The sequence below is a fragment of the Homarus americanus genome, unplaced genomic scaffold (assembly GCF_018991925.1).
Source record: "Homarus americanus isolate GMGI-L3 unplaced genomic scaffold, GMGI_Hamer_2.0 scaffold31037, whole genome shotgun sequence".
NCBI lineage: Eukaryota > Metazoa > Arthropoda > Malacostraca > Decapoda > Nephropidae > Homarus > Homarus americanus.
The window spans coordinates 5508071-5652249 of record NW_024722227.1 but is presented as its reverse complement, the minus strand read 5'-3'; the positions used below and the strand labels follow the sequence as shown (position 1 = coordinate 5652249).

Sequence of the window (144179 nt, the reverse complement as noted above, 5' to 3'; positions counted from 1 at the left end):
CTGTGTCAAGGTAAAATACTAATTTTATCTTTGTACTTTTACCAATACAGTACTGTATTTAAATACAGTATCTTCATGGTTTTATATCTCCATGTACCCCACTGATACACCTGCTCACCACCATTAACTTATGATTCACTGATATTGAAATTAAGTGTTAACTTATTTTATGGCTGATGAATGGAGCAACTTAAAGATTTGACCTTAGTATAAGATATTCTAAGATAATTCTTATACGGTATAAAAAAAAGAGCAAATAGTCCTGGATTTGAGTTATGGGTAGCTTGAAGGTGTTGGCAAGTTCTTTTGCAACATCTGCCTCTGTCTACCCATTTTAGAGAGTTTCAACAAGCCATAGCCATCCATTCCCAAGGTGAGCTGCTACTAGATGGAGTGGCTAAAGGATAAATAATTTAGTAGAATGCATTTTGATTTAATTTTATATACGTACAGTACAGGTTTTCTGAAAATTAATCATAGATTAGTTGTGTCATCATGAGATGATGACTGGGTGCATAAATCTTAAGTTACTTTTATATTCCATTAGAAAGTAGTGAAAATGGTTCATGCTATAATTGACCATTCATGACTCTTCATTTATAACCTGAGATTTTGACTCTCTTTATCTTAACTGGATAGAAGAGTGATAAAAATGTGTCCTTCATAATGATTTAAACAGATAAGTTCATTAATCTCTTATATTCTTGGTATTAAAGTATGAACAAATATTTGAAAATAGTTTTCACTTAAGGTTAGTACTGCACAGTAAAGGTAATTGCACAAAAAAAATTTCAAATATTTTATATTTGGAGGAGTACCAAAATTCTTGCTTTTGCTTATTGGTGGTATATTAAAGTCTATGCAGTATACAAGTACAGTATACTGTAATTATTATGATTTTTTTTGAGAGCTGTAATATACACTTTAAGGAATGAAGAAAGAAGTGAGAATCAAGAATTTGGCTTTGTAGTACAGTACTTACTGAGGAAAGACATATTGGTATAGTACTTGTATACAGGTACAGTCACGTTCAAGATTCTTCGAACACTGCCGGAGACAGCTGGCAACTGAAGGCAGTTTGTTTACTATACTACGTAGTATAAAATTATGAATGAATGCAAAAGTGATCAGTGATTGGTTACTTAGTTCCCCGTTGCTTAATTAATGGTTGGGCTTTGTTGTTTCGCATTATATTATGCCTTTCTGCTAGTATATACTGTTAATTTGATTTTAAAATGGATAGAGCAATGAGCCAACCTATATGAATTTATATTTAGACAAATAAACATAAGTAAAAATCGGTAAATATGTTAAAGAACATCATGCATTGGGCACAGCTGTGTGCAGGCTGTTTATGAGGTTGCCTGTTTATCATTAATTTATACTAATATTGTCTTCAAATGTTTAATCCCTTTATGGTAATTAATCCAATTGTATCTAACCGATGCTAAACAAAACTTCTTTCTAAAGATGCTGATTTCTTGCAACACAAACTGCTGTTTTACTTCCCTGTGTGTGCTTGTGCGCATGTGGAGTGTGTGTGTATGTGTGTGTCAGTCTGTGTCTGTATTTAATAATGACGTTGTTCAATTGAAGGTGATGGTAATTAATCTTACGAACCATCTGTCTGATGGTGTGAATTAGGACTGTAGCATATGCCTAATACTTTACAAGCCATTATCGAGCAATATCATTGTCATTCCAAGACTTATGAATATTGTAAGCAGCAAATGGCATTTCTTTCGTTGAGTGACTCTTTGCGCCTCCCCCAAATCCTTGTTTCTGACTTGTGTCGATTACGTCACGTTTAGTCTGGTGTCTTTAAAAAAATATTCAATTTTTTCCAAAAATGTGTATGGTGTATTATAAATTTATATCTTATTTATTCGGTTTTTTTTTTATAAATGCATAATAAATATAAATATAACGCTGACGTTAGGTTAGGTTAGGATAGGTGCCTTCAAGAGCCAGATTGGACTTCTGTGATCGGACCATTACATATTGTAGGAATTGTGTCGTTATACAGTTGTTTCTTTGTCTACGTCTCCCTCTCTGATTTTTTCCGTGGTTGACCTTTGTAATTACTACATTGAATCGGGGGTGCTTGAGGACATTCTTGCTGTTTATCCCAAATTTGCTAGCCCACACTGATTTGTCTTCAATTAGAATATGATGTCCAATGTATGTGAACCACTGACCTATATATAATGCTAATGAATATGATGTATTTCTTTCTTTCTTTGTGTACGAACCTCTGTCCTGCATGGCAGTAAACAGTGACATTACCCACATGAATCTGACTATATATATATATATATATATATATATATATATATATATATATATATATATATATATATATATATATATATATATATATATATATATATATATATATATATATATATATATATATATATATATATATATATATATATACACACACACATACATAGTGAACCCTCACTTTACGCGGTTAATTCAACCACAGGGTCATGAAAGTGAAACGACAAAGTGAACAACATAACATATGGGACTAATTGAAATAGAGACCGGGCCGACCCCAAACTCCACTTTTTCAGACACCATACCTACGTTGTAGTAAAAATAACTTAATTTTATGATGGTATGCACACACAATTAATAATTAAGAGAAATATCAATAATATTAGGTTTTTTAACACTTACATTAGTAGAAAAGATGGCTGGGCACACGGGGATGGGGGGTTGGTTCCGAGGCAGAGGGCAGATTATTGGCCCTCACCTGTATCACTTGTATCAATTGTATCACTATCCACCACAGAGGCTTGCAGGGCCTCTTTGTCAAACCTCTCTAAGTCCAACAGTGCGTGACAGAGATGTGACCGATCGCCCGGGCGGCTAGCGAGCCGATATTTTGGTGAAGAGGATAAAGGAAAAGTAATCAGAGACATGACCGATCGCCCAAGCGTCTAACGAGCCGATCAGTGGTGAAGAGGATAAGAGTAAAAAAGTAAAAGTATGGGTAGGCTCAGAGTGCTTGTGAGCTATGATTGGCTACTATTCTCATGTGACTGCATAGGATGCTTATGACTGGCTGATGTACTTTACAGCCTATCTCCTCAAACTCTTGTATCATGACAATCTTAGTTTATTTTCTGCTGCCTTTGTACAAGCTCATTCGCTCAGTCACTGTTCTTTTTGCACACAATCTGTGTTGTGCAGTTCTGTACTGTACCAGCATATGATCAGCCAAAAAGACTCTTGGAAAACTTTCCCTTGTATTCAGAAAAATTTTCCAGGGATGAGAAAATTTGTTTCCATACCCGGAAACCTCTTAAACTCAGAAATGCTCTGCACCAATTATTCTGGCTAATTAGGAGATTACTGTATGATATATTCTACTTCATATGCAGAAGCTATTATGGAGAAGGAATTTTATGATTTGGCATGAAAATTAGCTGCTTTGCAGTTTAGATTACTTTACAGTATCTTCAACTTCAAGAGTTTAGGATGATGTCCATATCATTATTTCATTTATAAATTCGTTCACTTGATAGAAATTGTTAAATTTACTCATAGTTTAAGCATTAAAGATACAGTACTTTGTTCTACTACAGTAGATATTATATCAGACCTGAAATGATAAAAGCTACCGGTAATTAGACATGATGAAGTGGTAGAAATAGAACACTACAGTATAGTATTCCATATCTACTAACTATGCAGTTAGATATGTAAGATGCTTGGGATCACTGCAGGTGGTCCTGATGAATTTGAATATTAGATGATATCATGAATATAAAGTGAAGGATTACTTTATCACAGAGATGGGTGAGTTGGTCTCACATGGGAAGCAGCTGTACAAAAAAGAAGTGGTGGATCCAAATCATGTATACAGTGAGTGGAACTTGCTTCCAGACCTGCTCTTGGAGAGAGTCTTTCAACACCTGACTCTAGATGAACGTTACAATGCTTCGATGGTGAGTCATCCTTTACTATTGGGATATGTAAGAATTTTATTTGGTGATTTGCTATCACAGAAAGATTTATGAGGTATAAGTGATATTCAGTACTACTGAATGAATTCCAGTAAGAAATTTAATATCAAAAGTACTGTACAGTACTGTACCTGTACTGATTGTAAGAAACAGAAATACTGTATAGCAAGTAACCGATTAATATCAGGGATATGTTTCTAGAGAATGCAGTGTAAATGGACCTGACATAACTAAGACAAGTTTTTCCCATACGTGTACTGTGGTTATAGTCAGGGTATGCAATCCATGACCAAATTTTCAGACACCTTAACCTAACTTTAAACTCGTTTAGCTGAATATAAGAGACAAAATATAAATAATTTAATCCATAACAAAACTAAAATGCATAGATAGACAATTAATTGAAAGCAGATATATAACCATGAATGCATACACCATGACAAGTTTAATTGCAGGAGTATTTGGAGAACATTTTCCTCTCATGGTTAAGGTTAACTTGAAAGATTGGCTCAAAAATAATCATAATTAATATTATTAGATACTCTCCAACTGTGGCAGATTTTGTGACTTGGGGCGTGGCACTGCTGCATTGAATGCTCAACTCGGCGACGGGTATTGGAAAAATGTTCTTGGAATTTCAGGAAAAAGCGCCTCATTTTCATCTCAAACCTGGAAAAAAAACCATCCCTGGAATTTCCCAGGTAGAGTACTGTGAAAATTTTCTCGTAATTTTCCAGAAAATGTTCCCCTTGCAAAATCATTCTCAAAGTTGGAATTTTTACTTTTTTTTCACACATTTTTGTTTTTGTCAACATAAAAATACAGCTATATCACCAGCCAATATATTCATTTAGGATGTGGTGAGCAATTAGTTTAAATTCACACGACCCTAGTTGTGACTCAGGAACGGTCAGCCGATACCCGCTGAAAGACATCCTGGCAAGCAACTTGTTAAATAAATTGTGCATCCAATATTTATTGTTATTCTCAACAACCAATTAAATATTCCTCATTTCACACCTGTATTATTCCTCTTCTACATGTTCATTGAATTTACTGAGGAAAAACAGTGCACCAAACTCTACACCAAGGACCAGAAGGTAATGAACGCATACTGGTACTTGAGGAACCGCCACAAAAGGGATATTTTTTTCCCCACATAATGGCCCTCATCCCCAATCTGTACCTTTTGCCCATTTTGGCTAACCTCCCCAGTACATACGTCCCCCAAGGATCTAGTACCATGATTATCCTACATCTCAGGGGATCGGACTTGTTTTGATTGAGTATGACGAGTGTCATACATTTTTACAGTTTGGACTTGTTCTGATTGAGTGCGGAAGCAGAAGCAAATATACAGTATAAACAATATTTAATTTAGTGAGGGTGTTAAAGACCGCCTGTGGTTTCTCCTTCACACTTATAAACAGTATATCTGGGTGGAACATTATTTATTGTGTGTGTGTTATAGATATTGTTGTGGAGGTATTATAATATTGTAGTTGTGCTGTTATAGTCTTTTAGTTATGTTATACTGCCCTTTATTGCGGTCACTTAATCCTAGGGTTTTCTTATCTTATTTCTTAACCTAAGGTCGCTGCCACCAGACCTCAGGACAGTATGTGTGGTGTTCTTTAGGTAGCTGTTTTTCATTAATCAAGTTGAGAGTAGAAGAAAAGATGAAATGCCAACCAGTATCCTTATGATACTTTATTTTAGTTATTAAAAAAATTGCATTCAGTCACAATACAAATATAGCTGACCTTCTCCAAGCAACTATTAAGGTCATTACACCACACACAAAAATACCCGACCTTCTCCACATAATTAATTAAGGTGTTCTCTCCATGCAAAATAATTGACCTCCTTACCTAGGTCACTCCTTCTTCAATATCACCAAAATACTCAACAGCACCTGAATAAGGAACATTCATTAATACACACAATACATACAGGTACTGTAGCTCATTCTTAGCACCAAGGTACACACAGTAGGTACCCGTCTCACACTCGACTATTGTTAGGTAGATGAGATCCTTCCCAGACATTCATACCAGGACTATTTCTGCGTCCGGTATCATTAGGTCGTTTAAAGTAGCGACCGTGAGCACCTCAAGTAACACCAACATCTCTTCACATCCAGGGTGCTAAAGTGTGAGATATCCAGAGATCCATAGTGGAGGTTGCATAGCAGCCATAAGCATTACCCACAACACCAGGTGGGTTCCTCAAAGTAAAACAGTTGTTGCTAGGTCAAGCATTCCCTCCGACCTCTGCTTGTCCCTCTCCATACTCGTCACCGCTCACAGGCATGTACCCCTCGAAACTGTAGCCGCAGGTGGTTTAGGCGCCAGTGCGAACAAAAGCCTTGGTTCTTTGCTTGGGTATATCCACTTCACTTTACTCCCTCTGTATGGTTCATTCCCCCACACTTTTCATTTGTTTAACACGTTCATAAGATTCTCGAATCATTACACTGTTCGTGGCTATTTGTCACATGGGGTAACGGTGTGTTTTCAGCTCGCACCGAGGTACATAAGATGTTTTTCTTGGACTATAGCTTATGGGTCAATCCCAACACTTCACATATGCCTGATACATTTATCCTTTTCCCAGATCATTGTTTTCGTATATTTTCCTCTGATACCTGAGGTAGCTATGTTTACTACTTGTACACAGACGTAAATACCATAACCTTCAGACATAGTCACTCTGATTCACCATAGTACACTTGTCTGTACCACTTGGGCCTTCCCAATCATCATATAGGTCCGTGCTTTATTTAAGAAAGTACGGACTTGAGGGTATACTGTCACATTTTTAATAAATTTTTTTCTGATTATTTGTGAAAGTATTTTCCTGTTATTGCCTAATGGCAATGCAATATTTTATCTTTTCTTTTATTTATTATTATTTACCATATATTTTTCACATGTAATGGTACAGTATATACTATATTATTTTATGTACCAAAAATAGCTCTTCTGGAGGGAGCAAAGCAGTTACAGCTTACTGCCTCCACACACAAACGTCACTTCCACAAATACACAACCATGCTCTTCATTTTATAATTTTGTAGGTTTATATTAAACAGTATTTTCTTTATTTCTAAGCCACATTAGAGTATTGTAATGATTTTATTTTTATTTTTCCTCAAACGAGGACACAGGTAAACGATAAACACGCTGAGCTAACGAGAGATGCTGGGCGGGTTGGCTCGCACAAGAGTGAGACCCATGCATAAGGGTGGGTCAGGGAGTCAACCGGTTATAAGCAGGGTCACATACTCTGGATACGCATACTTTGAAATTCTACTGTTGATCCAGATTGGCTCTGGTTCCGAGGGTGCCTGAAAATCGGTGGGCAACCTGTACCAGACATGGGAAGGGTTATCTTGAATACTCACATTGGGAAGTACTGCAAGCTGGAAGTGTAAGAAGGGTAACCCTCTTGTTTTCAGTAAAATTTTGGAATCTAACAGACCACACAGATGTGACTTTGATACTGTACTGATTAATAATACTGTATTTGTCTTTTAAGATTTGCAGAAACTGGAGTAGAGCCTTCCATTTCCCGAGAGTATGGTACACTTTTGAGCTCCACGACACACTCCTCACAAAGAGAAAATTTAACTACTGTGCAGGATGGCAGGTTAGTATTTTTTGTATAATTTATTTATATTTGGTGTCTAGAAAGACTTTCTTTTTATCATTAGATGACACCCACATGTACTGTATTGGTGAGTTTTTAATAATACAGTAATATGATAATTGGGAAAAATAAAGAGGTTTATTCTCCAGTTAATGGTGACTGTGTTTACCTCAATTAGTACTCATTCAGTGCAAGAGTACTGCCTCTTCAGTACTATCTGCCATCAGCACTAAGGCTTCAACCAACTACAATTTCCAGGACTGCCCAGTCCTAAAGTGCTATGATATTGCCTACAGCACCAGGGTATTTGAAAGGGGGCTGAAGATGGGCCCCTGATGAACACCTATTTTCTCCTCAGATTTCTCATTTTCCTCACCAGTTATTCTCACAGCAGTTTTTGAGCCATCATACAGTGCTATAACCACTCAAATAAGGTACAGGTACTCTTAAACCTTGAGCTTTGTCATTTCCCACTTCACTACTTCACATGGTACTCTATGAAATACCTTCTCTGAGTCTCCAAATAAGAATTACCATTTTCTTTCCTTCCCTTGATAGCTCTCTTGTACTTTAGTTGTCTGGCCGTAAACATTACCTCTTTAGTTCCGATATCTGACATGAACCTAAACTGCATTTCATAACTGTCCACTCTCTCCCTTATAAAATTCTCAGTTACTCTTTCCACAACTTTCATAACATGATTAAACAGCTTCAGGTCCCTGTAGTTTCCACGTTCAATTGCATCACTTTGACCCTTGTAAGTACTGTATTCATGATCGCACTTTTTTGCCAGTCATCTGGAACTGTACATCACTATCAACATGCCAGCATTGTCTGATGCTTTCAACATTTCTGCAACTCCTCCAGAGTTTCCAGCTGCCTTCCATTCTTCATTATATCAATTGCTTTCTTCACCCATTCTCTTTCAATCCTTGGGCAAGGTCATTGTACTAGTCCTACTACTTCTAGGCCCATTCTTACTCCTCATTTAGCAGTTGATCATAGTGTTTTCTCCAGGAATCCTTGATTGTACCAATACAGTAGAGCATAAGTATATCATTCCGGGGTGTTCATTTTGATTGTGGAACAGCAAAATGTATGCAATCTTTTAGGGAAAAAGCATGTCAAGATGTGATTCCTAAGGAAGATGTTTACTTTTGTATGAAAAAAAAAAAGGTGTCAGTATGTGATTTTTCAAAACAAATTTTAATTTATTGGGCATGTGTACTGAGGGGAATACTGTACCTGTACAGTACTGTATTTAAATTATTTGAATTTAATTAAAATATCTGTTAAAGCAGTAATGGTGAATAAATGACAGTAATTGAAGGAAGAGTCTGTATTTGTCCTTGATTTCAGCTACTCAGTACAGTATTATTGTAGGAAAAGGCTTGAAAAAGAGAATTAAGTTAGTTCAAGAAGCTTTATGAGATTTTTATTAGTTGTACAGTATACACATTGTTATTTTAATGTAACTCTGAAATAACTTTTTTAATGTTGAGATAAACAACAAAAATATTAAAGAAATAAAAATTTATTACAGAAATTACTAGATCACATCCGTGTCACCATCTTCCTTACCAAGAAAGGGATGCACATCCGGACGTTGATATTCCCACCCATGAATAATTTATTCAACCTCTATGAATTCTTAAATGTTTCTCTTTACATGCATAACAACTGTCCAGGAACTCTAGATCGTGTACATACCTTAAGGTATGTCTTAGCCTAAGGTGTTTAACTTTAACAGTGGAATATTTAATGGTTTAGAGAGATTTAGGTATCAAAAAGTATCTTCCTGTATCTGCTATTATTAGTTATTTCCCATTGTTTCTCTTGCATTATTCACTACATCATGACCATAATGAAATTATATTAACCACTTCTACTTTTCCTCATTTCCAGTATACTGTACAGTACAGTACAGTATATCAAATTATCATTGTAGCTTTTCTCCAAACTATTGGGTTTTAATTCTTTTAAATCCATAGTGGCCATTTCCAAGTCAATAATTATTGTTATGCTTCAGATTTATGAGTCATTTGGTGTAGTGCAGTAGATTGCTCCTCTTTTTCATTTCAATATGTACACATGCAAATAGAGAGAATTAGTATTATCTGATGTACAACAACAAAATGCCTGTTAGATGTTCACTAGCTAATTTTCATTAACTTGAATACTGTAGAAATAAGTTTAGCTAACTCTGCCATTTAGTAAATACAGTATTGTAATTGAATTATGTGTTTCACTCTTGTGTGAAACAATTAAAAATATTTATTATATCCCTATCAACAGGTTCAGCTTTGCTTGCCAGCACACAGAACAAGCAGATGATGTTGTATTTGGTACTGGAGGCCAAATTCTGTCAATGTTTAAAAAAGTGATGGGAGTATTTTCTGAGCTAAAGACACTGGAGTTGAGAGACCTGCTTCTAGAAGGTTGTGAAGGACTACACTTACTTGATGAAGTAAGACAGATTTTCATCAGTGGCATATATTCAGGGTGTGCTAGGTGTGCATTTAATTACTAAAATCTCAAGCATTGTTTACTATATCATGAGAGATGCAAGAACCTAAGCACATTGTCTAACCAGTTCCTGCTTTACTGAACAGATACACATAGTACTACTCTACCCACTTTGAAAATTACCATTAACATTCTAGAATTTTTTTATTTTTTTATTTTCTTTGTTGATAAGAGCCAGTAATTCTTTTCTATTATCTGCATATTTTTAAGAAATGTGACCTTACACCATTCCAAATAGAATTCATACAGGCTTTCATTCTTTTACCACACATTCCTACTGTCTTCAAAAAACCTTATTTTTAGTTACCACTATAGTGTACCGTTTTGTGCTTTTCAGCTGAATCATTCTTGCCTATTACATTCCACTCCCTTAGTTGTACTGCCTGCTGAATTTTCTGAGGGTGACCACAGGGACTCCAGCCAATGTCTGAAGCTCCTACTCAACAAATTTAGACTGTGTGTGTGTGGAGAACCAGTTCTCTATAACCTCACAGATACACTGAATCATCTGGGGATATCAGAGTCAATAAGTACAGTGGAGGAAAGATGTTGGGCACAAGAGTAGTAAGAGTTTGAAGAAAAAATAATTGTAATAGTATATAAAGATCAGAGCATATTGTTATATCTCTTCTATACTACTAAATGTACTTCCAAGATTATGATGTTTCTTTCTAGGTCTGTGTCACATGTTGTGAAACTCTAAGAACTCTCACTTTGGTCAACGTCATGAAGCTCCCACATACACTTCTTCATCCTGGAGCATTCGTTAACCTTGAGACATTAGTCATTTCTCCCCAGGTAATGTTTTTTTTTTTTTTTTTTTTAGCAACATATAGTACAGTATTAGATTTTATAATTTAATATATTACAATAGTATAAACGAAATGGCTTGATAGAATGGAAAGAAAAAAAATTTCTGCCCATACCTTTTGCAGCTGCAGTTCTGGTTTCTTCATTAAATAGGAAGTAAAATTTTGGGAAGAAGTACATTGTACAGTTCATTGATAACAGCTGTCACGGGTATCACAAGGTTCATCAAGATCAGGGATCTAAGTGTACCATGTGTGGAATTAGTGAAAGCATTCATCATTGCATTTTGCTGGGAAGCTTAGTATTACAGTAAATACTTTCTCTACAAATAGAACAATGCCTTCGAAGTGGAGGTTAGGTCCAGTCTCTTCATATTTTGGATCGTTGCCTTGGGAGTTTAACATTGCAGTATTCATTTTGGTTATTTTACCAGAGGGTCACTGGGGTTAGATGCAATTTCCATTTCCACTTAGATACTGAAGCATTTCTTTTCTCCTCTATATGTTTCAAGTGGTTTTGAAACTGAGGCAGTTTAGAGATGTCACTATTCTAATAGCATCCCAGTGAAGTTTAGTTTTGCCAGCTGAATTTAACTTTGTTAAACTCCTATCCCACTTATTGTTATGGCTTTAAGTCAGAGAGTGGGAAAGCATGAAATCTTGTGCCCTTGTCAGTTCTGCAATTTACAGATCAGGATGTTCTAGAAATCCTGTCTCATAATATGAACTGCATGAGAAGGAGAGTGGTAAGTGCTTCAGTGCTTCATTTACTGGTTTGTGTTTTATTCTAGGGCAAACCAAGTTGTAAATGTGACCTTTGATCAGCAATGGGTTAATTTATTTATTTACTTATTACTGTATTATTTTTTTACTTATTTATTTTTATTATTATTATTTTTTATATGGGACTAGCCCACCCAGGCACACCCGACCCACAATGGGGCCAGGAGGGTGAAAAAAATATTGAACCATAATTGCATGCCCAATATCTGCCAACAGTGTGTATCAGAGATGTGACCGATGTCCCAAGCGGCTAACGAGCCAATCAGTGGTAAAGAGGATAAAAGTAAAAGATACAACTTTACCTCTTGTCTCTTATCAATATTGTACCTGTGAACACTATTTACATCACAGGATACATAGGTGTTCATTTACTAGGTGGAAATAAGGAACCCGAGACAGAACAATTATGGATACAAACAGAATGTTACCACAGGCTTATGCCACTTGGATTCAAAACAATGTCGGGCGTTTACACTCTGTGACACTACAGTGAGGCTCCACTGTATCCGAGGTTCGAACCATGTTGCATGGATGTGGACGCACCCTTGGGCCTGCGGCTCGTCAACACCATCAACTCAAGATCTTAATACCCATAAATTAAAGACATCCTGCATCAGACATCCTATCAGCCACTGGCCACTGCCTCCTGGCAGTTCCAGCAACCAACACAGTTTCTGGTTGACAAGGGAGAGAGTGTTCAAGAATGAATGAAATCAAAATACAAATGACACAAAACAAGTCTTGCGCAAGGAAACAAATGACGCATGAACATAATTACATTAACAAACAAGACTTCAATTACGTTACAGGAACACTGACATATTCAACACAATTCACCAAAGTCAAATTCACTTAATATGATGGGGAGACACATAGCAACATACTTGATTGACGAGGGGAAGGGCATTCAAGAATGAACTAATCAAACTGCGTGCTCTCTTTTATACACCCAGCATTATCCCCGATACTTTATGTACATACAGTAAACCCTCGATAACTCGGAATTTCATATAACTCGGCATGGATATGGTCTCGGAATGTATTATAGGATAACTCGGGAAATGCCAAGATATATAGAACTATCTGGGAAAATCTTGGCATATCTGGCCACCTGCATCACGTACCATGCCGCTGTCACTTATCACCTACCATGCCTCTGTGTCACCTGCATCACCTACCATACCTCTTGTCACCTACCATGCCTCTGTGTCATCTGTGTCACCTACTATGATGCTTCATTCTTCACCTGCAGTGCTGGTAAGTGTTACTTTTTTACATTTAGTAATTACAGTGGTCCCTCGGTTAACGAACGCCTCGGTTAACAAAATTTCGGTTAACAAATTACCTTCCATAAGAATATTCAATTCGGTTAACGAACAAAAATTCGGTTAACGAAATTCTTACGAAAACATGTCAACATGTTATTGCTTGCTCATCAGCTGGTAGATTAGTCCTCCAATACAGTAACCGGTTCTAGGGCTTAAATTTGTTCCCATTTGAGTAAATATCAAGAAGGTTGTGCTATTAAATATTTTTCCAAGTTTTATATTAAAATTATTAGTCATTTTAACACTTATTTAACATAATTGCAGTACAGGGAACTAGTTTTTGGTGTGCCCATCAGCCACTTCACTCACCCAGCAAGGCGTCAGTTTGTATTTCTGGTCAGTGGAGATAACTTCTTGCTTGTGGGTCTCTTGAACATAAACTATTTTTACATTTTTACAGTACAATTATTGATCATTCTGAAATTTATTTTACATATTGACAATATATAGTGCAGTGCAGTGCAGTGCAGTGCAGTGTTGATTTAAAGAAAATAATCTTGAATTACACCTAGTGAACTTAAAATTTTATGGGTGAAATGACGGCATGAAGTATGGGGTGATTTCTCTTCCATCCCCACTTCCTTCTCTTCTCCCTTTTCCTCCTCCACCTCCCACTTCAAATTCCCATCAGCATCATCAACCAGGAGCCTTCTACATACACAACTCAAAGTAAGTGTACTTTACTACATTTTTTTTTTACTTTGTATGTAATTTTCGGTGAGCTGGAACCAATTACCTAAAATCCCATTTATAAACTCCTTAGTTAAGGACGTTCAGGTTACGGGCAAGTTGAAGGGAGTGATTGAAACCCGTCTTTTGACGCATTCAATATTTATTGATGTGGTCAAAACCTGCAGAGGAGAAAGTGTTCATAATATTACAAGGTGATCCATCTGATACATAATTAGTTAGTCTCACACAATTTTATCTTAATTACAATTTATTAAACATACTGACATAACACAAAGTTCATAACTCTATTAATCCTAGCTTCGCTTCATTCTGCATTGTCTTATTACTCCAGGTTAGGCAGAAACGAGTAGGCATAATTAGTCGACAATATTTCAGTACTGAGGGGTATGTCATCACTTAGGCTGTACTTACTAGTGCGTGTCAATGCAGATCAGTATGGTGTTGCAAGAGAAAACAGTATTGCGTAAATCGTCCCAGCACAAATTCTCGGACAGGAGAAGGCTGGTCTTCACAGCATCACTAGAGAGGGCGATCTGTCTCATGGAGGGGCGGGCAGCCACCGCCACCAGTCTAAGACAGTCCACTCAGCAGAACCAGGACTTGTCTGTAAACACTTCTACATCTGGCGAGGTCACAGATCGAAAGATTTAATGGCATCACACGCCAGCACTGTAGCTGAAGCCAGCGGCGATAACACCATTGAAACAAATGTTTCGGTTAATGAAATTTTCGGTTAACGAACGACCCTCTGGAACGAATTGAGTTCGTTAACTGAGGGACCACTGTACATGTACACATATATGTGCCGAGTTATCGAGGGTTTACTGTATTCATTGTTCTCAGTTAAAGTACAGCATGCCAGTCAAATTCGTGGGGGTTAGTTCTCAAAATGGACGCAAATCGCCAAATCCGCAAATAACATTTGCTGACTGGGGGTTCATTTTAACTTGTGTACAAAGAAATGTATATTCCCTTTTTGTGTTTGCCCTTAGGACAATTATTTCTTTTACCTGTATTGTATATATGTGTATGTGTGTTAGACACACATACACATAAATATTAATGGGAAAATCCTCTCGTAAATAATAAAAAACAAATGTCGTATTTAAAATGTTGAGTCTATCCTCAAGTCTACAATACAGGTAAAGGAAATTACTGTCTCCAGAACGAATGGCTCCCTGTCCTGTCTGCGAAAGTGCCGGCAACTTTACAACTACCCGCAGACATTCTTGAGTACATCCAGGGTGTCATCCACGTTTAATAGAGGACCGTGAAACAAAAGTCCTTGAATTATCCGGGTGTGCTGTACACCTTGGGCTGTGAAAATTAGGCTTTGGGCTTATATTAATTTTCTAAGATTAACTTGTCTAATCTAATCAATGTTCGAGCTTTGCCCTGCAAAAATTAAATTGATGTCAATTCCATAGGATGGCAATACATTGTGGGTGGAGTCAAAAACCACAGCATCCGGCCTACTCATGAGTATAGTTTGCATTTCAAAGTTTTACTTGCAGTTGACAAGTTCTGCTCTCAAAATTAACGAGTTTCTTAAATACTGTACAAAAATGGCAATAATTTCATTGCACTCATCGGAGTCTCTGAGGACTGTAAATCAAGGAAATACATCTTCACTTTTGAATTGTTGTCTCATAACTTCACGAAAGACAAACCGTGATCACAGCTGTTGGCTGGGCACTCAAAACACGTCATCTTAACACAATTTACACCACACACAAAGATAGATAAAGCATTCAACATATACTCAATATATCTTGAATGCTTCAGCTCATGGTAGGTATATCTGACTTATGGCTACTCATAGAGGTTATACTTTTACTTTTATCCTCTCTGCTCTGCCAACTTGGCAGAGAACATAAGCCAGAAAAAAGTAATAGAATATAACTATTATGTGATATTGGATTTAGGGATAGGTTATTACCCATGTATATTTTTTATATGTTTATGACATGCATAATATTATGTAGCACAATTTGGGTACTATATTGGAAGTAGGACATCACTGTGGTAGATACTGTACTGTATTACTTTATTTGTTGTGTAATAGATGCCAAAACATGGCTCAAGAATACAGTACACTCATGGTTCTCCATAAGTCCAGTGTCCCCTAGAACATGAAATTCCCTTAGCATGAAGACTGACAAAGATGTAATGCCTGTGTTATAAGAGAGTTTACTGTGTAAAGGTTTGGGACTTTTCATCATTAGATATGGTAATTTTAGAATGTACAGGTATAACAAACTCCAAAATATTTTGCAATGTAAATATATCTAGTGTTATGAATATATTAGTTCTGTGGTTGTAGGAACTACAGTACTGTATGTGGAAATTCATGTGCAGTATTGAATTTAATTTTTCAGAGTATTGGTGATGATCTCCTTGAACTATTGGGTTATTCAAAGGTGAGGAATATGTACATAGTGCAAAATAAATACACAGAAAATGGACAATCCCTCAGCTATAAAGCTTGGAAGCAGTGTCGAGCAGCAAATCCTAGACTTCGTGTTCATCTGTGTAGTGAAGGGAGTTGTAAGAATGAAATCATCTGGCAACAGCAAGCACCTGTTAGAAGCATAGTATACAATTCCCCATATGCTAAAGTGAGTCTTTAATCTTAATTATTTTCAGATGTCAATAAATTTATTTTTTTAGCACTGTATATGTGAGTAAAGGAATAACAAACTTCATTCCAGACTGAATTTGTGAAAGTAGAAATGTTGTATCTTCTGTAGATTGTTTATATAGTAGATGTTTGTTACTGAGTTATTATTTCATGTGTGTGTGTGTGAAATGCATCTAGTGTGGCAGCATTATGTTAGTGTTAAGGTGCACTCATTGCTTGCTCCCTCTCGCTTTCAGCTACTGCCGCTGGCTAGCCTTCGTGGCGAACAGAGAAGCAACTTGCATAAGTCTTCCCCTGTCAGTACACAGCCCCAGAGGGACGGCGCATAGGCCCACTAGCATGCGGACACTTTCTGGCGCCTACCAACCATTGCCCCACTGCCTTGCAGTTTAACCTTGGTAGGCATAAGGCTATGGGAGTAAACCCCTAACGAAAAATCTGCGGTGGAGCTCCGCATCAGGCAGACATACTTAAAGAGCTCCAACAAGACCCCAATGGCGGTACAGGCGGAAGAGGTGACCAACATGGGAACCCAACAACTACACTGGCAGACTAAGGCAATGCATGATGGACAGGCTACCTTGGCAAAACCCAACAAACTGGGCTATTGGCAGTCCATTGCAACTCTCCCTCTCCCCAGTCGCTGCAACACTTGCACCACTGGATCAGGAAAAGGGAGAGCCAAGGTGTGTGGTTGCAGCCTGCGCTCCTGCCTTACCACATAAATCGACTCACACGCAGCCACCATCCAGCTCATCATACCTCTCATCTTCATCAAAACCCATATACTCCCAAAAGTCCTATGACGATGGACGAGTGGTGGCGGGGACAGGCAGAGATGACTGCCGGGAGTCTTTAGTCACAACTCTGCATATGGGCGGCACAGATAAGATGGTCGTTTATGCACTGGGATCTAGGCAGCAGTGCAATCCGGTCCTGTCTGTGTGACTGAGCAGCATTTTCGAGGACCCACTCTGCTCACCCCACACGGGAAGGGGGGCTAGAAAAGGTGCCCTAAACATAGCCTGCCTAAAAAAGCAACCTGACTGGGCAACCGCACCCAGTAGGGTCATCCTTAAGCGGTCGAAAACACAATAAAAATCACAGATCCAAACAAAAACAAACTATACAACTTCTTATGGTCGCTGCATGGAATGTCAGGACCCTCCTGGATACTGGCACAAATGAGCGTCCTGAAAGAAGAACCGCCCTTGTGGCAAAACAATGGCTAGGTATAACATCGACATTAATGAATCCTGGCCGCATTTATGGAGTTGGCTTTGCCATCCACCAAAAATATCCTACACAGGCTATCTGAAAAGCCTATTGGGATCAACGAGTGTCTCTTGATGCTTTGAGTCCTGCTGAATCACTCACATCTGCCTTCTTCATCAGTGCATACGCCCCAACACTGGATGCAGAAGGTGACTTCAAGGAGGCCTTTTACTCCGACCTCAACAGAGTGCTAACCTCTATCCCCAGAGAAGACAAGGTTGTACTCCTTGGTGACTTCAATGCCAGAGTTGGCAGAGATGCTAACATTTGGCAGGGAACCATTGGGAGAAATGGATTAAGGCAAGTGAATCCCAACTGCCTACTCCTCGCCAGCAAGTGTGCTGCACGCAACCTCACTGTCACCAACACCTTGTTTTGGCTGACAAGCTCAAGGGTTTGTGGCAACACCCACGATCCAAACACTGGTATCTCATTGACTATATCATTGTCAGAGAAAGAGATCGCCGAGATGTCCTCATCACCCATGCCATGCGTGGCCCAGACCACTGTGACACTGATCATCGGCTCGTCAGAGCCAAGCTCTCACTTAACGTCGCCCCAAAACGGCAAAGGCAGCAAGCCTCCAGAAGAGGTTTTAACACTAAGCGTCTGGAGGATCCAGCGGTAGTACATGCTTTCAGAGAGCAGCTCGAATATGGGCTTATAAACAACCCAACAACTAACAATCCAAATCCCAGTGCCGACTGGGATATTCTCAACGCTGTCATGACAAAAGCCTGCAGAGAGACCGGCCAGATCGAAGGAATACACCAGGACTGGATTGATGAAAATGGCCCAGCAATCAATGTACTCATTGATGATAAACGTGCTGCTTTAACTGAGTGGCAGAACAACTCTCAGTCTCAGACCAAAGCTGATACCTTCTGCAAGAAGAAAGCGGCGGCCCAGCGAGAACTTCGCAATCTAAAGAATGACTGGTTTAAAAATAAATCATGTGAAACACCAAAATTTGCATATCAGCACAAGATGCGCGAATTTTTCAATTCCACCAAAACATTTTATGGGCCAATCACTCGTGGCGCAGCCCCCCTCCGCTTATCTGATGGTAACTCCATAATTAAAGATGATGAAGGCATCTTTCAGCGCTGGAAAGAGCACTACCATTCACTGCTCAACCGAAACACTGATGTGGATCTCCTGACTACCCAGCAAGTCCCTCAGCATCCAGAACTGACCCACCTCAGCTATCCCCCATCCATGGATGAGGCAACTACTGCCATCAAACAGATGAAAAATAACAAAGCCTCAGGGCCTGATGGAATCCCAGCCGAGGTATATAAAGCAGGAGGACCTCTACTTACCAGCCATCTCCACTCTCTCCGGTCAGATTGTGGCAACTACCGTGGGAACTCGCTGCTGTCCGTAGCTGGCAAGATTATTGCCCGAGTCCTCCTAAACAGACTTCTTCCCGAGGCGGAAAACTTCCTCCCAGAATCTCAATGTGGCTTTAGACCATCACGTGGCACCACTGACATGATCTTTGCTGCCCGCCAGATACAGGAAAAGTGCAGAGAACAGCGTCGTGACCTGTTCATGGCTTTCATCGACCTAACCAAGGCCTTCGACTCGGTCAACAAGGAAGCCCTCTGGTGGGCCCTCAGCCATTTCGGCTGCCCACCAAAATTCATCACCATTGTGAGGCAACTCCACGATGGCATGAACGGCAGTGTCCCACACAATGGCACCCAGTCTAAGTTCTTCCCCATCCAAAAGGAGGTAAATTAAGGATGTGTACTGGCACCAACTCTCTTTTCCATTTTCTTGGCTGCCTTCCTTACTCGTGCCAGTGCCAATTTAGCTGGCGGGGTGGAGATCAAGTACAGGATGAATGGTCTATTCAACATAAGACGACTCCAGGCAGGAACAAAGGTGTCGGCAGCTTCAATTACTGAACTTCAGTATACAGACGACCTCACTCTTGTTGCTCACACTGAACATGACCTACAGGAGATCCTGAACACCTAAGCAGATGCTTATGCACACTTTGGCCTTGAGGTGAATGTACGTTAGACTCGGATTCTCTTTCAACCTGCCTCTGGTTCAGGCACACCTCCACCATCATATCCATCTTAATGGTACTACCCTCTCTAATGTTATCTACTTTCAGTATCTCAGCTCCCACTTGTTAACCACCGCAGACATTGATGAAGAAATTCAACATCAGATCAGATGTGCATCTCAAGCCTTTGGCAGACTCCGTACCCATGCCTTCAGCTGTAGGGAGCTGAAATTATCTTCAAAGTTACACGTATATTGAGCAGTGGTCCTCCCCACCCTGCTATATGGCAACAAGACATGGGTCAGGAGATACCTCAAGGCACTTGAAAACTTTCACCAACGTAGTCTATATTCCATCCTCCGAGTTAGCTGGGAAGACAAGAGAACAAATGTCAGTATTCTTTCTAACACCAACTGTAGGAGCATCAAGGCTACCATTATCCATGAAAAACTACACTGGACCGGCCATGTTACCCGCATGGACGACAGTAGACTATACTTTACAGTCACCTTACGAATAATAAGTGTAACGCCGGCGGGCAACCGAAAAGGTATAAGGATAGTCTTCAGATAAACCTGAAAAAGTGCCAAATCGACCCCCTTACCTGGAAGACGGTTACTCCACATCGTAATGCTTGGAGGAGCATCACACAAGGTGTGCAATACTTTTGAGTTAGCACAACTGCAAATCGAGGCAGACAAGCGCCAACGCCGGAAAGACGCTGCCACCACTCCTCCTGCACTCGATGGAGCCCTCCACATGTGCAACATCTGTGAACAACTCTGCCGGTCCCGTATCGGCCTCTTTAGTCACCTCAAAACTCACCAACCTAGGTGACATCCTTAATAAATCATATAATTGTATCATAGCTCGTTGTACAACTCTCTTAGCACTCTCTGATGCACCATGTCAGGGCCGTGACTTGTGAACCTTGAGCTTTGACAATTTATTTCTTATAACCTCTTGGATAACAAAAATCTAAATGGACATAGAATTAGAATTTGAATGAAACAAGATACCAGAATAATGTAATTAAACATTAGAAAGAGTACCAGTATAAATTAATATTTATACAGTAAAGTAGTAATTTCACCATCATCATCATCACTATATTATGGCTATTTTCCATGCTTGCATGAATTAAGCACTGATTTTTGAAGGAGACCACTCTGTCCTCAACATTACACAAAATAGGTTCTGTTGTTTCCACATCTGGGTGCCTTGAAGCTAGTTTCCTGAACTTCTCCCAGTAGTGAACAACATCTTTCAAATCTGAAATAGACATATGGTCATCACTTTCCCTTTCCTCCTCACCACTGTCAGCCTCTAACATCTCATCCAGTTGCTTTAAGTCTTCAGGAGTAAGTTCCTGCTCATGAGACATCACAAGCTCTTCCACATCATCCTCTTCCACCTCGAGACCCAATGACTGACCAATGGACACAATCTCCTTGTCCAACTCTGCTTCTCCCTCAAATCCCTCAAAATCATGGACTGCTGATGGCCACAGTGCTTTCCATGCAGAATTGAGGGATCTAATGGAGACTTCTCGCCATGAGGACACAATCAATTTTACAGCCTCCAGGATGTTAAATTGTGTCTTCCAGAACTGTGCCAGTGTTGGTTCAGGATCAGTGGAAGTTGCCCGATAACACCTCCTGAACATTTTCTTCATGTACAACTTCTTGAAGTTGCTGATCACATTCTGGTCCACTGGCTGCATGATTGATGTAGTGTTGGGAGGCAAAAACAACACTTTGACAAAGTCGTATTGAGCCTCCAAAGTGCTGGCAAGTTCAAGGTCATGACCAGGGGCATTATCCATAAGGAGAAGAGCCTTTAAAGGGAGTTTATTGGTGGTTAGGTAGCTCTTCACAGAAGGGCAAAACACCTCAACATCCCATTCATTAAAGAGCTGTCTTGTCACCCATGCCTTACGTTTGGACTTCCAATAAACTCCAAGCTGTCCTCTTACCACTTTTTGTTGCTTGAACACCCTGGGGTTCTCAGAGTGGTAGACAAGCATAGGCTTCAGTCGGAAATCCCCTGAAGCATTGGCACCAAGCAATAGAATGAGACAGTCCTTCATGGGTTTATGCCCAAGTAAAGAGGCTTCATCTCTGGTGATGAATGTTCTTTTGGGCATTTTCTTACAGAACAGCCCAGTTTCGTCCACATTGAACATTTGCTGTGGAAGATAATTTTCTTCCTCCACCAGTTCTTTAAAGTTCACAAAAAATTTTGCTGCTCCTTCTTTATCTGCACTGGCAGCCTCACCATGCCTAATAACACTGAAAATGTCACTTCTTTTCTTAAAATTTTCAAACCAGCCCTTGCTGGCCCTAAAATCTTCGAACTCTGTGCCAGAAGAACCAGGTTGATCTTCCTTTAAATGTTCGTAAATTTCCCTGGCTCTTTCACAAATAAATTCAGTAGAAACTGAATCACCTTTCGTTTGTTTTCCCTAATCCAAATGAGAAGTAACCTCTCAGTTTCTGCTATTAATGATCTACCTTTAAACACTCTGGTAGATTGGTCTCCCACTTTCACTTCCTTGAACTTGTCTTTCTGTGCAAGAATTGTCGACACAGTTGATGCCGACATGCCATAGTCTTTACTAAGCACATTTGTTCTAATGCCCTGTTCATGTTTCTTTAATATTTCCTGTTTTACCTGGATTTAAATAACTTTTCTCGATTTCTTTGGAGCCATGCTGGATTCAATTTCAACGCTAAAATTTTAAGTTTTATTGCTGTAAATAAAGAATATTTTCTTTAAATCAACACTGCACTGTGCTATATATTATCAATATGTAAAATATATTTCAAAATGACCAATAATTTGACTGTAAAAATGGAAAAATAGTTAATGTTCAAGAGAGTCTCAAACAAGATGTTCCCTCCACTGAACAGAGACACAAACTGACACCAAGCTTGGTGTGTTGAGTGGCTGTTTGGCACTCTAAAAACTAGTTCCCTGTACTTCAATTATGTTAAATAATTGTTAAATTTACTAAAAAGTTTAATATAAAACTTGGAAAATTATTGAATAGTACAACCTTCTTGATATTTACTCAAATGGTAACGAATTTAAGCCCTAGAACCGATTACTGTATTGGCGGACTAATACTCCAGCTGGTGAGCAGGCGAAAACATGTTGACACGATTTCGAAAGGATTTCGTTAACCGAATTTTTGTTCGTTAACCGAGTTGAAGATTCGTTAACCGAGGGATCACTGTATTGGTATACAAACAATGGCAAATAGTAAGTTGGTTCAACCATGTACAAATATAGCTCCAGAAAGCCTTTGAAGGCTCATTTGCATGGAGGGGAGGTTTGGCTACCAGTAACGAGCAGGTGATAAGAAACTTTACATTTATAAATACAGTATTGTACTATATTCAAAAACTCAAAATATGTTTACAACATTGATTATTTACTTATAGAATCTTAACACTTTAAGTTACTTTCAAGGGTAGGATGACCCACCTGTCACTGGATACATAACTTTAATGTTGGTGAAGTAAAGGCTCTGGAGTGCAGCGCTGGACACATTGCTTTCTTGTGTACTAGTCTTAGTAGTCAGTGCACTGTGTTCACATTACCACTAATGAGCTGTCAGGCTTATGAGGCCATCATTTCAAGTGTTTTATTATAAATGTTGGGGGCTTTTGTGGGGTATTATTTTCTGTACCTCTTTGTTGTGTGCCAATTCAGAGAGTAGTGTTGCAAGTTGTTTTTATGAGCCATAGTAATATTGTAAGTCAACTGTGTGAGTCATAGTAAAATTATAAGTTATCCATGTAAGCCATTAATAGGGTGTCAGACAGATTGAGGATATGTGGATATTTCTGTAGGACATAAAATTTATTGTTGCTTGTAATTTTCAGATTGACACCCCAGTGATGCTTACAATTATTGAGTTGTATAAGCGAAACCTGGAAGTGTTTGCTCATAAGCAGTTGCCTAGATTCTACATGCCAAGGTCCTTTCATGACAGAATTGATTCATCACTACTTCTGTTGGTTAGACAGTGTCCATATATCCACACATTGGTAAGTTCAAACTACTGTATATATGCCCAAATACTTTTTCTGTATTTCATTGGTAATGTTTAAGTTTTAGCTGTAATAGGTCTTTGTTTCATATAAAATTCAGACAAATCAATACTTAACTCAAGAAAAGAAACACAGAGTCATATACTGCCTAGGAATTACTGTAATTTCAGAGATATCAAGATCCACAGAACACGATTTATGTCATTAATTTTTTCTGATTGGAGACGAACTTCCTAGTCTGGCTTCATTCGTGATTGGTGAATGTTTAGTTGAGAAACATAAACACAAGATTGCACAACTCTTATATGGCTAATTTTTACATTACCGGGTAGTTTGTAGATTTTTGCTTTGCAGGAAAAGCTTGAAGTGACCATTAGTGAATTTTAATTTTATACTTATATTGTACAGTAATGAATCCTGTGTCAGTACTTGTTCAGTGCAAAGTTATTTATTCTCATCATACAGTGAAAACTTTACTAAAATATTTTGGAATGTTCCACCATTTTGATATTTAATACTGTACTTTACTTTACCCCCTTTGCCACTGATCGGCCTGTTAGCCACTTGGGGGGTTGGTTATACACTGTTGGCAAGTACAGGTTGGACATCGCTAATCTGGGAAGCCTGGGACCAGACCAGTTCCGGATTAGTGAAAATTCCAAACCATCGAAACCGAGGTTAAAAAAAGGCAAAATAATGCATAAAATGTACTATTACTGATACCAATACAACTTCCATCAGCAAATCTAGCCCATGTTTACTGGACATCTTTATGACAAAGTGTTAGTGCTATGGCACAAGTTTACTGTACATTGGACCCTCACTTTATGTCATTCACAAGATGGGAATTTGCATGTACAGAATGAAACAAAGAATTTATTTGAAATAGTCTAACATTCAATGCCATAATATCCTGACCACTGGGGTTAGTTATACAGACTTGTCCCTGTGAAAAAGCCATAATTTTGGGCAACATATTACTGTACTCAAATGTACGAAAGGATTAACATTTTTATCTCTTGTGCAAACTATGAGATGTTTAAACTCAAATTAACTGCTCTCTTGCAAGGATTCCAGCAGTGCAAGTTATATTCTGCAGAGGTAATTTTCTGTGACATGTTAAAGACCCGACTCATTACAGAGGGGAGCAAACACCCAAGCCACTGGACTTCTTCATAACTAACGAGGAGGGTATGGTGGCCAAGCTGGAACACGTAGCCCCTGTTGACACTAATCCCCACTTAACATTGCCCTTCAGATTTAACTGTTACTTGGTTCACGACAAAACCAGGCCAAGATTAAAATATTACAAGGATGAGGGAAGAGATGAGGGGTATCCACTGGCCTGACTCACTAAGGTATAAGAACGTAGACACTACACTGAATATCATAGCCAGTAAAGTAACTATTTGATTGATAAATATATACCCAAGACCAAACCCAGTGCCTCTAGGAATACAAGGAGACCGCTACACATGAACCATGTGACGGTCAACAAAGTTAAGAAGAAAACAAAGAAATTCGAGAAATGGGTTAGGACAAACAATGAGCAGGAATGGAGGATGTATGCAAGATCCAGGAACCAAACAAAGTCAGAGTGTAGAAGGACTTTGAGTAGTTATGGAACATATCCTAATTTTCCCCATAAGATTAAGTATTCACTGCATGCATCCCGAACCATTGAAGCTACCGGACTATCAGGTCCCGGATTAGAGGGTTTCCAACCCGTATTAGGTATGCGCTGGATCTAGAATGTATCTAAACCTGCACCAGTGCTGGTCAAGTCTGGTCTTGAACTGAGGTCACATTCGGTGCCATCACAACATTCTCAGGCATTCGACAAAAAAGCTTGTCCTGGCATTTTTCAGAACTTGTAGCTTCTTCAACCTGAGGTAGTGACCTCTAGTAGGGCAGGCATCTGCCAATTCCCGGTATAAACACTCAACTGAGTACTGTATTGTTGCCTGGGGTGCTTATAGGCCTTTTTTAAGACACTTCTTGTCTGTGTATAGTATATGCTATAGAGCATTTTTTCCCTCAAGTGTTACAGCAGATTGGCTGTTGCAAATCTGTCCGATTTCGTCCTAAAGTAATGATGTATTTCTAAATTAGTTTATTCATAATCGTTGGGATGACCGTTTCTGATGAGAAAGATATTTAGCTAAATTATATAAAGATACATACATTCATTATTTCAAACATGATCACGTAGGAAGTTTATCAGAAATCTTATACATGAATTAACTGTTAAACTCTGGTAACAAATTCATGCTTTCGGAGGACACATTTAATACATACTTATTTTTACCCTCAATAAGGTATAATAACACAAATTACTTATTAGTAAAACTACATTATGCAAAAACTAACATTTTAAAAGACCAAAATCACATTGAAATATTGCACGACCTCTGAAAGTTGGTGGACGATGACAGACTTGGCCGCTTGAGTGAACAGCCATCAGCAGAGGTTGGAAATATGAAGTTGTTTGCAGTCTTTTTTTTCCTGCCCCTGCTGACAATTGAGTAATATTTCAATGTGTTTCTGATGTTTTAAAATGTTAGTTTTTGCATAATGTAGTATTACTGATACGTAATTTGTCTTAGTATGCCTAATTGTGGGTAAAAATAAGTATACATTAAATGCATCCTCCAAAAATGTGAATTTGCTTTCTCTCTCTTTTGGTTGTATATACACTACAGTGTAGTCTGCATTTACACGGTCAATTGAACCCGTGGAGGCCCGCGTAAAACGAGAAACGCGTAAATGAAATAACAGAACATATGGGATTAATTGAAATAGAGACTGGGCTGACCCCCAAACTCCACTTTTTGCGACACAATACGTACGATGTAGTAAAAATATTATCTTAATTTTATGATGGTATGCACACACACATAATATAGAAGAGAAATATCAATAAGAGAATAATATACTGTACCAGGTAAAAGAAAAATCAAGGTTTAACACTTACATTAGGTTAGGTTAGGTTAGGTTAGAAAAAATCAAGGTTTAACACTTACATTAGGTTAGAAAAAAATCAAGGTTAGGTTAGGTTTAACACTTATGTTAGTAGAAGAGATGGGTCGGCATACGTTGATGGGGGCTGGTTCCGAGGCAGAGGGCAGATTACTGGCCCTCAGGTGAATCACCATCACTATCCACCATAGCTGTCAGGGCCTCCCTGACAAGTCCCTCAAAGCCAACATCACTGTCACTATCACTGGCTTGGGCTGGCTGTGGTGGGTTGCGGGCAAAGAAGTCCATGATGTTACGCTGACGGTTAGTGTTGACATGTTCGTGATACATCTTGATGTATGGCTCCATAATGTGCAACAGCTGGTTATTGAAGACTTCATAGCGGTGATCGTCAGGGTCATTGGGAAGGACGAGTTTGAGTTTCTCTGCAAACTCGATGGCATCCTTTACATTACCATGTGTTAACTTGTGTTCTTCTCGGGATGACGCACCACCTGCATCTTCACTGACATCATCGTCTTCATACATCTCGTCGGCAGTCACCTCAGGATCCCTGATCACCTCCATAATGTCTTCTTTGGTGGTCTCGGAGAAGCCTGCAGCTGTAACACTGCGCAGCTTCTCTTGCAAGGTCCACTGCCACTGCAACAGATTGAACCTCACCAGTCACAGGTTGACTCTACCTCCCACCTGGGATACCTTGCAACACATGCCGCCATGCGTGACAAATCGTTGCCACAGACAACTGCCCCCATGCCTCCACCAAGAAATCAACAGCTTTCTTGACGTTGAATTTCTTCCAAAACTGTTTGACGCGAACTTCTTGCTCCGCCAACTTCTTTCTCATTGTCGCTCTCGCTATCGGTGTCACCCAGGTTACGCAACTCATCCTTGGTGTTGGTACAGTCATTCAGGAGCTTAAACTTCTTTGCAGAGAATGCAGCCTTAACGTTGCATATCAACTCTTGGTCCATGGGCTGGATTAACGACGTAGTGTTGGGAGGAAGGAAGACCACTTTTACGTTGGGGTGACGATCCAACAGTAGGGGCGAGTGTCCTGGTGCGTTGTCAAGGAGCAACAAATTGTTGAATGGAACATTCTGTTGCTCGCAGAATTTCTTGACATCGGGAACAAAACAGTCGTCAATCCAGGAGAGGGACAGAGCAGTGAACATCCACGCCTTACGTGCGGTTAGCCAGTGGACATTTAGCTTGGTCATGTCCATGTTCTTGTAGGCGTGCGGCTTGCGGGCTGTGTGGATCACTGATAACTTGAGCTTACAGGTACCGAAGGCATTGGTGGTAAACAAAACGGTGATGCGCTCCTTCTGCAATTTCCTGCCCCGACACTTGCTGGCAGACTTGACAAGGAAGGTCTTGGTAGGTAGCTTTTTCCAAAACAGACCGGATTCATCCATGTTGAACACCTGGTCGTCGGTGTACTGTCCTTCCTCCATAACTTCTCGTAAGAATGGAGGAAAATCCATGGCCGCAGCACGGTCAGCACTCGCTCCTTCACCAACAATGTTAATGTTGGTGATCTTGTTCCTCTTCTTAAACCCTTGCAGCCACCCAGAGGAAGCAGTGAAGGGTTTGGGCTCTGCAATTCCCATCTTACGTGCCACTGCTACGTACACTTCATGTGCGTAGTTCTGAACTGAGCGCGTGTCCACCTCCATGTTCCGTCTTGCCTGATGAATCAAGTAGCTCACCAGCAAATTCTCAGTCTTGAGCAGCACCTTGTTCTGGCAGTACTTCACCATTGAAGCACCTGCAGACTTTGTGATGCTCATGTGTTCTTTTATCTTGGCGGCATCCTTCTTGATCGTCCGGATCGTAGATTCGTTCACGCCATGCTGGCGTGCTAAATCAACTTGCCTCGTTCCTTTTTCTAACTCTTGTACGATCTTGTACTTAACTTTGTAACTTAGGGCACGTCGTATCTTCTTTGGCTTGGAGCGGCTGGGTCCAGGTAATGCAAGGTTTTTCTGTGGTGGTGGGGGTCCAGCAGATGCCATTCTTACGAGATTAGCGGTAACAATATAGAGCACAGTACAGTATACACGGGGTGACTGGGAAGAGGGCGACTGACGAGGGTAACGGTTTCTCTGTGTTGGCAGGGCACGTCATATTACATTGAACCAATCACAGCTAGCGGGAGAGGGAGGTAAGGATGCGTGGCCCAATCACAGTCCGATACATCATATGACGTCACCGATAACGCAACAGCGACATACTGCGCAACCTTACTCGCGCCGCTTGTGCTCAAGCATGACGGGATGGTGGGCTGCTTGAATAAAAAATGGCGCGGCGCGTCTGGACCCTCCAGCGACTCGCCGCGTAAATTACCAAATTTACCTCGTAATTAAAGCATTTCGATTCTGGCAAGGCACCGCTTAAATGACCAAACGCGTTAACCAAAACCGCGTAAATCCAGACGAAATAAAAGAAAATATCATCCCAGCACCTTCTTGCCAGTAAAGAGACTTTGCGAGAAATAGACAATTCATAAATACTAATTTCTTTATTTACATCCATTAACATTCATAGTATATTATCATATGTTCACATCGTTTTAAAGTTAAATTAAAGTTCTCAGCCTTGTCCGACATCTTATGACTTGCGAGAAGCTACTGGGACATGAACAAACCTAGCTGACTTGCTTTTAGAAACGGAAAGGAGTTGTTTAGACTATTGTTGTACTGCGTGCATTAGCACTAGTCTCTGTAACCTCTTCTGATTCATAATACAGCTGCATAGTGGGGAGTGTAAACATTTGGAAGGGGTAATTCGTGTGCTTTATGTTGTTTCATATGAATTATACCAGTGTCCGGGCATATATTCTTAAGTATGTATACTGATAATATTAAGGGAGAACTCAAGGTACCTATATGATGATTGGGAAGGCCCAAGTGGTACGGACAAGTGTACTATGGTGAATCAGTGTGAACGTGTCTGAAGGTTATGGCATTTATGTCTGTGTATGATTACCGTATTTTATGGCATATAAGACGCACTTTTTTGTCAGAAAAATTACTAAAAAAATCAGCCTGCATCCTATATGTGAAGTTGCAGTCTCCCGCAAGCTATTTCAATCTACAAATATCTGATACAAATGAAAATTTACAGATAACTTTCTTTTCACATTTACATCTGTTAACATTGCTGGCGACATTGTGGCCAGGCTAGAATCGTCTTTGTAACCAGGCTACTGGGAAGTTGTTGTTTTTCAACTTGTATTTTTGGGTAGATATATGTAACTTTCTTCATTTATTGTGAAAAAAAGCATAAGAAATAATTGTCCTAAGGGCAAACACATAAAAGGAATATACATTTCTTTGCACATGAGTTAGCTGGATTAGTGGGGGAGCGGGAGAACGGCTGGCGGTTGGTGGGGAGCGTTGCTAGGGATTTGGCGGAGGTAGTGTCGCCGTTACTCTGTTAAACATGGAGTAAAGATGTACAGTATATGCAAATGGCGACTATGTTAAACTTTCATTTAGCTTTTATGTACTGGTTTGGTAATAGAGTATTTTTTATTGTAAGTTATTTATTGGCATGATTTTTATTTATTCCTCACATTTACTGGGACTGTATATATTGTTTTAAGAAAACTATGGCTACAGGAAGGAAATACTCTCAAAAGTTTTTTCCTAAATACTCCCTGATAAAATCGGGGTGTGTGTCTTATATGGTCATGTGCCTTATAGACCGTAAAATATGGTAGTAAACATAGCTACCTCAGGTATCAGATGAAATTATGTGAGAACAATGATCTTGGAAAATGGTAAATGTATCAGGCATATATGAAGTGTTGGGGTTGACCCATAAGCTAAACCCACGTCTCTTTTTATGCGGGGTTTACGTTCTTGAAAACCACCACTTAATTAAAAAACTCGTAAATTAAACAAAATTTTCCCCTAAGAATACCTGTACATGTAAATGGTACAGGTTAAGGGAACCATCATATACCGCACAGGGTACGAACAGTGCTCTCACTTAAACCAAACACACGGCCAACTTCTCTGAAGATGGGAGATCACATTTAATTTTACGTCCATTGCGATTGTTTTTCGTGCCATTTTAGCTTTAGGCGCCCCAGAGGAGGCAGATGGATGTTTTCCAGACATGCTCAATGGAGAAAACAGCGTTTAACACTAAAAAGTACGTGATAAAAACACAATGCAAATGAGAGCACAGAGAAAAAGTAGTGCTGGTGTGAACTGAGAAAGCTTGTTGGACGTGGTCACAGTTGTTGTACAGAATACTTCATTATCATCATTATCTTCATCATTAGTAGTAATGATCTTTATTATTACATTATTATAATAATTATTAATATTAATAATAATTATTATAATAATTATTATTACCTGTATTAATAATATTAAAATCGTTGATGTTGATATGACTGCGACTTTATAGTAATAACTTACAAGCACCTCACCAGGCATCACACGCGACTCCGCTGTCAGGCGACCAGGCGACTACACTGGCAAATTTAAACTGTCTTGAGCGCGTTATTTCAAACATAGGTGCGCGCAAATTAACTTTTGGTATTAATTGAACAATCGCATTATTCCAAAAACTCTTAAATAAAACGAGCGTAAAACGTGAGATACCTGTATTCCAAGAAAAACATCTTATGTACCTCGGTGTGAGCTGAAAACACATCGTTACCCCATGTGACAAATAGCCACGAACAGTGTAATGATTCGAGAATCTTATGAACGTGTTAAACAAATGAAAAGTGTGGGGGAATGAACCATACAGAGGGAGTAAAGTGAAGTGGATATACCCGAGCAAAGAACCAAGGCTTTTGTTCGCACTGGCGCCTAAACCACCCGCGGCTACAGTTTCGAGGGGTACATGCCTGTGAGCGGTGACGAGTATGGAGAGGGACAAGCAGAGGTCGGAGGGAATGCTTGACCTAGCAACAACTGTTTTACTTTGAGGAACCCACCTGGTGTTGTGGGTAATGCTTATGGCTGCTATGCAACCTCCACTATGGATCTCTGGATATCTCACACTTTAGCACCCTGGATGTGAAGAGATGTTGGTGCTACTTGAGGTGCTCACGGTCGCTACTTTAAACGACCTAATGATACCGGACGCAGAAATAGTCCTGGTATGAATGTCTGGGAAGGATCTCATCTACCTAACAATAGTCGAGTGTGAGACGGGTACCTACTGTGTGTACCTTGGTGCTAAGAATGAGCTACAGTACCTGTATGTATTGTGTGTATTATTGAATGTTCCTTATTCAGGTGCTGTTGAGTATTTTGGTGGTATTGGAGGAGGATTGACCTAGGTAAGGAGGTCAATTATTTTGCATGGAGAGGAGAAGACCTTAAGTATCTGGCAGAAGGTCGAGTAATTTTGTGTGGTGCGGGGACCATCAATAATTTCTTGGGAAAGCTCAATTATTTTTGTATTGTGACTGAATGCAATATTTTTAATGTCTAAAATAAATAGCTAAGGATACTGGTTGGTGTTTCACCCTTCCTTCCACTCTCAACTTGATAAATGAAAATACAAAACTCACAGTGCCTGGACTGCTTTGCCAGCTACCTAAAGAACACCGCACATACTGTCCTGAGGTCTGGTGGCAGCGACCTTAAGTTAAGAAAACCCTAGGATTAAGTGACTGCAATAAAGGGCATTATATTATACTGTGCCATAGACCTGTAAAGGCTAAAACTAATAGGGTTACTACAGGCAAACCCCGTTATTCATAGCCTCGGTATTCGTAACCCCGTTTATCCGCAATCAATTTATTGTTACCAATTTCCACTATTCGTAATGCTTGCCCCGTTTATTCACAAATTCTTACAAGCAAAAATTTTGAACCGTGCGCCTCAACTATGGCGTAGGACAGCGTCTGTACGTATTCCTCCGCCATACGCTCCTGCTCGCCTCAGTCTCACACGTGCTGGCGTGTGTTTTGTGTGATCTCACAATGCCGAAGTGACCAGTTACTAAAACTCCCAGCAATGTTGCTAAGGGATCACGTGTGGCAGTTACGTTGGATGTGAAATTGGATATCGCAAAAAGACATGAACACGGAGAAGGAACGTCAGTGATTGGGCGCGTGCACGGTTTGGCTCCCTCTATGGTGTATTCTATAGTTAAAAGCGCTGACAAGATCAAGGAGATGGCCGGGTCTGCAAGATCACTGATGGCTACGAAGGTGACGAGGTTCCGTGATGTCTACGTTTAAAACTTACCTCACACACCTACGCACATAAACATTCAAACGCTCACACACTCAAACATGTAAATTACCCCTGTATACTGTACTTGTAAACATATACAGGTACACCTAATGAACTCAAAGTGTTTGTAATTGATGTTTATTTGATATTATGCCCTTGTTTCTTTATTTATTTTATGTTCTAAATGTATTGAGTAAAACAAGTGTTAAAATCTGACGGCTGTGACCACTGTGATGCCCGTATCCCCTCTATTTACATTATTTCTTATGGGAGAAATTGCTCCGCTATTTGCAATTTCGATATTCGCAAAGAGTTTTATGCCGGTAACCTTTGCGATAAGTGAGGCAGCCCTGTATAGCTTTGGTTTTGTGTATTATACCTTGAAGGTTACTTACCTTAGTGTGTGTAAGCAAAACTTAATGTAGCCTGCTGGTAAAGCTAGGGTGACAGATGGATGACCTCAGAAAGAAAGTTTAGCCTAGCCTAGGACACAGGAAACCAGAAAAATCCTCAAAACCAATTCGGTCTTGGTCCCATGGTGTCCAGATTTGTAGGTTTATATCTGTACAGTATTAAAAATTTTATTTATAATTCGCATGTACAATCAAAGACAAAAGTCGTGTCGTGGTTTTGTCCGAAGATTAAATATAACTTGTGAAACATTATGAGAGCCCCTTACTACAAGGCAGACCGCACCAAAAGTTTTAGCCCTTCGGCATATGTTTTCACCAAATTTCACGACACGACTTTTGTCTTTCCTTGTACACTGTACTGTAATGAATTTTACTTTATTCATCTAGGTTGTCCGAGAAAAAGTTTCCACAGCAACAGTTCTTTTGGTGGCTCATACTGCAAAGAACCTGATGTACTTCTACCTGCGTAGAAATGCAATAATTCTTAAGGTTAGTGGAAGATTTTTTTTTCTCTGAACCTTTTTAACTATTGTTTTGGATTTTGCATATGAAGCTTAAAGCATGTTTTATATTGTTAACATAAACTGGTCCTATAGTTACAGTTGGATTGACTAAGCTTGTAAAAGTATCTAACCATTATGTACAGATGTACAGTATATATTGTTATTGTGCTAGTGTGATGAACATCAAGGTCAGAATTCAAAGCTTTGTCTGGATCATATCTCATGTATTGATACAAATAATTTAACATAAATTCATAAGGATATATGTGAAGCATGATGTTGAGGTTCAACTAAAGAAAACTTGCACACAGCAGGGATAGCAGAATAAGGAATGACTTGTCTTGCCACTTGTGTTGGTAAGAGTGGGGATGGTGGATTAGATTTCATTGGCACACTGATCATGGAAGTTGCAGCTGAAAAGAAAATGTAAAAAGATAGACTGTCTGATATGGAAGAAGAAAAGGACTGGTCATTGATAAGGCAAACAGCTCCAGACAATATATTAAATGACAGTGATAAGAACAATGGAATACGTCCCTGCATGTGTGAGCAATATTGGAACTCATGATGACTATTGTAAACAGTTAGAAGTTTTACAAAGGCTAAACCAAACAAATTAGGCTTCCTCTTTCAAGAATCTACGGACAATCCTGAAAGAGGAAGAGTGTGTGTGTGTGTGAGTGTGTGTCAGGAGAGGTTATTAGTAAAAGTAAAACCAAAGATATTAACACCGGTGACTGGTATAATGGGTACATTAATGAATGCATGAAACAATACCTCGCTGTGTAAGGGACTGTGGCACTTAGTCTATTTGTGAGAGACATGACACAAGCTTTGGAGCAGTAGGATATACTTTTTGTGGATATGAGTATCATCAATAAAGGAGTGTGTGCTGCTGGAAAGAAGAGTGGGTAGGTTGTTAATATGAAACAAGAAGAAAGCAGGAACAAGAACTAAGCCCTGAGGTACCTCAACAGAGATGTGACAGTGGTCCGAGGGTAAAATTTCCACTACTACACAATTGTGACAAAGGGAAAGAAAGGAGGAAATCTAGGAAATTGGAGAACCAGGGAGTCCAAAAGAAGGAAATTTGTTAAGGAAAGCTTGATATCAGACTTTATCAAAACTCTAGAAATATCAAAGACAACAATATTCTCTGAACTTAACAAGGTTTTTAGTCAAGTAGGTCTGTGTTGGTGAAGGGGGGTGGAAGGTTTACTTTATATAGGGTGAATTTTCTTCTCTCTTATTTTTATCTTTATTTCTTAATTCTTCCTTTAAATCTTCCTTGTATTTCTTTATACCCTGTACTTGATTCTCTGTTTTCTGTTCTTTGTTACTTTTCTCTTATCAAGTTATATTCTGACCTAGGGCTTACCTGGGAAACCCCTTGTTATGTTACAATCTTCAATACTCATGGTAGCTGCCACCATCCAGGTTTTTCTATCAGAACGTACTGTGTAAGATTACATTAATCACTTAACTAAGGTGATATTAACAAAATTGACAATAATTTCAATAAGCTCATCAGATTCTCTGAGGTCTGTAGATCAAGGAAATTCAACTTCAATTGTGAACGGTCATATCGTAGCTTCACATGAAACATAATTTGATTCCAGATGGTGGCTGGACACTCAAATCGCATCTTCTTAACCCTATGTACTCTACACATATAGATATATGATACTTTCAACACATACTCAATACATCTTGAATGCTTTCTCCCTCTGTAGGTATACTGTATCTGACTTATGGCTACTCATACAGGTTATCTCAAAACTTTCAATTTACATTGTAAGAGAATACTTCAGGACATTGAAAAAACGGATGGCACCTCTCGCTAGGGAAAAAAAAGTCTCTTCGTAGGGGTAACTTATTAGTTTCACACTTGTTTTGTGGACAGCGGAGCATAATATGAATACCTGGTAATTAAGTGTTGATTATACTAGCCGTGCAATTGTGACCATGACATTGGGATAACAGGAATGGACAGAGAGGAGTTGGTTTTCTTGAAAGTGTTTGAGTAATTCTGTGACTTTGAAGATGATTAAGATGAGAACCAGGCAATGGGATGATAACTGAAGGGGGGGGGGTCTACTTTTTCAGAAATGGGTTGACCTCTGGCTAATTTTCAAGATGTGGTAATAGTATTAAAAAAGTAAAAGAGGTGGAAAATGTTGGAAAGGCCAGGTGTAAGTTCAGGTGCACATGTCTTGAGGATTTGGGGTGGGATAGCATTAGGTCATAGGGCTTTATTCGAATTTAGGCTGGAAAAAACAAAAAAAAAAGAGTAAAGAGGTGTGAAATTTTAGTGGTTGCTTGGGATGAGATGAATTTTGAGCAAGTAGAAGGGGTATGTTGTTACCAGGATCAAGGGTTGAATTTTAGGTTAATATGGAACCCTAGAAATGGGTTTTATGCACTTATGAGATCAAGATAGGTGAGTTGAAGTATGGTATGTTAGGGTTAGAGAGGTTGTTGTAAAATTATTTGCTTAACCCTTTGGCTGTGGGAGGTCACCCTAAACTGAATAAAATCGTCTTGCAGTAGCCAGAATAAAATAGTAAGTGTGGGAATTGCAGCAAAAGGGTTAATAACCTGAAGTATTTGCTATAAGTGAGTTCAGCATGGAGGAATTATGTTTTGGACAGAAGGAAAGAGTTTCTGCTTTGTTGATACTGTAGTTATATTTATTCTGGTCCCAAGCATTATTGTATGTGCTTTAGGTCTGTTGCTTTTATTAATGTTTCCAGTGTCTGTAGGCGGCATGTTTGAGCCCTGTTGCCCTTTAGCAAGAAAGATTTAACCAGCAAGGGGTCTCGGCTTTTTTTGTAAGGATGAAATTGGGAATAAAAATTCCATATAAAGGTATGTGTAATTGGTTTGTGAAATTGTGTCAGCAGAAGAGGGTGGGTCCATTTCAGAGGATCAGGTGAACAAACAATCCTTCAGAGAAGGCACAATAGAGCAAAACTCATTGAAACATTAAAAATCCTGAAAGGGATGGAAAACATGAACCTGGGACATTTCTTTGTGATGTCATGCACCACCAACATAAAAGGACATAATTACAAGCTTGCCCAATTTTCATACAGAACAAATATAAAGAAATAAGTTTTCACACTAGAGGGTGGTAGATCTATGGATCAGTCTACCAGTCTAATCTGTGGAATCAAAACAATACTGGACTTCAAAATACCCCTTGGCAAAATTGTCAAGAACAATGGAGGGATCCTACACAGGCCACTGGCCTCCTTCCCTCAGTATAGCTACCTCTAGTGGGTGGCTATTAGGTAAATAAGATAAAAAACAAGGTAAACTTTTATGAAACATTCGAAGTTATCTGTATTGTAATGTCAGATTTTTCTATGAATTTCCTTGTATGGTCTTGAGGAATTCAGAGTTTGTATCATATCCATAGTTTATGGCTCTGACCTGAATCTTTACTGGACAGAGTCAACCACTTGTTCAGAAAAGATCAAACTTTCAGCCCAGAGCCATCTAAGAGAGAAAGTGCTTTTTGCAGTAATAACATTATTTGGCTTGTCTGCCTAGATTGTGTACCCTGCTGTTAATCACCCAAGCCCCTGACAGTAAGCAGGCTCTATCAGAGATGGTTTACTGGATTAGATCTCACAGATAACTCTCTTTCTCCTTGGCTGTAATATGGGAAATGTGTAATATGTGTCAATCCTTCACATTAAATTTGCAAAGAGAAACTAATATCACTAAGATCATCATCCTCGTCCTATTACAGCCATTGTTTGAACTTTCCTGGGTTATCTGTAATAACCTGATGGCAGCTTTCCAGGATATGCTCAGTATCTTTCAGCTTCCTTTATCAGGTGCATTACTCTGAGGTCATGCCACACAACCTTTCCTCATGTAGTTTTTGGCCTACCCTTGGCTCTCCTTGCCTCCACATTCAGATTCATGCATATCTTGATTTAGGTTGTTCTCATTCTTTCCACATCTTTGAACCATCTCACCATAAAACAAGCCCTTAAAATTCGCAGGAGTTTGGGTCTCAAAATGGCCGCGAATTGCCAAAACCGTAAATATCATTTGCTGACCGGGGAAAAATCCTCTCATAAATAATCAGAAACAAGATAACAAAATGTATTGAAATGTAGAAAAAATTTGAGTCTACCCTTAAGTCAATTCCATGCCTTGTTATTAAAGTTGGGTTGCCATACAGCAATTTTTCCCCATAAAATTAAGTCTCTAGAACGAATGGCATCTGAGCACCAGTTGGGTTAATACGTAGATCAAGCTTACAAAATTTTTTTCATAGCCATCTAGCCAACCCAACATGAAGGATGTCGGTAATTGTGGTGTAACAGTACTTTTTTCACAATATGTATGTAAGATGATGTGTGCATGTAACTGAGTAAAAATAAATGAAGAAAGTTAAGTATACTGTATCTACCCGAAAATATGAGTTGAAAAACAACCATAACACCTCACAGCCATAGTTTTCTCAAAATATACAGTACTGTACAAGGAAATGTGAGGAATAAATAAAAATACATATACCAATAAATAAGTTTAAAAAAAAGTACTATTGCCAACCAGTAAATAAAAGTCAAGTGAAAGTTTAACAAAGTCGCCATTTGCATACATTACCTGCTCCACCAAAGTAACGAAGATCAGCTGGGACGCAGATTCCCTAGCAATTCTCCCTACCAGCTACACTCTGCGCTCTCTTCCCATTACGTGTTTGCCTTTAGGACAATTATTTCTTTTACCTTTTTTCACAGTATGTATGTATGATGGTGTGTGCATGTAACTGAGTAAAAATAAATAAAGAAAGTTGCACATATATCTACCCAAAAATACGAGTTGAAAAACAACCATAACACCTCACAGCTTGTCCCAGTAACCTAGTGGTTACAATGATGAGCTAACCTAGCTACAATGGCATGATTTATCACTATTAAACCCTATTCTATTACTAAACACTAATAATAACAGTAAATCCAGTGAAATATGGCAGGGAAGGGGAGAGTTACAACTGCAAACGACGCCCTAACTAGCAGTCACTCGCTCTCCAATTGCCAGGTGTACGTAGTATGAGAAAAATGCATGAACTTTTCTCTCTTTAATTGTTTGGGCACCTTCCCATGGCTGGATAAAAGTGGTTGAGGGCATTTGGGAGCCATCACAAGCACAAGGAGGACAGTTAAGAGTAACGTAGCACATGCATGAAACGGACAAGTATCTATCCCAGACTGAGATGGAATGAGCGCACGTGGGCCAGCCAACCGGGAAAAGAGACACACCTTACGGGCTGCCATAAAACTTGCGGGCTCCCCGTCCTGGCTGTGAAAATGCCACCAACTTTTAAAACTACCTGCAGACATTCTTGGGTACATCCAAGGTGTCATCCACAAATAATTGGAGGCCGCGAATTAAAAATTTGCGAATTGTAAGAGCATGCTGTACATCTACTCAAAACCTTGCCAATACTGTCACTACCTAGCTGCCATTTTAACAATGAACAGAGTTTCCTATCTCTCAACATCACATTATTCATTCATCTCACCATTCTCATTTCAGCTTATCCAAGTCTATGAGCTGAAGTGAGGAATTGTAGTTTCAAGATTTTTGTGTACTGTAGTCATTTATTTGTATTAAAAATTATTTTAATGTTTTACTATTTTCATTGTTAGTTGGTTAAGTGGACATGAGAAGTTTAAAATACAATACAATGCAGTATGTGTAATAGCTTTTTTCTTTTTTTTTCTTCTTTTTTTTAGGCAGATTGGCCTTTTAATCCAGATTGGACCCCAGAATTCTACGAATGGCTTTGCAAGAATGCACGATCCTATGAAGCCATGGAACGTGAAGTCTCTCAGATTTTGGGTTATAAGTGGCAGAGTCTTACTGATAAGCAGTTTAAAATGATAAACATTGATCTTGGAAAGTCATATTATATGTTTTCCTAAGATTAAGTATGGTTAGAATATGTTAAATCTTGAGTTATTCTTGTTAAGTGTTTTTATTAGGAATTTTTAGTCAATAGTTTAAGTATGCAGTATGATGAAATTTGGTATACAAGGCATATATATATATATATATATATATATATATATATATATATATATATATATATATATATATATATATATATATATATATATATATATATATATATATATAATTTTTTTTTTTTTTTACTGTAGGTTATGGTTGTGAGGTCATCTGGACAGGTATCACTTGGTGAATTGGCAATCTTGCCCGGGTGACCTTATGAGTAGACCCTATCTTGTGTGGCACTACTTTCGGCATGTTTCTGGTGATTCAATACTGTACCACAACACTCCACAGCATCTGTACTTTACTGGGTCGCAAAAGCATTTTATGTGTATAGGGGATCCCTGGGTTACGAATGAGTTCTGTTCCTGAGGACGTGCATTAGTCAGAAATGTACTTAAGTCGGAACTCATACCCTAGGTGCACTATAACATATCCTAAGTCCTTTTATACATTTTGAATCACTTGATTTAAGAGAAAAGAAGAAATTGAAAGACAAAATACAATCAAGAAAAGTAAATATTAAAGTTTAACACTTACACTGAAACGTTGGGGCTGGCTGATTTTCCACCCATATCACTAACAATCTTTCCATTTCATTTAAGAATACACTTCTTTTTATTATCACAGTTGAGTGCATTGGTGTTGATCCTCTTGCATGTTCAAAAATTTTGTGTTTTTCTTTCAAAATTGTTCTCATCGTTGACCGACTTAAACCCAGCTCTTTACCAATGACTAGGGGTATTTCACCTTTTTCAGAACGTTTAATTGCATCAACTTTCACTTCCATTGTGCTTGTTTTCGTTTTCTTGGATACATTGCTCTCACTTGCAGCAGGTTTGCATTTGGCCACTACGCCACACAAACTAGTTCTCATACGTTAATACTATGAACCAGTTGTACCTAGGTTGAATTCTTAAAGTAATTGACCTAATGGGACTTCGTTCGTATCGACGGGTGTTCGTAAGTCGGACATTCGTAACTCAGGGACCCCCTGTACAGTATTGCAGTAAATATGCATTGAAGGGCTCTCACAAAAACTCCTCACACTATAGGAGCTTGATGCAGAGGACACCAATCATAAGGCATCCATCCCATACCAGCCAATTAGCTTTAGCACTGCATAACAACATAATCAGTTACCAAGTTCACCCATAAATTCAGATGGATGCTAGACTTGTAGAAAATTAATTTTGATATTGGATATGAAGCCATACTGTGTAAAGTAACATGGATAAACAAAATTAATATCATAAGACCATATGTGGAAGGTCACACCATAGTACTTATTTGTTACCGCAGTTAGTGAGTGAATGGCAGGAGATGTGTGCTCTCTTCATTCTGGCCATACTGTATAAGTTACCGTATATGTAATTTGAACCTTAAAAAAATCAGCCCAAAATTAGGGGTCGTCTTAAATGTCGGGTATAAAATCCGAACCTCTACATCCTTTGGTTTATTGTGTATATTAAAATAATTAAAACATATTATAAACCTGTCTAACATACCGAAAACTAACAACATAATAAACGCAGCTATCATCACGCACCGCCCGCCATTTGCCACTGCTGCTGAAGTAAACAAACAGCCATCCTTAACAGACAGCAGTCTTTAAGAAAATAAGAATGGAGGAAACTGCAGCGGGCCTATTGGCTTCTCCAGATGATTTTGAATGGAGTGTGAAATTATTTCTAACAATAATTTGCTTGCAATTGATGTTAAGCTCATTGGACAGTAGTTAAAGGTTAGTGATCTATCTCCCTTCTTGAAAATCAGTATTACATTCGCCATCCTCCAGGATTCTGGTACTACATCCGTTTTTAAGGACATGTTAAACAACTTTGCTAAAGACATACTGTACTTAGCTCTTCCTTACATTCCTTTAATACTCTGGCAAATATCTCATCGGGACCTGGTTATTTATTAGGCTTTAGTTTGTCTATTTACTTACTAACATCGTTACTAGTCACTACTATCTTGCTTAATTTATTTTCTTCACTATCTCTGTATATAGTCGGTGCCTCGGGTATTATGTTTAAATTTTCGATGGTTATCAGTTAGCTCGCCGGCATCTGACTTTATTGGTCCAATCTTTTCTCGCTTTTTAGTTTGACTTTGCCTCCCTTGCTACCTTCAGTTCTTTATTCCTCTTTGCTTTTCTTATCTCGGTCTTAACCGTACTGGCCAATACCTTATAATCTCGGAGGCAAACTTCACCACAATTTATTCTTCTACCTTCCTTTGTCCAATAATATTCTTTAAATAATTATTTATCCATTTAGGGTCATTGTTGTTTGATCTGAGTTTTCTGGATGGTATGTTCTACCTTTGTGCATTAAGTAACTCATTATTTAAATTGTTGTGGAACTCGTCAACTTCAGATCTCGTGATCAGGTCATCCTCAACCGTCATATTTTGTGAGGATATCGTTGTCTGATCTCCAGGTAAAGTGAAGTTGCCCTCTGTGGGTACATTATGTGAGGTGACCTCATGTGAGGTCATGTAATCCATCTCCAAACGTGATACCCCTTCTCTCAGCTGCCTTTTCAACCTATCAAGTCGCCACTCCTTCATAAGCAATAGCAAGCTCTCCAGGTGAACATTATATTAATATCCAGCTACCATAAAACCCCATCATGGCTCCAAATGCTAAATGCAGGAGATATGAAGCTTGTTTAAGTTGAAAGTGGTAGCATATGCCTAGTCACACAACAATTGTGCTGCTCCAAGAGAATGCGATGTAACCGAGAAGATGGTACAAGATTGGAGATTAAAGGAACACTTGCTAAGAAGTATACCCAGGAAGAAATGTGCAATGAGAAGAGGCACTGCACACTGGCTTATTGATTTTAATTCCTTAATCAAACCTTAGTGATGGTCAGTTCAAAACTGATAATATGTTACATAAATTTATTTGTCAGTGGCCCAAGGTTAAAAATGCTTTGAAAACCTTTGATCTAGATGTATGGTAGTTATTTAGTGGGTCCCTTATTTTTGACCTGACCTGACTAGTCACGTCATCCCCCTTCTCTTTAGCTCCTCTATGTGTGTGTTGGTGTGGGGATTAGTGGATGACAGCATTATGACCTAACCTCATGTTTTTAAGGTCACCCTGTATATTTAAGCCTCTCTCTCTCCATTTAATCCAGTTGCCTCTAAAGATGTCTTGAATAAAGACGAAAGCTAAGGTGCTCTGTTGTTTCCCCTTTTCCTGTGTGATTTTATCAAGATTTATCTTATCCACGTTTTTATTGTGGATCTACATGAAAGGTCGTTCGTTAACCGAAACCATTGTTTCAACGGGTTTTTGGGTAATTGGTTCCAGCTCACCGAAAATTTCCTAAATTCAACAAAAGTGGAAGAAAAGTTCACTTACTTTGAGGTGTGAATGTAGAAGGCTCCTGGATGATGATGATGATGATGGGATTTAGAATGGGGGTGGAGGAGAAGGAAGAAGAGAAGGCATTGGGGCGGAAGAGAAGTCACCCCATGGCGCCATTTCACCCATAAAATTTTAGCGCTCTTGGTGTAATTCAAGATTATTTTCTTTAAATCAACACTGCACTGCATTATATATTGTCAATATGTAAAATAAATTTCAAAATGACCAATAATTTGCTTGGAAACACAGAAAAAAAGCGTTTAGTTGAAGAGAGTCTCAAGCAAGATGTTACCTCCAGTGAAAACAGAGAGAGACTAACTCCTGTTTGCTGTGTTAAGAGGCTGGATGCCGCGCATTAAACTAGTCACTTTACCTTCAATTATGTTCAATAATTCTTAAAATGACTAAAAAAATTTAATATTAAACTTTTAAAATTATTGAATAGTATAAACTTCTTGATATTTACTAAAATAGTAAGGAATTTAAGCCCTAGGACCGATTAATGTATTGGCGGACTGATACTAAAGCTGGTTGCCCGGTCAGTGCAAGCGAAAACATGTTGAGGTCGGTTTGTAAGAACTTCGTTAACCGAATTTTTTTTCGTTAACCGAATTGAAGATCCTTATGGAAGGGAGTTTGTTTATCGAAATTACGTTAACCGAGGTGTTCGTTAAACGAGGGGTCACTGTAAATGAATGAATGAAATTAATAAAATCAACGACGACAAATAAATAACGAAATAAAACGATGAGTAATATATAAAGTAAACTCCAAAAATTTTAATAGAATCGACACGACTGAGTTGTACAGAGGCGGATCCAGGAATATCAAAAGGGGGCCTCCAAGAAGTTGTGGGTGAGGGGACATGGTGAGCATAGCGAGCCCACCCAGCTGGGATTTTGTTTTCTTTTTTGGGGGGGGAATGGGGGGGGTGCTATTAGCCGCCGACCCTCCCTCCCCGACCCCCTGGAAGATTTTTTTGAAATCTGACCACTGTCATGGGCATTTTGAGGCCATGTGCACTTGATATTAGGAGATATTCTGAAGTCTATAGTAAATACTTTTTACTATAAAAAATGCCTGACTGAGTACATTAGTGTAATAAAGAAAAAGTCTTGGAATTTTCTGGTGAAAAGGGGGGGGGGGAGGAGGGATTGGGAACCCTTGGATGCACCCTTGTTGTAGTTCCCCAAAGTTTATAATGAGCCAAAATCATCTGTGCTGTCACCCTCCTATATATTCGGATGAAGATAACTTTAGTTTGCTATAATTCAGCTTATATTTTTCCTATTCATCCAAGTCTTCATATCATGCTTCAAGGATATCAATAACACCTCAATATCCTCAACATTTATTATTTTTACTTAAAGCTGCAAGGATCGATGCAGAGGAAACAGCACAAAAAACTCCTACGGTACTTGAAGGAAAGGAGGGAGGCTTCGATGAGGAATGAGGACAGACGTACATGGGTTATATACAAGGGGAGGGCAGTGGGAGCAAGACCGCCAGCATAGAACCAGGGGACAGAGGGACACCTCCCATCCAAGAGGAGGCGAACGCCATGTAAACAATGACATCTCTCACCACACAGTGTAAAATACAACGTATTTAGCAAATGCTGCAACTCCAAGATCAAAGACGTTACCCAGAACAAATTCCAGCTTGAAAGTCATGGAAACTATTACAGTACTAACATGTTCCTTGATAAGAGAGGGGAATTTGAAACCCTACTCAAAGTACATCATTCGGGATATAACAGGTGTAGTAGAACTGCTGTACAAGAACAGGAGAATCGACCTAGAGGAATGCAAATTCAATATAGATGGATATGACTTGTTTACAAACCTTTCTCAAGAAACTTGCAAGAGGGGTGTGGTTATCTATGCTAGACAAGACCTTAGAGCCAGCCAGGTAAGGGTGTGGGGTACGAGATATTAGTTCACTCAGGATGGGATGGAGAAAGGAAACTCACAATGTGCTGTCTGTATACATATTATATTGGATGTACAATGCAGCTTGTTGCTGGGAAGTGGCAGCTTGGCTACAAGCGTGGAGTAGAGAGAGCTGGTTGGTGAGGAGCTTGCTCGGAGAAGGTGTTGCTTGCTGGTGGCTGTAGGTAGAAGGGAGGTCACCAAGAGGTGAGGTCTTATATAGCGGAGGTAGGCGTGGCTTGATAGTTGACCTCCGCTCTGTAGGGCGGCGCTGGTTGCCGACCTTAGACATGAGGCGTAGGCAGGGGAATTCGAAAGGGGTCGGCTAGTCAGCGACAAATGGCAGTTGTATTTGTTGGGGAGATGATCCACTATTAGGGTACAGGGAGAGGATGTTTTTGAAAAATCCAAGTGGTGTAAAATTAAATTAAAGGGGAGAGACTTGCTTACTGTTGGTGGTATTGTAGTGGAAATTTTCCCTACAACTACAACTGCCATTTTTCGCTGACTAGCTGACCCCTTTTCGAATTTCCCAGCCAACGCCTCGTGGTCTAAGGTCGGCTACTAGCGCAGCCTAACAAAGCGAGGTCAGCTACAGCCACGCCTACCTCCGCTATATAAGACCTCACCTCGCCGTGAGCCCAGATTCTTTCTACTCCTACTGTATTTCAGTTTCACCACTTTTCCTTCAACCCCTAATAATCTTCTTTCACCTCTTAACTAAAGACTTCGTATCGACCTGCCCTTCTTCTACCTACAGCCCCGCAGCAAGCAGCAACACCTCTGAGCAAGCTCCTCACCAACCAGCTCTCTACTCCACACTTGTAACCACGCTGCCACTTCCCAGCACCAAGCTGCACTGTACATCCAATACAATATATATACAGAGAGCGCATTGTGAGTTTCCTTTCTCCAACCCATCATGAGTGTGAGACAACATCTCGAAATCCCACAGCATCAACAGATCCATAAACTGTAACTTATTAAACCAAAGGAACTTAAGAGCCTTAATTGACAATGTAACTGCTGAATCCTAGCCACCTTATCATGGGGGACTTCAATTATGGCGGCATCGACTGGAGAAATGAATCCACGCCAAACGACCTAAATAATCCAGTTACTCTTCATTACAGAGGGGTCCCGGAGTTACGAACAGGTTCCGTTTCTGAGGACGTTCTTAAGTCGGATTTGTACGTAAGTTGGAACTCCTGCTATACATCTAAAATCACATAATTTAAGATAAAAAAGAAATAGAATGACAAAATACAGTCAATGAAAGTAAAAAATAAGTAAAAAGGTAAATAAAATAATGTAATTTAAAGTTTAACCCTGTTTGTATCGGTGGGCGTTCGAAAGTCGGACGTTCATAAGTTGGTAAACCCTGTACGGAGGGGAGCAAAAACCCAAGCCACTGGACCTCATCATAACTAGTGAGGAGGGTATAGTGGCCAAGCTGGAACACCTAGTCCCCGTTGGCACCAGTCACCATTTAACATTGTCCTTCAGATTTAACTGTTACTTGGTTCGTGACAAAACCAGGCCAAGGTTAAAATATTATAAGGGTAATTACGACAGGAAGAGGGAGGAGTAGGGTATCCACTGGTCTGACTCACTAAGGTTTAAAAACGCAAACACTACACTGAATATCATTGCCATTAAAGTAACCATTTGATCAATAAATATATACCCCAGTGCCTCTAGGAATACAAGGAGACTGCTACCCATGAACCATATAGAGGTCAACAAAGAAATTCAAGATGTGGGTGAGGACAAACAATGAGCAGGACGAGAAGATATATTCCAGATCCAGGACCCAAACAAAGTCAGAGTGTAGAAGGACTGAAAAAGTTCCAGAGGTGGATGCCAAGTGAGGTCAAGTCAAACCCAAAGGAATTTTACCGCTACTCAAAGTCGAAATTAAAAACGGGAGTAGGCGTTACTAACCCGGTGCTTGAAGATGGTTGTTACGCTGATTCTGATAGGAGAAAGCGGATGCATTAAATAATTTATCTTCCTCTGTGTTCACAAGAGAAGACGGGTTGACACAGTGTTGACTCACATTGTGTTTATAAAAGAGGTTATAAGAAATAAATTGTCAAAGCTAAAAGTTGATAAGAGTCCCGGCCCAGAGTGCTAAGAGAGTTGTGCAATGAGCTTTCTGAGCCCGTTTGTACATTTGCTTTGCAGGTATTGTCACTTCCAACATCTAATGCAGATGCAGAGACTCTTTTTTAAATTGAATTTAATGAAAACAAAATCCAGAAACGCTCTGCAAACTCCCTCTATTAATTCATTACTATCCTTGTCTGAGGCTGTGAAATTCCAGGGTAGATGTATAAATTTTACACCAAATCAGAGGATGCTAACTTCTATTTGATATTTTTTGTACAATTAGTGTTTAAGGTTCCCATGTTATGTTATAATATTATATGATTATAGGGTTTTTGTATGTGCGTGTTTATATTTTGCCAAGACATTACAATAGTTATACCTAAAATTCATGTTTTTTAATGTACTTTAATACCCAACGAAAACGTGAGGAAACATGACGTCATATAGTCGAGGAATAAACGGCAGCGCTGGCGTGGAGTAGAGAGAGGCGTTGCGGGGCTGTAGGTAGGAGGACCGTCATGGCGTGGCTGGGTCTGGGAGCTTTATATAGGAGGAGGTAGACGTCGCTAGTAGCCGACCCCGCTCTGTGTGACCACGAGGCTTTGACTGGGAAACTCGACAAGGGATCAGCTGGTCAGCGACAAACGGCAGTTGTAGTTGCAGAGGAGAGTTTCCACTACAAGCCCATTCAAAGAGAAATAGACAAAGATAATTTGACAACTGGCCACATACAGTACGCTACACAACATTCACACTGATCCAAACGTTGGGTGCCCTGGGAGAAGGCGCCTCCAATCAACTGTTAATCATTGCTAATTGGCTTGCACTTGATTTTTATTATTATTATTTTATTTGTAAAGTTGGACTAGCGAAAATGTCACACTGTTGGTTAGTTTGCTTTTGCTCCTTGTGATGCCACGCTAGTTCCAGTTGCCAATTGTTCGCCTGACAAGTGTTATTCAGGCGTTCAACTGATTTTTTTTCGTAGATGAAATATTATTATCAACGTACAGTAAAGTATTTCAGAATTATGTCAAGTAATTATAATTTAATTTTATATATAAAAAAATATATATTCAAAGAAAGATATTAGAGATGTACGTTGTGAACTAAGAGTGTTAAGACTGAGTAGACTCGCTTGTTCTAGTCGGCTGCCAAGTCCAAAAATAACTTAGGCAGCTGCAGTTGAACAAACACTTAGTGTGTGGTGCGCAACTGTTCATGTGTATTACTCTGTTGTACTTTGACTTTCATTACCATTAGATATAATGATTGAAAAATAGATCGGAAGAACTGAATTGCTGGGTAGACTAATATAAAGTTGGTCAGAAAACGTAGTTAAGGTTACTGCAGTTTGTGACCCAGCTGATGTGTATATCGTGAATAGTGAAGTGAATCATAGAACCTATTTTATTCATATTGCATTGATAGTGTGTATTATTTGTGTAACGTGCTATGATTGGTGTATATATTATTTACTGGTATAAAGTTGGTATTTTTATTCGGCAATAGTGACCACTTGGCTCTGGTAAACATTACTTCAATCACTGCTTTTGTAGCATTTTTACTCTAAATTATTGTAATTATTATGTGATTTTGGTAATTATTGATGACTGACCCGCTGGCCGATTTTGGCATAGTAAACGCTTATAAAACACTGCAATTTTACTGTTTTTTAGAAGACATTGTAGTAGTGTGAGCATTAGTGACGCCTGACCTGTGGGAAGAGTTAATTTTTTTTATTTTTTATTTTCTCCCTTTATTTTCATGTGAGTACTGATATGATAATCATTTCTTGTGTAAATGTTTCGTTTGTTAGATAATTAGGCGTCTAGGCGCACACTACCTTGTCTTCTTGATGGTAATGCAGCGGTGACGTCTCCCAGGAGGTAAACAGCCAGCCATATTGACCTCTCAAAACGCTCCACCGTCCGGGCTTGATCACTGCCAATGCTCAGCGTATACTTAATAACTGTTCTGCACAGATGGGTGCTCTCATGTCCACAAAAAACATAAAATTACCCCATATCATGGTAGTTTCTTTCTGTTTAATATACAGGGGGGCTCCGTCCCCTTGGCTAGGAAATTAGGTGAGGTTAGGTATGTTTGTTTGGTCAGGTTGTTAAGGTCTTCTTACAACACCTGCTTGTTTTTCATGTCAACTAAGGTTAGGTTAGGTTTAATTTAGAAATAACCACTTTTTAACACATTTGCACAAACTACAACAGTGTCCACTATAAAACACAGTGAAATTGCTGCATTTTTATAATCGTTTTCTATTAAAAATCGGCCATGGGTCAGTTGTCAAATAATTACCCTGTTCAGGTTACTCTGGTTCTGTGCCGTTTAAGCCCACATTTTCCTTACTATCACACTGTGGGTATCTAACTGTTAGGGGTGATAATGCTTAACGTGATGTTTGGGGTAGAAAAGAGTGTGGACACTTGAAAGCTCACCCTGTTGGGTCAACTGTCAAAATATACAAGTTATAGATGAGAGCTAAATTCATGTAGTGCTTATTCATGAGTAACAGCAAATAGCCAGAGGTCTGAACAGATTTATTGGGGGTAATAGTGGAGAAGATGGTTAGCACCCTAAGGCATTTATATAATTCAGTTTGTATTGTTTTTTCTTTGATCAGAAATTACCACACAGTGGACAGGACGTGAAAGAAGAGGTAAATTACAGGGTAAAACATGGCAAAAAGTCATCATATGGCAGTAATTTCATGTCTTTACCTGCGTTTTAAACAAAGAAATAAATTTTTTACCTTAAATATTCGTCCGATATTTCTCCTGTGACATGCCAGAAGCTATACACTCCTCCATACAAATGTTTGTGGATAATGACAAGTTATTTAGGGAAATTAAGAACCAAATAGAATGTGAAGAGTTACAAAAAGATCTGTCAGCTTCAAGAGTGGTCAAGAAATGACTGCGAAGATTCAATGTCACGAAGTGTAAGAGGCTTCACCTAGGTCATACCAACAGTATGGTGGCTTATCATATGTCCCAACGGTATGGAGGCTTATCATATGTCCCAACGGTATGGAGGCTTATCATATGTCCCAACGGTATGGAGGCTTATCATATGTCCCAACGGTATGGAGGCTTATCATATGTCCCAACGGTATGGAGGCTTATCATATGGAGGCTTATCATATGTCGGTATGGAAGCGTATCACATGTCCCAACGGTATGGAGGTGTATCATAATATCATATGTCCCAACGGTATGGAGATTTATCAGATGTCCCAATGGTATGGAGGCTTATCATATGTCCCAACGGTATGGAAGCGTATCACATGTCCCAACGGGTTGGAGGTGTATCATGTCCCCAATGTGGTATGGAGGCGTATCATATGTCTCAACGGTATGGAGGCATATATGTGGTATGGAGGGTATCATATGTCCCAACGGTATGGAGGCATATCATATGTCCCAACGGTGTGAAGGCGTATCATATGTCCCAATGGTATGGGCGGACATATGTCCCAACGGTGTGGAGGTGTATCATATGTCCCAACGGTATGGAGGCGTATCATATGTCCCAACGGTATGGAGGCGTATTATATGTCCCAACGGTATGGAGGTGTATCATATGTCCCAACGGTATGGAGGCTTATCATATGTCCCAACGGTATGGAAGCGTATCACATGTCCTAACGGTGTGGAGGCGTATCACACGTCCCAACGGTGTGGAGGCGTATCATGTCCCAATGGTATGGAGGCGTATCACATGTCCCAACGGTATGGAGGCGTATTATATGTCCCAACGGTATGGAGGCGTATCATGTCCCAATGGTATGGAGGCGTATCACATGTCCCAACGGTATGGAGGCGTATTATATGTCCCACTGTTTGTGGTCATGAATAAAGTCTCTGATCCATGCCAGGACAGTTTTGAAATCCTCGGCAAAATTTAGGTATATACAGTATTGTCGATATTGCCACCCTGTTCCAGAATTTGGGTCCAAACATTCAGTACCTTGAGTAATTATGTTAAGCAGGTGCGCCCCGGTATAAAACCGTCTTAAACTACTGGTATATATTTGTGATTCCGGTCTTTGTAAAGATAGACAACTAATGATGGAACCTCACATCTGGGGTTTTATTGCCATAATTATTGTCTTGATTTTCTTTTGTTTTCAATTTTATAGGCTTCACTTTTTTGTTTTTCTTGCTTATGGCCTGCGTAAATCTCCCTCTTTTTTTTCTTAATTTTTGCATATGTGGTTTTTTAATCAATTATATGTATATACAATATAAAGGATGAAATTCATATACTGTACAGTATTGTAGTTGGATTCAAATCCCATAATATGGGTTTGGTAACATTTCCAATTTCTTTGGAGTATAATTGGATTCTAACTTATCTATGTTTCTATACTTATTATTCTTCCTCAAGGAGCAGCTATCCATCTTGTTTTTCAACTGCGTAGTAATGGCATTGATTTTGGTACTGTATCACAAGTTAACTGTGTTTGTGGAGGTTGAAGACCGTTTGCAACAACCAATCGTACTCTTGCTGCTTCAAAAAAAAGTGCTTTCATCGGTACCTGATATCAAACAAAGTTCTTTCTGCTTAATATGCTGGGCTCCGCACCTTGTTTCGGAAGTTAAGTAAAGTTTGGTTAGTTTATGTTCTCTGCGTTGTTGTATAACTTTTAGTACTTACTATCATCCAAACAACTTATGTGAAAAAATGAACAAAATTGAACAACTTCTGGTGTTTGTCATCTCCTTCAACAATTCCCTAAATTATAATGTATTGAAAAACAATATATTTACAGCAGAAGTTTCCAGAGAACACAGGTACAGTAGTGTTGTACTGTACTACTAAGATGACTTTTGTAAGGTGTAATAGTCACAATTAGACTGTAAACTATGAATTAATAGTTTAATTACAAAGTTATTCCTAGACTATTCGGGCTAACTACTGGAAAGTTAAAGATCTTCACTCATCAACTTTCATAGTAATTCAGTAAAATCATTGAATTACAATGGAGACAAGTTCAAAGGCAGAACGGCCTGGTCGTCCGGTTGGAATCCATCAACTAAAACGCAGAGTGAATATGTGGGACCCTAGTCGTACGTATTTTATATGCTTTGATAGATGCTGTGAGCATTTTGTTTTCTTTGTTAGAGTGTATTATCTACTCATGTTACTAACAGAATTTCAAGATTGAATCTATGGAAGGGGAGTGATACTGATGCTCTTTTTACATTAAGCTACAAAAAAAAAATTGTACCTATCACACAAGCTTTAACAATTAACAGTGCACATTTCCAGTCATGAAAATATGGTGTGTTAACTTTGATGTATTGGCTTGTGATTTTTTACTGCAAAGGACATTTCTTTTGGTGAACAATTACAGTTGTGTACATTCCATGAAACTTTGAGAATACAGTATTGGTACAATAGAGCATAAGGCATATCCACATTACCCTTGTGAATTTCTTATCAGACTGATGTCTTTTTTTTTTTTTATATAAACTTTGACAAGACCTTTTGAAGTAAAGTACAGTTTCTCCTCGACTTACGACATATTCGACTTACGACAGTCCTGTCTCCTCCTCTGCTTCATCCGTTTAATGTAGTCTCCATGCTTAATTAAAAAATTATTGAGGCCCCATGTGCATTCAGCTGACTACGTACATTAAAGGTAAGTGCATAGTAACACTTTATTCATTTTTCATTATTGATTACTTTTACTGTACTATATTTCATTTTAGAATTTCTATGTATGATTTTCGCCTTTTTGACTTGCGACCAAATCGACTTACTGGTACTACCTGGTCGTCGGGATGGAACCCCGTCGTAAGTCAAGGAGAGACTGTACCTGCATATATTTGTTCTAATAAGAGGGTTTGGGTTGTACTAGACATATTCTTGGTATAGGAACTCACCAGATTACACTTGTGTTTGATATTGTTGGCTTTTCAAACAAAACTTCATCACGTAGCATGTTATACTGTACAGGCTGAGGCTCCTATATCTGGCATTCTAACATACGGCAACTCCCCCAAAACGGCACTGTTTCAAAAAATTTCTTTGCCTGGCAAACCTAAAGAATGGTGGTGTCGGATGTTTATGTGAATGAAAATTCAACTACTGTACAGCATACTCTTGATTTAACAGAATCCGATATAACAAACTCGATTTAACGGAATCCGATATAATGGAACTCTCATTTTAACGGAATCCGATATAATTAACTCTTGATTTAGCGGAAGGAATTTTTTCCCGCTATTTTTCACCATAGTGGGGGATGTCCAGACTCTGCAAGAATCTTCCTAGCCTTAAGCTCAGTTCACGATGTGATATAATCTACTGTCGGTTTAATAATAGAAATAATAATACTTATTATTACTATAATAATACTGTAATACTTATTATTATTATGATACTTGCTTTTGTGCCTTGGTGTCAAGTCTTGTGTCAAGTGCCTCTTACAGCCCAGGACTCGGCAGCGTTCCCACAGTAGGCCTCGTGTCTGGGGTGATGCCTTCTTCGTAATCTTCACTTTATTCTGATAAAGAAATTTACCCCTCCCTGGGATGACTTTATTATCACATCTACTAATTGTAATCTAAGTAAATTGAGATATGTGAGTGATCATGCCCTTATGCCAGACTAATATTATTTAAACAAAAATCACTTAGCTGCCCTCTGCTGGTCTTGACTCCCTGGCACCCTCTTTCGTGCAGTGTCGCCGTCCAAGACAGTTTGACTTATTTTTTTTTCTGGGGGGTTATCCAGTTCTCGATGAGTTGTTGGTATCTCTCTGTGCTAATACTGTGTTCACTGTATCTCTGTGTGAGTGGTGGATCATATGCATAATCACAGTCCTTGAAAAACACAGAAGAAAAAAAAATTCTTTGTGACAGTAATAATGCGCTTTGGTTTTCTTACAGGCACTCGTGCTTGTTGCTTGCCTCATTTTTATTTATGAGGCACAGCACTACACTCTCTGATCATCCTTTGGACGGTCAGTCACAGCCATGGACATGCCTCATTAAAATTTTCTGAAGTAAGTCTTGGCAAATGACAGTGATTTTACATTTGTGTCCTCACAGCCTATACACCAGTCAAGTAGGTAGAATATTTCAATATACAGTCAATATACATTGATTTACATGTTCACATCACTAAGACGATCCTGATGCTTTTACGCATTCAATGTCCTGTTTCTGCCACGCAACAACGAAGGCTCAAGTGCCAACACGCTTTGTTACAGACACACAGTACGACCTGACCCGTATGACTAGTAATATCACAGTATTCTTATTTAAGTGTTATAGTTTAATTCTACCTTAATTGAACTGTGCCATAGCTCCTAAACATGTGTTTATGTACAAGTACAGATACACTATCTATACAGTATACAGTATTGGTAACCTGGTATAAGTACCTACAGAAGATATGTAACCTTCTAAATAATGGTAATTTCCTCTATCTGGTTGCCGGATATTGGAGCTTCATCCTATAGTAACTGAACCTACATAAAACAGCTTGTGTTAACTTTAGATATACGTATTTGATAAAACTAGCAGCTTGGATAATTTTATTTCAGACTATTTCTTCCTTGAGTCCGGCATTTCTTTTTACAATGAGGATACTACAAGCAGCATGAAGGTCAGGAGTTATATGGCCCCACCTCAAAGATTTTGCACTTGTGTAACAGTGTATAAAGCCTCATTAATATCTGGGTTGAAGAACAGATAAGAACAAAAAATAGGAAGATGTTATGATAAACATCATTACTACAAAGAAAGAGGTACGAAGGTTGAAATGATCATACATAGGATACATTAATTTTAACTTGAATTGTAGCTAGTTGCCATAAACTTGTTAAACTTAATAAATTTTGCCTAGTTTCTTCACCAATAGAAATTTTTTCTAGTTTTGCGTTATGTAGCATTGTTTTTAGCTGTAGTATTGTATTTATTTAGCTGTCTTGCTAGCGTGCTGTCTATCATATTTATTTTTGTTATTGTGTATCATCTCGATGATACATTTCAGTTCTGGTATTTTTTCACAGTACAGTATAGATAAGATGGCTATAGCAAACAGTTTTTACTGTAGAAACTCCTTATAACAGGTTCGAGTCGTACTACAGAATTGTAGCCATTACAGTACTGGATGAACACCCTAAAGGTTAGACTGGCTCGGTAGTCATATTTTCTGAAATAGTTTTGAAGATTTTGTTCATTATTATTTAGAAATAAGGTGATAAGAACATTTTGATAATCGTAGTAAGGGCACAAGCGCTACCTCGCCTGAAATCGAGTTACCACCACAGCAAGTTTCAACAAGGTTTCCTCTTATCACAAAGTGTGTCATATGTGGATGACCCAGCACCTGTTGTGAGTGAAAGTGAGGCGCGTGAACCTGAGGTGGGGCCGTAAACGTCCGCGCACAATTCTAAGACCACATACACTCTCACTACATATGAGGCCCTTGACTTACACCCTCCTACCTTACCTGGGTATGCCACCCTTAGCTCTCCTCCACCCTCTTGTGACCTATCTTGTAGAAAGGCCTTGAGCTCTCGGGTATGGTAGGAATTGGTAGTAGGAGGGGTGGGTGATTACTTTTGATCAAGATTGTACTGTACATAAACATCACAGTGCCCTTTCCTCTGAGAGGAGAATATGCAAAAAATTTCTAGAGTGAGATAAAAAATACCATACTGTATAGTGAATAGTCAAAGTAATTCCCTCTGATATCTAGATATCTGTCATTGTACAAAGCAGCAGAGAAGTTGATAATGAGTACAGTATTATGAATTACAAAAGGTAAAACTGTGATACTTAAAGTCTTCTGCACAAAACACTGACATAAATTGAGGAGAAAATATTTTGTCTTAGTGCTGTATTTGTCTAATCAATGATCAGGTCAGAGACAGTGGTTGATAACCGAGTACAGTACAGTAGCTACGTTAGTTTACTGAAAGAGAACCAGAAATAAGCAGTAGTGAGTGTTTTCCATAAGAAATGTCGTTAAGTGGGCCATATGTTTGATTTAGTACATTATGGAGAAGAATTTTTGCTTTGGGATTGCATTCCCAGTACAGTATAGTATAATAGACTTTTGTAGGTACAGGTTGTATATGTATTAACAATTATTCTCATGTTTTCTTTTATTAACAATATAATTTTTATATATTTTTTTGTGGGGATTAGCCCACCCGGTCACAGGTCACCGACCCACATCGGAGCCTTGGTGGGGGGGGGGGGTGCACTATAAATAAATACAGAAATGGGAAAAGAAAACATCAAGGGTGAGAAATTATATACGTACTATATATTATGTTGTGTTGTCAAAGTAAAAGAAACAATTTAGACTGCAATTGTGTGTATAGTATACTGTGCTGTACAGTAATTCCAATTTTAGGGCAGTAATTTTATTTTTATTTATTTTTATAAGAACAGCTCATTAGAATAGTTATGTAGCTATATGCATTACGTAACATCCCATTTTAATAATCATAATCATCATCTTTTTCTCATGAGGGTGAGGGCCTTTGTTTTTTTTAGGATGAGCAGCCAAAACTAGTTTTAATTCTAGTTGGTCAGAAATCCTCTTACCAAAGATTGTAACTTATTGAGCATCAGCAAGCTGTTCCCTATCATCTGAAGAAACTTTCATAACAAAAAAGTTAATGAACAGTTAGGACAGTCTATAATCCCAAGCTTGATAAAGAGGTTTTCTTATGTCTACTAAACCTGCTCTAGTATGTCTTAGTTCCTCTTGGTTTTATTAATTGAATTTGCATGTAGCTATTTTAATCTGCTTTGGTGTTATTAGCTTCAAGTGTTTCCCTTCCACTGTTTGCTCCTTTACATACTTTAGCAATTAGCTGTGTGATAAACTATTAAACATAATTATAATTTTATTTACATTTTATTCTAAATACAGTAAAAGTCCAAAAATCCGGATGCCAGAAATCCGGACCACCCGAGAATCCGGACTTTTCGAAAACTCAAACTTTTTTTTTTTTTCTTCTTTTTTTTTTAGCTGGCTTTTGTGTGTATGTGCGCATGCATGAGCGCCACAGCTGCACAGCGACAACAAGCGACCACGCGGTCGCCACTTTAAAACGGGCAATCAAACTGTGACAACGTATGTAATTTTGAGTCCTACTCTTTCCATTTACAGAGCCCATAATAATGGCTCCTAAAGTAGATAAACTTCGTTGTGTGAAGAGAAAGAAGAACACGTTGAAATTGAGTGACAAACTTGAAATAATTAGAATAGAACGTGGTGTGAGCAATACTGTTCTAATGGAAACATACAACATTGGAAAGTCTACAATTTATGATATAAAAAAGGCAAAGAATAAAATTCTAGAATTCACAGCTTTTTCTTTAAAACTGCACGTTATGATAAATGAAGCATGCTATATTTGCTAATGAAAAAACTATCAAAATGTACCTGTTCATCTCTTCTTTATTCCTCCTTAAATTTGAATTTTAAAAGTACTGCCTGAGAATCCGGAAAATCCGAAAATCCAGACCGACCCAATCCCCAAGCAGTCCGGATTTTTGGACTTCTACAGTATTATTACTCTTAATAGCTTTATCTATTTTGAAAAAAATTTATATTTTTTATTCTTTTTCTTGTATCATCCTTTTTTATGACTACAGTAGTATACAGTATTGTTACTGGGATTAAGATATTTTAGACCTTCTTAGCATTAAACTTTACATTATACATATACAGGTTGGTATAGGTAAATGAAGATAGGTTTCCATAGTAAAAGAGGAACTGTGTTCCCAGCCACAGCCCACTGATGATGATTCTATTCTGTATTGCAGGTTTCATGCATATAATAATAGCAATTTTATGAATAAATGTTGTAAATTTCATTGACAGAACATTATATAGTCAGTCCCCGACTTATGACGGGGTTAGGAACCGACGACCAGGTCGTAAGTCGAAAATGCAAAAATAATACATAGAAAATCTAAAATAGGTGTCTCTTTTTCTTCTCAGCACCACGAGAACTCTCACGTTTACGCTTGCCAGCCATTTTAAAGAGAATTACAAACGAAAATTTTGTCAGTACACAGCGCAATCACTAACGTCGGGACTCGAAAATACTTAATTTGAAAAATATTTTATACGACTGCGGAGATCATATAAAATATTTATACTACTGCGGCGGTTGTATGTCTGGGTGGTCATAAGTCGAGTAGGTCGTAAATCGAGGAGTACTTGTAAATGAGTTTCCGGTACTGTACTGTATACTCTGCTCACCAATACTGTATATTCCTTTGTTTTTTGCATGAGAGGCTGGCATTAGGCGTATCATATGTCCCAACGGGATGAAGAAACTGCACTATTTGGGACAATATGAGAAGGACCTTGGTGTGTATGTTGACAATGAGCTGAAGTTCTCGGGCCATTGCGAGAAGAAGGTATATCAGGCAAATAAATTATTGGGTCTTATAAGAAGGTCGTTCAGATATCTAGACGGTTCGTCCCTCGTAACGATCTTCAAGAGTGAAATGCTTCCCTATCTGGAGTACTGTCACCCCGTCTGGTCCCCGAGATATGCTAGGGACTGTCAGTTGGTTGAAAATGTTCAAAGCAGGGCCACCAGACTGGTGCCTGCCCTTCGGCACCTCAGCTACCCTGAGAGATTGGAGCGCCTGAACTTGCCTAGCTTATACTACAGACGGGCAAGGGGTGACCTAATTGAGGTGTATAAGCATCTGAATACTCAGTTGAGTGTCCTTACTTGGAGCTGGCGGACGCTCGCCCCACAAGGGGTCACAGCTCAAGATTGAAGAAGCTGCAAGTCCAAAAAACTGTGAGGGCAAACTTTTTTGGAGTGAGAGTTGTGAACTCTTGGAACAATCTACCAGAAAGTGTTGTGACGGCACCGAGTGAGAGCTCTTTCCAGACAAGACTTGACCAATACTAGAGCGGGTTCAGGTACATTCAGGAGCCGGTGCATGCCCAGTACTTGCCAACAGTGCGTAACAGAGACGTGACCGATCGCCCAAGTGGCTAACGAGCCGATCAGTGGTGAAGAGGATAAAGGTAAAAGTAAAAAGTAAATTCATTCAGTGTTTACTCTCCTAGGCTTATTCGAAACTTATGGCCTGCCTCAACAATAATAATATATGAAGCTGGGGTACCAGAAAACAGTCATTCATTCTACTTTTTGATACCTTTATTATTTCAATGTTACCTTTCATCCATAACTTGGGTTAGGAAACACTATGTGTTGAATCCTTGGTATTTATTTTAAGCAGAGTAGAAAGTATTTATTTCCAGTATAATGCCTATTGATGTGATGTGGCAGCTTTACTAAGAAGTAGTTCTAGGCTAAACCTCCAATTGGGCAGCTACCACTTTGAAATGGTAACAAATTTCTGTTTCTTACTGGATAACCTTATAACTTGTATGGCAAGTTTGTATGATTTTTTTGTGAATACAGGTACAAGTATGTACAGTATAGGCAATTCTGAAATAGCAATGTTGTTTAATGGTTATAACTACACTATGCAAGTCTTTGGAATTTACCTAGCATGTGTTTCTTTTGATACAGAATTTCAAGTAACGGAGAAAACCACCTATGTTGATGAGAAGAAGGCAGACGAGGATCCTAATCATGTATATAGTAACTGGCACCTATTACCAGACCTCCTCCTGGAGAGAGTATTCCAATATCTCACAATTCAGAAACGATTTGATGCATCACAGGTAGGTTGGGAATTATTTCTCTGGTTCAGTAAGTAACAGGTTTGGACATTATCTCTAGAATTGTTCAGCCAAATTGTCTCAAAATTATAATATATATATATATATATATATATATATATATATATATATATATATATATATATATATATATATATATATATATATATATATATATATATATATATATATATATATATATATATATATATATATATATATGTATATATATATATATATATATATATATATATATATATATATATATATATATATATATATATATATATATATATATATATATATATATATATATATATATATATATATATATATATATATATATATATATATATATATATATATATATATATATATATATATATATATATATATATATATATATATGTATGTATGTATGTATGTATTACAGGTTGTACCTCTCTAGTCCAGCAACCTCGGGACCTGACCGGTGCCGGACCATGGAAATTCACCCTTTTCCTGGATAGATAGTGACTTGTGCTTATGCCTGGAAGCACTAGCACCACTTTCTCTGCGTCATGGTCTCTTTGAAGACATATTGAAGGGTTAAATGTCGTATAGTAGCTTCTCAAATTTCGCGAGTTTTTAATTCTTAACGTATTTTATTGGAACACACAAAAAAATAAATAAATAAAAATTTTGACGGCGGAAACTTGAATTTCGACGGGTTTGAACGGCCCGCCAACGTGCAGACGACGTGCATAATCGTGTAAACAGCGTCATTTCTCTTATGTACAAAAGATTCATTATTGTTTATTACTGAATGTCTTTTTTATTGAATTAATGTTTATATGTGCAAAATGAGCAATACAATTCATTAATAATACGTAGAAAATTAAAACACACGAGGAAATGACACAGCATTGTTTTCGTTGATTACAAAACCAGTGACTGACTGGTTCTACATATAAAACTGAAGAAAATAAGACCTTGGTTGTAGCTGTAGTAAAATGACATATCGTCATTACTTTACATAAGAATGTGAAAGCAACACTTATTTACTGTTCATATATATTTTAATTAATGTTTCTGAATTTGTTTTTATTGAATTAATGTACGTGTGTGCAAAATTAACAATACAATTTATTAATAATACGTGGAATATTAGAGGAGACGAGACCGCTGCCGGCATTGTTTATGTTAAAGCTTACGAAACCAGTGACTGATTGGTTCTACATATAAAACTGAAGAAAATAAGACCCTGAGTTTAGCTGTAGTAAAATTAATGTAAAAAATTAATATGGTTGCTTGAAGTACCTGTAATGTTATTTAATGTTAATAAATGGAACAATATAAGTAGCTAACCATTAATGGTAAAAAAAAAGTGAGACTGCTCGTATGTAAGTGCGCACATGTGAAAATATATCGTCATTACTCGACATAAGAATATGAAAGAAACACTTATTTACTGCTCATATATATTTAAGGGTTAAATGTTGTACTCTGTATAGACAAGCAGAGAGAGAGAGCAGCCGAACTGCCGGATGTAAACAAACCTTAATTTCCCGCGGCTTTTTTTTTTTTTTAGGGGATTAGCCCACCCGGGCATAGGTCACTGACCCACATTGGGGCCTGAGGGGCAAAAATTTAATACTCCTGTAATAATAATAATAATTCAGATAAGTTAAAAAAAAAAAAAAAAAAATTAAGCTGCCTATCTACCTATTGGACAAACTAAAATCATTCCAGGCCACGGGAGTTTCCGGACCACAGAATGCCGGACTAGAGAGGTACAACCTGTACTGATCTTTGTATCTTTTATACCCAAAATTTTAATTAGTAATTAATAAAACTATTTTTTACAGTACCATTGCAGTTTTAAGGTATATGACACTGATCATATTTTACAAAATCTTGTAGAACGAATTTAATGTGTTGTGTGTAGCTTTGAAAGGGTCATTCCTTGCCATACTTGCCAAAAAGGGGAGGGGGAATTAAGTAGTAATCCCTTTGATGATATATATGGCAGATTGGTAGCAATATTTAAGTAATATATAGAGCCCGAATGGGAGGTCACTGTAATCCCGAGCTTCCTGTGTTGGGATAAAACCATTAAAATTGATCTAAATGATGAAATATCATCATTGTGTGTGGAGTCCCAGAAAGTTAGAAAGATGATGCTGAAAACAAGAAATAACATGACATGATGAGTGACCAGAACATTTGTAAAGAACCTGATAACAAAGTGATAAGGTCAGGGAGGAAGTAGAATACAGTACAGTACTGTATTCTCTTATTTTCTCCCTGGCCTGATCATTTGATGTGGGATAAGTGTTATACAGTGGTCTCTCGGTTAATGAACACAATTCGTCCCAGAAGGTCGTTCGTTAACTGAAAATTTCGTTAAACAAAACCATTGTTTCAATGGGATTTTGGGTAATTGGTTCCAGCTCACCGAAAATTACATACAAACTAAAAATAAATGCAGTAAAGTACACTTACTTTGAGGTGTGCATGTAGAAGGCTCCTGGTTGATGATGATGATGATGATTGGAATTAGAAGTGGGGGTGGAGGAGAAGGGAGAAGAGAAGGAAGTGTGGGTAGAAGAGAAATCACCCCATGCTTCATGCCGCCATTTCACCCATAAAATTTTAGTTCACTTGGTGTAATTCAAGATTATTTTCTTTAAATCAACACTGCACTGCTCTATATATTGTCAATATGTAAAATAAACTTCAGAATCCAATAATTGTACTGTAAAAATAGTTTATGTTCAAGAATCTCAAGCAAGATGTTACCTCCACTGAGCAGAGACACAAACTGACACCTGCTGGGTGAGTCAAGTGGCTGTTTGGCATGCTAAAAACTAGTTTCCTGTACTTCAATTATGTTCAATAATTGTTAAAATGACGAAAAAATTTAATATAAAACTTTTAAAATTATTGAATAGTACAACCTTCTTGATATTTACTCAAATGGGAACGAATTTAAGCCCTAGAACCAATTACTGTATTGGCGGACTAATATTCTAGCTGGTGAGCAAACAAAAACATGTTGAGAAGAATTCGTAAGGAATTCGTTAACCGAATTTTTTTCGTTAACTGAATTGAAGATTCTTATGGAAGGTAATTCGTTAAACAAAATTTCTGTAACCGAGGCGTTCGTTAACCGAGGGATCACTGGAATAAGACTCTCTACAAATGTTATTAGGACTCACCATGTCATGTTTTTTCAATGTCATCTGTAACTTTCTGGGACTCCATGTATAATCTTGTACTCTTTCATCCCTCTATTGGCATTGACCTTAATTTACACGACATTCTCATGAATGCTTTATTGTTTGGGTGTCATTTAAGGTATGTATGACCTGGAGAAGAGCATTCTACTTTCCAAGAGTATGGTACACATTTCTCCTCCATGATGAACTTCTTACAAAAAGAAAATTCAACTACTACTCTGGATGGCAGGTTTGTGGATTTAATGACCTCTTATTTTTTGTAGTTCAGCTAGGTAGGTCCCATATCACTTGTAGGAAAGTCTTTGTTATGTGAATTTTTAATTCATTTAAAGCAGTAAACAACACAATGTATATCTGTATCCAGTGGTGGATCCAAGGGAGGGTGGGTGAGGGGTCTGATTGAACCCCCTTTTTCGCCTAAGACTTACCGGGCACCATGATAGACTGGATCATGTCAGGTCAAGTGTAAACTCTTGACAAGACCAACTTTTACACATTCCTTGTCTGCTACCCTAAAACTATTTATTTTCAATTTAATTAATTTCATTTGGGCATACAGTAACTGAGAATTTGTACTTATTATCTCTCATTAATTATTTAACTGGTAATTATGCTATCACCACCCAAGCATGTCTGTCACAACATAAACTTGGGCTTCAGTATTAAAACTTCTTAAATTATTTTGCAAGCTGACAAAAAGGTCAAGACACATGTATGCTGAATATTTTCTGGCATGCAAATTATACTGGAGGAAGGAAGGGTGATACATACAGTACATGGTAAAGGGGGTGGGGGGCGATTTTAAGGTTTTTAGTTTTATTTTCTACTCCTATTTCTTTTATCTATATCTATATTATATTTGTGTAAAAGGAGAGAGAGGAGTTATCTTTTCTTGTGTATACCGTATACTGTATATATAATTTTATTTTCTGTTTCTACATTTTGTCCTATTATATATTAGCTTAATTTTTCTGTGTTTTTATTTATATTTTCTATTTGTATTATCAGTATTGTATTTTCTATGTTATTTCTGCCTTACAGGGTATATGTAACCTCCTTTTAATTTTCTTAGTTGTACATTATTAATTCCTTTTCTATATTTTTATTTTCTATGTTAGTATCTCTTCTAAATCTTTATTTCAGTGTGCTTATTTATTCTTATATTTTCCTCTTACTTCTTTCTCTCAATTTCTTATCATGGCTCAGTTATATTTTATACTTACACAGGTAGACTGCCACCACCCAGGCTTTTATTAGAATATAACTGATATCATCAAGTGTTTGGTAGCGTGGTAGCGAACTTAGGCACGTGAGTACACTATTTTCTGAGAAGCAATTATTAGAAGGACATGAACAAGAAGCTCCTGCAGGACTTGAAGCAGAAGAGGGAGGAGTCGAGGAGGAACGGGGACCGGTGTACTTGGGTTATACTCAGGGGGAGGGTAGTGGAAACAAGTGTGCCGACACAGGGCCAGGGGGCAGCAGTGCACCCTCCACCCACTCAACCCCCCACCCGGGAGGCGGCACCAGCTCAGCCTACCGGACAGGAGGGAACGAGCGCCGTGTAAACAGTGACATTTCTAACCACACTCTGCAAAATACAGTGTACTTAGCAAATGCTGCAGCTTCTGAGAATGTGGGTGGAGCGGGTTTATTACTAAGAGCAGAGACGTTACCGAGAACAAATTATGGCTTGAATGTCATGTACACTAATACTGACACGTTCCTTGATAAGAGAGAGGAGTTTGAAACACTACTAAGAGTACACCAACCAGATATTGTAGGAGTTGTAGAACTGTTGTACAAGAACAGGAGAATCGACCCAGAGGAATGTGAGTTCAGTATTGCTGGATATGACTCATTTACGAACCTAACTCAAGAATCCTGCAGGAGGGGTGTGGTTATCTACGCTAGGCAAGACCTTAGAGCCAGCCAGGCGAGGGTACAGGGAGAGGATGTTTTTGAAGAGTCCAAGTGGTGTAAAATTAAATTAAAGGGAGGGGACTTACTTATCGTTGGGTGTATCTACAGATCCCCAAACTGTGGCCCACTAAATCAAAGGAACTTAAGAACCTTAATAAACAATGCGGCGATGCTCAACCCTAGCCACCTCCTTATCATGGGGGACTTTAACTATGGCGACATCGACTGGAGAAACGAGTCCACCCCGAATGACTTGAATAACCCTGCTACTCTTTTTGTAGAAACTCTGAGAGATAATTTTCTGTTCCAACATGTGAGAGACCCGACACATTACAGAGGGGAGCAAACACCCAAGCCACTTGACCTCATCATAACAAACGAGGAGGGTATGGTGGCCAAACTGGAACACCTTGCCCCAGTTGGCACCAGTCACCATACAGTGTTGTCATTCAGATTTAACTGTTACCTAGTTCAAGATAAGGCCAGGCCAAGGTGCAAATATTACAAGGGAAATTACAATGGGATGAGGGAAGAGATGAGGGGTATCAACTGGCCTGACTTATTAAGGTACAAGAACGCAGACACTACGCTGAATATCATAACTAGTAAAATGACCCATTTGATCGATAAATATATACCCAAGACCAAACCCAGTGCTTCTAAGAATACGAGGGGATCCCTACACATGAACCATGCGGCGGTCGACAAAATTAAGAAGAAAACCCAGAAATTCAAGACGTGGGTTGGGTCAAACGATGAGCAAGACAGGAGGATGTATGCAAGAGCCAGAAACCAAGCAAAGATAGAGTGTAGGAGGGCTGAAAAGGAGTTCCAGAGGCTGGTTGCATGCGAGGTCAAGTCAAACCCAAAGGCGTTTTACCGCTATGCAAAGTCGAAATTGAAAACGTGAGTAGGAGTATCAGACCTGAGGCTTGAAGATGGTAGTTACGCAGATTCTGACCAGGATAAAGCTGAGGCATTGAACAGCTTCTTTTCCTCAGTGTTCACAAGAGAGGATGCAACTAACCTTTCTGCGTTTGAGGACAGACGGTTCGACACAGCACTGACCCACATTGTGTTCACAGAAGGGGGTATTAGAAATAAACTGTCCAGTCTAAAGGTCCATAAGAGTCCCAGACCTGACATGGTGCATCCTAGAGTGCTAAGAGAGCTGTGCAACGAGCTTGCAGAGCCCCTGAAGATTCTGTTTTGTAAATGCCTGGATGAACAAATGGTCCCCAGTGAATGGAAAGTGGCTTATGCGAGTCCTATCTTCAAGAAGGGCGATAGTCACTCCACGAACAACTATAGACCGGTGAGCCTGACCAGCATAATATGTAAAGTACTTGAGAGTATTATCAGAGATGCCGCGATGGAACATGTACTACGAAACAACCTTGTAAAAGATTGCCAACACGGTTTTATGCCGGGGCGCTTTTGCTTAACACAATTGCTCAAGGTATTGGATATTTGGACCCATATTCTAGAATGGGGTGGTAATATCAACAATATTTACCTAGATTTTGCCAAGGCTTTCGACAGTGTACCCCACGAAAGGCTGAAAATCAAACTGGAAGGGTACGGAATTCGGGGAAATGTCCTAGCGTGGATAGAAGACTTTCTACATGACCGCAAGCAGTGTGTGTGGTGATTAATGGCACGAAATCGTCATCTGTACCTGTAACAAGTGGGATACCACAGGGCAGTGTATTGGGCCCGCTGTTGTTTGTTTGTTTCATAAATGACATGCCTGACGTTGTACACTCCTCCATACAAATGTTTGCCGATGATGGCAAGTTATTTCGGGAAATTAAGAACCAAGCGGACTGTGAAGAGCTGCAGAAGGACCTCTGTGGGCTCCAGGAATGGTCGAAGAAATGACTGCTGAGATTCAATGTCACGAAGTGTAAGAGGATGCACCTGGGGCGTTCCAACGGTAAGGAGGCGTATCATATGTCCCAACGGGATGAAGAAAATGCACTAGTTGAGACTGTGTGTGAGAAGGACCTAGGTGTGTATGTTGACAATGAGCTGAAGTTCTCGGGCCATTGTGAGAAGAAGGTAAATCAGGCAAATAAATTATTGGGTCTTATAAGAAGGTCGTTCAGATATCTAGACGGTCCGTCCCTCGTGACGATCTTCAGGAGTGAAGTGCTTCCCCATCTGGAGTACTGTCACCCCATCTGGTCCCCGAGATATGCTAGGGACTGTCAGTTGGTTGAAAATGTTCAAAGGAGGGCCACCAAACTGGTGCCTGCACCTCAGCTACCCTGAGAGATTGGAGCGCCTGAACTTGCCTAGCTTATACTACAGACGGGCAAGGGGGGACCTAGTTGAGGTGTATAAGCATCTCAGGGGGCACTACTCAGTTGAGTGTCCTTACTTGGAGCTGGCGGACGCTCGCCCCACAAGGGGTCACTAGCTCTCCTGGATATATGTATATGGAAATTCAGTTAAACAACAATAATTAATTACCCCTTTGTTCCATTGAATGACTATGCTGCAAGTCTGGAAGTCCGCCAAATATTTTGTCATAATTAAATCTAGGGACAGAATCCATTTTTTAAGGTATGGTAGGTTGGCTGATTCATTAGAAGTTTCCTTTCAATACTATAGTGTCTCTTTTGTGTAACATGGACTTGTATTTGGTATTTTTGTACTTCATTAAGGACAATGCATTTATGCAAGTGTAGGGCAACCCTACACATTGAGAATACATTATTATACATTTTGACTGTGATATGATTACACAATTTTGTTACTGTATAATGAAATATTATGAAAAAGTAAATTAGAGTATAAGAACTAGAGATTCTGTGTGCAATTTTAAAATGATACTGTGTTGCATTATTTTGAAAGTTTAAAATTTTTAATCAGTAACTTCAATGATTGATAAAAAACCCACTTATTTCGTTGTTTTATGATTTTCAGAAACTACTCGACCATTTCCGAGCCACAATCTTCCTCAACAAGAAAGGAAAACACATAAGAACTCTAATATTTCAACCTATGAGCAATCTCTTTAACCTATATGAATTTTTGAATATTTCATTTTACTTGAATCTTAAAGACCCAAGCATACTAGAAAATGTTCATACACTAAGGTATGTCATATTCTATGTAGTACAGTACATTATACTGTGTTGGTACGAGACTGGTTTATAGATAAGAGGATGTTAGCTATAATTATAGATTAATAGTGAATGTATGAATGAGCACAATTACTTTGAATCTGTATGAAGCATTGTAAAGGTATGGGACTATTTATCCGGCATGCTTGGGACCTTGGGGTTGCCGGTAGGGAGATTTTTTCCAGAATTTGGAGTGCCAGGCCTGAGATGTACAAACTGTACAGTAAACCCTTTGTAACTGGCTGTGAAGCCTCTGTTCAGATCACTAGATTCACCCCTAAAAGTAGCTTTTTACTGTATACGTTAACATTAAAATTTAAAATAAGAAAATCATATAAATAATAGCAATAACGGAAGCATAAAAAGAGAAAATATGATACAAATTAGTTTACAAACTGCGTCACAGTTGCCCCTGATTTTCACTTTAGCAACAGAGCAGAGCCCCTAGCAAAGGTGCTCCACGCTGTGAACCCTCCAACCTCCACACATACCACACAGCTTCAGTGGGAATTTGTAGAAAAGTAAAATTTTATATCTGATGATAATTATGTCATTTATTTCTTTTTGCACTTTCTATATGTAGGATTTTGTGCTCATGCAATTATGTAAAATGAAAATGCATTTTTCCAATCATTGATGCCTTCTTCAGCCATTCTAACATGTTTCGTAGAAAACATTTTACAACAGAAGCAAAAAAGTTTATCCTGTTTCACCGAATAAATTAGCCAACTTCTTTGGATGTTCTCTTCATTTACTAAGATTTGGCAAAAGTAATCATGTTGACATCTTCTCCCACCCTTTTTTGGAAACACATAATTAGGATCAACCTGGTAAGGTCCTCTGCGAACAAGTTCTGCTTTTTCCTGGTTTGTCATTGAGGATGGCCAGTCAGTGGGGTCAACAGGTGCAGTCCTGGATGCAGCACATTCGAGCTGTGGTGGTGACACTATCTGTTGGCTGTGAAGAATGGAGCTGTGGTGGTAACACTGTATCTGTTGGCTGTGAAGAATGGAGCTGTGGTGGTGACACTGTATATGTTGGCTGTGAAGAATGGAGCTGTGGTGGTGACACTGTATCTGTTGGCTGTGAAGAATGGAGCTGTGGTGGTAACACTGTATCTGTTGGCTGTGAAGAATGGAGCTGTGGTGGTAACACTGTATCTGTTGGCTGTGAAGAATGGAGCTGTGGTGGTGACACTGTATCTGTTGGCTGTGAAGAATGGAGCTGTGGTGGTGACACTGTATCTGTTGGCTGTGAAGAATGGAGCTGTGGTGGTGACACTGTATCTGTTGGCTGTGAAGAATGGAGCTGTGGTGGTGACACTGCATCTGTTGGCTGTGAAGAATGGAGCTGTGGTGGTGACACTGTATCTGTTGGCTGTGAAGAATGGAGCTGTGGTGGTGACACTGTATCTGTTGGCTGTGAAGAATGGAGCTGTGGTGGTGACACTGTATATGTTGGCTGTGAAGAATGGAGCTGGAGCTGTGGTGGTGACACTGTATCTGTTGGCCAGAAGAATGGAGCGTGGTGGTGACACTGTATCCGCTGGCTGCAGAAGAATGGAGCTGTGGTGGTTACACTGCATCTGTTGGCTGTGAAGAATGGAGTCAGGTGGTTACACTGTATCTGTTGGCTGTGAAGAATGGAGCTGTGTGGTGACACTGTATCTGTTGGGGCTGTGAAGAATGGAAAGTGACACTGTATCTGTTGGCTGTGAAGAATGGAGCTGTGGTGGTGACACTGTATCTGTTGGCTGTGAAGAATTGAGCTGTGGTGGTGACACTGTATCTGTTGGCTGTGAAGAATGGAGCTATGGTGGTGACACTGCATCTGTTGGCTGTGAAGAATGGAGCTGTGGTGGTGACACTGCATCTGTTGGCTGTGAAGAATGGAGCTGTGGTGGTGACACTGTATCTGTTGGCTGTGAAGAATGGAGCTGTGGTGGTGACACTTTCTATTGGCTGTGAAGAATGGAGCTGTGGTGGTGACACTATCTGTTGCCTGTGAAAAATGGAGCTGTGGTGGTGATACTGCATCTGTTGGCTGTGAAGAATGGAGCTGTGGTGGTGACACTGTATCTGTTGGCTGTGAAGAATGGAGCTGTGGTGGTTACACTGTATCTATTGGCTGTGAAGAATGGAGCTGTGGTGGTGACACTGTATCTGTTGGCTGTGAAGAATGGAGCTGTGGTGGTGACACTGTATCTGTTGGCTGTGAAGAATGGAGCTGTGGTGGTGACACTGCATCTGTTGGGCTGTGAAGAATGGAGCTGTGGTGACACACCGTATATGTTGGCTGTGAAGAATTCGAGCTGTGGTGGTGACACTGTATCTGTTGGCTGTGAAGAATGGAGCTGTGGTGGTGACACTGTATCTGTTGGCTGTGAAGAATGGAGCTGTGGTGGTGACACTGTATCTGTTGGCTGTGAAGAATGGAGCTGTGGTGGTGACACTGTATCTGTTGGCTGTGAAGAATGGAGCTGTGGTGGTGACACTGTATCTGTTGGCTGTGAAGAATGGAGCTGTGGTGGTGACACTGTATCTGTTGGCTGTGAAGAATGGAGCTGTGGTGGTTACACTGTATCTGTTGGCTGTGAAGAATGGAGCTGTGGTGGTGACACTGCATCTGTTGGCTGTGAAGAATGGAGCTGTGGTGGTGACACTGTATCTGTTGGCTGTGAAGAATGGAGCTGTGGTGGTGACACTGTATCTGTTGGCTGTGAAGAATGGAGCTGTGGTGGTAACACTGTATCTGTTGGCTGTGAAGAATGGAGCTGTGGTGGTGACACTGTATCTGTTGGCTGTGAAGAATGGAGCTGTGGTGGTGACACTGTATCTGTTGGCTGTGAAGAATGGAGCTGTGGTTGACTGTATCTGTTGGTGTGAAGAATGGAGCTGTGGTGGTGACACTGTATCTGTTGGCTGTGAAGAATGGAGCTGTGGTGGTGACACTGTATCTGTTGGCTGTGAAGAATGGAGCTGTGGTGGTGACACTGTATCTGTTGGCTGTGAAGAATGGAGCTGTGGTGGTTACACTGTATCTGTTGGCTGTGAAGAATGGAGCTGTGGTGGTCATACTGTATATGTTAGCTGTGAAGAATGAGTCTGTGGTGGTGACACTGTATATGTTGGCTGTGAAGAATGGAGCTGTGGTGGTGACACTGTATATGTTGGCGCCCTTAGCATTTGCTAACCTCGCCTAATGGAAGCGGCGGCCCTGGGTGTGACTGTAACCCCATCAAAAATTTGTGGGGAATTATGGTTCAGGAATGGACGGTCCCAGAGAAGACCAGGGAGGCTGTGGAGACGAAGGCGAGGGAAGTGTGGGAGAGCATAAGACGTCGCCCAGACATCTGCACAAAGATGGTGAATTCTGTTCCAACCCGACTGCAGGCGGTTATTGAGGCCCAAGGGGGTTGGACAAAGTATTAAAGCCTTTGTCATAGAGTAAAGTTTTTCAAAATAAAAATTAATGTGAACCAAAGTTGACTTGATATTGTTTCCCACATTTCTATGACAAAAAAAATATGGTAATATAATTGATACTCTGTAATGACGTGATGAATGGATAATGAAATAAAGACAAAGACCTAATTAATTCTACATAAATCTATACTAGGTAACCATATTTTCATATACAGGGTAGTGTTACTACTATGATTATTGACAGTTAATGTGCATCTTTGTGATGGGACTTATTCTTTGTCTGTAGTAGTGTCACGATACTTTTAGTCCATCAACACGTGATGTTTATCAATATTCATATTTCATAACTGGGTCGAGAACTGTCCAAATTTCTCATGCCTCATACCTAACTTCCTATTGCTATGTGTGCCAACAATGTTATGAATGAAATTTTGTTGTGCATGTCATGTCAAAATTCGTAAAAATTTCATTCCATGCTCGTGTGCTGTGAGTCTTGGAGTGTTGTGGTGGTGGAATGTCTGCGTCCGATCACCCAGCTTTACCTCAACCCTGGCCTCGGTGAACACCCAGCCAGTGGGGTGTCGAAACTTTGGATTGTGACTATACATAACTGATTAACAAAAAATGTCAAATATTTATCCAAAATTACGAGTTAAAAAAGCCGTTCTTTCTAAAAACCAGTTTTTGTGATATAGTCCAGAATGCGACGTCTAGCTTTATGCCTAGGTGTGTAAATGCCTCGCATTAACTCACCAGGCCAACATACAGGCAATTAAAACATCGAGTAATTACTTAAATACGTAATATTAGGAGGACATGTCGCTTCCTGGCGTTTAATTGCAATTCTCAAAACCCCCTCCCTCACCCAAAATCACAGGTTGGGAATGATTGGAAACATCCTCACTGGGTCCGGGAATTACTTGACGCTCATTTTAAATAATTTGCTCCAGAACGTAGCCTGTTTTTGTAGTGTTCTGGTTACCGGGATGCTGGATATATGATCTCATACCTGTGCATGTATCTGATGTGGAGATGATGGCTTCTCATTGTATATTTACCTGCTACTTGGGGAAATGTGTGGAGTGTGTCTACTTGTTAATTCAGCCTCTCATTGTTGCTGTTGACAATTGTCTTTGACTACTCTCCCTTGCCATTTCCTCCTGTTCTTGAGATTTAGGTTTCTCATGACCCTAACTCACGTGAAATTAAAATGTATCCTTCTACTAATGGGGGATTTTGATTATGGTGATATGGTATTGACTTGAAAAATATGCCACAATGGTCTTCGTAATCTTTCATGGGAAACTTATGTATAGTAACCATGTCTAAGGGTTAATAACATGAATCCCCTGACCAGGATATTCGTGAGTGGTACTAATCTGAAAATAAGTTAATCTTCCCAGTGCAGCCCTAACTGTTAATGAGGTTTGGCAGATATCACACTAGCACCTGTTTTTGCAATACTCATTTGGCTTGTTTCCATTTCTGTTTGAAACTAATGTGCTACCCATTTACTATTTTTAATACATATTTCAGGATTTTGACTATAGTACTGTACAGTATTAAATATAAATGTGTGTTTTTTCACTTTGTAAGAATGTTTACATTTGTTTAATGACCCAGTTTGACATTGGTTGGCAAATTTGTATGTGGGACATTAATTGCTCAACCTGTCATAGGATTATTTTATTCTTGGATTCAGATGCCAGTCTTGAGGCTCTCAAGATTGTAGACAAGTGTGATTCAGAATGAAATTACAGGAAACTTATGATAGTTCTATGTGCTTCTTTGTTTGATATTAGAACAGGCATATGGTGTTAGGGGGGACTGCTCCATTACAATTGTTAATTATTTTAGTACCTCTACAGTATTTATATACCTCTCCTGTATTTTAAATGTATGAAATATAAAATACACTATTTATTTCCAACTTTACGCTGTGTATTATAGGACTTGAGGTATGTCTCTCAGGGGTTACCTCCCTAACCCATATTTTGCATTAGACTCAGGGCATGCCAACCATGGGAAAATTCTAAAATGCAATCCTTGTGGTTGGCAAACTTTGGTATTAAATTTTAAAAGCTGTAATTTAATACAAATCTTCTTCTTTCAGATTTCATTTTTCTTGTCATGTGGCAGAGAGATCAGAGGAAGTTGTGTTTGGAACTGGAGGGCTCATGTTATCCATGTTTAAGCGTGTCCTTGGAATACTCTCAGGACTCAAAACACTTGAGTTAAGAGATCTACTGCTAGAAGGAGCTGATGGCTTTGAATTACTAGAGGATGTAAGTTTATCCTTGAAATTCATGCTATTCTTATACAGTGATCCCTCGGTTAATGAAATTTCAGTTAATGAATTACCTTCCATAAGAATCTTCAACTTAGTTAGCGAAAAAAATTCGGTTAACGAAATCCTTACGAATTCTTCTCAACATGTTTTTGTTTGCTCACCAGCTGGAATATTAGTCCGCCAATATTGTAATCGGTTCTAGGGCTTAAATTCGTTCCCATTTGATTAAATATCAAGAAGGTTGTACTATTCAATAATTTTAAAAGTTTTATATTAAATTTTTTAGTCATTTTAACAAATTATTGAACATAATTGAAGTACAGGAAACTAGTTTTTTGCGCGCCAAACAGCCACTCGACACACCAAGCTTGGCGTCAGTTTGTTTACCAGTTCAGAGGAAGGAACATCTTGTTTGAGACTCTTCAACATAAACACTTTTTTTCTGTGTTTCCAGTCAAATTATTGGTCATTTTGAAATATGTTTTACATAATAATATATAGTCCAGTGCAGTGTTGATTTAAAGAAAATAATCTTGAATTATACCAAGTGAACTAAAATTTTATGGGTGAAATGGCAGCATGGGGTGATTTCTCTTCCGCCCCAATGCCTTCTTTTCTCCCTTCTCCTCCACCCCCATTCTAATTCCCATCATCATCCAGGAGCCTTCTACATTCACACCTCAAAGTAAGTGAACTTTTCTTCCATTTTTGTTGAATTTAGGAAATTTTCGGTATGTCTAATGCAAAATCTATGATGTTTATACAGTAGTACCCCGCTTAACGCGGTCAATAAAACCCACAGGGTACCGTGTTAAGTGAAAACCGTGCTAAGTGAACAACAGAACATATGGGATTAATTCCAATAGAAACTGGCCCGATCCCCAAACTCCACTTTTTCCGACACAATACCTATGTTCTAGTAAAAATAACATCTTAATTTTATGATGGTACATGCACACAATTAATACTTAAGAGAAATAGAGAAATACAGTCGCCAAGTTAATGTCCATTCAAATAATGGACTCAACTCCCTCCCCCTCTTCTCACACTACACTGCTGGCTCTTCCCTCTCTGAGAAATTTTGGGGGGGAAACCACTAAATTTTAATAAATAATACCTCAAACTAAAGTTAGGATAATACAATTGACATTGCTGGATTCCTTGTAAGACCAGGAATATTTTGAATATAAATGTCATATATTTTGCACAAAAGATAACATATTTACTGAGAGTAAACATTATATCTAAAATTTGTATGTCTAATGCAAAATCTATGATGTTTATATTCAAAATGATCACCAAATTGTAAGAATTCCAGCAATGTAAATTATATTCTGGCCGGGTAATTTGTATGAATTTTATGAGCTAAAACAAATATCTTCAGTTAATAAAAAAAAAAAAAATTCTTCAAGACACTATCTGTCAATCAAAGTACCCCACCTTGCCTCCCCCCCTCTTCCAACCGTGCGGTCAGTCCCAACCCTCCCCCCCACCCCCCACCAATCCTCCCTTCAAGAGATGTTGGGTGAAAAAACTAAATTTTAACATTTTGTATTAAATAATACCTCAGATTAAAGTTAGGATAATATAATTGACATTGCTGGATTCCTTGTAAGACCAGGAATATTTTGAATACAAATGTCATATATTTTGCACAAAAAATAACATATTTACTCAGAGTAAACATTATATCTAAAATTTGTATGTCTAATGCAAAATCTATGATGTTTATATTCAAAATGATCACCAAATTGTAAGAATTCCAGCAATGTAAATTATATTCTGACTGGGTAATCTGTATGAATTTTATGAGCTAAAACAAATATCTTCAGTTAATAAAAAAAAAATATTCTTCACACAGTAACAGATGGTCGGTCGGTCCCTCCCTCCCCCCCACCAACCTTGTCCCTACCAGATGTGTGGGAAAACCAGAATATTTACCTTTTTAGTAATAAATAATACCTCAAACTAAAGTTAGGATAATATAATTGACAATGCTGGATTCCTTGTAAGACCAGGAATATTTTGAATATAAATGTCATATATTTTGCACAAAAAATAACATATTTACTCAGAGTAAACATTATATCTAAAATTTGTATGTTATGCAAAATCTATGATGTTTATATTCAAAATGATCATCATATTGTAAGAATTCCAGCAATGTAAACTATATTCTGGCCGGGTAATTTGTATGAATTTTATGAGCTAAAACAGGCAGGGTGGCGGGTGGGGGTGGTGGGGCGAATCTAAAAATAGCTCTCGAGCTGGACACTCACCGCGTATACGTGGAAAAAACCCGCGTTAAGTGAAAGTTAGGCTCTGGCGAGGCACCGCGTATACGGTAAAACGCGCTAAGCGAAACCGCGTTAAGCGGGGTAATACTGTATTCAAAATGATCATCATATTGTAAGAATTCCAGCAATGTAAATTATATTCTGGCCGGGTAATTTGTATGAATTTTATGAGCTAAAACAGGCAGGCAGGCAGGGTGGCAGGTGGGGGGTGGGGCGAATCTAAAAATAGCTCTCGAGCCGGACACTCTGCGCGTATACGTGGAAAAAACCCGCGTTAAGTGAAAGTTCAGCTCTGGCGAGGCACCGCGTACACGTGAAATCGCGCTAAGCGATATATATAAAATGGTATCAAAGTTTTGTACAATACATAAAGTACCTTTCACCTTTTTAGGTATGTACAACTTGCTGTGAAACTCTTCAGACTCTCATCTTAATCAACATCACCAAACATGGACAGACATTACTGCATCCAGGAGTGTTCATCAATATCAAGAAATTAGTTATTTCTCCACAGGTATTGTTCTTACTTTTCTTTGTAAGTACAGAAATTCTAAATTTGTGATTTTATTTTCTCAAGACCTCATCATACTTCTATGTTACTGGACTGATATTTAAATTGGAAGTTCATTAAAACACAGGTGTTGAGGTGTACTTGATGGCCCAAGTTAATGTACAAGCCCAGCAAGTACTGGGCATGTATATTAACTTGGGCCATCAAGGAAGACATCACTGGCCACCCAAGCAGCCGATCAGTGGTGAAGAGGATAAAGGTAAAAGAATCATTATGCAGGGAATAGTTTTGCTTCATATGAAGAACCTTGCTTTCTGTTGTAATTTGAAAGGTTAAATACAGTAGTTCATGTTATTTATTGTACATGAATGTTATGTAAGTACAGTATTCAATTGTTGCTTTTCCAAAAATAATTTAGAGATATGATAATGTGGCTCAAGGTATTTCAATGATGGTTTTAGTGTAGATCAAAATCAAGGTGTAGCATAAGGTGGATCATTGTGATGTTCATTTCTGTCTTAAACATATTTCACTAGCGTTAGATACACTCGTTGATGCATGTCCTTCAACCACTATTTATTATAAAGTGGTCCCTCAGTCAACGAACGGTTCGGTTAACTGCAGTAGAGCAATATTATTGTAATGTTGCTCATATAACAGCATTATCCCTTGTATTTTGAGCTATTAAACAATTATCTCCCATAATTTTGCAATTTGTTCTAAAAGCAGTATGCCAGTCACTAACAGCAACTATTGAATATAAAATAAGCACAAATGCAGCCACCCACTTCCCATTTACTGGCAGTGAGTACCAGATACAGTGGTCCCTCGGTTAACAAACGGTTCGGTTAACGAAATTTCGGTTAACGAATTACCTTCCATAAGAATCTTCAATTCGTTTAACGAATAAAAATTTGATTCACGAAATCCTTACGAAAATCATGTTTTGTTGTGAGCATCAGCTGATCAGCTGATGGGCTAGTCTGCCAATTCAGTACAGTAATCTGTTCTATTTTTACATTCATTTCCAATGGAGTAAATATCAATAAAGTTGTGCTCTTTAATATTTTTGCATGTTTTATATTAAAATTATTAGTCATTTTAACATTTATTTAACATATTGATAATATATGCAGTACAGGGAACTAGTTTGTTGTGCGCCCATCAGATGCGTGAGTTGGTCACAAGGAGTCAGTTGGGCTTTGAAAACAGTGGACAGAGCATCTATTTTGTTGGTGTCTTGAATATTTTTGCATTTTTCACTGAAATTATTGGTCATTCTGAACTTCAGTTAACATATTGATAATATATAGCACAGTGCAGTGTTGATTTAAAGAAAATAAACTTGAATTACACCTAGTGAACTTAAAATTTTATTGGTGAAATTACTTCATCAAGCATGGGTCCCATGAAAGGTGATTTCTCTTCCATCCTCACTTCCTTCTCTTCTCCCTTCTCCTCCACCCCCACTTCAAATTCCCATCATCATCATCAACCAGGAACCTTCTACATACACACCTCAAAGTAAGTGTACTTTACAGTATAGTCTCGTTTTATGCGGTCAATTAAACCCATGGAGGTCCACATATAACGCGTAAACGAAATAACAGAACATAAGGGATTAATTGAAATAGAGACTGGGCCGACCACCAGACTTCCCTTTTCCGACACAATACCTACGTTGTAGTAAAAATAACATCTTAATTTTATGATGGTATGCACACACACATTTAATATTTAAGAGAAATATCAATAATATTAGGTTTTTTAACACTTACGTTAGTAGAAGAGATGGCTGGGCATACGTGGATGGGGGGGCGGGGTTGGTTCCGAGGCAGAGGGCAGATTATTGACCCTCACCTGTATCACTTGTATCACTATCCACCACAGAGGCTAGCAGGGCCTCCTTGTCAAACCCCTCAAAGTCCATATCCTCACTATCACTGACTTGGGCTGGCTGTGGCGGGTGAAGAATTCGGTAATGTTTTGTTGACTGGGCAAGCTAGGTTAAATAGACCATTCACAGCTCGGGGCAGAGGGGATGCGTGGGTGGTAAAGGTGCGTGACCCAATCACAGTCTGAAACGTCATCTGACGTCAGCGGTGACGTAAGAGCGACCTAGCGCGCAGCTTGCCTGCGCCGCTTCCCGTGTAAATTCAGGAATGTACCGCGTAACTAATAATTGGCGCATCTGGACAGGTGCTGCGTAAATGACCAACCGCGTATAAAAAATCCATGTAAACCGAGACTGTACTTCACTGCATTTTTTTTTTTACTTTGTATGTACTTTTCGGTGAGTTGGAACCAATTACCCAATATCCCATTGAAACCATGGATTTGGTTAACAAAATTTTCAGTTAACGAACGACCTTCTGGAACGAATTGTGTTCGTTAACCGAGGGACCACTGTATTTAGGTAAAATATGTGGTCCATGATAGAGTAAGCTTACATTTTCTTGGGTTGAATTTGGAACTTTGCTGAATGCTTAAGAGAAATCCTTGTAAAATGTACCAGCCTGAAAACCTTTGTCTATGTCAGGGGTTCCCAAGCATTTTCCAATGCGACCCCGAGTCATTACATTAAATATAAATATTTGTAAAATAAATATGGGCATATTTTTACATGTTTTTAACTGTAAAAAGAAATAAAGAAAATAAATTGCATAATTGAGAATTGTAAAAGTAAACACTGGCAGAAACAGGCTATAACTCTGTCATGATTATATCATTTTGTGTTCTATACCTGGGGATATAATTATGTGGTTAAGCAACCTACCATAGAGTTTTCTTAGTTACAACTCTCATATTTCATATGTAACTTGTGTGCATTATCATTTAATAAATTTTCTGTTAATTGGGGGTATAATGGACGAGTTGACAGTCAGAATTTTTTCGTAAGATGGCAGGTCAATGGGAAAGAAAACGCTAAAATTCACTATGGTAATGATATTTTAAAATAAATTGGGCTTAAAAGTGTCAAAATACGGGTTAAAGTCGCTAAAAAGTCACATGACTGCGAAAAGCTCTATGATTGGTTGTGACGTCACTGGTTGGGGCGAGCTTCCCAGCGGGAGGCAGCCAGCTGTAGTTGTCCAACCTTCTCGGCTGATCGGCTCGGTAAATAAATATTATTAGATATTTAATTGTGCTTTATTGTGCAACACAGTAATACTATTTTGAATATATAAATATAACTAAGCACATAAACTAATTCAATGGATATTAGCTGCCCATACAACAAATTTCATAGTATATAAACATTCCAAACAATATTGATATTATTTTGGTTTTGGTCACCTGGGGAACCTTAAGATTCTAACTATGGGATTAAGTACTTTAAACAATAAGACACATTATCTCTACGGGATTTGTCGCAAAACATTTTTCTATCGCTTAAGAAAATACAGATCATATGTTAGGTTAGGTTATGGTATGATGAGTTACATGGTTAGCTTAACATACATCAGTAAGGGAAGGTAGTAACTCAAAACTAGTGAGTTCCGATAGAAATGAAGTTCTAAATCGTTCATAACACATCACATACCATCTGAAAAAAACAAAACATAGTCTGCATGTCTAAGTACAGGGATGACCAAAACTTAAAATTTACCCAGTATAGCCTATCTCGCATATCTCGACTATTATAGCAGGACTTTAAACTTTGATTACAAATTATATATACTGTATAACTGTAAAAAAGTGGCAGAATGTATTTATTATGTTTACCCAGAACCATCAACTCGTTCATTATGTTGTTAAACAACATACGCTGTGTCATATTTCATGTGACATGTGTATGTCATCATTTGATTCATTTTCTATACCTGGGGTATATGAGGTTAAGCAACAAAGCACACAATTTTCTAAGTAGAAATTTGATGATATACGGTTACAGTAATCATTTTTTATACCAGAACGTTGATAGCTCGATTTTTAACAGCTGAATGTCTCTGCTAAAGTACAGTAATCCCAAACTTTGCTACATCATCATACAGGTAGTTCTGCTATAACGCGATAATTGTGTTCTTGTAAAATATCGTGTTATAGAAAATCGCGTAATAGAAATAACAGGGCTTATGGAGAAAATAGGGTTAGGTGCAGATTACTCGAAATCGAAAAAATTTAGTATTTAGCCTAACACAAAGGATAGCACAGTCTAAATAAATGTTACATTCATATCTAATAATGAAATCATACAGTAAATTTAACACTTTACCTTGAAAAAATATGAATGTAACTTGATGGGGGAGAAGGGTGATTTTGAGGTTGATAACATTGAGCTTCTCTTCAAGTGTTATATCCTTTCTTTTACGATAATCACCGGGAATTCTATCATCAGAGCGCTTTTTGGAGATATTCTTCTTTACCATATTCACAGTTAATACCACAAAATTGGAGAAATAGTAAGCAAAAATCGCGTTATAGCAAACAAGCGTTCGCGTTATACAAATATTGTTCCAAATTCATAAATCGCGTTAGAGCAAATTCGCGTTATCAAAACACGCGTTATAGCAGAACTCCCTGTAGATGTCAACATTCACCCTTGCCTCATTGTCAGCCTGTAATTCTGACATTTCGAGTGCAACTCATTGAAATTTGCTGCTGTTTTCTGTGCACATCCATGGGAAGTACAGTAGAACGTCGATTTAATGTGAGATATGTTCCAAGAAAGGTTGCTTTAAACCAAATTCACGCTAAATTGAAGTGTTGTTTCAATGGAATAATTTAGTTTGGTACTTTAGAGAAACTCAAATAATAAAAAGACTGACAGTCTACCCAGATGCACCTCAGCCTATCTCCTAGAATAAACAAAACATTGTTTTTTCTTTCAGTATTATGTTAAAACAAACACTCATAAATCAACACAGCTAAAATTAAGGGATATGAAATGGTCTGTTAACTCGCGATCAGCTGTTATCAGAGAGTGGTCACGCTGGCACCGCACTTTCACTTTCCTTTCAACTTAGTTTTTAATTAAAGTACTTTATGCTATCAAAAATAGATTTTCACTCAACTTTACTTAGCAATTCATCCTCCGAAGATGCAGAGCCCAACTCAACCAGCTCATTATCCACATAACTGTCCAAATTGGCGGCCCACACTTGAAGTACCATTTCCTCGCTGCAGTGCTTCCAGCACCTTGATTTTCTACTCCTGTGTAATTGCTTGCCTTGATTTCTTGGCCTGTGGGGTAGTTAATGATGTAGTAGCTGGCCTCTTGGACATAATGGTGATGGTTGATGCACAGTTCACTAGAGCGTCAGCACAAGAACTGAGGATGCGTGAGGGTGTGAGAGGGTGGCGGGCAGCCGTGTAGAGTGGCCAGAGACGCGTCTGGTGGGAAACATTAGGCACGAAATTTAAAGGTGGCAGGCAGCCGTGTAGCGTGTCCAGAGACGTGTCTGGTGGGAAACATTAGGCACGATATTTAAAATTTGATGCGCCTTGATTGACTCGCGCAAAATAGGAAAGTTTCGTTTTAAATTGAAACATTGTCCTTAATTGTGGGTGTTGCTTTAAATCAATAATCTTAAATCGATTCACGTAAAATCGATGTTCTACTGTACAGTGAACTGAACTAAGAACAGTTAAAAGGTATACAGTATAAAGGAGTGTGGAACTTATATTGTGAAATATGCCACAGGGCAAGGAGAGTACCTGCGTTAATTTCTTTACCATAATTTATGGTTCCAACTTAACGAGGCAGCACCTGTCAGTCACGTCCTTCATTCCTTGACACTTGGGTTAAAAAAAAAAAATCATTGTGACCACTGCAAGAACCAGGTGACCCCATCAACCCCATGACCTCAGTGTGACCCCCTATGATGCATCTTACGACCCCGTGTTTGGGAACTGCTGGTCTATATGTTCGGTCACTGTCTAAAGGTACTGTATGTGAATATAGTTGTTCGGCAACTTTTATCTACCGTGTAAAGAAAACCCAGAAATTCAAGACGTGGGTTGGGTCAAACGATGAGCAGGACAGGAGGATGTATGCAAGAGCCAGAAACCAAGCAAAGGTAGAGTGTAGAAGGGCTGATAAGGAATTCCAGAGGCTGGTTGCAAGCGAGCCAAGTCAAACCCAAAGGCGTTTTATCGCTATGAGAAGTCAAAATTAAAAACTCGAGGAGGAGTATCAAACCCGAGGCTTGAAGATGGTATTTATGCAGATTCTGACCAGGATAAAACTGAGGCATTGAACAGCTTCTTTTCCTTGGTGTTCACAAGAGAGGATGCGATTAACTTTCCTGCGTTTGAGAACAGACAATTCGACACAGCACTGACCCACATTGTGTTCACAGAAGAGGGTATTAAAAATATACTGTCAAACCTAAAGGTCCATAAGAGTCCCAGCCCTGACATGGTGCATCCCAGAGTGCTAAGAGAGTTGTGCAACGAGCTTGCCGAGCCCCTGAAGATCCTATTTTGTAAATGCCTGGATGAACACAGGGTCCCCAGTGATTGGAAAGTGGCTTATATGAGTCCTATCTTCAAGAAAGGAGATCGTCACTCCACGAACAACTATAGACCGGTGAGCCTGACCAGCATAATATGTAAAGTACTTGAGAGTATTATCAGAGATGCCACGATGGAACATCTACTACGAAACAACCTTGTAAAGGATTGCCAACACGGTTTTATGCTGGGGCGCTCCTTAACACAATTGCTCAAGGTATTGGATATTTGGACCCATATTCTGGAACGGGCTTTCGACAGTGTACCCCACAAAAGGCTGAAAATCAAACTGGAAGTGTACAAAATTCGGGGAAAGTCCTAGCGTGGATAGGAGACTTTCTACATAACCGCAAACAGTGTGTAGTGATTAATGGCACGAAATCATCATCTGTACCTGTCACAAGTGGGGTACCATAGGGCAGTGTATTGGGCCCGCTGTTGTTTGTTTGTTTCCTAAATGACTTGCCTGACATTGTACACTCCTCCATACAAATGTTTGCCGATGACGCCAAGTTATTTCGGGAAATCAAGAACCATGCGGACTGTGAAGAGCTGCAGAAGGATCTCTGTGAGATCCAAGAATAGTTGAAGAAATGGCTGCTGAGATTCAATGTCACGAAGTGTAAGAGGATGTACCTGGGGCGTACCAACGGTAAGGAGGTGTATCATATGCCCCAACGGGATGAAGAAACTGCACTTCAGTGGTCCCTCGGTTAACGAACACAATTCATTCCAGAAGGTCGTTCGTTAACCAAAACCATTGTTTCAATGGGATTTTGGGCATTTGGTTCCAGCTCACCAAAAATTACATACAAAGTAAAAATAAATGCAGTAAAGTACACTTACAGTACTTTGAGGTGTGTATGTAGAAGGCTCCTGGTTGATGATGATGATGATGGGAATTAGAAGTGGGGGTGGAGGAAAAGGGAGAAGAGAAGGAAGTGGGGGTGGAAGAGAAATCACCCCATGCTTCATGCCGTCATTTCACCCATAAAATTTTAAGTTCACTAGGTGTAATTCAAGATTATTTTCTTTAAATCAACACTGCACTGCACTATATATTGTCAATATGTAAAATAAATTTCAGAATGACCAATAATTGTACTGTAAAAATGTAAAAATAGTTTATGTTCAAGAGACCCACAAGCAAGATGTTATCTCCACTGACCAGAGATACATACTGATGCCTTGCTGGGTGAGTCAAGTGGCTGATTGGCGCACCTAAAACTAGTTTCCTGTACTGCAATTATGTTAAATAAGTGTTAAAATGACTAAAAATTTTAAAATAAAACTTGGAAAATTATTGAATAGTACAACCTTCTTGATATTTACTCAAATGGGAACGAATTTAAGCCCTAGAACCAATTACTGTATTGGCGGACTAATATTCCAGCTGGTGAGCAAGAGAAAACATGTTGACATGATTTCGTAAAAATTTCGTTAACCGAATTTTTTTCGTTAACCAAGTTGAAGATTCTTATGGAAGGTAATTCGTTAACCGAAATTTCGTTAACCGAGGGATCACTGTATTTGAGACTGAATGTGAGAAGGACCTAGGTGTGTATGCTGACAATGAGCTGAAGTTCTCGGGCCATTGTGAGAAGAAGGTAAATCAGGCAAATAAATTATTGGGTCTTAGAAGGAGGTTGTTCAGATATTTAGACGGTCCATCCCTCATAACGATCTTCAAGAGTGAATTGCTTCCCCATTTGGAGTACTGTCACCCCATCTGGTCCCTGAGATATGCTAGGGACTGTCAGTTGGTTGAAAATGTTCAAAGGAGGGCCACCAGACTGGTGCCTGCCCTTCGGCACCTCAGCTACCCTGAGAGATTAGAGCGCCTGAACTTGCCTAACTTATACTACAGACGGGCAAGGGGGGACCTAATTGAGGTGTATAAGCATCTCAAGGGACACTACTCAGTTGAGTGTCCTTACTTGGAGCTGGCGGATGCTCGCCACACAAGGGGTCACAGCTCAAGATTGAAGAAGCCATAAGTCCAGAAAACTGTGAGGGCAAACTTTTTCAGAGTGAGAGTTGTGAACTCTTGGAACAATCTGACAGAAAGTGTTGTGACGGCACCGAGTGTGAGTTCTTTCAAGACAGGACTTGACCAACACTGGAGTGGGTTCAGGTACATTCAGGAGCCAGTGCATGCCCAGTATTTGCCAACAGTGCGTGACAGAGACGTGACCGATCACCCGGGCGGCTAGCGAGCCGATCTTTTGGTGAAGAAGATAAATGGAAAGGAAAAGTAATCAGAGACGTGACCGATCGCCCAAGCGGCTGACAAGCCGATCAGTGGAGAAGAGGATAAAAGTAAAAAGTGAGCTCTTTCAAGACCAGACTTGACCAACACTGGAGCAGGTTCAGGTACATTCAGGAGTCAGTGCATGCCCAGTACTTGCCAACAGTGCGTAACAAGAGACGTGACCGATCGCCCAAGCGGCTAACAAGCCAATCAGTGGTGAAGAGGATAAAAGTAAAAGTATGTATCATGCTAAAATTCTCAGTGAAGATCGTAAGGCATTTGATGGCTGGTGGATGATTGTATCCCTAAGTATTGAAGATACAATTGGATAACTCTCTTAGCTTTAGTGTTTTTAATGCTTAAATTGAAGGGGCACAGTAAGCAAAAGTGCCAACTGGTATGCTAATTAAAAATTGGGTTAACACTATTGTTAGTAATTAAGTATATTAAGCCCCTGCCACATCATGGTAATGTGTGTTAATAGCTGTCATGATATTACATACTGTGTCAGGAATGGATCCTGACCGACACTTCAGTGGTAATTTTTCCCGAAAACATATATTAGCTGGTTGCGGTGACATAATAGTATCCGTAACTATTTACAATCAACCATTTCCACCCAACAAACGGATGAATCAAGCCTAAAGAACATTATTGTACACACATTTTTTCCTAAAGAATAAGTGTGCATCAGTTATATTTAAGGTCTACATCTGGCCCTGTTTGATACTCATTAATCTTAAACTTATGGGGGAAAAAACATGGCTTCATTCTGGGGCTACGAAGTCCTTGACACCATTGGTAATTAATTTTGGGTCTTGGTCTGCTGCTGATTATAATAGTCACAAGTAACTGCAGATACAATACAGGATGTGCACCTCTGGCAGCAGAATTGTGAATGATAATATTTACTTTTAATTTTTTTTACTGTTATCTTTATTGCCACTGATCAGCTCATTAGCTGCTTGGGCAGTTGGTCACGTCTTTGTTACACACTATTGGCAAGTACGGGGCATGTACTAGCTCCACAATGTACAGGTATATGTATTTGCATCAGTGTTGGTCAAGTCTGGTCTTGGATGAGCTCACACTTGGTGCCATCACAACACTCTCTGGCAAATTGTTCCAAGAGTTCACATTCTCACTCCAAAAAAGTTTGCCCCCCAAAATTTTTTGAACTTGTGGCTGCTTAAACCTTTAGCTGTTACCCCTAGTGTGGGCGGGCATCTGCCAGCTCCAGGTATGAACAATTGACCGAGTAATTCCCTCTGAGATGTTTATAAACTTCAATTAAATCACCCGTTGCCTACCTATAATATAAGCTCGACAGTTGCAGGCATTCTAATCTCTCTGAGTAACTGAGGTGCCGTAGCACAGGCACCAGTCTGGTGGCCCTCCTTTGGATATCTTAAAGCAACTGATAGTCTCTCAGGGACCAGACGGCTTGACAGTCCTCTAAGAGGGGAAGCGCTTCACTCTTGAAGAGGATTGAAGTCGTGTTCACCAGACTGCAATTCCTCTCTGATATGCATGGCTTGTATAATCTTAGGTTTCAGCTTCTCAAAGATTCAAACGTTGAATAGCCCTTGGAACTGTAGATGTAAGAATGTACCTGACTGACTGACTTACGATGTGTGCAGGTGACAAGATTAATGTATAGAATCTTTAGAATATTCTATACACTACTCTTATTGCCTTAACTTGTGCTGTGTGACTGTATCTAGTTTAGTTTGAAATTTAAGAGTAATTTTGTTGTTATTTTGTAAAGATGCATGAATTAACCACTCGGGTGCATTTTTACATCCTCAGTTACAAGGGGCCTTAACTTGTGCTGTGTGACTGTATCTAGTTTAGTTTGAAATTTAAGAGTAATTTTGTTGTTATTTTGTAAAGATGCATGAATTAACCACTCGGGTGCATTTTTACATCCTCAGTTACAAGGGGTATTCATTATATATACCTTCGAGAACCTGGATCTAAGTCAGCCAATGATCACATGATACTTGTACCAGTTGCAGGCCCTTAGTCTATGTTTCTCATGGCTGGCAATCACAGATTTTTGACTGTACAGTAATTAATAATTTTTGTTTTCAAATAATGTATAGTGGTACTTAAAATTCATATTTAAAAAAAAATCAGAGCTCCTTCATTTCAGCTGGCATGCATGTTGTACTTTGAGATTTGAGAAAATTTTTATTTTATTGAATAGTAAAATATTCAGACAAAACTCATGTTAATCCTGTGTACAGTTAGCTACAAACCTATCTTTCCATTTTGTCTGATGATTTCTTAAAGTTGGCAAAATGTACGGTAATCAAAGATTTACCTCGACTACATATGGAGCCCCTCTGTATGTGGAACATGATGTGGTAAATGATATGTTTTACAGTTGTGATAAATGGACAGCAGGAATACTCTGGAAAATCAGGATCAGTCCTCTCTAGACCTGCCAACTGTTCAAAAGTTTCCCAGAGAATGTGCTAGAAGGCTCAAGTATACTGTGATAGATTCATCCAAAATTGGGACGATAGAGTTGTCATTCACTGTACAAAATCATTATTTTAGTGTATGTAGAATTATAAGAACGAGATAAAAATTATTTCATTTCCTATAACATGCATTTACACTAAGAGGCATTTTTTTAAAATTTATTTATACCTGTACTGTAATTTTTAGTCTGATATGTGTCCAAATCCAAGATATTTCAAAATAGAATTCTATAAAATCTGAGAGGAAAAGCTGTGATCACTAGATCATGGATGAAGTGTCCAATCATCATTTCTGAAACATCCACCGATTGCTGTGATTAAAAGAGAGATTGGCCAAAATGACCATACCTTAGTGAATGGTCATGCTGGCCTTGATGTCCTGCCACAGAGTACACTTCTGCCGTATGAGAAATAAGTTAGGTAAATAGTTTTCCATGACAGAGCAAACGGTAGCACTGTACTGTCCTCATGACTGTGATATGGCAGTGTTTACTGTAGTCTAATAGTTTGTGGTTTCTGATAAATGATTTCATATTTACTTTCTTGCAGAATCTTAGTGAGGATCTTCTTGAACTGTTAGGGGATACAACTCTACGAAATCTTCTCATAGTTCAGAATAAGTATACAGAACATGGACGAGCTCTTTGCTATAAAGTTTGGAAAAAGTGCCGGAAACAAAATCCTAAGCTTAGAGTTCATCTTTGCACAGAAGGAAATACAAAAACGGAAATAATTTGGCAACAGTGTGCTCCAGTCAAGAGTATTGTTTATGATTCACCCAACACAAGAGTAAGTAGCTCGTGTATAAACTTAATATTTGTATAAAATTGTAGCCAAGATGTAATTTGTTCAGTATGTTACTTGCTTATTGGACAGTCAGTAAAATTTTATAAGGCTTTGGTGTGAGTGTTGCTGAAACCTGTAAAACAGCTAATACATAAGGCAGTGATTATTATTGTTTTTATTTTCTACAGCTTTGTACTTTACAGTGGGTCCTTGCTTACATTGTACTGGTATACATCATTTCACGATAACAAGTATAAGAAGAAATTTTTCATTATACATCAGTTGTTTCTCATATACATCGTCTGCATTATCCACTATTTTATACTAAGTCCGTGTGTACCTGAATATGACACATATATAGTGATAGTCGAGTGTTCATACCTGGAGCTAATGGATGCCTTCCCCGCTAGGGATCACAGCTCAAGGCTGAAGTAACCAAAGTTAGGAACATTTTCAGGGCCAACTTTTTCGGAATAAGAACTATAAACTTTTATAGCAATCTCCCGGAGAGTATTGTGACAGCACCGAGTGAGAGCTCATTCAAGCAGAGACTTGACCAACCCTGATGCAGGTGCAGATACATTCTGGATCCAGTACAGTAACCCCTCGTTTAACGAACGCCTCGGTTAACGAAATTTCGGTTAACGAACTGCCTTCCATAAGGATCTTCAATTTGGTTAACGAACAAAAATTCGGTTAACGAATTTCTTATGAACCGACCTCAACATGTTTTCGCTTGCACTGACCGGGCAACCAGCTTTAGTATCAGTCTGCCAATACATTAATCGGTTCTAGGGCTTAAATTCCTTACTATTTTAGTAAATATCAAGAAATTTATACTATTCAATAATTTTAAAAGTATAATATTCAATTTTTTAGTCATTTTAACAATTATTGAACATAATTGAAGGTAAAGTGACTAGTTTAATGCGCGGCATCCAGCCTCTTAACACAGCAAACAGGCGTTAGTCTCTCTCTGTTTTCACTGGAGGTAACATCTTGCTTGAGACTCTCTTCAACTAAACGCTTTTTTTCTGTGTTTCCAAGCAAATTATTGGTCATTTTGAAATATATTTTACATATTGACAATATATAATGCAGTGCAGTGTTGATTTAAAGAAAATAATCTTGAATTACACCAAGAGAGCTAAAATTTTATGGGTGAAATGGCACCATGGGGTGACTTCTCTTCCACCCCAATGCCTTCTCTTCTCCCTTCTCCTCCACCACCATTCTAATTCCCATCATCATCATCATCATTATCCAGGAGCCTTTTACATACACACCTCAAAGTAAGTGAACTTTTCTACCATTTTTGTTGAATTTAGGAAATTTTCGGTGAGCTGGAACCAATTACCCAAAAACCCATTGAAACAATGGTTTCGGTTAACGAACTTTTCGGTTAACGAACGACCTTCTGGAACGGATTGAGTTCGTTAAACGAGGGGTCACTGTACTTGCCAACAGTGCTTAACAGAGCTCTCTCTAGGATCACATTTTGAGCTTTCAAGGTGTTTTACTCTACAAAACATATTGGAATGCATATACAACTGTACCCCATTTATTAATTCTTATGGAGAAAAATTTTTCCTTATAAAACATTTCACTGTCACTTTGCTTTTTTCTAGAACACATCCCTGACATATAAGAGGACCCCAGTACTACTTTTGGGGGTTTTATGATGTTTGTCAATAATTCATTAGCTATGTACTGTATACTGTATAATGTGCTTTGGTTGCAAGATTGTGAATTTTCTATTTTATTGTCACTCGTTTGATTAATTGAAATTCATTTACCGCCTTCTGAATGATATTGATGGTAAGTTAATAAGTACAGTATTGTATGGAGTTGGTTATTAAAGAAGGTTGAGGAGGTCATTATAGGCATCCCATTGTAAAAGGTTTTGTGGTTGTAGGCATGACAACAAACAGCCAGGCTAACAGATTACAATTGTTGGTTTTGTGTCATTAGAGAAGTTTGTCATTATAATTGTTGTCTTACAGGTTACCACACCACTGATGATTGCAATCATTACATTGTACAAGCATGACCTGGAGGTTTTTGCCAGCACACAATTACCCAGGTTCTACATGCCAAGATCCTTTCATGATAGAATTGACTCAGCTCTACTATTATTGGTCAGACAATGCCCATACATACATACATTGGTAAGTGGAATATTTGCTTAGTTTAACTGGTTATGTAAAAGACTATAAGTATGCTGTCCTCTGCCTTTGTTGCCCAAGTTGTTGTTAACACCAGCAATACATACTGTACCTCTTATCTTCATCATCATTGTTTTACAGCCATATTAAATATGGTAGTCAATATTAGACAAGGCTTAGGACATCAACGCCATATGCATTGGCAACACGACTAATTTACTGATCATTTGAACTCAGAACTTAAATCTGAGTTTTACTTCGTTTTACATAAATTTACATGTGTTATGACATTTGACATGGCTGTACCTTTACCCATTTACTCTATTATACATGACTGTCTTTATTAATGCTGCTTATCTTAGCTAAGCATACCCCAAGCTGACATTTAAGAGTGAATATCAGTGAATTGGAGATATAGGCAATGACCATTATACGATGGTGTTAGGAACCTCAAAACCATTGCGAAGTAATCGATCATATTTCAATATTAATAACTTATGGGGGAAAATAGGTTCTGTTTCTGAACCCCTGAAGGGCTCAAATAAGTTTTATATCCTGCTGCTATAATGATTAAATAATGTCTAAATAGCTCATATAATTTATAAAGACAAAATCAATAAATTTATACAAAATAAAGATTTATACTGTAGTAAGTTACGATCCCTCAGCTGTCACTACAAGTAATTTCTGGTAGACATACGTAATGGTCTTAATTTTTTTTATTAATTTGTCATGTGCACACAATCTTTCATACAGAATGTGCAAAAATAAAATAATAACTCAACTAAAAAACATAAAAGGAATAAACATTTCTTACATGTGCTGGACTCATCACAGAGTGGGGTCCACATACAGGTGGGTAGTTAATTAGTTGATTTATGTATTTATTTATTTATTTAATTTTTACATGGCACACAATCTTTCAAACTTTTATCCCCTTCATATTCAGTAATAAACAACAATGAATCGTATGTACATATTCTTAATAAGATAAATGACGCTGTTTCCTTAAATGTGCACGTATATGTTGGCATTCCCAATCCATCTCGCTCTATTTCTTTGCTATTAATTTTACTACTACTACAAATAGAGTCTTATTTTCTTCTTTTTCGTATGAAGAACCATCGTCCTGGACTCCCAGCTGTAAACACTAACGAAAACAATGGCGTCCCATCTCCTCTTGTGTGACCATATTATTATTGATTTATACAGTACTGTGTTGTACAAGGTGCATTCATAAACATTATTTAAAGAATATGGTTAGCATTTTTCATTAATTTTATTGTTTTGGAGGAAAATACGGTAAAAAGCCACACAAAAGATATGAAGAGGTCACACTTGGGAATACACCTCATTATTATTGCTTTATTTTAATGGTAATTAATGACTCACGATACGATGATTCACATTACTGTCGTTATTCAAGGCTTTACTGTATCCTGAGCACCGGGGTTAATTATACAGAATTTTTCCTGTGAAAAAGCCATAATTTTAAGCAACATATTACTGTACAGTATAGTCTGGATGTACGTGGTTTTGGTTCACGCGTTTGGTCATTTACACGGTGCCTTGCCAGAATGTAAATGCTTTAATAACGCGGTAAATTTGGTCATTTATGCGGAGAGCGGCTGGAGGTCCAGACGCTCCACGCCATTTTTTATTCAAGCGGTCCATTCTCGACCATACGTGGGAAGCGGCGCAGTGAGTGGTGCGCATTAGGCCGCTCTTACGTTATCGCTGACGTCATATGACGTATCGGACTGTGATTGGGCCACGCATCCTTACCACCCACGCATTCCCTCCGCACCTAGCTGTGATTGGTTTAATGTAACATGACGTGCCCTGCCACCAGAAGTCGCTGACCTAGCCGGGCCTGTCTCATTGTTCTCAGTCCGCGTATACAGTTCCCTCTTGTGCCCGCTATTCCCCTCACAATGGCTTCCGCTCGACCCCCACCACCCGAGAAAAACCTTAAATTACCTGGACCAAGCCATGGTTATGTGAAGGAAATCATCGAGTTGGGGGAGAAAATCAAGCTCTTCCTTGACAAAGACCCAGTTAATTATTGGTATGAAGTGTCTAATGACCCAATGAATTTCAAAATGAACACTTTGACACCTGTTGCCATATTGTGTAACAAAATCGTAAAGATTCTATTTAGAGCGAGTGTACTCGAGACAACTACTGAATTTAGATCAAATCTGGACTCACCTGGGTTATTGGCAGCTGATTGCACAACTTGGAATAAAATACTGTCTGTGTAGCTCATACCTTCCTGACTACAATCTCTGCCTGGAGGTGCTGGGAGCATTATATTTAGCTGGTCACTTGTTTCAATCTTTCAGCTATAGAATAAGTTATTATTTTTCAATCTTCCTCATAATGTTGATGTTATCCTGACATCTGTTATACTGTATAACTAGTACATTATGACATTATCTTGTGTGTGTACTAATGATATTCTATTTGCCTATATACGTATTGTATAGGCTGTTCGTGAAAAGGTGTCAACAGCAACTGTCCTCCTGTTAACTTATTCTGCAAAGAATCTTCATTTCTTCTACATTCGCAGAAATGCTATTCTACTCAAGGTCAGTCATTTCGTTAATCCTGAAGTTATTTTTCACTTGCATATAATACGGTAGTCCTCTCCCAGAGGCTTTACAATCACTCTTCTCAACTATCTTTAATTTCAAAATATCCCAGCAAACCAACAACACATATGCAACCAAATAACATTGTAGTTTCAACTGTAAACAGCCAAAGAGTTGTAGAGGTGTTTTTACCGAGCCCAATTGCCTGTAATTCTCTTAGTCTACAATCTCTTTAGAGCTGGCACTGGTGTGGAGGAAAAAGAACAAAAGGTATCCAGGTTTATTTGTCTAAGTTTACAAACAGAATGCTAAAGTAATATTGGTAGGGTGTCAACAAGGTGGAGTAGTGTATTGAGGAGTCCTGGGAAAAGAAGCTGTAGGTCAGTGTATGCAGTGGAGGATTTGTGTTTTCCTTGCTTACACTGCCCTCTTATAGTTTAGCATGAAGTAGAGTGATACTGCAAATGTGCTTTTGACCAAGTAGGTCAGTTGAAGAACAAGTTTTGCAATAGCTAGCTAGTATGCAGCTTCACTATATATCAGCTCTCAGATCCTTTTTGGGTTAGGGTTGTTCTATTGTCATTCCTCTTTGGCCTTGTAATAAAATGGGTTTTCAGGATTAAACAATAATTTATGATACAGAGATTTAGCACTTGCCATAACTAAAATACCATGATTTTAAAATTTTCAGGCAGATTGGCCCATGAATCCAGATTGGACACCAGAGTTTTATACATGGCTGTGCAAGAGTGCACAATCTTATGAGGCAATGGAACAAGAAGTTTCACAGATTTTAGGATACAGATGGCAGGCTCTCACTGACAAGCAATATAAGAATTTGAAGATTGATCTTGAAAAGCCTACTTATATGTATTCATGAGAAGCTGAAATATCAGTTATAATATGTACAGGTCCTGTACTAATTATTTGTTTTTGAGAAAGTGCAGAACAGTACTGTATGGAATTACCTATGCAAGGTATCTTTGTTCATTTAACTCATTTTATACCCAATATTAATCTTAACACATTCTTAAGATATCCAGCAATTGTATACAGGGGGTCCCCGGGTTATGAACGGGTTCCATTCCTAAAGACATTCTTAAGTCAGACTTAAGTCTGTACATAAGTCAGAACACATACTATGTGCATACCGTTCTTACAGAACAAAGTTTAAAATCCCACTACAGTGGGGTATGCTATAACGAATCTAATTGGTTCTAGAACCTTGTTCGTTATAGCATTCGTTTGTTATAGGATTAATCCGTTCCAGGCCCCCAAATACAACCACTTAACACTGAAAAATATAATATAAAATTGTAAAAATTGTAAAAAAGTGCATAAATATGCATCTAAACCCCTGAAATAAAGAATATCATTAATATTTGTAATAATAAAACAATAAATTAGAAAAAAAAAATAAATAAATAAATTATGTTCGTTGTAGGAGTTTCGTTCGTTATAGCATTCTCAATTTTATAGGTAAAACCGTTCATTATAGGAATATTCGTAGTAGGATCCGTTCGTTATAGCATACCCCACTGTATATCATAGTGTAAGTCCTTATATACATCTAAAATCATTTAATTTAAGACAAAAGAAGAAATTGAATGACAAAATACATTACCTGTAAATGAAAGTAAATATAAGTCATCAGGTAAATAAAATACCTGTACTGTAAATTTCAAGTTTAACACTGTTCGTATCGGCGGGCGTTCGTAAGTCAGGGACCCCCTATATAGAAAATATGATGGTCCCTTTATCAGCACCTCGTGCATGTAATGTATGTTTAGAGTTTCTCCGCACCTGAGGAATTACATATAAATACCCGTAATTGTTGTCAGACCTCAGACCTTCACCTGGTTAGTTCTGTTATATCTTAGTAAATATTTGAATCACTCAATCACCTTAATGAAGGAATAATTTTTTGCTCATTGTTTTTCTCCTTATAAAATTTTTGATGTAGTACAGGATAAACATGTTAAGTTAATTGTAGAAGACCATGATGATATTTATGCTGCAGAAATAGAGTTGTTCAGGGAGAACACACACAGGATGACCTTCACAATGGGACATCATTTCTCCACAGTACAGTACATTTAGTCATTAAGGTAAAGACTGTATTACTTTTTTGTTTATCTTTATTAGATACCATAAATCACTTGAACCATTTAGAGTGCAATTGATTCCCCTTTCTCTGTACAGTATAAGCCAATTAATCTTCCTTAAACTCGCTGAAGAGAAAGAAGTCCTCAAGCTAATATAGATTAGATTGAAAATTAAATGAGTACAGTACAGTATTGTAAAACTGGAAGATCCAAGATGAGTAGTGCCAGGCTTAATATTATAATCATAGGAATAATAGTTAGTTTTGTTTTTTTAGCTGTAAGTGTAATGTTGCAGTGAATAACTACAGCACTGCATTTCATACAAGACTTCTACTCTCATAAAAGAATAAAGAACATATTGTCTGTCAATAATCTCGCATCTAATCTCTTAATTTATCACTGACAAAGATGCTAAAGTAAAACTAGATTTGCTTTTATATCATCACTGCATGTTCAAGGTGAAGGTCAAAATTAAATATCAAAATATTTTAAGTAAATACTTTGTGTATGCTAAATTAAACTGTAACCAGTTATTTCAGTGGAAACTTGTATACTTTTATAGTATTATCTGAAGATATGTTGCTCTGTCTTGTTTGTTTCCCTAATATTCAAGACACTAGTTATGCCCTCTGATGATGCTGATATTTTATTTATAAAGTACTGCATATTCAATCTAGGTTTAATACTGTGTATCCTTTAAAAACATTACCATAACCCCCCAAAATCATGAGGATTATGTCAGCAAAAATATTTGAATTAATATTTAATGTTAATGAATATCATTTTCGTTATATTTGTTATAGCCAAAAATATTTTTACACTTGTTTTTAATATGTGATGCATATTCATGTAAATTATATATAAAGATTTGAGTATTATGGCCTGGATTTCTGTATACAAGTATGGAAACCCTACCTCCAGAAAGACCTAGCATCACTAGAAAAGGTGCAACACAGAGTGACTAAGATGATTCCAGAACTATGTCATCTCGATTATCCAAGTAGACCGAGGGCATACAAGACACAGTTAGGCAGATATCATGGAGTCATTTAAAATTGTGAAAGGGATAGAAAATGTTAACTGAGGCCTTTTTTTTTGTGATGTCACATTCCACCAGCACAAGGAAGCATAACTTCAACCTTGCAGAATGAACATAAGGAATTTCAGGTAAAGTTCTATTTACGGTATCCCAACCTACAGTAATTTGCATTAATTGTTACCGCCACAGTAGGATAAACTATAAGAGAGAGAGGGAAAGGGAGGGATAGAGAGAGAAAGGGAGACAGGAGAGTGACAGAGTGAGTGTTTACAACGAACTTTGCTGAGGTGTTAAATGTGAAACAGATGGCCCTCGCCTCGGGGACTAACTCGCTCCCTGTGAGGTTCAGAAGATAGTCTCTAGCCGTCCAGTGAGCTAACAACTCGGGGAGCTAATAAGTCTTACATTAGACCCGAAACACGTTTTGACTGAATAAAGAACAATCGAGTCCTACGTGCAAGGGTCTCATTATCCCACAGTCGCTCATCGGGCGGTTACATTAATGATGCTGGTATATTAAGACCACTCCCCAATTTTCGATGTAAATAAACTCGCATTAACAAAATTCGTCATCCCACCAAGTCAGTATAGGGAACGCATCACTCATTCCTTTTGTCAGCTGAGGCACCATCTACCCGAGCGCTACCTCGTGGCCATCTGGTGAGCTACAGTCCAGCCATTGTTTCTTCTTGGTTACATGTGTGTAAGAAATGAAGCTCAATGTTTATCGGTCATTATCATTGTTTTTGTTTGTTTTTTACATTACAGTGAGAGGACATCATTAAAATTCACATTGTACTGTTTTAGTGGCCGTGAAGTGCTTTTGCTCTCATCCCCCACCACAACAATGGGTGACCTGACATTGAATCAGAAGGTCAGTAATATGAGACCATTCATCCTCCCACCCCAACTCCACCGCAAATGAGAGAAGAGTTTATATTATACAATGGGTGGACCTGACATTGCATCAGGTCAGGTCACTAACATCAGACCCACTAATCCCCAACCACACCATTGCAAGTGTTAAATGATATAAAAAGTTATTACAGATACGTATTACGTTCAGGAGACTGGACAGTATACTCCTACTGTATGCTTAAAATGACAGTAGTAATACAGCTCCTTCCCGACTTATGACGGGGTTAGGGACCCAAATCCAGGTCATAAGTCGAAATGGTCATAAGTCGGAAATGCTTAAATAATACATAGAAAATCTAAAATGGGTGTCTCTCTTTCTTCTTAGCACCACAAAACACTAATTTTTAAGCTTGCCAGCCATTTTAAAGTGAATTACAAAAAAAAAAATTTGTCTGTGTACTGACTTTGGGACTCGAAAATACGTAATTTGACCAAATTTTGGTACTACTGAGGCAGGTCGTAAGTCGGGGAGGAGCTGTATATGGGTATACTCTGCAAACCGATGTCCCATTAACCGACGATTACACATAGGGGAAATACTCCGCAAGATTTGACAATTTGGGAAGGAGCGGCAGAGCTGTTTCGAATTTGGCGGGCAGTGGTGTGGTGCGAATTCTTGCCACGAGAGGGCCCTGCAATCTGACTCCGACTCATTCCCACCTCTCTGCACTTGTTTACTCTTACCATGTGCCTCTGACTTCGTGTTTTTTAATTGTTTCTGACTTTGTGTGTTAAGCAATCATGGCTAAGTGCCCAAGTAATAGTTCCTCTTGTGCTGCCCTTCTTAAGGGCAGCTTGATTTGATGTGATAAGGCATAATAAGAGTGGTGATGGACCAGCTAAGAGTGGTGGAGGCTTGAACTTGCCACCCTAGACTGTCTAAATACCATCCTCAACACAAGTAAATAACAGGATTAATTTATGCTTTACATTCCTTTTTTAATGTTTATTATGCTTGTTTTATTTGTCTGCTTTATTTTCTTGCTTGGCAGTGTGCATCACAGAGATACATCAAGGGTAGATGTGAGTTTTTGGAGTGTGGCCGGTGCCTAACTCCCTGAATTTGTTATACAGTATTCTCATGGGATTAAATGCTTCAATAACAGTTGATTCACTAACCAACGACTTTTCACGGTCCCTATATATGTCGGATATCGGGTGTGCCTGTACATTTTATTTATTTATAATACGTTGTATGTGTACATTGGTGTTTGCACAAATAAATACAGCACTTGTATCTGTCCGTATGAGATGCGTCACGTAGACTCGGGAAAACAGTGGAAAATTCCACTGACACACTGCTCCATTCATAAGGCACCTTGATTGACTGTATCATCGATTTTTTTTTTTAATATATTTATTAAACGAAACTTATAGATCAATTATTCAGGATTATTTTAGTAAAAAATTGGCGTTTCTAACTTAATTAGAGCTGATTTTATAGACTCCGGTACAGTGAGTTCTGCTATAACGCGTGTTTTGATAACGCGAATTTGCTCTAACGCGATTTATGAATTCGGAACAATATTTGTATAACGCGATCGCTTGTTTGCTATAACGCGATTTTTGCTTACTATTTCTCCAATTTTGTGGTATTAACTGTGAATATGGTAAAGAAGAATATCTCCAAAAAGCATTCTGATGATAGAATTCCCGGTGATTATCGTAAAAGAAAGGATATAACACTTGAAGAGAAGCTTGATGTTATCAACCTCAAAATCACCCTTCTCCCCCATCAAGTTACATTCATATTTTTTCAAGGTAAAGTGTTAAATTTACTGTATGATTTCATTATTAGATATGAATGTAACATTTATTTAGACTGTGCTATCCTTTGTGTTAGGCTAACTACTAAATTTTTTCGATTTCGAGTAATCTGCACCTAACCCTATTTTCTCCATAAGCCCTGTTATTTCTATTACGCGATTTTCTATAACACGATATTTTACAAGAACACAATTATCGCGTTATAGCAGAACTACCTGTACTGTATTATCATTTCTTACGTTTTTTCATAAAAGAATTGTCTCCATCATTAAATCATGTAGAAATGTTTTGTATGAGGATCATTTATTGAAACAGTCTTGTAGAGAATTTATTCAGGATCATTATGGTACAGTAGAACGTCGATGTAACACGAGATACGTTCCAAGAGAGCGCTTTAAATTGAATAATTGAATTCCCACTAAATCGATGTGTTGTGTCAATGGAATAATTTAGTTTGATAATTTTATTAACTAATAAATATGAGAAAAATATATGGCATAATGATATACAGGTACTCCTCGACTTACGACCACCCGGACATACGGCCGCCCAGTTTTACGAAAAAATTTTCAAATTACGTATTTTCGAGTCCCGACGTTAGTGATTGCGCTGTGTGTACTGACAAAATTTTCGTTTGTAATTCCCTTTAAAATGGCTGGCATGCTTAAAAGTGAGAGTTTTATGGTGCTGAGAAGAAAAAGAGACGCCCATTTTAGATTTTCTATGTATTATCATCGCATTTCGACTTACAACCTGGATTTGGGTCCCTAACCCCGTTGTAAGTCGAGGAGTGGCTGTATATGCAGCAAGCACTCCCTGCAGTCGAATTGAGAGTTGGACGGTATTGTTACTGCGGTATTGTTACTGCTGCCTCACGCCACTGGACGTTCCCCTGTGCCGATTGAGAGTCTACCCAGATGCACCTCAGCCCATCTCATACAATCAACAAAACATTGTTTTTTGTAGTATTATGCTGAAACAAACCCTCATAAATCAACACGGCTAAAATTGAGGGACGCAAAATGGTCTGTTTACTAGCGATCAAAAATATATTTTCACTCAACTTTAGTTAGGCAATTCATCCTCTGAAGCAGAGCCCAACTCGACCAGCTCATCATCCACAACACTGTCTAGTGGTGTGGCTATGGACGCATGTGACACGCAGGAAGCACTGGATGACGGCCGTGTCTGCCCAGATGTAGATGGGCCAGCTACCTCAGGAGCTGAAGGAATGGAAAACATTCATTAAATTATTGAATTTCTCCCACATAATTATTACATATCGTACACCCAAAATTTAATGTCTATTTTTCAAGCAATAAACACTCAGTTTCATTACACACTCACCTGATGAGGATAATGAACGTAAGAATGGGGTGATTTTTTTCTATTGCTGGGCCATAACCATCTGATCTAGCAGCTGAGAGTACGTAGATGCAGCCCGATTCAACTCCTCCACCACTTGCATACTGCATTCTATATCAGGGTCATGGTGCAGTGCAGACTGGGTGGCAGAAGTGATGTGCTGCATGAACTCCCTCAGCTTAGGAATTGTCAGTTCCTTCCTCGCTGATTGGGGCTTATCTGTTGCTTCCTCTTCTTCCTTGTGTTTCTTCGCCATCTCCAAGACTTCTTCAGAAGTGAGAAACTCCTCCATGCTGACAAGCAGTTTAGTCACATCCTCTTCTTGAAACCCTGAATCACCTCTCACTTCCTTAATGAGTTTCAGAATGTCTTTCACGTCCTCGCCTTCATCAAAGCCCTTGAGGCCACAGATTACGCCACACTCCATTTAGTTCGGTTTCTGGGACACTTTTCCACGCAGGTGTGATACTAGTTATGGCATCTTTGATGGTGTAGCTCTTCCAAAACGTTGCTGCAATCATAATGTTGTCCTTGTTCATAGCTTCAGCCATTTGCTTCATGGTAAACTTGAAATAATATCTCTTGAACAAGACAATATAACCTTGATCTAGTGGCTGAATAAGTGAAGTCACGTTCGGAGGGAAGAAGGTCAAGTTTACGTCCTTATTCACACTGCACAGGTGTTCGGAGTGGCAAGATGCCTTGTCCATGAGAACCAAGGCCTTGTTGCTAAGGTTTTTTTTTTTTTTTACATTTTGGATGAATGGGTTGGCATGGCTGATGTACAGTGAGTTCTGCTATAACGCGTGTTTTGACAACGCGAATTGGCTCTAACGCGATTGATGAATAGAGGAACAATATTTGTAAAACGCGAACGCGTTTGCTCTAACGCGATTCCACTCGAACGGTTGTTGTGGCTTGGCGTGGGGTTATGCAGTGTTTACAGTTCACGTTCGACATCACATGTTCAATTGATTTGTGTGTTTTGTTTGTGAAGAATTGCAGAAATAATTTATGTAATATTTATGTATACAGTATACCTGTACAGTACAGCATATGTAAATTGTAAAATTTTAAATAAGAGAGAAAAACAAAATACGTAGCGTTTTAGACCTGCGCGCTGTGTTTACATCACACGTTCAGTCTGAAACACGTGTGAAGTTTTTAAGCGTCCTCAGTGATTTCTGACTATTGTTTCTCCAATTTTGTGACTATGGAAAAGAAGAATATCTCCGGGAAGCGTTCTGGTGATCGTAAAAGAAAGGCTATAACACTTGAAGAAAAGCTTGATGTTGTCAATCGTTTTGAAAATAAAGAAAGAACATGTGATATTGTGCGTGCAACGGGAATAAAGGAATCTACTTTACGCACCATTAGAGACAATGCAGCAAAAATTAAAGCAAGCTGTATGCTGGAAAAACCTTGAGTGCTAGCAAAAGTGTGAGATCACGGCCAAAGGAACTTGAGGAGATGGAATGGCTTCTTAGTGTTTGGATAGAAGATCAAACGAAAAGGCGATCTGGGACTAGCTTCCTCACCATTAAAGAGAAAGCCTTATCAATATATGAGGACCTAAAGAAAACTGCACCTGATGATGATGATACTGATGATGACAACTGTCAACTCCTGTCTGCATGACTCTTCAACACCACCCTTCTCCCCCATCAAGTTATATTCATATTTTTTCAAGGTAAAGTGTAACATTTACTGTATGATTTCATTATTAGATATGAATGTAACATTTATTTAGACTGCTTACCTTTGTGTTAGGCTAACTACGAAATTTTTTTCAATTTCGAGTAATCTGCACCTAACCCTATTTTCTCCATAAGCCCTGTTATTTCTATTACGCGAATTTCTATAACACGATGTTTTACAAGAACAAAACTATCGCGTTATAGCAGAACTGACTGTACCACTCATCGAAAATATCAGAAGTCATCCACGCCTTCTTGTTTGGAAGTATAGGGATGAGTACATTTTTGAAGGCACGAGGTCTAGCCGAGTGGTGGATGATGAGTGGCTTCATTTGCGCTGTGCCTGATGCGTTGGCCATGAGGAGAATCGTCAGTCTGTCCTTGAACCCTGGTGCCTTTTCTTCACTATTCATTAGATAAGTTTTCTTTGGCATTCTTTTCCAATACTGCCCAGTTTCATCACAGTTCCACACTTGGCAAAGAGAATAACCATTTTTTCCACTATATACTTTAGAACTTTCTTCATATCCTCAACCGCCTCCGTGTCGGCAGATGCAGCTTCACCTGAAAGCGTCACATTCCGCAGCCCCATCCTTTTGATAAATTTGTACAGCCAGCCTGTATTTGCTGTGAACTTGCTGTCTTTGATGGACTTCCCTTCCTTTTTAAGTATCCGAGACTATTTCGTAGGCTTGGTTTTACATCATGGGGCCAGTGAGAGGAAATTTTCAGCGCTGCATGTCTTCTTCTCATAACTTAGTGCATCTTCCATCTCAACATACACAACAGACTTCAGGTAGAGTTTACCCTTGGAAACATCTGGTGAAGCATAGGCTGCTCTAATTTTTTTCTCGCTGAGCTTGATAGTGCGGACAGAGCTCTCCGACAGTCCAAATTGGCGCCCCACACTTGAAGCACCACTTACACGCTGCAGTGCTTCCAGCACCTTGTTTTTCTGCTCCAGTGTAATTGCTTGCCTTGATTTCTTGGTCTTTGGGATAGTTAATGATGTAGTAGCTGGCCTCTTGGGCATAGTCGCGATGGTTGATGCATGTGGTAGAAGGAGATAGTGTCCTACACTATGTCCGTTCAGGAGAGCGTCAGTGCGAGAGCTGAGGATGCGGGAGGGTGGCGGGCAGCCTTGTAGCGTGTCCAGAGAGGTGTCTGGCAGGAAACATTAAGCGCAAAACTTAAAATAGTGTGTATTTCCATATGACACGCCAGCTTTAACTCGCGTAAAATAGGAAAGATTCGCTTTAAATTGATACGGTGTCCTTAATTGTGGGTGTCGCTTTAAATCAGTAATTTTATATCGATTTGCTTTAAATTGACATTCTACTGTATCAAATTCATCTCTCTAGCACAATTAGAACAGATGCTGTTTGCTAGGGTTCCAAGGTGGCGGAGTAAGGGAGGGACAGACAGACACGACCCCCCCATTACTACATTGTTGGGGGGCAAGAGTTGCATCTTTCTCTCCCTCCCACACACTGCTACCTCCCACTCATTTCTCTAACACAATTAGAGCAGATGTTGTGAATAAAAGTTTATACACTTTTTTGTTAACCATAAATATATTTCCTACTTAGTTTTTGTTCAAGACTGTTCGTCATGAACCCACTAATCCTCCCTCCTGACAATGGGTGACCTGACATTGCAGGAGACCACTAATCTTCCACCACACCTCCACCTGATATTGATCAGGTCAGGTCAGTAACATGCGACCCACTAATCCCCTCCCACACCTCCATCACAACATTTCTTACATGTTTTTTTGTTTGTTTGTTTTTCTTAAAAGAATTGAGTCCCCATCATTATTATCCTGTGTTTGTGACTGAAGTGAGTAGTGTAACTTTGAAAATGTTTGGGAAGGCACCTAGGAAAATCATGTCTCTGGAGGTGAAGCAGTATAAGACTCCCCAGAGGCTGTTTGGGAGTCAGAGTGACGTCTCCACATTCAAGAGTCCTCTTAGCCTCGAAGGGGACATGTAATGATGACCAGGCTTGTTCTTAATTATGTGGTGAGTGTTGTAGCGCTAATAGTAGTCTAGGATTGACAATATTTCAACTTAAGATTGAGTTTTCAGAAACCTAAAACTCATCCCAAATAGAGGCTTACCTGTACTACTTCACACTGAGGGTTGTGTACCTATGGAACAATCTACCATAAGCTGTGAATTTGTAAAATAACATACAGCTTTTGTTTCTCTAATTATTTGGTGACTAAACCTCTCGGATGTTTTCAATATATGATTTTTATTGTTATTTCACAAATATACCCTTATTCATCAACAGCTACAGTACAAATTGCACCTATATGCCAGAGGCAAACTGTGTGGGATTTGGGAACAGTATTCATAATGTCTGCTTACACATCTTATTTGCAAAAATTCCTCAATCTCACAATACAGTAACTAGTGTTTGATATTAAGGTGAAATTGCAATAGCCGTGACTAATAAAAAAAATTAAACGAGTTAAAAATTTAATATTCTGGTACAGTATACTATCTTATATGTGTGTGCATGTACTTTGTATAAGACACTCATCCACACACTGATAAACATAGTAAAATGATAGACATTACATTATATACATTATCTTCCCCAGCAAGTTTTGACCAATATTTCTAAATAAATATTGGTAGGCAGTACTAGACACATTTAGAAGATATACACAACTTATCTACATTATTATTATTAGGTAGGCACGTGACTTTTGAGTCTGAGATATTCCTTGTAAAAATATACAGAATAATATTTACAGAAGCAAGATATGTTGGGAAAAAGTCCATATTCATTTTGAAATTAAAGGACATGCCAGGAAACCATGATAGCAAGAAACCGAAGAAGTGAACTTGGCCTATAATATCTAAATTTCCTACAAGTAGGTTTTCCAAGGAACTGGAGTATAATATCAAACAAAACTAGAATTTGAACACAAAAAATAATTAATGGAACTAAGTACTAAAAGGTAAATACTAGTGTGTATTAGTATACTAAACTGTAGTCCTAAGCAACCACATTCAACATTTGAAAGGAATTATTTATTTTCTTCCTTCAATATGAGGGAGTAACACATCTAAAGTGTCCTGTATAACGGGTTGATTTAAAGATGTTTTATGTTGCAACTGAGCTTTCATGCTTTACGAACACAAAACATTTACTGTACATTAAATGTCAGAGCAATGTTCCATTTCAGGTTGTGTTAAATTTGGCAGAGATTCATGATTATGCCCTCCATTAAATTTCTCTGGGAATGAAACTTATGGGTATTTGTCTGAAATACCGTAAACAAACTTGAATATGCGGTTTGGATTCTCAAGGGGAAAATCTTGCAACAGAAAATATAACGATCTATTATTTTATTTATTTTAATTTTTTCCTGAAATATCTAAGTTTTATTTTGTGTACTCCATATAGACAAGTATAATTAGATGTCTTATGTTTGGATGCTATAGTCATATACTGTACAGTACTTATAAAAATTAGTGTACAGTAGGTTGGTTTTAGGGAATTTATTGCTCCGCCTAGAGTTTTTAGGCTGCATATTAATCCTTTTGCTGCAGAAAGCACTCCTGTGCACTTGACAAAATAGCTCCCTTGTCTGCACAAACTGCATTTTTGAAAAGTCCACCAAAAACTGTATTAAACAGGCTGCACTGTTCCACAGCTTATGGAAAACATTTTACATGTAAAATTATTTATATTAATGCTATTATTTTGTTACAATGCAAAAATTTGGTGTTTGGAATACTTTTGGCACCATTGAGTCTCATAGGTCAGAATATATTCACATCTCAACAATTATAAAATATGAAATTATTGATATTACTTTATAATAGACAAACTTTCCTGATAATTAATGTACAGTATTCAAACAAATTTTGTGTCGGGCATGAAAGCCAAAGACCTCTTTCACACGACCATTTTTCTGTCAAACAACTTGGAAATCAATGGACACCCGTGTGAAAGGTTCCATTGAACTCTAGTGATGTCACATGACAAAAAAATTCTTATTTGAAAGAGGCTTTAAGGTTTTTTACAAGAAAAGTCATTAAAAGGTTCATATGAACACTCATTTAATGATGGCAAAGTGATACTTATTGGGAACCAACCTTGAAACTTTATGATACAGTGAAAGGGTTAATGAGCTCATGGGCTCCCTTTTGTTTTTTGTGAAGTTTTGTCTTTCATGCTAAATGTCATGGTCAGTACAGTTCTTGGTCATTACTATGAAAAAGTGATGTGCAATAACTCGCAATATTCTGTGAGGGGGAGCAGAAATTATGTGAATACACACTTGCACAAGGATCCCAGGAATGTAACCTCCAAGTACTCTGACACCCTACTGTATTGTATAAGAGAATCTTGTCACTTGTCACGTGATCTTTTTTGTAGTATTTTTTCTTCCTATTCTCAGATCCTTGACTTTGTAATATTTTGAGCACTAGTAAATTCTTTAGAAGTACTGGTGCTTTTGAGAAACAAAAGATCAGCTATTATTATATTCTCTGTAAATGTCAATTTTCTTCTAATCAACAAAATATTAACCAACCTATTTTTACTCTTCATTACTAACAATTAAAATAACCATTGCCTGACTTATATATATTTCTTTGTTACTAATGTCAGCATATTATCTAATGTGGCTTGGGAATATGGCCATCCACATAAAAGTTGCGTGTAGCTTGGGGTAATGTGAGTGTCATGCCATCATGTTCTTTGGTCAGGATAATCTGGCAACCTGAAAAGTACAGTTTTAAGAATCACAAAATATAATTGTTATGGTACTGTGGTGGCATGGAAATTTGAATAAGGTTTTGTACTCATTAAAATATGTGTGAAATAAATGGAAGTAGTTATAAAAGAAGCCATTGGAAAGAGGGCTAGGATGACCTAAGAAAAATGTTCATGAGAGGGGTACAGAGATCAATGTCTGGAGATGTGCCAAGACTGCACTGTCTAGATAAGATCTTTTATGATACAAAGATGTACAAATTCAACTCAAGTAGGATTAAGGCAATTTATTCATTTCTTACCAAGCCTTGAATTATTCTTCAAAAAGACTGCCAAGTCAAGCATATCTTCCTCCTCTTCAAGTGGTTCAGGCAATGTATCACAGTAGTCCTCATCAACATACACATGACAGGTACTACATGCTAGAGAAGCTTCACATGCACCTGTTGAAAAACAAGGAGGATAGTACAGAAGAAATTTTTTATATAAGGAAAATATTCAGATTATATACTGTATGTACTGTAATATGTATTCCTCCCACAGAGAAACATAAGATTTTTGCTATATCTTTCTTTCTCTTCAGGAACATACAGCTAAGAATTATTTCTCCTTCTCTTAACATTACATTAAAATCTTTGTCATGCATTTAGGTCACCTGTTTATGTATAGACCTAATTAGGTTATCATACGTAAAGTTTAAAAATAAAGTAAAAACTGGGCACTGTAAAACCCCATCTCGCTGAGAACTGTACAATATGAGGCCTAGCACTTTGCTCCATTACAACAAATTAAGGCAGCAGATGAATACATTTTCTCTTTACAGAGATTGCAACTAGGAAGTTAGTTAACATTTGGGTTAGTCCAAGTCTCCAAGTTAAAGTTTCCTTGAATCCATACTCGCAGGCCTTGGCAAGATTTGTAACAAAGTCATTCTGAACTGACTGCAGATTATAAATATTTATTTAACCAAGATGAGAGATAGAGCCCTATTGCCAGGTATATATTGTATATGTTGGGCTCAGAAACCGAAAACCGACCTGACCCAATCCAAACTTACCTAACCTAATCTATAGCAAAATTTCGCTTTTGGTTGCTGAGCCCAAAATATATATAAATTCAAGTGCAAATTGTAAGGCCAAGCTATTACTATGGAAGTCACGAAAACCCATAGCCATGGGAAAAATTTCAGCATTACATGACGACCACTAACAGAAATCCTCAAGGATTATTTATTACCAATCAAAACCTTGCACAGTGAATGCAGAAGATTATTTCCTCTTTGAAGATTCTCAACCACTGAAAATATTAACCAACAGTGTGGCACTCTATACCAAACCATGAGAAAATAAAGAACAATAAAGTAAAAGTACAACATTCATTCATTCTTGAATGATCCACTGAAAGATACTGGTAGTATACTGCCCTGCCTTGCTAGACTGGGAGACACTTGTTATTTTGGCAACTCATTAGGAACAGCGGGGGCAGGAGTATGAACTTGCTTTTATATTTGAAAGGGATCAAATCATGTGAGATACATATAAATTTCAGCTAATGTCCTGAAGCCTCACTGACCTTTCAGTCAATAATGGATCAAATGGAACAATCTTTGGCCCTTGTACAGCTAGATAAGAGCTGCTGCTTGCATCAGACACATAATTTTACCTTGGCCATCTGCATATACAGTACTGTATCTTGCTGTTGACTTGTGAAGACCCTCTGGCAAGAAGTGGGCTCTGCCAGGGGAATGTTTAATGGTATGGATCTTACAGGTCACTTGTTGCTGACTCATTGATCATAATATATTTGACACTTATCATTGACTAAATTTTTTTAAATGAACCTTCATGATTCCATATAATATAGTATATAAAAAATGCAAACGACACACACAAAAATAAATGGCATTACTTACCTTCCAATTCAATTTCATAGCGGTGTGCAAGATATAAGACGTTATCGCCTATCTTCCCTCGTACAGGGATCTTTTTACCACTTCGATCTATATATGTTATGTTAACCCTGAAAATGCGAGCATATGATTGAGGTTATATTTTTAAGAAAGTATATACTGTACAGTATAACATACAATACATACACAGGTGTCAAGAAAATTAAAACATACCAATAACACTGAGAAACTTTAACCATTACTGTATAGTACACGGTTCAAAACCACAAAACGAATTACAGTAGGTGCTATTATTTTTTACTAGTGTACAGTAAAGGTACAATTACCTGAATTACAAATATTTTAACTAAATATACCAATTATCTGAGTTTTTTTTACATATAGTACTGTATTTTGTAGCAGAATGATACAAAATCTCGGAGACTTGATAAAAACAGCCCAAAAACATTTAAGAGTGGAGGATTGTAGTTACCAACCCTCAGATATGGGAATGGTATTCTGATTGAGTGGTTGATGTTAGGGTAGATTAAATTTAGTTCATCGGAAGTAAGAAAATTTTTAAAAATACATTCCATTGTTACTGTGTTTTGCCATTTAAGCCATCAATTTACAGTGCAGTTTTTGCAAAATTAACCAATCTCGTTTGGACATACTGATATACAGTACAGTACAGATCTGTATGCATTACTACAGTACAGTGAATACCCTGTATTAACATAAATCTAAATAAATAATAGGAAATGAAAATGAAAGCTCGATTTGAAAGTCGCATTTTAAAACCATGTCAGGATTGACAAATCTATACAGTATATACCCTGTATTCAGGAAATTTTGAGGTTGTAACTCCATGGTTCTGGGCCTCAACTAGTGCTGGGATCTTAAACCAAAAAATTTGATTATCAAATCATCCTTCATAATTATCAGGGAACACTTACAGGAAAAACAGATAGTAACTGAAAGAACAGTGTGTTATACATAAAAAATGAAAAAAAAGTCTTGCTACAGATATTTGAGAAGTTGTTACACTGTATGTCCTATGTTATATGAGGGCATTAGTATAAAAGATCAAGATATATACTGTATAGACACACTTGCTTGATCATTTTCTTCTACTTACACCTCATCTTCTGATTTTGGATCTTGCCATTCATAATCTCCATGCTGGAGAGCTAAAGAGAGAGTGAGAAAAAAGAATAAGTACATAATAAAAATTAATTAAATGATAGCTAAAGGTAGTAATACTGTATATAGGTATACAAGCATCTATGAAGGCACCTTTTGATTTATGCATGTTTGTTTTATGGCATTTTCAGAATAATGCAAGCTGTCCATTTACCTTTTTTTTTTAATTTACTTGGGCTTATGTTTGGAATAACATGACCATCAACAAACATCATCGGGCTGGCAGCATGGTAGTGTGGCATTGCCAGGGCCGTACGAGAGCCATGTGTGTGCATGGCTTAGGTTAGGAGTTCTCGGTGCGTGGATACAGTCTACAGTCCCAGAGTGCTACAGTATTTTGTGCTACTGTATATTGCACTTGTTTTGCCCCTTGCATCATGCCACCAAAGCATTCTCTAAGTTCTCCTGGTACCAGTGGTCCTAAGAAATATAAGGCCATCACCACTGAGATTATGATGGACGTGCTCAAACGTTATGAGAGATGAACCAATAGCTGATATTACGCACTAGCAAGCAATTCAGGAACAACATTAAATGTAAGTGTTGGAATTAAGTTTGTTATTTTTTGCCTTTAATTACGGTACGTACTAGAATTCATTGTACAGTATGTGTATTATAGTACTTTATATTTCCGGGAACATGTGTATTGTAGTTTTTCACTAGTATAATACCGAGTACAGTACTAGCTTATTAATACAGTGACCCCTCCGTTAACGAACTCAATCCGTTCCAGAAGGTCGTTTGTTAACCGAAAAGTTCGTTAACCGAAACCATTGTTTCAATGGGTTTTTGGGTAATTGGTTCCAGCTCACCGAAAATTTCCTAAATTCAACAAAAATGGTAGAAAAGTTCACTTACTTTGAGGTGTGTATGTAGAAAGCTCCTGGATGATGATGATGATGATGATGATGATGATGGGATTTAGAATGGGGGTGGAGGAGAAGGAAGAAGAGAAGGCACTGGAGGGAAGAGAAGTCACCCCATGGTGCCATTTCACCCATAAAATTTTAGCTCTTGGTGTAATTCAAGATTATTTTTTAAATCAACACTGCACTGCATTATATATTGTCAATATGTAAAATATATTTCAAAATGACCAATAATTTGCTTGGAAACACAGAAAAAAAGCGTTTAGTTGAAGAGAGTCTCAAGCAAGATGTTACCTCCAGTGAAAACAGAGAGAGACTAACTCCTGTTTGCTGTGTTAAGAGGCTGGATGCCGCGCATTAAACTAGTCACTTTACCTTCAATTATGTTCAATAATTGTTAAAATGACTAAAAATTGAATATTAAACTTTAAAATTATTGAATAGTATAAACTTCTTGATATTTACTAAAATAGGGAATTTAAGCCCTAGAACCGATTAATGTATTGGCGGACTGATACTAAAGCTGGTTGCCCGGTCAGTGCAAGCGAAAACATGTTGAGGTCGGTTCGTAAGAACTTCGTTAACCGAATTTTTTTTCGTTAACCGAATTGAAGATCCTTATGGAATGCAGTTCGTTAATCGAAATTACGTTAACCGAGGTGTTCGTTAAACGAGGGGTCACTGTACAGCTAATAACAAAACCTGACTGACTTTTGATATTGGGTTTTTATTGTGTAAATCATCGAGTTAAATACAAATATGACCTTCATTGCAGTCAGAAATGAGCAGTAGTTGAGATATTGAAAAAAACGTGGAAGGTCAAACAATGTTAAAACAAAAAACTAACCTAACCCCCTATGTATAAGAAACTTACCTAAAGTAAGAGATACGGGAGGATAGAGTGATGCGACATGAATGAGGAAGTGGTGTCTTTGTCAGTGTCCGTCTCTACCACAGTAGCGATCTACACGGTACTAACACACTGAATTACATCTTGGACACTTTACAGATGAAACAAGTATACACCATGAGCCCTAAAAATGACAATGGCTGCTGCTGCTTCATTGTCCAAAATGTGCTGAATAATGCAGCAGCCAGCCAATGTACATCCATCTCACATAGACACCATCTTCCACTGGGAGAGAATGGAGACTAGTACTGATTAGCGCACACGTATTAAATTGGCACTCGCGTCTCATCACATCAACACTCGCGCTGATTGCCTAAATATAAAATAAAATTTAAAATAACTCAAAAACTATAAATTTCCGACGGAAACGTTAAATAATTTTTTTTTCTCTATCTCCACATACATGATTCAATATTCAGTTAGGTGGTGGCAACTACTAAATATTAACCTGTTTGATTTATAAGAAAGAAATCATCACGTAAATCATGGTGTATATTATACTTAAACTACAGATATCTTTCTAGAAGATCCTAAACATTAGTTCATAACCAATGCACATAAATATTTAACAAATAGATTGAAACTACAGTACAGGTAAATGGCCTAACATAATCTCATCTTGTAGCACCATTTTCACTTGGTTGCAAAATGCACTGAAATACTAATTTAAGGCAAAAAATATAATATTAAACTTTTCTTGAAACTTCACTCAAGTGATTTGATAATGCCATATCTTCATCAATAGCTTGGAACAATACTCGATATTGTTTGTCAAATTTGAAGCTCAATACTGTACTGTACATAGCAAAAAGCCAGTACTGTACATGTACTTTTCAACGTGACCAACAGGCCGATCACTGAGGAAGTGGATAAAGTAAAGTAAAATCCTATTAGCACTGACCTGTTGTAGTCATAATACATCTAAGCAAAGGTTTCTTTTGAACTTGGTGAAGGACTTTGTAACTTCTGTTTGTAGTATAGTCATGGGTAATATTTCTCAAGATGTACCAACTGTTACGGAGCCACACACGGCCAGCCATCGCCTATACTAGTGCCTGGTGGTGGAGGGAAGGCATGGGCTCCATCACTGTTTACCGACTCACTTGGCTGTGTTGTGTAATCCACCTCTCGTTCTACATCATTCAATCCAAATCCAGATAGTTAATGAATTGTTTGTACATTTTTACATTTTTCTGGTCGAACTTTCACAGATGAAACCTTGAATTTTTATTTTATAAAACTATAGGTGATTTATTATGACTCGTGAGATGTAAAGGTAAAAACAATCATAAGTCCGCCCGATCTTTATGAAATCCGTTGAGTTCTTCTGTTAATTCGGATTATAATGTTAAATTTATCAAGTCGGATTAATGGTCGTGGATTATTGTAAACACAGTTAAACAAGTGTGCATTCTGACTTGTGTTGTTAAACTATAAGGAGTGAGCACTAATAAACATGGATGTTGGGGAACTGTTGACGTTCAAGGTAAAGTATACTGGAAACACTGGCTCCTCGACCCACCCAGGAGACAGTTGTTAACCTCTCCACTGGGGGTCACTGTGTCTTGTGCAAATGCTTCGTTTTCGAGTCTTTGTCCCTTACTCCTTCAATTTTAATACTCCACAAGGCAGAGCTCTGAAGAATATTGAAAATGGGTTACTATTCCGTTTCTAGTGACCATTCACAGAACTTTGTTGATTTGATATTACTACTGTATTTTACTTTCACACAACCATTGAATCTTAGGAATTTTGTCTTTGCAATCAATAATGATATTTTCGTTCTGGTCATCCAGCTAATTTTAGGATGGGTTAGGTTAGGTTGAAATATTGGTTTGGTTAGATTAGTTTTGGTATTATTGCGTTTACACACCTTTCATTCCTACCTCTAATCTATTATCATATTCGAATGAGACATAATTTTCATCTATTACATTATCGGTGGAAATGTATAATAACGGAGATAGCACATCCAAAATTTTCTTTATTTTCTTCCATTAATCTTCCTCCATTATCGCCTGCCTCACCTCCAACACTGCGTGTCTCCTTCATAAATCATCACGTGCATGTGCTCCCGTACACGTCACGTGGCCAATCAAAAGCGTTTTTGTTTTTGCAACCAATTAAAATGATTTTGGGTTTAATTCGCGGTATATTTGGCCCAATCAAATTCGAGTTTTATTTTGGGTCTCATATTTCGAAATTCAAGTTCAGTTCTGACCATGGAAGTCTGCGATGGGTGTCACTTAAATTATATGGAGCTGATTGCGAGTTTTGGGGGGAAAAAACGAAGAAACTAGCATTTTTTCGATTGCATGGTGTTCTTCCAACCTCAGTAAAGTGTACTAAGAGCAAGACTGAATGTAAATATCACAAAGACCAACATGTGTGGCGTTGTGTAAGAATCTCAGAATCCAGCGACGAACAAGAACCAGGTCAATAAGGTAAGAAATAGGTGATTCCATCATATGGTGAGAGTCAGTTAGGTTAGGTTTGGTTTTTGTTTTTCTAGTGTTTTTTGGTGTATTTTGCCATGATTTTTTTTCGGAAAACGTCCAACGAAAAAAATTCTATAAAAAATATACGGCTAATTTCCGCCAGAAATGAAGGTCATATTCGATCTAAACTCGCACAAATACACTAGAAAAATATATTTTTGACTTTCAATCAGAGAACGGTGTGACAATGCAAATTTACCATTTTGGTTAGACTGGTTAGGTTGGATATCTAAATACAGGGATGACCGAAACTAAAATTTTGCCATTTCCAAATAGGTGGATGACTGAAACTATAGTTTTACCTCAGTAGTTTATACAATTCTAAGACAATTTCTTCTATGACGTTTCCCTTCCAAACGACTTATATATGCCCTGAGGGAGGGGGGGGTCGATTAGGAGGTTTAGTAATTCTTAGGTCATGTGCGAGGGAAACACCATCGAAGAAAAGTGTCTTAGAATTGTCTAAACTATTGATTTGACTAATTTATGAGGAAAAAGCAGTAATACTGAATCAGATGGCTAACACCAGAATGCATTCGATTTCGTTCATTTGATCCACAGATGTTCTTTGCATGATAGTAAGTAATGAAAATGATATGACAATAGAACCTGACAGAACCAACCAAAGAAACCTACCCAACATTTCTGTCCCCTGGACTCCCCACCATATTAAACAGAAAGGACTTATTTTGATACCAGGTACCAGTGAAAGCAACTTTATTGAAGCATCTTGGTGTAAAATTATGTTTTTTGTGGACGCTGGAGTATGCTCGGACTGAGCGGGTTGGTTGTGAACAAATAGAGCAGATGGCAAAACGCACTGACAACATCAGATTTTTTGGAGGAACGTTTTCAGTAAATAATTAATTTCTTAACTTACAAAGCACATAGAGACATCATTTTAGTGTCAAATGAGCAATTTTTCACCGTGTTTTACCCCACAATTTCCTCCATCCTTCATGCCCTGCCCACTACAGGTGATTTATGATTGTAGATAGAGAAAAAACTACTTACAATATAATTAAATTGAAAAGTTGTCATTTCGTTTTTATCACTTACTTTCATCCAAAGAACATCTGTGGAAAAAAATGAATGAAATCGAAGAACTCACTGCTGGTGTTAACCATCTGCTCTAGTATTTACTAAAACCAATGTACCACCAGAAGGAGTTGTTTGATTTTTTTCATTTTTTCCAGATATTCTTATAATTATACTGTAGAATGTTGTTTAAATATTAACTTTGCTTATAAATTTTTATTTTATGATTGTTGTTCATTACAGTATTATAAAGGGTGGTTTGTTTAATTTTGTCATAGCACCATGAAATAGTATCTTGTGAATTGTTGAATATCTACAGATGGAATCATTCATATTCCATAGTATTGTATTGAATGTTTGGGGAGAGATTATAAGTTTTTAATTTTATTGATTATGTTATTTCTTCACTTTTTTTCCTCACAGTTTCTGTCTGCCTTTCAACCCTATTCACATACAAATTTAACTTAAGACAGTAGAACATAAGAATGAAGAAAACTATAATGGGCCTATTTGAAGCTTCCCAAGAAATCCAGTAACTTGTTCCACTGATTTACAACTTTTATTACTTAACCAATGTTTACCTAATTCCTTCTTAAAATCTAAATTTTTTAAATGTAATTCCATTGCTATATAGTACTGTGGCCAAAATTGAACTGCATATTAGTAATTCAAGTATGGTCTCACAATTGCAAGATATTGGGATTATTGCCACAGTTGCCATTGGTTAGGGTTTCCTTTGGTAGAAACATTCATGAGTCCTTCTATCCAGGTTTGGTTATCAACCTGGATTTCAGGATCAGCCCCACATTTACAGATTTTTTATGAAAACTCATACAATTGTTTGTATCCATTTTTTGGAAAGCAATAACTACATCACTGATAAAATAAATGAGCGTGGAGTTGATTGTTAAGAGTTGTATGTATTGGAGTTAAGTATGATAAAATCATTCAACAGCCAGAGATGGCAGTAAAGCGAGCACAGGAAGAGGAAGAGGAAGAAAAAGAGCGGCCAGGGAGGAAGCGAAGCAGATTGGAATCCAGAGGTTTAGGTCCTCAGCCACCAGCAGCTACCACCCACCCTACAGTGACTAATGCACGTACCCGACAGATTGTGGAGGAAAAGTTGCAACAGCTTGAGCAGCAGGAAGATCCTGAAACTGTGAGATTAATGTTCATCATTTCATAGTGCTTGGTAAAATTTAATATGCTTAGCCTACAAGTAACAGGATCACCAATGTACTGTATAACAAAAATTTTAAATAATTTTCCATAGCTGTTAGTATCATATTTAAGTAGCAGATAAGCAACATGTTTCCATTTTACCTTTGTTTTCACCTCTCTTGTATCTACATCTACTGTTACCTTACACACATTCTCTCACAGTTTCTTTTTACTGAATCTTTGGTCCTTCTTTACATTTTCTCACACATCCTTCACTCATATAGTACATTCTTTTGTTAACTTTTCATTTTGACATTTTCAAGCACCCAGTGCCATTGGTACAGTAACTTTGTTTTCTCTAAAACTATTCCATCAGAAAATTATTATAATAGGAAGTCCCCTAATTCCATTCATCCTTTATTAAAAAGTGTCTTAAACATTTAGCTTCAGTTAGTAAACCTGTAATTTGACCTCATACCTGTTGCAGGCTTCCCCATCTGTTGTAGTATTATGCTGTACACTGACAGACTCCTCCTTTGCTCATTAATTTCTTTACTCAGTGATCATTGAGTAGTGTCATATATAAATCAGTATTCCTCTATCCATACCAGAGACACCACAGTGATAATAATTTTGAACCAATCCTTTAGTTCATAGAGTCAGAATTCTTATAACTTTTACATTTATATAATTATTTGTTACTTGCACGTCTTTACAGATTCATTTGTTGTTGAACATTTCCTTCATAAAGATACTACAGGTATCCCTTGTTTAATGATGGGGTTGTGCTCCCTAAAATCTAACGTTAAGCAAAATTATCACTAAATGACAGATAAATAACATGGAGGTTCAGTCTACAATGATTTCTTTCCCCTAAACGCAGTACACTGTATTTAACGATAACTTTCTATAATAATAAAATACAGTGCACTACAGTTAAGTAACACCCACCAAGTCCATGTCAGATGTAATGTACTGTAGTCATCAAGTGTCCTCCTTAAGGCTGGAGAACTACTGAGTACACAGCGTGGGAGGGATAGGCGGCGCGCGGGTAGAGTAAGCATAGACAAGTGACAGCAAGGATGTGCAATTGGAGCACAAAATTTCCAGGTTCTCCCCCTTCCCAGTGAGTTGAGCTATCGCTAAACCGAATTTTGATCTTATGATAATAAGCAAGAAAGGGCGTCAATATTTTTTATCACTAAAGCAAATTAATGCTAAATGAGGGATGCCTGTACAGTATTAGGATTCATGAATTTGTGTAATTGTCTCAACTTTGGATGTACAGTACCGTATATTCACTATTAGTGTCTCCTTTTCATCAATGTCTAATTCACCTTTTTCTTTGTAATTTTTGTTTAGGATGAGGGCCCCTTAGATGAATCAAAGCTCAAGAAAATGATTCTTGGATTTGAAAAGCGAGTGCTGAAAAACCAGGAGCTGCGAATAAAGTTTCCTGATGATCCAAGGAAGTATGTATTAGCTACTGTTTTTATAATATGAAATAAGAGTAGATTATTTGTTCTCAGTGTAGCATACATCCATAAGTAATACAGTACCTGTACTGTGCTGGTCAGGGTCACATCAAGACGATCTAGGGCCCTGGGCACTTTATCGAGACTGGCCCCCCTCACCCCATCCCCCAATCTTTTTCAGGAAAAAGAAAGACATTGTAAATTTCAAATAAAGGTAGTTTATTTAATTATTTGTTTTGTGAATTCAACTTCTAAAATAATCAACTATAAGGCCATTTCAAATGTTTTCTCTTTAAGTTTTAAGTTGCATGCATTCATTACCAGCAGTCGTACTTAGATTACTCAGAAATAAAAGTTCACCTCTCAATAAAATAAAATCTGACAAAATTGTAGTAATCAGAATGTCTGATTTTAATTCATTTACTGGAAGTAACAACTGTATCTAGATGAAGTACTTTATAGATGTATTGAACTAAAAGTTAGCCTTTCAAGCTTTCATAGCATATTCATCCAATGCACAGTAAACATAGAAAAGACATAAAATCCAATGATAATATGAATCAATGAGTGTCACGCCGTGCAGTTCTCACACAACACACCCAAGCAGGTCGTGGCAATCGAACATGAACACAATGAGAATGAACGAGTGACTGTTGACGCGGCGTATTTCTGCTCCAGGGTGGGGGTGGGGAGGGATGTGTGCACTAGCATTCATATTTAGATGAAAAGATAGTGCAAACTGAGAAATACCAGCATATATATTTATTAGTACTATTATTAATATGAATAATATAATGTGTCCTTATACAATACAGTACAGTACTGCAAACATTTACTATTTTTGCTGCAATGTAATGGGCTGCAAATTTTACATTATTATTATTATTATTATTATTACTATTATTATTATAACAAATTTTTGCAAGCTCAAGGCCCCCTCTGGGCCCAGTGCCCCCGGCCCGGGCTCCGCTAGCACCGTTGTTAATGCAGCCCAGGTGCTGGTATTAAGAAATAAGGATACTTTAGTACAGAAGTAGTAGAGACCTGTTTCCACGGCTTGATTTAAGATGGATGCTGGTAATGTACTGGATAATGTTACTTGCAGGATACTTTCAAGCTTTCAAGCTTGTTACAGTTCCAAATTAGCTCACCTCTGAAATGGAAATTATAGTAAAAAAAAATTTAACTAAAGGAAATATAAAAAAACTTCAGACCACAGAAATCATGGGTTTAGTATAGGAAGTTGAGATTTTCATGTATGGAAATTAAAACTTGGTTTATTTGTAATAATATTTTGTTAAGTATGTATCTGTAGTTGAATTAAGAAGGCATCACTATACAACACAGCAAATATCTTCATTACACTAGATTGTTACTGCTGTATATGATTTTAACTTTGAGTTATAACAGTACCATATACAGTATAAAGAAAGGTGGAAAATACTGTTACATGGATTGGAGATCGTAACTTTCTGTATACGTACTGTACTTAGTTTTGTTGCACATAAAGTGTTAAGAGGAAGGTAGGAGCTTTATGTGTTAAAAAGAAAAATGGGGTACCTTTTTATTTTAGTCATGTGATAAAATACAACAATATACAGTACAGTAGGCAGTCAGATATTTTATATTTTTTTAGTGATGTTATAACAGAATTTCATTTTTTCACAGAAGCTGTTGTGGGAAGTTATTCTTGCTAATAAAATAGTTAATTTCTTGTTTTATTTGTTTTTACTCTTAGATGGACTTTAAATCAGTTCTCAAAATTATTAATACTTCTCCTTTACCTTTATTAATATGTATAGGTTTATGGAATCAGAAATAGAACTGAATGATGCCATAGAAGAACTGCATGTAGTGGCAACAGTACCTGAGCTTTACCCAGTATTGGTGGAGGTGGGAACTGTGAAAAGCTTACTGGCTCTCCTCAGCCATGACAACACAGACATTGCCATCGCAACTGTTGATCTGCTTCAGGTATGTGAGCTACATTAACTTTTGAATAAACAGGGATATCTGGGTACCTATGTGTGTTGGTGTATGTGAACCATTTTGGCTGCCCACCATAATTCATTGCCATTGTGAAGCAACTCCAGTATGGCATGAACAGCAGTGTCCTGTACAATGGCACCGAGTCTGAGTTCTTCCCCATCCAAACAGAGGTAAAACAAAGATGTGTACTGGTACCAACTCTCTTCCATTTTCTTGGCTGCCTTCCTTATTCGTGCCAGTGCCAGATGAAGGGACTTTTCAATATCAGACGACTCCCGGCAGAAACAAAGGTGTTGGCAGCTTACATTACTGAACTTCAGCGTGCAGACAGCCTCACCCTCGTCGCTCACACTGAAAGTGACCTACAGGAGATCCTAAACATCTACGCAGATGTGTATGCACACTTCGGCCTTGAGGTGAATGTACGTAAGACTCAGATTCTCTTTCAACCTGCCCCTGGTTCAACCACACCCCCACCATCCATCCAGCTTAATGGTACTACCCTCTCTAATGTTACCCACTTTCAGTATCTCAGCTTCCACCTGTCCACCACCGTTGACATCGATGAAGAGATTCAACATCGGTTCAGATGTGCATTTCAAGCCTTTGGTAGACTCCATACCCGTGTCTTCAGCTGTAGGGAGCTGAAATTATCTACAAAGTTGCACATATATCGAGTAGTGGTCCTCCCCACCTTGCTATATGGCAGTGAGACATGGGTCACATACAGGAGGCACCTCAAGGCACTTGAAAACTTTCACCAACTTAATCTACGTTCCATCCTCCGAGTTCGCTGGGAAGACAAGAGAACAAATGCCAGTATATTCTTGCTGACACCAGCTGTAGGAACATCAAGGCTACCATTATCCATGAACAACTACGCTGGACTGGCCATGTTACCCGCATGGACGACAGTAGATTGCCAAAGCAGCTACTTTACAGTAACCTAACGAATAGTAAACATAATGCCGGCGGAAAAGGTATAAGGATAGTCTTAAGACAAACCTGAAAAAGTGCCAAATCTACCCCCTCACCTGGGAGACGACGACTCCACACCTTAAGGCTTGGAGGAACACCACACAAGAAGGCGTCAATACTTTCGAGTTAGCCCGACTGCAGAACAAGGCAAACAGGCACCAGCCTGACTGCATACCGAGGCAAACAAGCACCAGCCCGACTGCATACCGAGGCAAACAAGCGCCAGCGGCAGAAAGACCTTGCCGTTGCCCCTCCTGCACTAGATGTAGCCCTCCACACGTGCAACATCTGTGGACGACCCTGCCAGTCCCATATCTGCCTCTTTAGTCACCTCAAACTCACCAACCTAGGTGATATCCTTAATAACTCATATCATTATATCATAGCTGGATGATCGTCATACTCGATTCCGAGTGACAGCAAAGTAGTAGTAGGGTGGATGATTACATATTGCATGTATGCATTTGTGTGTACAGTGGTCCCTCCATTAACGAGCGGTTCAATAACGAAATTTTGGTTCACGAATTAGCTGCCATAAGGATTTTCAGTTCTATTAACGAGTACAACTTCTATTCACGACAGCCTTATGAGAAACACGCTTTGTTGTGCGCATCAGCTGATCGGCTAGTCCGCCAATGCAGTAATCGGTGCTATGTTTACATTTGTTTCCAGTGTGGTAAATATCAAGAAAGTTGTGCTCATGAATATTTTTTGCATTTTTTATATTAAAATTATTGGTTATGCTGAAATTTAGTTAACATATTGATAATATATACAGTACAGGGTACAGTTTTTGTGTGCCCATCAGCTGATCGAATCGCCCGCCAATGCTTCTCAGTTTAACTTTGCTGACAGTGGAGTAAACATTGAGTTTGTTGGTCTCTTGAATATTTTTGCATTTTTACATTAAAATTATTGGTCATTCTGAAATTCAGATGACATATTGATAATATACAGTGCAGAAATTATTAAGAAATACGAAGAAGGCATTCGAACCAATGCACTCTGTAAAGAATATGGCATGTCATCATCGACTGCCTCTACAATCAGCTGTTTGCTATGTAAACAAAGCCGCCGGGAATACTACATACACACTTTAAAGCAAGTTAAAATACGTTCAGTTTTCTATTGTTTTTTTATTTATTATTGTACAGTATTGTACAGTATTTTGTTTATATTTAATAATTTGTTAATTTTATTACCAGTATACAGTACTTTGTATGTACTTTTTCTGTGATTTGGAATTAATTACCCAATATCCCATTGAAATAATAGTCGTTAATCAAGGGACCACTGTATTTGTATGGGGGAACTTTATATTTTTCATACAATACATTATAATTATAGTTTTATAAAAGTTAAAAAACAAGTACAGTATGTTTGATTATTACATATTTCTTGCAGGAGATGACTGAGGTAGAGGACCTACAGGATGACAGTGGAGCAGAGGCTCTCATTGAGGGTCTACTGGAGGGGCAAGTCATTACTATCTTGGTCCACAACCTCCAGCGCCTGGAAGAGACTCAGAAACAAGAAGCTGACGGTGTCCATAATACCCTTGGTACGTTATTGTTTCTATTTTAAGTTTTTTTTTTTTAAATGGCATCATTCTTAGCATTTAATCTCCCCAGTAATGAGACATATCCTGTGTGATTCATTCTTTTTCATCACACAGGACTCTACAGTATATATGTTTTACTTGTATCACTTCATATACTATACTATATTTATGGTTTATGGTTGCAAACCAGTGTAAAATACTTAAAACATTAAATGTCACTTCATATTATCATATAGTACAGTGACCCCTCGTTTAACGAACACCTCGGTTAACGTAATTTCGATTAACGAACTGCCTTCCATAAGGATCTTCAATTCGGTTAACGAAAAAATATTCGGTTAACGAAGTTCTTACGAACCGACCTCAACATGTTTTCGCTTGCACTGACCGGGCAACCAGCTTTAGTATCAGTCCGCCAATACATTAATCGGTTCTAGGGCTTAAATTCCTTACTATTTTAGTAAATATCAAGAAGTTTATACTATTCAATAATTTTAAAAGTTGAATATTCAATTTTTTAGTCATTTTAACAATTATTGAACATAATTGAAGGTAAAGTGACTAGTTTAATGCGCGGCATCCAGCCTCTTAACACAGCAAACAGGAGTTAGTCTCTCTCTGTTTTCACTGGAGGTAACATCTTGCTTGAGACTCTCTTCAACTAAACGCTTTTTTCTGTGTTTCCAAGCAAATTATTGGTCATTTTGAAATATATTTTACATATTGACAATATATAATGCAGTGCAGTGTTGATTTAAAGAAAATAATCTTGAATTACACCAGAGAGCTAAAATTTTATGGGTGAAATGGCGCCATGGGGTGACTTCTCTTCCACCCCAATGCCTTCTCTTCTCCCTTCTCCTCCACCACCATTCTAAATCCCATCATCATCATCATCATCCAGGAGCCTTCTACATACACACCTCAAAGTAAGTGAACTTTTCTACCATTTTTGTTGAATTTAGGAAATTTTCGGTGAGCTGGAACCAATTACCCAAAAACCCATTGAAACAATGGTTTCGGTTAACGAACGACCTTCTGGAACGGATTGAGTTCGTTAACGGAGGGGTCACTGTGTATATTTATTTATATATATATATATATATATATATACATATATATTATAAGATGGAGAACAGGTTAATGGGAGTGAGATATCAACTTGGTAAGGGCAAAAGCAAACAAGAGTTCATATACAATGGTGTTATGCCATCATTTTTCTAAGATGACTTTGCAGTCAAAATTACTGCAACTACTCCAGTCTCCCACACCTTGAACACATGTGATGATGTACTGAACTCCTACCCGGTACATGTGCAGCATTTGGAGAAGCACTTCTATCTAGCTTTCCTCCTGATCTCTAAGCTGCACCCAGTTTCTGCTTGCCTTTGTGTCCAGGATGGCCAGTAATACATATACAGTATATTCTGATCATAATACTTATTTGCTATAAATAATTCATTTAGAATATTTTACTTGCATTATTTTTCATAAAAAGTGCTCGGCGACACACATGCAGTCTGTCGCCAGGCTATCTGGCTGTCTTTGTGTTTGGTAGAGCAAGTAATGCATAGAAATATTTATCGGAATAATAATTCCACAAATAAATACATTTATAACATAATTACAGCCTTATTTTCCAGTAATGCTACACTACACTACAAGAATTGTACACTAGTTTTAGCAATATTACTTTGATACAACATAATAAATTGGACAAACAATGAAAATTAAATAAACAAAAGTAGGTACTTACATTCAGGAAGCTTCCCTGTGGCTGAGTGTGTGGCCTGACAGGCAAATAGTCACACTGGAATGTAATAAGCCGCACTGGTCATTCAAACAATACCGCAAAAAGGTGCACGTTCCCGAACGTCGACCAGGGTGCCCTAGATGGGCGTTCCGGAAAGTCAACCGGAGCGTAGGGGTTAAGGATTAAACATAAGGAACTACTCAAATCAGAATGAATAAATGAAATGAATGACATTTGAAGTGTAACTAATTTGGTGAAATTTGCATAAATGTATGAAATAATTTTATATGTGCTAATTACTAATCTGTATGTAATTTGTTTATACAGGAATTATTGAAAACTTGGCTGAAGTACGACCTGAGATCTGTGGTGAAGCAGGGCCTGGTGGACTCTTGGCTTGGCTTTTGAAGCGGCTTCGTGCAAAGCTGCCTTTTGATGCCAATAAATTGTATGCCTCAGAGATCCTGGCAATTTGTGTTCAGAGTCATGAGGAAAATCGCCGTCTTTTGGGAGAAATGGATGGCATTGATGTACTCCTTCAGCAGTTGGCTGTAAGCATTTCCATATATATTAAAAAGAATATAAATAGAAATTATGCTATACTACCTACCTTCTTGATTGGAGGGCCTTTAGTTTTATAATTTTAAAAATTCTCCTGCTTTAATGCATATGCATACAGTAAACTTGAGCGTCTAACATATAAAGTTTATACTGTACCCTGTATTGAAAGACAGGAGGCATTGTTATACAAATAATTTGATATTGGGGAAAGGGATTTCCAAAAAACATTTTGTTATAATTCTCTAATCATTCTCATGTATTTTACAGTATATGCAGTATAATACTTACCATAGGATCTCTATGCTGAATGCCTCCTTTCACTTGGTTATGGGGTACAGTACTGTATAAATTTTCTCTTAATAAAGAAAATCATTATAAATAATGCTCAAAATATTTATTATATTTCTTATTCATAATTATTAGTTTCTGCGTGATCAAGTGTTTTCATCTTTATTGCCACTGTATTTAAAGATGTAGATACTACTGCACTGCACTCTGTGATTTACTAAGAATATGTCCTCTCCACAGGTGTACAAACGACATGACCCATCTACTAGTGAAGAACAGGAAATGATGGAAAACCTTTTTGACACTTTGTGTTCTTGCTTGATGCTTCTTGCCAACCGTGATCTGTTCCTGCGGGGGGAAGGTCTTCAGCTAATGAATCTTATGCTCAGGTTAGAATTAATCACCTAAGTACTAATGTATTATAATCATACATACAATAGTACAGTACCTTCATACCCCTGCTTATTTGGATTGTTTCAAGAAAATCAGAAATATCACCAACTGTTTCCACCTAACTGTTTCATACTGTAAAGTGTTATGTGTAAGTTTAAAGCTGCACTGGAAACCACAGAATAGGTGAAAAAGTCATTTAAATGTGCTCGTTTGCCTTATGAATAAAGAAAAACTGGGATATGAGAGTGTCACCCACGGACAGACGTTCAATAGCACATACAAACACTCAAACTGTCCGGACTATTACTCGATTTTACGGACTTTTTAAAATGTTTTTGGTGAATAGAGGGGCATTCTGGAGCACCTCATAGAGTCCGAAAAAAGTTAATTCTGGCGTATTAAAGTCCGGTGTATAGAGGTTCTAGTATATTTATATCTAGAACATTCTGCATAGGAACCATTCTTTACTCCAATATTGCCATTTGTATAGAGTGGATGAAATGGAACAGAAACCTTGATAAAGAGAAGAAATAGTATTGAAGGGGAGAAGTGCAAGAAAAGTATAGAAAGTACACCCACTAAAAAATTATTTGGCACCCTTTGCTCTGATACACCCCCGCGACGATCACTGGTACAGAAGCTGTGATTACATGGTGTGGTTGGTACCCCTCTCTCTCTCTGTACACACAGAGAGAGAGAGAGAGAGAGACAGGGGTACCAACCACACCATGTAATCACAGCTTCTGTACCAGTGATCGTTGCAGGGGTGTATCAGAGCCAAGGGTGCTGAATAATTTTTTTGTGGGTGTACAAGTGTCCTCGATAATCACAGGACCCTATAATGGCTGATCTGGTTTATCACACTATCCTCAGTTGTGACCATGTATACGCTTATCACTGATTGATCTGGGTTATCACGGAATTGTCATGGGACAGCAGCAGGTCTGCGAGAGCCAGCGGTAGCAGCAACTGCCAAGTGATTGCAGCACGGCTCATGGTGCCAGCTTCCAGCAATAACATTTGTTTCCCCACATTGATTTGGTTGGTGTTTGCAGACAGTTTCCTGCTCCGTGCTTGTTTTTGGTGCAGTTTATGTAACTTTTACTTACTTTCCACCATGGCACCTGTGAACAGGAAGAGTGTTAAGGTTCCTGATCCAGCCAAGCGACAAAGACGTGTGTATTCTCTGGTTGAATGTTCAGATGTTACCGACACAGATAAGCATGCACTTGGCAACACACCCACTGTGTGTTAACACTTCTTTCCACTCCACCTCTCTAATCACCCCCATTTTTCTCCTTTCTCACTCCATAATTTAAAATTTATGTAACGTAATATGGAAGGAATATGACATTGTTCATTTATACTTACACTCAAGGGGTAGACATCAGCTGTTCAGTTGTGTCTGGCAGTGCTGCAGCCAGTGTACCCAAACAAACTGGTTGATGCATCATCTCCTTACCACTATCACCCCTTCCCCCACCAGCTCCAATACCACCACCACTATCTCCCCTTCCACCACCTAAATCATAATTTCAGTGATGGATTTTGCTTTAGCCAGAGCAGATTAGCATGATATCCACTGCCTCCCACCCACTTCCCACCTTCCTCTTCCATCCCACCCATTGCATCTCACCAACACTCTGCCTCTCTCACTCATTCTACTATACAATATTGTACAGTACTGTGCAGTGGTCCCTCGGTTAACAAATACAATTCGTTCCACAGAGTCGTTCGTTAACCGAAAATTTCGTTAACTGAATCCATTGTTTCAATAAGATATTGGGTAATTGGTTCCAGCTCACAGAAAAGTACATACAAAGTAAAAAAAATGCAGTAAAGTACCTTACTTTGAGGTGTGTATGTAGAAGGTTCCTGGTTGATGATGATGATGGGAATTAGAAGTGGGGAGGTGGAGGAGAATGGAGAAGAGAAGGAAGTGGGGATGGAAGAGAAATCCTCTTTCAGGGAACCCATGCTTGATGCAGTAATTTCACCAATAAAATTTTAAGTTCACTAGGTGTAATTCAAGATTATTTTATTTAAATCAACACTGCACTGCTCTATATATTATCAATGTTAACTAAATTTCAGAGTGACCAATAATTTTAATGTAAAAATGCAAAAATATTCAAGACACCAACACTGACTTTGCTTGGGAGATTGGTATCCCCGCATCCCCTGAGCAACGCTCTTGTGCATTATGCAGAAGACCCAACAGCAGCACCCTTATCCACTACCTCCTAAGATGTCCCCACACGCAACGCTTCCGTGACGCCTGCTGGACCACCACTCCACGACCCCCTGATGGAGACACGATGATCCTCCCCATACTGGCCAGATATTTTGTAAATAACATTGATTATGTGTTAAAGGAATATCCTTCCTTCCTTAGGCTTTAGTAAGCCCCTTTATAATATTTATACTGTATATACTTGTCACACTTGCCAGATACGTCTGGTGTCATTGTACAGGGGTACCTAGTGACAGCACTAGGATCCCGCTTCCTCTATCAAGGAATAAACAATTGAAATTGAAATTGACACCAACAAAATCGATGTTCACTCCACTGTAAACAAAGCCACACTGACGCCTGGTGGGTGAGTCAAGCGGCTGATGGGCGCACAAAAAACTAGTTCCTTGTATTGCATATATTATCAATATATTAACTAAATTTTAAAATGACTGATAATTTTAATAAAAAAAATGCAAAAATATTAAAGAGCACAACTTTCTTGATATTTATTCCACTGGAAACGAATGTAAACATAGAACAGATTATTGAATTGGCAGACTAGCCCATCAGTTGATGCTCAAAACAAAACGTGTTTGTCATAAGGATTTCGTTAATCGAACTTTTGTTCAAACTTTCACCGGGCACGAAGGGCCCACGTTCACTTGTGATATTCTATGTACAGTACTGTATTAATTTTGTAATTTTTCATAGCAATTTTTTTCTTCATTTTTTACGTATGCAATTTAAAATTGGTTCGAATTAGGCTCGCCTTGTTCTCACTAAATTGTTTAACTCTGAATCATGTCATTTATATAGAATTTTTTATGTTAATAAATTAATCATTTAACTTTAAACCATTTATAACAAACTTGTTTAAAGGAAGGAGCACTATACTCATTGTTTACCACCCTTCTTTTTTAACCTGTTGTTCTCTCTCTACCTCACTGTTTTCCCTCCTGTAGTGATAATTTTGCTAAACATTAGTTTTTTAGGAATTCAATCCCTTCATTAAACGAGGGATACCTGTACAGTATATGAAGTTGGTCAAGAATTGTTATATTTATTACATTGTTGCACTACATTGCATATGAAACGCTACATAATGTAAATTTTAATTTTACAGGTGTATAAACACCCATGCAGATTCCTTGTGTAGATCTGTACAAAATAATCATATTGCTTAGAGTCTTAGACAGATGATTTTTTTAATACTGTGGCCTTTACTGTGTAGATGACCACCTCTTTGTAAAATGAGGTGAGGAGGTGATGTGTCTATTGGTGTGCTAAGTGGTGAGGAGGTTATGTGTCTATTGGTTTCTTTAGTAACACTGCACTTGCAGCATTGCCTGATGCTGTTGAACAGCTGTTATCTACCCATAAAATTGAGTGCAAGTATATGTGAACAATGTTGTATCCCTTTAATATTATGTTACATAACATTTTGAAATATGGAGTGAGAAAGCAGGAAGGTGAGGGTGATTAGATAGTTGGACTGGAAGGGAGTGGTAACACACACCGAGTGTGTTGGCAAGCGCTTCTCAATAGCTTATCTTCAACCTGTTACCACACACTTGTGTTTCAGTTAACCACACACAATTATATTGTATGTCATACAATAAGACCTACACTTAATATAGAATTGTAAATCACATTTATTAATCAACTATGGTCATGGGTACTTACCAACAAAGCACTAAACCAGTAACACATCACAACAGCAGTGGGAGACATGATGTTTAGAAAATAGTCACAGTAGTAAAAAAAATCGTGGAGTCAGCAAGAATGTGTACACAGTGTAAGCGTGGCAAAATTTGTACTGTACAGTGGTCCCTCGGTTGACGAGCACAATCCGTTCTAGAAGGTTGCTCGTTTACCAAAAAACTCGTTAACCGAAACCTTTGTTTCAATGGGTTTTTGGGTAATTGGTTCCAGCTCACCGAAAATTGCCTAAATTCAACAAAAAAGGTAGAAAAGTACACTTACTTTGAGGTGTGTATGTAGAAGGCTCCTGGATGATGATGATGGGAATTAGAATGGGGGTGGAGGAGAAGGGAGAAGAGAAGGCATTGGGGTGGAAGAGAAGTCACCCCATGGCGCCATTTCACCCATAAAATTTTAGTTCTCTTGGCGTATTTCAAGATTATTTTCTTTAAATCAACACTGCACTGCATTATATATTGTCAATATGTAAAATAAATTTCAAAATGACCAATAATTTGCTTGCAAACACAGAAAAAAAGCGTTTAGTTGAAGAGTCTCAAGCAAGATGTTACCTCCACTGAAAAGACACAAAGACTGACGCCTGTTTGATGTGTTGACAGGCTGGATGGCGCGCATGAAACTAGTTTCCTTACCTTCAATTATGTTCAATAATTGTTAAAATTACTAAAAATTTTAATATTAAACTTTTAAAATTATTGAATAGTATAAACTTCTTGATATTTACTAAAATGGTAAGGAATATAAGCCCTAGAACCGATTACTGTATTGGCGGACTAATACTACAGCTGGTGGACCGCCAATTGCAAGCGAAAACATGTTGAGGTCGGCTCGTAAGAAACTTGTTAATCGAGGGATTGCTCGTTAACCGAAGTTAAGAATCTTATGGAAGGTAACTCGTAATCTTGTTAACCGAGGCGCTCGTTAACCGAGGGACCACTGTACTGTATTGTAAACAGAGAGCATTTGGTGCTGATTGGCCGAGTGAGTAAAAACAAAGAAAGCAGCTCTTGGCATGTTCTGATGTGTTCGAACTCATGACTTTTGACTGCTTTTATGAATTTTTTTTCTTTTCTCTATAGCTCCAAGATGCAAGCAAGAGCATTATAATGAAACCACACTATGGAGTAGCACTAACCAGGATATTACTGTATATGATCATTTAAATTTACATAGTAAGCTCTTTGAAATGTAGGTTATTGACAGAAAAATAAGTACAGTAATTGTAACTTAAAGATAGGTCACTATTACTCAAAGATAGGCCTATGATTGAAAAATTAGTCATTGTGATTAAACAATAGGTTACAGTGACTGTTCAATTTGTACATTTGAGGCCTGGCTCTCCAATTTACAGAAATAAACCTTATCCACTAAACCCCAGGTCCCATGCATGTAGGATAAATGGTCCCACACCTGTTAATGTATTCATGCATATTTTTTAAGTTAGAATTTTATGCAAAGTAGATAACTGCCTGTCTGTATCTCTTATCATCATTATCCCAATAGAGAGAAAAAGCTGTCTCGCAATGGAGCTCTCCGTGTGTTGGATCATGCACTAACAGGAGCAGAAGGTGCTGACAACTGTAACAAATTTGTTGAGATCTTAGGCCTTCGAACCATTTTTCCACTGTTTATGAAGACCCCAGGCAAACATGGGAAGAAAGGACTCACCAAAGATCAGGTGTGATAAATTGTTTCCTATGTTTATGTCATGTGTACTCTCAACTTAAACCTCTTATCCCAGTGGTTCCCAAACTGGCAGCGCACCTCCTTTGTGGGCAGGGTGCGAGGTTAGTACGGTGGAAGAGGGGGGGACATGAAGCAAAGCGAAAAACATAAATATTGACTTCCTTTTTCTTTATTGGGAATTTTTTAATAAAATTGTTTTGACATTAATATTTTTCTTTGTATACAGTAATTTAATATTCCCCAATTAGTCTAGTGGGATAATGAAATGTTTGTGCACTTTTCTTTACACGTATCATATTTGGCACACACATACATATTGACAATACAAGTACAGGTATTTTGCTGGGTAGAAGCAATCTGCTCCTGCTTGTTGAAATTAGGCACTGTATATCAATACTCCATACCTGTAATTGAATATAGTGTATTAGTTAGTTATGCTTAAGGTGATATTGGTATTATAAATCACAGTACAGTCATCCCTTGGTTATCACGATTTTCATTATCACGCCTCCATCAAAATCTGCACACCTGCTGTTAAAGCGCATTTTTCAAGCCGAGAATTTCGTTATTACGCAGTTGCCCCCAGGTGTTTTTACCCATTTGCTTCACTTACATCTATTGAGGATAAAATCTTTCTCCTACAAATTGACAATAACACATTTGCTGTAATCAGACATATCTAAGTTGCCTCAACAATTGCAACCCCAGTTGCAATTTCAAATTCTGTGTTATTACTAAGGAATAACGAAGTCTCGGGTGCACTCTAAGATTGAGAGAAAACGGAGGACTCAGGCGTCCTGAAGCGATGAGAAAACGGACTCCTCAGACGGGGGACTCAAATAAAGAAAGCATAGCTACATGTTTTGTGGACTACAGTATTGAGCGTACCGTTTTCATCACTTTGTAATAAACTTAGCCATGCCTATGTGTGTTTCTGATACTTACATAACATTATCTGTATCTTTAGTGGGTCTAAATGGTCATAAAATGGGAAAATTGGGGTTGGGTCTTGGGTGCCTGGAACCAATTAGAATAAATCCCATAGGTTCTGTGCTTTCGATATCGCGTTTTTCGTTATCACGCACTCGGCGCGGTCCCAATTAGGCGTGGTAAACAAGGGATGACTGTAGAAAGAAATTATATGCCAAAATAGTCTTGCCTGATATTCTCCCCAAGGTGTTTACATTTTATTCCTGTCTTCCATTGCATCATCATAGTTGACTCTGATTTTTTATACTATAAAGTGGTCCCTCGGTTAACTAACACAATTCGTTCCACAGAGTCGTTTGTTAACTGAATCCATTATTTCTTTGGGATATTGGGTAATTGGTTCCAACTCACAGAAAAGTACATACAAAGTATAAACAAAATGCAGTACAGTACACTTACTTTGAGGTGTGTATGTAGAATGTTGGACCCATGCTTGATGCAGTAATTTCAACAATAAAATTTTAAGTACACTAGCTGTAATTAAAGATTATTTTATTTAAATCAGCACTGCACTGCGCTATATACAGTCAGTCCCCAACTTACGACGGGTTTAGGGACCGATGATCAGGTCATAAGTCGAAAATGCGAAAATTATTGGTTCCAATTGGTTCCAACTCACAGAAAAAGTACATACAAAGTACCTGTAAAGACAAAAAATGCATAAAGTCAGAAACACTCCTAAAATTCCCTAAATCACCCTTAAATCACTATATATATTGTACATATACACTCTTACTCTTAAATCACTACTGTAATGTGATACAGGTGATTAATTTTTATCTCTTGTGCAAAATATATGATGTTTATATTCAAATTATTTGCTGTCTTGCAAGGATTCCAGCAATGCAAATTATATTCTCCTAACTTTAGTCTGTGATATTATATTAGATAAAAACTGTAAGCCAAAAACCACCAAACATTGGCTGGGAGGGAGGAAGGGGAGGTGACAGTGACATGTTTGACAGTTGGCGCCAAAGGTCTAGTGAAGTATTTATTTGTTTATTTATGTCCTTTAGATTGAGTTTTTATTTTTTGCTTATCAAATGTCATAGAAGTGACCGGGGAGAATATAATTTACATTGCTGGAATTCTTATAAGATAGTGATTAATTTGAATGTACAGTAAACGTGATAGTTTGCACTAGTCAAAAATTTTAGTAATCATTTTGTACATTATTCTGATTATATGTACATACAGTACAGCTTTGCCCTTAGGACGGTGTGTGCATGTAAATGAGTTTCAATAAATGAATAAAGTTACATATATTGAGCCAAAAATAATAGTTGAAAAACTTTATGTTGACAGAGCTTGGATGGCTAAATTTTAGAATGACCAATAATTTTAATATAGAAAATGCACAAATATTAAAGAGCACAATTTTTTTGGTATTTACTCCACTGGAAACAAATGTAAACATAGAACAGATTACTGTATTGGCAGACTAGCCCTTCAGCTGATCAGCTAATGCTCACAACAAAGCGTGTTTGTCGTAAGGATTTCGTTAATCGAAGTTTTGTTCGTTAACCAAATTGAAGATCCTTATGGGAGGTAATTCGTTAACCGAAATTTTGTTAATTGAACCGTCTGTTAACCGAGAGACCACTGTACAGTATATCAACAAATACAGCATCAGTTGCTTAGAAATAACCCACCACAAAGCTTAGTGAAAAACATTGTCAGGTGGGCTGAAGCCTATGTGAGATCAAATGTGTGGAGCTTAGTTGAGTCAGGGAAGATATTTGCAGAGGTTTATGGTGTGGTTAGGGTGATAATAAGTAAGCTTAATATTGATGTGTCCATAATTAAGTAAGTCCTGTTTCTGACACCTGTGAATCCTCCCTGTTCATGTCTCACTAATATTATTTTTTTATTACATTTGTGTATTTTAGCACGAAGAACACGTAGTCTCCATCATCATGTCCCTCCTACGCAACTGTCGGCCTAACCAGCGGACTCGCCTCATCAATAAGTTCACTGAAAATGATCATGAGAAAGTTGACAGGTTGTTGGAGCTACATTTCAAGTACTTGGAGAAAGTACTTGCAACCAACTATGCACTAGAAGAACAAGCCAAGGTAAACAGTCTTATGGTTATTTTGGTAGTTTAAATATACTGTATTCTCAGATATCATTTAAACAGATGGGGTTGCATGAAAAGAGTTAGCTTAACTCCTAGTGGACACATCCAACAACAGTTGCAGGATGGAGGGTAACATTGCTGTGGACATATACCACAACTAGGCCATGATCCATGGCTTAGTAGAGACATACCACATCCACTCACGTGCAGTGCCCCATGCAGGAGGAAATTGACTTCATTATACTGTATTTGAGTCTGGACACAAGGATAACCCTTCCATACATAGTAACAGCAATAAAGTGAAGATAGTAAATTTCCTAAGGATTTGACCAGAGAATCTATTGAATCTTAGGTGAATTTGAGTGATAAAGATGTGGAATATGCTGGCAATGGTGGGGGTAGCTTCCATATGCCTTATGTCCAGCCATGAGGCTCCCACATGGGATTTGAGTGATTCCTTGAACCTTGATGGTGTAAATCTGGAGCTTAAGGTAAGATTGAAAGGTTAATTTATTTTTAATATTTTCTTTAATTCAATATTCCTCCATTCAGTGGGTAAAGACCTAAAGTTGCCATCACCATCCTCAAAGGATTAAGCAAATTTAAGGCCTTAGCCTGCTTCTGATACATAAGTTGCTCTGAACTGACTTCTTGTTGTAAGGGAAGGCTTGCTTTACAAAGATCATTGTAATGCCAAGCCTGTGAGGAGTGGTGTTGGTCCCACTTTGGTACTGTACTATATACAGTATGTATGTACCCATATTTGAGTTTCATCTACATTATGTGTTGTGCTGATGTGTGAAAATAAGAGACTTCATGTTGCAAAAATAAAAAGTGCAACATGCATGTGTAAGATCAAGAATACAGTACAATATAGATTTCAAGAACTTCTGTATCATTATTTCTAAAAAAAAAAATCGGCAACTAAGAGGAAGTCCGCCCCGTTAGTCGGAGGGGGTGAAGCAATAGCTGGTTTCAATTTGTTTTAATATGATGTGGTCATTTTTATGTAAGGGATACCCCAAATTACCACACATTGGCTCCAGTGCTTGTCTTTGAGCCTAAAATCTATGAATCAATCTATCAATCAATTATCTGAAGTCTAAAAGCTATGAATTCCAAAACTGAGAAATTTTCCCAGAATTGATGTTTCAATGCAGTAATCTGCACCAGCACATGTGGCACTCAGAGCCAGAGTGACAAATCAACCAACCCCCAGATTTCTTGGATTTATTTTTAATGTGTCTGCCAAGCGTTTCTCTACCATATCAGATGGTAAGAGAGAGGATATTCATCTAAGCATAAGGGCCAGATTCTTTTTGAAAAGGTAGTGTTTTCCTGATCTTGTGGGCCAGTGCCAGCCACTTGTGTACAGTATATCAACAGTTTGTATGAGTTGGTGAGTATTTACATAATACTGTAAAGTCATTCATTAATAATATTGATTATTTATATTTTATTACACATTATGGAATGTGCTGTTGTGATTGTGACTTATTTATAATGTAGACGCTACTGATTTAAAAAACAATTATTGTATTCTAAAGTTACACTAAATTTTGCATCATATGATACCCAAAATATGAGAACATTGCACTGCGCTATATATTATCAATATGTTAAATAAATTTCAGAATGACCAATAATTGTACCGTAAAAACGTAAAAATAGTTTATGTTCAAGAGGGCCTCAAGCAAGATGTTACCTCCACTGAGCAGAGACACAAACAGACGCCTTGGTGGGCGAGTGAAGTGGCTGATGGGCGCACCAAAAACTAGTTCCATGTACTGCAATTATGTTAAATAAGTGTTAAAATGACTAATAATTTTAATATAAAACTTAGAAAAATATTTAATAGCACAACCTTCTTGATATTTACTCAAATGGGAACGAATTTAAGCCCTGGAACCGATTACTGTATTGGCGGACTAATCTACCAGCTGATGAGCAAGCGAAACATGTTGACATGTTTTCGTAAGAATTTCGTTAACCGAATTTTTGTTCGTTAACCGAATTGAATATTCTTATGGAAGGTAATTCGTTAACCGAAATTTTGTTAACCAAGGCGTTCGTTAACCAAGGGACCACTGTACAAGATGAAAACTTGAACACATACATAAAAATTATACATTCACAAATAATGCAAATGCAGTGTACACATCTGAAAGAGGCAAAAAAAATTTTATAAGCTAAGATCATTGTACACATCAGCAGTGCAGAGTGGCAGTCAAATGTCAAAAAATATGACAGGATTGTAAACTATGCACAAAAGAAGACACCGGTACACTCTAGGGTGCACACATGTGTCTACTTACTCATCTAGACACAAAATTGATTGCATGCAGTCAACCCTCGTGCACTTGTTCAGTCACATACCCACACTCTTAAATATATTCACACTCTTATTGCATCCACTCACTGCTAGACTTGTGTACCCATTCACACTCATGTGCACACTTGCATTTACATGCACACACTTCTCTGTCATTTCCAATGACAGAAAATGTGGCATTTATAGAACTCTTTACTCTATATTGTACTTTTTAGGTACAGTATATACTGCTCTTTATATCGCTTAAAATTTTTCTAGCCATCAGATAACTATACAGTACTGTATTTCACCAATAAAAATTATTAATTAGTTAATTTATACTTTTTCAGGCAGAAAATTTAGATGAAGATGATTTGTATTTGAGGCGATTAGATGGAGGGCTGTTTTCACTCCAGTTGGTTGACTACATTATGCTGGATGTGTGTGCCACTGGACCTCCCTCCATTAAGAGACGAGTTCTGAAAATTCTTAACCTTCGTAATGCTTCTGTGAAGACCATTAAGAATATCATGAGAGGTATGAATATTTTTTTATATTTCCATCTGAGTATTGCAAGTACTGTACAGTAATGGTCAAAAGTAATCATCCACTCCACCACCTAACCCCTGCGCTTGGTAGGGTCCTTTCTGCACGGTAAGTCACGTGGGGTGGAGAGAGGGAAATGGTCAATTTGGTGGGGGGTGTGAGAAGGTGGTATGCGATGCAAGCTGCTCATCATAGAGGGAATGGATTGAAGAAAGGGAAATTCATGAAAGAAGGAGGGGAAGGATGGATTAAGTTTTTTTTCTTCACTATTAAGTTTACATGTCTGAAGGAGCAATAGATGAGGACTCTTATTTTATAGTTATTATCATGTGCCATCCATTTCCTAATTATATAAATTTTTCAGATTGTTGTTCAGTTTCAAACAACAGTAATTAGATATTTATAATAACATTGATATGAAGAGAAATATTGAATACAAGGGTTGTTGTAACCGCCTTAGGTAAGGACGATCGGGTGACAGGCAAGTCGAAGGGAATGATTGAAAACTGCCTTTTGACGCACTCAATATTTATTGATATGGTCAAAAACCTGCAGAGAACAAGGCTTTCATTAGTATCACATGGTGATCCATCTGATACATAATTTGTTTGTCTCACACAATTTTATCTTAACTACATAAGATCACTAAACATAGTAACATAATAAAAGGTTCATAACTCTATTAATCATAGTTGCACTTCATTCCACATTGTCTTATTGCTCCAGATTCTCCAGATAAGGCAGAAAATGAGTAGGCATAATTAGTCCACAATATTTCAGTACTGGGGGGTATGTCATCACGTAGGCTGTACTTACAAATGCTGGTCGATGTAAATCAGTATGGTGTTCCAAGAGACAACAGTACTTCCTAAATTGTCTTAGCACAAAACTCAGGGACAGGACTGTGATGGCGTATGTTCACTACTGCCAGCAGAGAGTGGAGATCCTCACAGTATTGCTGTAGATCGTGTTCTGGCGTCAGGCAGGCCAGACACAGTCACAACACCTGCAGAACTGTCTATTCAGCAGAAACCAGGACAGCTCAGCTGTAAACATCCCCTCAGCTCGTTTCACTCCTCTCTCTTACATCTTCATTATTCTCATAAATAAACTATTTCTAACAATGTATTAACACTGTCCACGCGGTTCCCTGTGGGTGGTAACGCTCCAAAACGATTGTTCTATGGCTGCGACGTTTACAAACATCTGGCTAGGTCGCAGGTCACGTGGCCACAGGGGAGTCACAACACCTCTACAGTCTACAAGGAAGGTTGCGACGTGTGTAGTCGTAGGCTGGGAGATTTATGTTTGTTTGAGTAATGTGACACTTGTAGACAGCACATCGGTTGAGGTGCTGGGAGGCACTCAGTGCTGAGTGGAGGTGATGGAGGCAGCAAATGCCAGCACTGTGTAGCTGAAGCCAGCGGCAATAACAGTGGGAATCACACTTATTTTTAATATTTACCAATACAGGTCACACAGAATCTCAATAGCCCATCCAGTGTCCTCCTCACCTGTCAGTCATATTCTCCCCGGCCTAAAAAATATATAATTTATATGAATTAAGAATTCAAATATGTTTATATATATAGTAGGGTCGAGATATATTACGAGATAGGGTCCAAGGATGTTCGCTATATACAGGCTCTCCTCGACTTATGGCATATTCGACTTACGACAACCCGAACATATGACGGCCATGGTCGTTTGAAATATTTTTCACATTACCCTGTACGTATTTTCAAGTCCCGACATTTGGTCGTAATGTGACACCGTATGATAGCTTGCAACAGGGAGATTTACAATGAACATAAAAGGAAAACTCTGCAGTCTAAATTGGACATATTTTAAGAAGTCCCCCATTGCTGTCTCCTCACGCCTCACCACTGCTGCCTCTTCATTCCCTAAAGATGATCCAATACCTTCAACAAGCAAGTATGTTAGCCTGTCTGAAGAAAGAATACTTGATGACCCACCCAGCCCTGTCTCCTCCTATTATAACCAGTCACGCACAAACCAATAATTTGCCCATGACTCACCATTCAACCTTCATTAGTATTCATCCTGGGCTGGGTGTGGAGCAATGGGCAAATGCCATTGCCTCTCCCACTTCATCACTTTACTTTGATTTTCACAACTTTAATAAACACATTACAGGGTGGACAAGTCACATTCTATCCAACAATTCATTCTTAATTCTTCCTATAAATTAAGAGTGATTTCTTATTTTCAAGAATGGTACTGGCGAGAGGTGGAAGTGCTCAAATAATGGCCTAATTGTTTCTGGTAGTGAACACGCACAGTCCCACACCCCCTCCTCTCTTATGTTGTCATATCAGGGGCTTTCCCTCACAGAAGCCAGATGCCTTATTAACTCTATTGATACATTACCTGCCAAAAACTCACTCGCATTCCTTCCCAGAATCTCAAGTAAAGGCATAAATAATTTGGGGAAAGTTAAGTCCATGTTTCACCTCCCTGGACACTCACCCTCCTGGTTGGTTGGTTGGTTGGTTGGTTAGTTGTTTGGGCTTCACGCCTATCATCTGCCAGGGTCATTAAGGCCGTCAGCATGAAGCTACCTCCACCAACTTTTTCACCATCTTCATGTGTTAAGGATAATTCTAAGACCACATACACTCTCACTACATATGAGGCCCTTGACTTACACCCTCCTACCTTACCTGGTTATGCCACCCTTAGTTCTACCCCCAGCAATACCTCCACCACTCTCTTATGACCCATCTTGGAGAAAGGCCTTGATCTTGCGGGTATGGTAATAGGAGGGGTGGATGATTACTTTTGACTGTGACTACAATTCTGTAAGTTTATATGCTCATTTGTTTGAGTGTGTTTTTAAAGGTAGTGAGACTCTACTGTATTTTCAGTGATAAATTAATCTTCTGACCTGGGGAATTAATTGTTAGATCCCTCAAAGGAATAATATTTGTTAAGTCACATGTGGTGGGAGAATTAATTACAGTAATCAATCTCTCCTGCATAAGAATTATGTGGAGCCTTAAAAAAATACAGTTGCAGGAAATATAATGTATAGAACTAGTTTGAAGCATTACTTCTCATTTCCCCAAGTTCCACCCACATGTGGTAACCCAATTTGAGCAGCCAATCAAAAATTATTATGAGGTATGTGGAAGGTGCCAAGGAGAGGTGGAGTTAGCAGTCTTACAAAGGCTGCTTGCAGTGACCAACTGTGTATATTTCTCAAAGGTTTTTATGGAAAGGGTGTCCAGCCATAAAACTTGCTTAAAATTTGCCAGATGGCAACTGGTACAATGTGCTATCAGGTGATCATGGTGAACCCATGGAATTAAGGATAATAATGATGACAAGATAAAATTTCCTGAGATTTGCCAGAACTAAATACTGTACAGGGGGTCCCCGGGTTATGAACAAGTTCCGTTCCTGAGGATGTTCTAAAGTCGGATTTGTATGTAAGTCGGAACACATGCTATATGCATACTGTACTTACAGAACAACAATTAAAATCCCACTATATCATAGCCTAAGTCTTTATATACATCTAAAATCACTTAATTTAAGATAAAAGAAGAAATAGAAATACAAAATACAGTTAATGAAAGTAAAAAATAAGTCATCAGGTAAATAAAATACTGTAAATTTCAAGTTTAACCCTGTTTGTATCGGTGGGCTTTCGTAAGTCAGACGTTCGTAAGTCGAGGACCCCCTGTATTGGAAATGTGATAAATACAGGTTGACCCTCTCTTATCTAGCATTCCATCGACCGACAACTCCCAATTAATGGCACTGTTATAGAAAAAAACATTCTAACAAGCCACCAAATTTATGGCACGTTCAATCACCATGTAGTTGTTCATTTGGCCCTAGACCTAATTCCGTCACAATTACATGACATTCAAACATTATAAAATTCTAAAAATAAAAGGAAACAAAATTTCAAATAAAATGGCTGAAGTTCAATGGCGGCTTGTCTATTTGAGCTGAAAATGAAGCTCTTTCTTTGTACTGGATCACATGTCTACCATTGTTATGGTGTATGATGTTGACTTATTCTTTTCATTTTCCTTTCAACAGAATATGCAAGTAACTTAGGCGACACTTCCAGCTCTGAAGCTCAAGCAGAAGAACAAGACAGAATACTGGATCTTCTTGATAAATTCCAGAACACTTAATACAGAACCCATTCTTGTGGGGAGTACGATTTAAGTTTTTTCAGGGCATACACTGTTTGCTATTTTGCAAAATATTCTTTAGTAGAATAGTTTGATAAGTCGATACTTCACTTTAACGACTAATTGGTACCAAAAAACTGTTGTTAAAGTGGAAATCTGTAATGTGGTGAGTATAGTTTACATGCTAAATGGGTCAATTGGTACCAGCCCTCAGACACTTTCACCCCTTATAAACCCCACAAAAATTACAACCACTTATTCACACACATTAATACTGCTGTAAATGTCTTGCCTGTAGGATATAAATCCCTTGCCAGCGTAATCAGGATCTTATAAAAAGGAAAGTCAAGAACCATGGGTTTCCAAGGGGTAACAAACAACCGTTAGAGATTGTCATCTCTTTACTACGAAAATAATCACAATAATTTAACTCGGACACCACTCACACAAATATTAAATAAACAGCACTGGAGTCAAACAATTACTTAAAACAAAACAATCAATACAACAAAGTACAGGTAATTCCTACGGCTGCAGATGAATATTCCTCCTAACCAGCATGGTGGAATGTTCTGGTAATGCGGTGATCCGCTCTCAGGGGGAAGGACCAGGGCAACTTCCTCACTTGGCGCTGGCATTGGTGGGCGATGTCTTGCCACACAGGAGAGACGCCAGGGCACGGACGGTGGATAGGGCGTGGAGGAAGTGGCGATCACGTGGCAGTCGGGGCAATAGCTGGAGTAGGTGTCCAGAGTTGACAGCCAAATAGTGAAGGACTGGGGAATCAGCCCACGAGCCCCAGGAACCTCAGATGAGTACACAACCAGAGTTGGAATCAAACAGTGGGGTGAAGTAGCAGCTGTGGTGAAGGCTGGATTGTGTCTGCCGTGCAACAAGGCAGCAGCGACGTTCTCACCTCTGTCTACCCCCCTAGTGGGGCCGCGAACAAGCAAACGAGCAGCGGACAACCAACCCACTTGCTACAGTTTGATAAGTCCACACTTCACTTTAACGACTAATTGGTACCACAAAAACGGTTGTTAAAGTGAAAATCGTTAATGTGGTGAGTATAATTTACATGTTAAATGGGTCAATTGGTACCAGCCCTCAGACACTTTCACCCCTATAAACCCCACAAAAGTTACAACCACTTATTCACACGCATTAATACTGCATGTAGAGTTAATAACTAATAATGAGTAACCTTTAGACACTCATCGAACTGCTTAAGGAGGCTGTTTGTGCCTCCCTGCCCCTGTCCCTACACTGCACTACTACCCCACCACCACCAACTGATCCTTCAGTCTCAAAGCCAGTGAAGACTAGTGGTAAATCATCTGACAGATCACACACAGGTAAATCTTGAACATTATCATAAACAGTGCAGTCATCTCCCTCTTGAATGCCGGCTGTTTATCCTCCACCTCCTGACCCTCCAGCAACACCAGCTCCTCCTATGCTACTCATAGTCTATGCTTCACCACACCACAGGACGAGGTTACACAACACGGTCACACATAAGTGAGTAGGTTACATCAGACCTCCTGTTCACACGCTCTGATCAAAACAAATTCCGCTCACTGACGTTATCAAGATGGCTGCCCAGAGTGACTGTCGACTTGTGTTACTGATTGTTATTGTGTTGAAATGTATCGTTAATGTGTTGTGTTGCATTTCATTACTGTCGTAATTGTGGTGAATCGTTAATGTGAAACTCGTAAAAGTGAAGTACAGGGTATGTCCTGTATTAAAATTTTTGTTATTCATTTTGACCTGAATTGGTAAAACATCAAGCAGTGGTAAAATTTAAAGCTAACAATACATGTTGTTATAAGTTATTTTGATTTTTTCTATTCTAACATCCTCCTTTTAGTGGCTATCATAATAGTGCACACCAAGCCATAGTGTCAAGACCCAATAGACTCTTGACATTAGTGTCTGGGATTATCAGTAATCTTAAAATTGTCCATCCTTCCCCATTGCAAATTTGTCAAAAATGGAAGGCTATTAGTAAAAGTTGTCATTAAAAGCGGAAAATCTAAATAGAGTTCTGCCTACCTTAATAGGTATGCACTAAGCACTTCACCTGATTGCTACTGTTTTGAATTTCAGGCACAATTCTCCCTTCAATCACCAGCCACTACTATTCTTTCAATAAACTGTTTATTATTATTATTATTATTATTATTATTATTATTATTATTATTATTATTATTATTATTATTATTATTATTATTATTACTGTGTTCTTATTGCATCAAGGATATGTGTTTTTCCAACCTTTGATTCATTAAAACAAGATTAGTGCATTACTCTGATTTTTTAGCATTTTAGGTGTTACCTAAGTTAGCCTAAGTTAATTTGTTAGTTGAAGGGTTACATTTCCCAACTAAGACTGGGATTCCTTTTATTCACACCAAATCTCTTGTGACACAAAAAGAAATGTGAGGTAGATGCCATTTAGGTAGTAGGTTTGGGAGGCTCACTAGATGACCCTTGTTGGGTTTAGAAGATTTACATTCAGTATTCTGTTGAACCCCTGCTGATGGATGTTGTGTGCTCACTTTTGGTTTTTATATTCATAAGTAAAGTCTTCAAGAGGGTTGTTAATTACAGTAGTGTGGATGGGTTGGGTTAGCCAGTAATTGTCAT

General features: G+C 38.3%; 4 protein-coding genes across 17 annotated transcripts in view; 3 read left to right on the top strand and 1 right to left on the bottom strand.

The window, feature by feature from the left end:
• The window catches only part of LOC121862333 (F-box only protein 39-like), a 46669-nt gene extending 6737 nt beyond the window's left edge, over nt 1-39932 (top strand). For 3 of the 4 annotated variants that reach the window (XM_042360540.1, XM_042360539.1, XM_042360541.1), the window contains 9 exons: nt 3808-3962; nt 7521-7631; nt 9175-9347; nt 9927-10098; nt 10833-10955; nt 16149-16388; nt 23597-23761; nt 33759-33860; nt 39634-39932. In XM_042360540.1, the coding sequence (XP_042216474.1) occupies nt 3808-3962; nt 7521-7631; nt 9175-9347; nt 9927-10098; nt 10833-10955; nt 16149-16388; nt 23597-23761; nt 33759-33860; nt 39634-39822 (1430 nt within the window). In that variant the 3' untranslated portion in view covers nt 39823-39932. Of the gene's footprint in view, nt 1-3807; nt 3963-4538; nt 4682-7520; nt 7632-9174; nt 9348-9926; nt 10099-10832; nt 10956-16148; nt 16389-23596; nt 23762-33758; nt 33861-39633 lie in introns of those variants that run through there. The other variant, XM_042360542.1, reaches the window with a different exon arrangement.
• An 8605-nt stretch (nt 39933-48537) lies between these two features.
• Nucleotides 48538-94881, top strand: LOC121862332. Of its 9 annotated transcripts, none has more exons than XM_042360530.1 (11): nt 48538-48560; nt 52128-52425; nt 59901-60055; nt 63392-63502; nt 68128-68300; nt 73866-74037; nt 76731-76853; nt 88596-88835; nt 90836-91000; nt 93487-93588; nt 94283-94881. In XM_042360530.1, exons 2-11 carry the CDS (start codon nt 52338-52340, stop codon nt 94469-94471), a joined length of 1518 nt encoding a protein of 505 aa, XP_042216464.1. In that variant the 5' UTR covers nt 48538-48560; nt 52128-52337; the 3' UTR covers nt 94472-94881. The 9 variants fall into 9 exon arrangements, with proteins under 9 accessions (XP_042216464.1, XP_042216463.1, XP_042216467.1 ...); XM_042360529.1 differs by having other exon boundaries at nt 48538-48640; XM_042360534.1 differs by lacking the exons at nt 48538-48560; nt 52128-52425 and adding exons at nt 54253-54368; nt 54912-55115 and having other exon boundaries at nt 94283-94880.
• A 10070-nt stretch (nt 94882-104951) lies between these two features.
• LOC121862331 (adrenodoxin-like protein 1, mitochondrial) lies at nt 104952-113350 on the bottom strand. Of its 2 annotated transcripts, XM_042360527.1 has the most exons (6): nt 112991-113125; nt 110465-110730; nt 110246-110297; nt 109132-109238; nt 107522-107662; nt 104952-107226 (listed from the first exon to the last, which is right to left on the bottom strand). In XM_042360527.1, the coding sequence occupies exons 2-6, from the start codon at nt 110583-110585 to the stop codon at nt 107123-107125; spliced, it is 525 nt and encodes a 174-aa protein (XP_042216461.1). In that variant the 5' UTR covers nt 110586-110730; nt 112991-113125; the 3' UTR covers nt 104952-107122. The 2 variants fall into 2 exon arrangements, with proteins under 2 accessions (XP_042216461.1, XP_042216460.1); XM_042360526.1 differs by lacking the exon at nt 110465-110730 and having other exon boundaries at nt 112991-113350.
• A 24-nt stretch (nt 113351-113374) lies between these two features.
• Nucleotides 113375-141941, top strand: LOC121862330 (beta-catenin-like protein 1). Of its 2 annotated transcripts, none has more exons than XM_042360524.1 (11): nt 113375-113575; nt 116581-116784; nt 118149-118258; nt 120064-120235; nt 122633-122789; nt 124870-125093; nt 125632-125780; nt 131246-131420; nt 134308-134493; nt 137160-137346; nt 141430-141941. In XM_042360524.1, the coding sequence occupies exons 1-11, from the start codon at nt 113546-113548 to the stop codon at nt 141525-141527; spliced, it is 1692 nt and encodes a 563-aa protein (XP_042216458.1). In that variant the 5' UTR covers nt 113375-113545; the 3' UTR covers nt 141528-141941. The 2 variants fall into 2 exon arrangements, with proteins under 2 accessions (XP_042216458.1, XP_042216459.1); XM_042360525.1 differs by lacking the exon at nt 113375-113575 and adding an exon at nt 114484-114533.
• Nucleotides 141942-144179: the final 2238 nt, after the last annotated feature.

Bases quoted from the DNA above. Each gene is read 5' to 3' on its own strand.
- LOC121862332 (XM_042360530.1), top strand. From the start codon at position 52,338: ATGGAGACAAGTTCAAAGGCAGAACGGCCTGGTCGTCCGGTTGGAATC. The intron at 60,056-63,391 runs GTAGGTTGGGAA...GTGTCATTTAAG, and splicing joins AACGATTTGATGCATCACAG to GTATGTATGACCTGGAGAAG. The intron at 76,854-88,595 runs GTATTGTTCTTA...ACTTTCTTGCAG, and splicing joins AATTAGTTATTTCTCCACAG to AATCTTAGTGAGGATCTTCT.
- LOC121862331 (XM_042360526.1), bottom strand. From the start codon at position 113,129: ATGGCTGGCCGTGTGTGGCTCCGTAACAGTTGGTACATCTTGAGAAAT. The intron at 109,239-110,245 runs GTAAGTAGAAGA...TCGCATTTTCAG, and splicing joins CCAAAATCAGAAGATGAGGT to GGTTAACATAACATATATAG. The intron at 107,227-107,521 runs GTAAGAAATGAA...TGTACTTTTCAG, and splicing joins GAAGAATAATTCAAGGCTTG to GTTGCCAGATTATCCTGACC.
- LOC121862330 (XM_042360524.1), top strand. From the start codon at position 113,546: ATGGATGTTGGGGAACTGTTGACGTTCAAG. The intron at 125,781-131,245 runs GTTAGAATTAAT...TTATCCCAATAG, and splicing joins CTAATGAATCTTATGCTCAG to AGAGAAAAAGCTGTCTCGCA. The intron at 131,421-134,307 runs GTGTGATAAATT...TGTGTATTTTAG, and splicing joins AAGGACTCACCAAAGATCAG to CACGAAGAACACGTAGTCTC.